Source organism: Enhydra lutris, unplaced genomic scaffold (assembly GCF_002288905.1).
Source record: "Enhydra lutris kenyoni isolate GAN:26980312 unplaced genomic scaffold, ASM228890v2 scaffoldscaffold27, whole genome shotgun sequence".
Taxonomy (NCBI): domain Eukaryota; kingdom Metazoa; phylum Chordata; class Mammalia; order Carnivora; family Mustelidae; genus Enhydra; species Enhydra lutris.
The window spans coordinates 1,846,907-1,988,206 of NW_019154111.1; the positions used below are offsets into that span (position 1 = coordinate 1,846,907).

Genomic DNA, 141,300 nt, shown 5'->3' on the forward strand with positions numbered 1-141,300 from the left:
TTAGTGTACATATCTGAAAGAAATCGAGAATGAAGGTGAAAACTTAGATCAGCTACTCCAATGGAATCATGATTCCTTTGCCAGTCTCCAGATTTGAACCAGCTCTCAGCTCCAGTATCATATAAAATGGCGTGGATAAAAGAACGTGAAAAACCAGAGTGTGAAGCACCAGAGGTAGGACACTACGATACCATAGCAAGTACATTCAGTGTGATTTCCCCAGACTTGCCCCTAAAGCCTGTAACCATTTAGGGTAACCATCCCTAAAGAAAGGGGAATACTCAGATAAGAGCTTTAGGATATGGTATTAATTGAAGCTTATACTCAGGGATGTAAAGCAACATCCCTTATTAGGGAACCAGGTGGGAACCAGGTAAGTAATGGAGTTTGGGTCCAAATATCTCTGAGTGGTTTCATCTATTTTTAACTTTTCTTCCTCATCTGTTTTCTTTTCAAGTTTCCCTCTTTCTCTGTTCTCTTTTCCTCTCCTCTTCCACCCTCCCAATTTCCAAACTCTCTCTGCTCCTCCATCTCTACCTTTCCCTCCCTCTCTCCCTCCTTCACACACACACAAACTGCAAACGGATTCTCATTCTGCATCAGGTTCTATGCTAGGCTTTGAAGAGTCAGAGCTGAGGTCCAGGCTCTTTCATCACAGAGCTCACAGTGCAAGGAAGAAGAGGTTGAATCAAGCAGCAGCACACTGTAACAGGGTCCCCCCACAGATTCATGCACAGGGGAGTATGTCAGCATAGAGGGAAAGCCTCCAACCCAGCTAGAAGGGTGTAAAATAGAGGAATGATTCTCAGAACCAATCATGTTTGATTTCATGCTTGAAAAGAAAAGTGAGCATTATCAGGCAGAAAATGGGAAATCCCCTTTGTTTTTATACTTGTTTTCAACTGGACCTGACTTCCATCAAGGTTAATCTCTTGGCATGTGTTCCTAGTCATGTTAAATGTTTCAGAGTGGATACTGCTGGTGTTCAATCAGCCATGAGAACATTCAGAGGCCATCTTGTAAGCATATACTTCCCCCTCAGAAGTTTGGATTCTAGAAAATAACTGGCTTCTGCCAGGTTACATTGTTTCTCTTTCACATATGAGCTAACTTCCTAGAGCCTCCTGGAACACTCCAAGATGTGAGTAGAAAATGCTCCAGTTAGAGAAGCTATAAAGGCAGAAGAGAAACTTTCCCAGGACCCCAGATTCTTTTCCTGAATCCTCTGTTGCCTTTGGAAGATGATTAATGGAGAATCATGAAATTTATTACCAGACTTAAGTTCAAGTTTCTGCTTTACCATTTCTGAGTTGTGTGACCCCAGGTCAGATATCCAACCACCCTGAATCTTACAGGATTCACCACTGAGGAAGTTGGAGAAAATTAAAAATATGATATTTAAAGGAACAGGGACATATCAAATCCTCAGTCAATGCCTAAGGTGGAACTGAGATTATCGAGACTTTTTTTTTTACATAATAATTGTCCAAATTCACATAGTTCGCCCATGTTCATATTAGAAATTAAACTAGGGTCTGCCAGATTATAAGGCAGAAAGTGGACTGAGGAGCAAAAGGCACAAGGCAGAGTATATACTGAACAGGCAGGTTCATGGTAACAGACACTGCAAATTGCTTAGGTTGCTTAGAAATCTGTGGAAATCAAGAAAGATCCATGGTCAAATCCTAGAAAGAATTTTCCAGGGAACAGAAGTGTAGCTAAAATATGAAAGAAAACAAATAAACAAACAAAAGACTTGGTAGATGAAAGGGTCTGTTGGTTGATCAATAGGCAGGACTACAGACTCAATTTAGGATGAGACTTCTCTCAGGGAGCAGACCTGACATGATGGGCACAGAATGCTGGGGAGGTTAGGGTCCACAGGGCAGAGATAACCTCCACCTGACAAGCCTAGTGATGGTTGTTCTGCTCTTTCTAGGTGTATGCGATCTGTTTCTTTATAAGTGGGACACTTGAGGGCCAAGCCACAGTAAGGGAAAAAAGGACCACACCAAAAATGTTGCTGTGGTGACTTGGGGCCTCTTAAGAGAAAAAGGTAGTGTTGAAGTGATGCTTCTAAAGTATTGTGTGTGACAGAGGGAGGCAGCATGTAAGCTGTCTGGTAGACCTTGATGAACTATGGGGTGAATTATACAAATAAACATGTTGAAAGAAGTTGGTGTACCCAGTAAGGTGTTAGAAATTTAGGGAGATTGAAAAACAAAACAAAACAAAAAAGAATTAGGAAAAGGTTGACCACATTTAGTGATATGATAAATTGGCCAATCCCTTACATGGGGTTTATAATCATGATACTTTTCCCTTGAGTTAAAATAAAAGTATAATGTATTGGTGTAATTTCAAAAAGGAAATTGGAGAGATGAAGGAGATGGAGTTGATGGTAATTAGATATCAAGACAACATCATGAAACTTGTAGAGGAAAAGAGATAGATAGCAGGGGACTTGACTGGGTTCAAGGGAAACGACTCGATATTCAAAAGGATGACTCCATAGAGAAGCAAAGGAAGACTCATGGAGGCGGAGCCTGGATGTGAGGAGCAGAGGCTGGGCTGGTGCATCTGGGGAGAGTAAACGTAGGCAAAATTCTGGGACAACTAGCTCAGCTGGCCGACAGCAGGACAGAAAACATGGGATCCAGTAGGAAAGGATAAAGAATGTCTCTAAATATCACAGACGCAGCAAAACTGTGTAAGAGTGAAATCAACTGTTTAGCAACAAATACCACCATTGCTGAGAACACACCTCCAGGTCTCACGCTGATGACCCTGCATACATTATTTGTAATCTTCACCACAACAGCCTTGCTAAGAAAAGGTTATTTTCTCCACTTTACAGATGAAGAGTAGGAGGCCCACAGAGGTTAAGAAACAGTTTGAAATGGACATAAGCTGTATTTGAACTCGAGTCTATTTGGTCCCAAAGCACCACCTGGTGCTCCCTTCCCAAGCAGTGTTATTGCAAAGTGCTCACAAATACGTGTACACACTAAGCATTGCCAACACACTGCATCCATGACAGGGCTACGTTTAAACGTATGCAGTTGCCGCTGTGATGAATGAAATGCCCACCCATTGAGAAACAGTGCTGATTTTGCAGTTTCGTATGAATTTTCTTACTAAGGACTATTAAAACAACCCATTTTATGCTTTCTAGTGTCAAGTAGAGGATTTTCATAATCTGTTACCGTTTAAGAGAGTCCTGCAACTGAGGTCCTGCGTGCTGGCTCTCCTGAGCAGCTCACCTCCTGCATCACGTTGGCTCAGGTCACACGTGACCCACAGCCCAATAACACACCCAAAGTGTGCACCCTGAAGTCCTTCACAATGTGCAAAAAGGCACTGTGTACTTTATACAGTTGTGTGAGTATGGGGGTGCCCAGAGGAGCACGTTATGGCATGAATGAAAAGGAAAGGCAAATGTGCTGAGACTCAGACGCTTAACTAAAATCTGAACGCTGTTGACGAGAGAAACTGGAGGTGATATAAGAAGCCTTTTGGTTGAGATAGTTTCTGCTTGATTATAGGTATCTTCACTATATCTATCTCATGTTTTCAAGTAAATTAATGTTAATCAACAACTACTGTTACCACCCACCCTTCTCAAATTCCGACCCAGAATCTTCAGAGAGAGACCACAATTAGTCTTACCGGTGTGCCCCTTCTCAGAAACGTGTCTACACCTCCACCTAGCGGTGGCTCTGAATAATTCAGCGGTGATACCTGGGAGCGGTCTTGCAACAAAGTGTATTCCAGGGATGATGTCGTAAGAAAAAGTGAGAACCAGAACATATGCTTATTTTCCGGAGTAGGGAAGGAAGAAAGAGTGAAAGAAAGAAGGGAGGAAGGGAGGAGAGATAGAAAGAAAAAAGAAAATAAAAAGAAAAAATTAAAAAGGGGGACTTTTTTTAAAATTTAAAAATAGTAGACGTTTCTGAAGCGCATTAGATTTTCAAAAATTGAGGAAGATCCACAAACAGAAAGACTCACTACCTGAGAATGATAACGAGTTTATTTCCGTGAATAGGAAAACATAACTGAACTAATTGTTAAAAGCGGAATTGAACGATGGCCTGGGGAAATTAGAATAAGGGAAAGGGGTTCAATATTATATTGATTCCTTCCAGAAGACCTGAGGACCTGGGGACGAATATCGGGGCCATAGTTAAAACTACGAAACCCAGATTGTTATCTCTGAGAAAACCAAGTTCTCAGATGCATATTGAACTGGGTTTATTGTCTCTGTGGGGATTATGGGTGGTATACATTAAATTGTTTTTATCAATATATTGCGTGCTATTAAGAATGTAACAGCAGTTGGGGCGCCTGGGTGGCTCAGTGGGTTAAAGCCTCTGCCTTCGGCTCAGGTCATGATCTCGGGGTCCTGGGATCGAGCCCTGCATCGGGCTGTCTGCTCAGCGGAGAGCCTGCTTCCCTCTCTCTCTCTCTCTCCCTGCCTCTCTGCCTACTTGTGATCTGTGTCTGTCAATTAAATAAATAAAATCTTTAAAAAAAATAAATAATGTAACAGCAGTCTGTAAAGTCCACGGCATGAAGCAGATCTGTCATGGGGACTTCGCTGCCTCATCTTCACTGCCACCATGTAAATGAAGTTTTCTGCCCCAGGTTAAGGCTAAGAAAAAAGGAGAGGCAGAGATGCTGAATAACTTGCCCATGCTGTCCTAAGTACCCAAAGGCCAAGATGGAATTCAAATTTAGGACTATAATCCCAGATCCCGTTCTTCCCACTACATCATATTGTTTTTCTTTGAACTACATGCATTTAAAATTTAATTTTAATGTTTATTTTAAACTGTATTTCTTTGCTGAATGATTAATAAATCCATATGGTATAAAGAATTGCAAGAGCAAGTAAAAATCAAATGTAAACAAAAAGCAAGTGAAAAGCAGTCTCTCTCCCTCCCCAGCCATCCAGTTCTCCCTCCTTAAGGCACGTCTTTTTTGCCAGCATCTTCTATGTCTTTCCAGAGTATATTACCCATGTGCATGATGACCAAATGTTAACATCAATTTATTAAGCCTCCAACATTATAGGAAGTTTTATTTGTATGGCTAATGCAGAGTCACAAGAGGTTAATTAATTTAAACATCATAATCAAAACTACCTTGCTTCCTCCAATAGAATTTACAATTCAGTCAAAAGTTAAGTATAGAAGATTTTCAAAATAAAATATGTGTTAATTCACTATTCAGCCATTTGAATAGTTTTGAGTGACAACTAATGTAAGCTTTAAAATGATTGCTTAAATTTTCTCCAGAGCTTGTATGGATTTCCAAAACCCTCTTGAAAAGCTTCCAAATTATCCAGAGTCTGTTTCCCATTTCTTTCTTTTACTAAAAAACGTTGTTCTTATTCCCAGATCCTTTTCTTGGTTATGAGATCAACCCTTAGCCAAGCAAGTTAATGTTATCTGGAGACACCCTCATCAAGAGTCTCAGCCAAAAATTCTAGTTTGGATTTTATTTTGGGATATATTATGGGCAAGCTAGCTGGTCATTTCTCCAACCAAATGACTTAAAGTTTTGAAAATGCTCTAAAACTCTTTTCCCACATGTTCTTTTGTCAGTATGAGTCCAGTTTTCACATGCAAAGTGAATCAGATTCACCGCACTCAGTTTTACAGTACATTTTTGCAAGAGATCCCATTTTTAGCCAAGTCACAGCTGAGCTTTACTTTCAGCTAATTAGTACTTGTTCTCAAATTGGGCAGTTCTACCCCAAGCTAGGAGATGAGATGCAATTTACTTCCTCTCTACTCTCCTAAAATTAACTAAGCTATAAAATGTGAGTGTTCCCTTGTTTTCCCCTTTGTCTGTCCCAGGTTTTGGCTCCATCATATAGAACTCAACAGAACTCAGGATGTTTACACAAATCTTGCTGTTCTTATTTGAACAGTAATAGAGTACTTCCTTTCAAAATCTCAGCTCTTTGGTTGCCAAGCAACCATTAATTTATTGTAACTAGTTAATATTTAAAATTATATGTGATAATTAAATAGAAGAGTATGCGTTTCATATTCCTGAATATACACAGCTTTGGCCAGATCAGAATGAATATGGTTGGTTTTGCAGTATCAAAAACAAGTCACAAAGAATGCTTCTTGAGATTAAAAGAAGAGGGAATCTGCCTATTACCCTGTTTGAGCCCCATGGTCTTCGAGGTTACAGTGATCTATGAGGGTCACACAGTTAGATTGTCCACAAAATAGGAGGAAGCCCCAGTACTAGAAGATCTTTTTCCCTAAAGAATGACATGATTTAGGAATAAGACATAGGGCTCCCTCAAAAGGGTCCAACTACAATGAACTTGGTTAAGGTGGTCCTTTTAATTGCTGCTTTTTTATATAAAGACATCTCAAAATATATGTAGACAACTTATTAAATGGGCTAAATTTAATGAGATAGAAATAAGAAATGGCTTTATTTCTCTTTCAACCTTTGCCTCCAGCACACTCTATAAGATCTCCCTTCCCTTCTTCTTTGTGACATTTAGGGCAGATCCTACAATTTTCCCGTCATTTTCTTACAAAAACAGCTTCATATTGTTCATGAAGATCCATTATTAGGTGGTAAACCATGCATCCTAGTCTATGTTAGAACTTCAATGTTTCATCTCATTTAAAGGTTTTCTTCTCCCCTGGTCATGTCTGACCTGAACCTTGGAGACCTGCAGGTGGAGAGCAGGAATGTTTTGCTCTCCCACTCCTCCTTGCTGGTCTATTCCAGTTCTCCATCCCTGCTCTGAGTCTTCTGGTGTCAGGACAGGGAAAAGGAGGTTAGGGGAGAGGTACTGCAATCCTTCTACTTGCCTGGAGCTGTTCATCCTTTTCCTTACCTGCCTATGCCCTTTGTGGGGCAGGGGTTCTCATCGGGTACATTTGTGGACTCCTTAGAGATCCTGAAAGAATACGTGCATTTCATGTCATTTAATGACTCCCCCTCCAATTCCTGCTCTGCTTGTTAAACTTAGAGCCTCTCAGTGTCAGGGTCCTCATTCAAGGGAGTAGCCCTCTTGGACCAGGAAACTTCAAGATGGTCCATATCTTCTGTGGTATCTACTTGCCCCTTTTGCTGTATCTGTGATGGGAGTGCAGGCTTTTTATCATCCTCATCATTGATGAAGTTGTTATCATGCTTCATCATTGATGAGGCAAAGCTCTCTCAAACTCTCAAACTCTGAGGATAGGTATCCATTTCTTCCTGGACTTTGTCACCATCTGCTCCTCTAGTGGCACCAGGATGGGTCTGTGGGGTTTTGTATCCAACCAAGGAGTGGGATAAGTAACACACCACTCCTGCATTTCTAATCTATATGGCGGTTTTATCTTGGAGAATGCCTTTATCTGCCTAAGGTGTGTAGGGGTGGGCAGAGCAGGGACTTCAGAACTCTACCCCTTTGAATTTCTTCCCACTAGTAACTGTTGTCTTTTGTTTTTATAGCCTGGCTTGGTGGTGAAATGAAGGTCATTTCATTTTTTAATAAAAGATTTACTTATTTATTTATTTGTTTGTTTATTTATTTTAGAGAAGGGTTTAGGGGCATAGGGAGAGAGAGGGAGAGAAGCAGACTCCCCACTGAGCAAAGAGCCCAACACAGAGCTCAATCCCACGATACTGAGACCATGATCCTGAGATCACAACCTGAGCTGAAACCAAGAGTCAGACGCTTAACTGACTGAGCCACCCTGGCACCCTAGAAAGTCATTCCATTTCTAGTAAGTCTTGCAGAATTGTGTCTGGTACTTCTCCTTTAGAATTTGTGGTACCCTAACACCTATTTCCTGAGCTTTGCCCTTTAAAATTCTATGGCAATAAAAAGGACCCTTCCAATATGTCATTATAAAGGCCCTCAGAAATGAGCAACATTTCCCCAATAGAAGCAAAACCATGGGAGGGTATGATGCTGCCTACCTTGGAGTCCACCAATTAGATGACTTTGTTTTTCTTAGGTTGAAAGCTAGATGGAAAGTTCAGAGTTGGGACAAGGTCAGGGATCCCATAGAGAGAATGAAGATATTGAGAATAAAGTTGTGATGAAGTAGCAAGAGTTGTGGCTGGCATAGAGACAAAAACTAGGAAGTCTGGAAAGGAATCTATAGGAAAGACAATGGGGAATCAAATATTTTTCTTCCCCCTCTGCTCATACTCTTCAGACATGCTCAAGTCTATTCCACTCTATGTTAGACTGGGTCCTCCAAGAAGTAGACACCAAGCAGAATTAGAAGTGTGAGAGATTTCTTAGGGAAAATGCCAATAAGGAAGAAAGGGGAGTCAGGGAGAGCCATCAGATTGTCATTCAGGTATGAGCATTGTGAAGGAGAGGGGGCAGGTGAGAAGGTTGGGTGACAGAGCCTGACACTGTAGCAGAGCCTGACACTGTAGCACAGCCCTCACAAAGTTCAACAAGGTCATTGAGTTGTTCTTGATCCTAAACCACCCATCTGAGCTGTCCTAAATGTTCCAGGAACAGATCTGCTTTAGTGCCCCTGCCATCCACAGTCATCATCAGGGAATAGCCATGAGATGCACGGTCACAATGTAGACAGGGAAGCATTTCAGAGACAGCAGCTGGAGCTGCCCATCATGTACAATCCCCACCATTAGAGCTAGAGGTGCATTTGTATGACTACCTCATACCCTAGAAAATGAATGAATGAATGAATATACTTCTGATTCTTTCTTAATCATTAAGTTACCATTCAATCTTTTTAAAAAAGGTTTTATTTATTTGACAGAAAGAGACACAGCAAGAGAGGGAACACAAGCAGGAGGAGTGGGAGAGGGGAGAAACAGGCTCCCCCCTGAGCAGGGAGCCTGATGTGGGGCTCGATCTCAGGACCCTGGGATCATGACCTGAGCCAAAGGCAGATGCTTAATGACTGAGACACCCAGGAGCCCCAGTTACCATTCAATCTTATCTTTCCTTTATCGCCAAGTTTCCTGAAATAGGAATATGAGCATTGTTGTTTCTTCCATACTTTCCATTCATTTCTTTACCCACAGCAAGATGGATTCTCCTCCCCCATTGCCCAGAGAAACTGCTCCAACCAAGGTGACCATGGACTTCCCAATTGCCCTAAGCCAAGGATTGCATGAGTTTGGAGTTAAGAAATAGTTACAGATAATACTTGTGGATACAGGGGTGTGGAAGAGCCAAAAATCTGAAGGAGGAAAAGGGGACTAAGGATTTGGAAGTTCTATAATAGAGAGGGAAGAAAAGAAAGAGGCAGGGAGATTAAAGAAAAGTATGAAATTTACTTTCAGGATCCTGATAAATCTTTTCAGGCAGACAGTCCAGGAAAACCCTTAGGAGAAACAATCAAGTCTGCCATCTTCTGACTGATTTCACATTAGCCAGAAGAGGTCAGCAAAGACATCAGTATGTCTTTGGCCTCCCTAAAGGCAAAGTGTTTGGTTCCAAGGGATTCTTGCTTATTGGCTCAGAGTTTATGCAGGGCTTCCCTTGTCCAGATTTTCTTTTTGCTCAGACCCTCTTCCTAGAGTTCAGCCTTCTCTGTAGTTCTGGTGAAGGAATGGATTGCAGGTTAAGTATTTCATGAAATGACAGATCTTCAGTTTAAATGCATACTTCTCTAAGACTGAGTAAATGAATTAAAACTTCTGGCATGTTAGCCAATGCACTTAGATAGGAGAAAAAATGCAGGTGTAAAATATTAGAAAGGAGGAGAAGACGAAATTAACTATAATTTCAAATAATTTGATTGTATATCTGGAAAACTCAAGAAAATAAACTAAAAAAAAAACAGTAAGATAACTCAATAATGTGGCTGGGTAGTGAAACATACTCAGAAATTAAAATCTTCACACATAAAAAAAAAAGATCCAACTAAAAGAAGTAATGGAGGAAAAGGACCCCATTTACAAAAGCTACAACAACAAAGAACTACGACACATTACTAAGAATAAAACTAAGAAGTTCAAGATCTACATAAAGAAAACTTCAAAATGCTCCTGAGAAACACAAAAGAAATGTGAACACATGGAAAGGTGGAATCAGCAATATAAGGATATCAATTCTCCTATAAGTTTATCCATATAAATTATACAATTTCAATTAAAAAATCAATCATTTTTAAGCTAGACAAGCTGATTAAAGTTTGTACATGGAAAATAAGCAAGAAAATATAGCCAAAAACATTCTGAAGGAGAAAAGTAAGGAGGAAATAACCCTGTAAAACAGATTATATAGCTACAATTAAAATAATCAGGTATTGTCTTTGAGAAAAATTGATTATTCAACATGTGGGGAGACAACTAGGTGACCAACTAGGGAAAAAATTAAGTTGAATCCATTCCTGTCTGTATCACACCAGGATAAATTTTAAGTGGGTCAAAGGTTTAATTTAAACCATAAACTTAAGGGGTGCCTGGGTGGCTCAGTGGATTAAAGCCTCTGCCTTCAGCTCAGGTTATGATCCCAGGGTCCTGGGATCGAGCCCCACATCAGGCTCTCTGCTCAGCAGGGAGCCTGCTTCCTCCTCTTTCTCTCTCTGCCTACTTGTGATCTCTGTCTGTCAAATAAATAAATAAAATCTTTAAAAAAAAATAAGCCATAAACTTAAATAGGAAATAAAAGAACGTATATAGGAATGAATAAGACCTTTCTAAGCATGACGGAAGCATAGAAGTCAAAAAAGAAAAGACTGACAAGCCTGACTTTATGAAGAACTTTTTAAAAAACAGTGTGGTTAATACCACCCAAACAAAGTAAATAGACATTTGACAAACTGAGAAATATATCTGGGATGAAAGATGGATTTGCCTAGTGTATACAGAGCTCCTACAAATCAATAAAATAGAGAAGATGGGCAAAAGATAAGAACATATGTGAATATCATCATCTTTGCTCATGAGATCAGTGTGGTTTAAAATGACATTAAAATGCCATTCCCACTTATTAAATTGACAAATATCAAAATGTTTTATAACACACCAGGGGAAAACAGGTAGTATAAAATGAAATAACTGCATAAAGGGCAGTTTCATATTATCTATCAAAGTTACAAGTGCTTTTATACCCTTTGCCTTAGCGATTCCTCCTCTAGGAACTGTCATTCACATATTCTGGCACAGATATATGATGTATGTATTTGGTTATTAAAGTGTGTCATTGGTTGTAAAAACAACAGATTGAAAACAACTTAAATATTGATCAGTGGGGAAACAGCAAAATAAACAACGGCACATCCATATGGTAGAATAATCTGGAGCCACTGAAAAAGGAAAAGCAAAAAGAGTGATCCCTTATGTATGGATATATAATGATGGGCAAGATATTTTGCCAGGTGTAGGACATGTGTTTAATACACTGCTGTTTGTACAAAAAAGAAAAATTAGTTTGTGAGAATTTGCATATATATGCTTAAAATACTTCTATAAACTACAATAGAACATTGATAACATGGGTTGCCTGTTGGGGAGTGGGGACTCAGGTGGCTGGGAACAGATGGGGAGAAAAAAGTTTTAAAGTATTTTTAAAATTTTAAGCCATGTGAGTGTATTATATTTTCATGCTTTAATATTTGAGAAGGGTTTTATCCTTCTTTGATATTCTGGCACTTTAAAAAAATTCTGCGTTTAGGATACTCTATAATCTTAATTCTCTATGTGTGCCAAGTAATATACACCATATGGTCTTATTCATCCAAAATTCAACTATAGAATCACTTCACCATTCCAGAATCTGGCTAGGGTCAGGAAATAGCAAAATAAGCCATCAAGCAGGCAAAATAGATGTCCCAAAGTCCATGTACAAAATACAGCCTAGGCATTTTACTCAACAGAAGCTCATCAGACTTCCTTTAATCTATTTGTTTATTGAAGGCAATTATATTAAGCTTAATAAAGTGGTTAACTCACAGAAAGTAGATATGGAGGCCACTGAAAGCACTGAGCAGTGCTAGTTCACATTGGAGAAGCATGTTGGGGAGAAGAAGCACATGGAGCCAATCCAAGGACAGAAGACAGCAAGATACGGATTCATTCATGAGGGACAAACCTTCTCAGAAATTATATCCCGATGACCACGAGGTTCCCAACAGTGGTCTCAAGGGACCAGAATCACATTCAGGTGTGCTCAGTAGGATCCGTTGAGACTTGTTTTTATCCCTAATGTTTAAATGAAATAGAAAAACTTTTGATGATAAAGAACTTAAAACTTCGGCTCCCTGGAAAATACAATGATATATTTCAGATAGGTGGTGTTTTGGAATATATTTTTTAAAATGCTTAATTGGAGACATCATTAAAAATGGCAGACTAACTGGTCACAGATTCCTTTATCTAACACAGTAAAATTCTGATACAAGGGGAGCCTGGGTGGCTTAGTGGTTTAAAGCCTCTGCCTTCAGCTCAGGTCATGATCTCAGGGTCCTGGGATCGAGTCCCACATTGGTCTCTCTGCCCGGCAGTGAGCCTGCTTCCACCTCTCTCCCTCTCTGCCTACTTGTGATCTCTGTCTGTCAAGTAAATAAATAAAATCTTAAAAAAAAATAAATAAAATTCTGACACAAAACTTCAATGAATGAAAGCATCAATATCTAAAACTGATAGTAGATATGAAAAAGTGGGGCAAGAAAAATATTCTAGCACAATAAAATAATTTCATAAGAGCCCAGAAAAAATTTCTAATTTCTCTGTAATGGAATAACTTCAAAAATCATGATCAGAATGTAAAGAATGGAAAAGATCTATTGCCAAAGAAATGATAGGAATTGTAGCAGTTGTTAATCTAGGACAGGTTAGAATGAAATAGACAGTAACTTAATGATTAACTATAATGGAGTAATTAAGAATATTGTTGGCGTACTCTTTGACCCAGCTATCCATTTCTAGGAATCGTTTTTCTGGTTATACTATACACAAGGGTACAGTGATTTATAGACAAGAATATGTACACTCCAGTAGGAAATGTACATATCCTTTGCTTTGAAATAACAAAGCTAGAAGAAACTTTAATGCCCACTAAAAAGGGATTGATTAAACAAATTATGTATATCCAAACAATGGAATATTATGTTGTTATTAAATAGGAGGGAATGTTATGTATAGTGATGTATAAAATTGAGTACTTTATTTTTCTTTAAAGATTTTATTTATTTATGTGACAGACAGAGATCACAAGTAGGAGGAGAGGAAGACAGAGAGGGAGAGGGGGAAGCGGGCTCCCTGCAGAGCAGAGAGCCTGATGCGGGGCTCGATCCCAGGACCCTGGGATCATGACCTGAGCAAAAGCCAGAGGCTTTAACCCACTGAGTTACCCAGGCGCCCCTAAAATTGAGTACTTTAAAATAAATTTAAAAAGCAAATTGCAAAACATCATTATATATTTTTCTTAAAAGAATTGCTGTGTGTTGATGGGGAGATGCATGCACTTGTGTGTGTTAGGATATGACCATGGATTTGGGGGAGTGGGCAAAGTCCAGAAAATCACATTTTACTTTACATTAGCTATCATATTTGTTGTTTTAAGAATTATTTTTTAATATTTAAAAGAAAAACATTGTTAATCCTGAAAATCTCAGTTAATGGGATAGACTATGAAATGAAACCTGATGTAGTCAAATTCTAATTGGACTAAAATGAAGTAATAAAAGTGGCTGAATTTGAGAATGGTGTATTATAATCTGCCTTGGGTTTCAAGAGAATTCTTGAATAGGTGGTTTCAAATCAGAAAAAGTTATTGTAATGAATAGGGATTGTTTTCTTTGCCTAAAACTCCTCCCTCCCTTCACTGGGGCAGCAACCCCTCTCCTGGGAAATGTTCTTTCCCTTTTGCAAACATTTGGCTTAAAGGATATGCAATTTTCTTTTCGACTCTATGCTCCTGACCACAAATGATGGTCCTAAAGTTAAGCTCCTACCCCAAATAGAGCCAATCACTTAAAGACCACCAACTCACCCCAGTTGTAACTGATGATGTAAGTATATCCCTGACCCAGGCAAGACCAATCACAGCCCTTTCTTGGCATTTTTCAACTGGACATGAGGAGAAAGAGAATCATTCCTTCTTCAGTGGTGGGAATTAAAGAACAAGGATCCCTAGAGATGTCACCACCGATGTGGTAGAGGACTGTTGGCATATTATCATGAGGCCAACATTAGAAAGAAGCTGTGATGAAAGGTGGAGAGAAAATGATCACTGTTATACTCCTGCCCTGCGTCCTTTCTTGCAGTTACATGGAGAAATAAGTCTCCTTTTCTGACCAAGTTAGTTCAGGTTGGGTTCTATCCTTCACAATGAAAAACATAGGGGCTAATAACAGAAAAAAGGATGGATGATTTATTTGCTTCCACCTTTCATTTCAGTGGCGGTGAAATGATAATACGTGAATCTAAAAAAGAACTGATAATATTCAAAAGATTACAGAGTAGGATGGCTACAACGTTTAGAACCTAAATCATAAGATCCTGAATAAGAAAGTATTTGTAAGTTCTTAAAGAATATCTATTCCCCCAAAGACCTTTTTTTTTTTTTTCTGGTTGAGTGATCAATCATTTGAGGAAAAAAGGCAGAATGTTATTTTATAGGTCCAAAGGCCAGAGAGAGATTTTTTGACCACATATCTCATCTCTAAGTTAATCATTTAAGTTATTTTTAACAGCTTACTGTATGGGAAAATCATGCTGAAAAGATTTAACTGAAAACTCTAACAACTATGAGGTAGATGTCATGATTAATATAATGCTGGACTCACATCCATATATGAAATCAAGGAAGAGAATGAACAAAACACACATTAAGACATGAACAATTAGTGTAAAACTTTGTGTCGGAGAAAGGAGTCCAAAGTTTCTATTTTGGATGTTTAATATAAATACAGATAAAAACACTAATTAACCTTGTAGAGTTGAGTTAAATTAAGCTATCTAACCCATTTCAGAAGAATAGTACATGTAAATTCAGTCTACGTATAAAAAGGCATAATTGTTAAAGCAAAACAGAAGAACAAGTATATGAGGGAGAAAATTCAGAAGAGTGGATTTCAGACATTCTTAAAAAGATAAAATTCACCTCTCAAAAAAAAGGTCTCATTCTATATTTGAAAGCAAAACCAACTTATAGTTTAAAAATAGAAGAGCTAAGATACTACTAAATTATAGGGGAAGTATAAATGATATTCAATACACTAGAAGATAATGCATAAGTTATTAATCATAATAGTCACTACATTAAGATAATGAAAAGATACAATGAAAAAGAACACTTTAACAATTTTACATTCAATCAAACAATGTAGTACTAAAACATATTAATGAAAACTTTGTAATGAAGGAGAGTATGGCAGTCATCAGAACTTTTCCGGCATGTGTGCCTGAGTGGCTCAGTGGGTTAAGCCTCTGCCTTTGGCTCAGGTCATGATCCCAGGGTCCTGGGATGGAGCCCCACATTGGGCTCTCTGCTCAGAGAGGATCCTGCTTCCCCCTCTCTCTCGGCCTGCATCTCTGCCTACTTGTGATCTCTCTCTCTCTCTGTCAAATAAATACATAAATAAAAATCTTAAAAAAAAAACAAAACTCTCCTGGCAGACCTTCCAGTACAGTGAGGAGAGCTCCAGCTGCTGGGCTGTGGAATCTATCCCTGTGGGAAGCTCTTGCACCTACCGGCCATTTTGGGGGACAAGGATTCCTCTGACTGAAACTTCAGCTTGGAGACTCCTCAATGATTTTCCAAGCATCCTTAGACTCTGTGACAGCCTAAAATGTTTCCACCCACCTTTTCTCCCTCATTCCTCCACTCCAGGTCAGACTTGCATTGACCTGGAGGCTGACTCTCCCAGCCTTCTCTGGCTCCCTCCCCGTATTGTCTCCCTAGCATTTCTTTAAGAAACCTTTGCATAGTTGATCTGGTCTTGGCATCTGCTTCTCCGACAACCCAGATCACCTGGAGAAGGTGACAAAATACTGCATTTGTGGTAAGAGAGGCACATTATCAGAATATGAGGTACCTGAGCCAGTTCAGGTAGCAGGCATGCTAGGACTTTAACATTGGAGATGTGGCAGAAGGAAGTTAGAATTAGACTTAATAATATTGTGACTTCCCAAGGTGGGTAGATCCCAGGAAAAAAATGTGGATTTCTTTTTGGCAGAATTCAGCACTTTGAGAAGATTCCAGATAGGGCCTCAAATGCAGGACACATTAGTACCAGAGAATAACCTGGGGTGCATAATCGTGGCTGACTCATCTTTCATCCAGTGCTGAGAGTTCTGGGAGCAGGATCAAGCTTCCCAGTCAACAGTGACAGTCAGGTGGAGTTGAGACGCAGTGCCGATGGAGATCGAGACCAGAAATGGACAAAGCAGTTCTATGGTATCGGTCAGTGTAGATGTCATGGTAGGAAAACAATGACCTAAGAGCCCCCTGCGCTCTTCCTACCAGCACAAATAATCCATTGGGGGCAACAGCACTCATAACAGACTCCTCATACTTGTAGTACTAAGACCCTTAATGTAATTCTGCTTGGTCAGGATTACCTCAAACATAGTGGTGATTCTTAGTGGGGGAAAGGAAGGGACTGACAACATCACCACGATAAAATGAATTAATAACAATAATCCAACTATTCAGGCCATTTTAAAATTTTTAATTGCAGTATAGTTAACATAGAGTGTTAAATTAGTTTCAGGTGTACAATATAGTGATTCAACATTTCTATACATTACTCAGTGCTCATCAAGATAAGCATATAGTTAACCCCCTTCACCTATTTCACTCATCCCTTCTGATAACCACCAGTTTGTGCTCTGTAGTTAAGAGTCTGGTTTTTGGTTGATCTCCTCTTTTTGGTTTGCCTCTTTTACATATTGAGTGAAATCACATGGTATGTGTCTTTCTCTGACTGGCTTATTTTGCTTAACATTATATTCTCTAGATCTATCCATGTTGTTGCAATAGGCAAGATTTCATTCCTTTTTAGTGGCTAAATAATATTCCATTGTGTATATATGCCACATCTTTTTTTAATCGAGTCATCTATTGATGGACACTTGGGTTGCTACCATAGTTTTGTTATGGTAAATAATGCTGCAATTAACATAGGGATACATTATGTCCTTTTGAATTAGTGTTTTCATATTCTTTGGGTAAATGTCCAGTAGTGCAATTACTGAATCATATGGTGGTTTTATTTTTAATTTTTGAGGAACCTCCATAGTGTTTTCCAGACGGGCTGCACCAGTTTGCATGCCCACCAACAGTTTCAGAAGGTTCCTTTTTCTTCTCACCAACACTTGTTGTTCCTTGTGTTTTTGATCATAGCCATTCTGACAGGTGTGAGATGATATCTTATTGTGGTTTTGATTTACATTTTCCTGATAATGAGTGATGTGATGTCCATGTGTCCCTTGGCAATCTGTATGTCTTCTTTGGGGAAATATCTCTTCATATATTTTGCCCATTTTTAATTGGATTACTTGGTTTTTTGGTGTTGGGTTATAAAAATTCTTTGTTGTAAAAATGTTGTTATGGCTCTTGTTAGAAAAATGACTGCCTGTTCTTCTAGGATTATTATGGTTTCAGGTATCACGTTTAGGTATTACTCCATTTTGAGTTTATTTTTGTGGATTGTATAAGAAAGGTTTTTTTTTTTTTCTAAAGATTTTTTATTATTTATTTATTTGACAGAGAGATCACAAGTAGGCAGAGAGGCAGGCAGAGAGAGAGATAGGGGGAAGCAGGCTCCCCGCTGAGCAGAGAGCCCAATGTGGGGCTCGATCCCAGGACCCTGGGATCATGACCTGAGCGGAAGGCAGAGGCTTTAACCCACTGAGCCACCCAGGCACCCCAAGAAAGGGGTTTAATGTCATTGTTTTGCATGTAGCTCTCCAGTTTTCCAACATCATTTGTTGAAGAGACTCTTTTCCTCATTGCATATTCTTGCTTCCTTTATTGAAGATTAATTGGCCATAAAATCATGGGATTATTCTATGCTTTTTATTCTGTTTCCTTGATCTGTGTGTCTATTTTTGATTACTGTTTTGATTACTACAGATTTGTAGTATAATTTGAAATCTGGAATTGTGATATTTCTAGCTTTATTTTTCTTTTTCAAGATTCTTTTGGGTCTTTTGTGGTTCCATACAAATTTTAGAATTGTTTGGTCTAGTTCTGTGAAAAATGTTGTTGGTATTTTGATAGGGATTGCGTTAAATCTGTAGATTGCTTTGGATAGTATGGACAATTTAACAATATTTGTTCTCCCAATTCATGAGCATGGAATATCCTTCCTTTTATTTGTATCTTCTTCAATTTCTTTCATCAAGGCTTTATAGTTTTGAGAGTATAGGTCTTTCACTTCCTTGGTTAACTTTATTCCCAGGTATTTTATTCTTTCGCAATTGTAAATGAGATTGTTTTCTTAATTTCTCTTTCTACTGCTCCATTTTTACTGTATAGAAATGCAATGATTTTCTGTACATTGGTTTTGTATCTTGCAACCTTACTGAATTTGTTTATTGGTCCTAGTAGTTTTTTGGTGGAGTCTATCTGCAAATAGTGAAAGATTTACTTCCTTTTTTTTTTCTCCAAACTAGATGTCTTTTATTCCTTTTTCTTCTCTGATTGTTGTGGCTAGAATTTGCAGCACTATGTTGAATAAAAGTGGTGATACTGGACACCCCGGGATTGCTCCTTATCCCAGGGGAAAAGCTCTTAGTTTTTTTACCATTGAGTGTGATGTTAGCTTTGGGTTTTCATATATGGCCATTATTAGTTGAGGTATATTTCCTCTAAACCTACTTTGTTGAAGGTTTTTATCATGAATGGTTGTTGTACTTTGTCAAATGCTTTTTCTGCATCTATTAAAATGATCATATGTTTTTTATCCTTTCTGTTATTGATGTGATATGTCATGTTGATTGATTTGTAACCAGTCAATAACTCTTACATCCTGGGAATAAATCCCACTTGATCGTGGTGAATAATTTTTTTTAATGTATTGTTGGATTCAGTTTGCTAATATTTTTTTGAGGATTTTGTATCAGAGATATTGGCCTCTGTTTTTGGTAGTGTCTTTATCTGATTTTAGTATCAGGGTAATGCTGGCCTCATAGGATGAATTTGGAAGTTTTCCATCGTCTTCTACTTTTTGGAATAGTTTGAGAGAAATAGGTGTTTAACTCTTCTTTAAATATTTGGTAGAATTCCCCTGTGAAGTCATCTGGTTCTGGATTTTGGTTTGTTGGAAGTTTTTTGATTAGTTATTCAATTTCATTGCTAGTAGTTGGTCTGTTCAAATTTTCTATTTCTTCCTGATTCAGTTTTGGGAAATTATATGCTTCTAATAATTCACTCATTTCTTCTAGGTTGTCCAGTTTGTTAGCATATAATTTTTCATAATCTTACAATCCCTGCATTGGTTGTCATTTCTCTTCTTTCTTTTCTGGTTTTGTTTATTTGAGTCCTTTCTCTCTCTCTCTTTTGATGAGTTTGGCTTAAGATTTATCAATTTTATTAATCATTTCAAAGAACCAGATCCTGATTCCATTGATCTGTTCTGTTGGGTTATTTTGTTTCCATTTGTTTGTTAGTTTCCATTTCATTTATTTCTACTCTAATCTTTATTATTTTGTTACTTCTATTGGTTTGGGTTTTTTTTGTTGTTGTTCTTCTTCTTTTCCTACCTCCTTTAGGTGTAAGGTTAAGTTGTTTATTTGAAGTTTTTCTTGTTTCTTGAGGTAGGCCTATATTGTTAAAAACTTCCCTCTTAGAACAGCTTTTGCTGCATCCCAAAGATTTGGGACTGTTATGTTTTTATTTTCATTTATCTCCATGTATTTTTTAATTTCCTCTTTGATTTCTTGATTGACACATTCATTGTTTAATAGGATGTTATTTAGCCTCCACGTATTTGAGGTCTTTCCACATTTGTTTTTCTTGTGGTTGATTTTTAGTTTGATATCATTGTGATTGGAAAAGATGCATGGCATACTTAGTCTTTTTAAATTTGTTGAAACTTTTTTGTGGTCTAATGTGATCTATTCTGAAGAATGTTCCATTTGTACTTGAAAATAATATGTTCTGAAAATAGAAAGTTCTGAATGTATCTGTTAGACCCATTTGGCCCGATGTGTCTTTCAAAGCCACTGTTTCTGAGTGGATGATCTATCCATTGATGTAAGTGGGTTATTAAAGTTCCCTACTATGATTGTATTACTATTGACTACTTCTTTTATGTTTGTTATTAATTGCTTTATGTACTTGGATGCTGCCATGATAGGAGCATAAATATTTACAATTGTTATATCTTTTTGCTGGATTTTTCTATTTATGATTATATAGTGTTCTTCTTTATCTTTCTTTACAGTCTTTGTTTCAAAGTCTATTTTGTCTGATAAAAGTATTGTTACCCTTGTTTTATTTTCACTTCCATTTGTCTGGTAAATGCTTCTCCATTTCTTTACTTTCAATGTGCATGTGTCTTTAGGTCTGAAATGAATCTCTTGTATGCAGCATATAGATGGGTCTTGTTATTTTATCCATTCTGTCATCATATATCTTTTGACTGGAGCACATAATCCATTTGCATTCAAAGTAATTATTGATGGATAATTGCCATTTTGTTACTTTTTTTTTATTGTTTTTGCTGTTCATCTCTGTTCCTTTCTTCCCTTGCTCTTTTCTCTCAAGATTAGTTGGCTTTCTTTCACGATATACTTGGATTCCTTTCTCTTTATTTTTCGCATTTACAGGTTTTTGATTTGTGGTTACGATTAGGTTTGTATCTAACACTTTCTGCATATAACAGTCTATATTAATTTGATGGTCACTTAAATTTTGAACCCATTCTTTACTCCTCTCTCCCCAGTGTTCTAAGTATATGATGTTATACTTTTTATCCTTTTATTTTGTGAGTCCCTGTCTGATTTTTATAGATATAGATATAATTATTTTTACTGATTTGGGTCTTCCTACTTTTTTTACTTTTAATCTTTGTCTTTCCTTTCCACTCTAAGAGTCCTTTTTGACATTTCTTGTAGAGCTGGTTTAGTGGTCATAAATTCCTTTAATTTTTGTTTGGCTGTGAAATTACTTAGCTCTGCTTCTATTCTGAATGATAGTCTTGCTGGATAGAGTATTCTTGGATATAGAATTTTTTTTTCCTTTTTGTACTTGGAATATATTATGCCACTCCCTTTGGGCCTGCAAGGTTTTTGCTGAAAAATCAGCTGATACACTCATAGGGTTTCCCTTGTATGTAACTGTTTTCTTTTGTCTTGCTGCTTTAAAACCCTCTCTTTATCACTACTCTTTGCCATTTTAATTACTATGGTCTTGGTGTGGATCTCCTTGGGTTGATTTTGTTGGAGGCTTTTTGTGCCTCCTGGATCTGAATTTCCTGTTTTCTTCCCCAGATTTGGGAAGTTTTCAACTATTACTTCTTCAGATAAATTTTCTGACCCCTGTACTCTCTCTTCTTCTGAGATCCCTATAATGTTAATGTAATTGTGCTTTATGGTGTTGCTGAGTTCCCTAAGTCTATTCTCATTATGCATAATATTTTTTTCTCTCACCTGCTTGGCTTGATTACTTTCAATTACCATTTCCTCCAGGTTACTGATTTGTCCTTTTGCTTCCTCTAATCTACTATTTATTCCAACTAGAATATACTTGATTTTGCTTATTATGTTTTTCATCTCTGATGTTTTTCTCTTTGTTGAGGGTCTCACTGATGTCCTCCACTCTTTTCTCAAGTCCAGTGAATATCTTTCTGATCATTGCTTTAAATGCTCTATCAGGCATAACTTACCTCCATTTCACTTAGGTCTCGTGCTGTGATTTTGTCCTGTTCTTTCATTTGGGACATATTCTTCTGTCTCCTCATTTTTTTAAAAGATTTTATTTATTTATTTGACAGACAGAGATCACAAGTAGGCAGAGCAGCAGGCAGAGAGAGAGGGGGAAGCAGGCTCCCAGATGAGCAGAGAGTCTGATATGGGGCTCGATCCCAGGACCATGGGATCATGACCTGATCTGAAGGCAGAGAGACTTAACTCACTGAACCACCCAGGCACCCCTGTCTCCTCATTTCTTCTAACTCTCGATGTCTGTTCCTCTGTGTTATGAAAATCAATTACAATTCCTGCTTTTGAATGTAGTGGCCTTATGAAGAAGAGGTCCTGTAGTGCCCCACAGTACAGTGTCCTCTGATCCCTGGAACTTGGTGCTTCAGAGTGTCTCCAGGTGTTGTATGTGCCCTACTGTTGTGGCTGAACCACTTTTTACTTCAGTCCAATCATCTGCAGTGGCTTTCTTTCCTGTTGTGAACAGTGTTTGGTCTGTGTGGTGTTAGTTGGTCATTCAGGGGCTGCCTTGGGCTTTATTCAGGCAATTTTAACAAATTTTGGGGAAATTTAATAAGAGAAATAAAAACCATAACTGTGTATAGCTGTCACCGAAAAAAAAAAAAAGGCTATAAAGGGGATTTTTAAAAATACCAACCACAACCTAAGAGAAAGAAGTCTCCCAACACATTCTCTACCCATAACACATTTAAAGAAGAAATAATAAAAATATTAGTAAATTGCTTAGTTTCTTGGGATATTAAAAATACTTTTTTAGGGGCACCTGGGTGGCTCAGTTGATTAAGCATCTGCCTTTGGCTCAGGTTGTGATCCTGGGATCCTGGGATTGAGCACCGCATTGGGTTCCCTGTTCAGCAGGGATTCTGCTTCTTGTGCTCTCTCTCTCTCTCTCTCAAATAAATAAATAAATAATTTAAAAAAATACCTTCTTATAAGTAAACATTGGTTTAGGAATAAATTAAGGATGCAATAAAAATCTATTTTTAAGTAATAATAAAACACAAGTCTGCATAACAAAATGTGTTGAGATGTGGCCAAGACAGTGTTTAGAAGAAAATGTACTCATTTAAAGGTCTTTAATAAGAAGAAATAAAAAAGAGATGTTAATGGAAAAACTATTATATTGTAAAATGTTAGAACAAGATAAAGTATTAATCTAAAGCAAAATAGGAAAGAATATTAAAGCATAAATTAATAACATGGAAAATAACTGGTATAAGTCATATGTAAAAATAAGAGCTGGTTATTTGAAGAGAATAAAATTGATAAATCTCTGATAAATATAATTTAATAGATATAGCTATAGAATAATTCTAGTACACAAGGAAATCTGAAGGGAAACCCATACATCTCCCATGCATCTCTTGGATATCTGCAACATTTAACAATGAAAAAAAACAACAACAAAGTACACACACACACACACACACACACACACACACACACAATCCTAACATTCCCCAAATCAATCTTTTTCCTGGCTTCTTCTCTTTCTGGCCATCAAATGTTGGAAAGGCCTATGTTCTGATCTCTTAGATTCATCCCTACATGATCTCCTCTGGTCCCTTGGTTTTAAAGATAATCTATTTAAATTCAAATGTTCAGTTTTTTATGTCTATCTTTGACCTTTCTGTTAATCTTAGATGTTCATATTAATTTCTTACTCAACACCTTTACTTCAATGTCTAAAAAGCATCTTTCATTTTAAACACCTAAGGCAGAGCTCTCTACATGTACCCACTCATCCTCCCTCAATTTTCTTTACCTTAGTAAATGGCACCAGAATTCATAGAGTTCTTCAGGTATCAAATCTAGGCATTATGCTTGCTACATCTCTCATCTATCTCATCTCACCTCACATAGAATCCATCAACTGGTTCTATTGGCATTGTCTTTGAATATATCTAGAATTCAGCTGCTTCTTACCACCTCTATTGTTATTGCTTTAATTTATATTTTTATTTCTTGCCTGGATTTTTCAATGATTCCAATTGCCTCCTAACCAGCTTTTCTGTTTTCAGCCCCACCTCCCCAGGAGAATGGCTAATACTTTAAAAATTTCCAATTATTTCTCACCACCCATAAAGGAAAGTTCAAAGTCTTCCTTCACATCACTTGTTTGACTCCTTCACTCCTTTGTACAAATGCCAGATCACATTATCAAAAATGGTGCTACATTACCACTACCCTCCATCTCTCTCCACCCCATTTCTGCTTTATTTTTTCTCACCACCTCAAATTGCAGTATTCATTTGTATACTTGTTTTGTCTATCTCTCCTTCCAGATGCCAGAACACTTCATATACCCTTGTTTTGTCCCACCTCTATTATCTTTTTTTTTTTTAAGATCTACTCAAAAACAGCAAAAAAATATCTAAGCAAGAAGGTGAAGTGGATGGAGTCTTGGAGGACAGTGGTGCATTTTCTGAGGCTGTGGAAGCTCCCATGTGTCATGTATGGTCAGAGGCAGGTACCATGAACACAGTAGTTTCAATACATGCTAGGAATTAGAGTTTTCACACAAAGTAGAGAAGCTATGACCTCAGTAGAGAACATCTGTACTGATTAATGTCTGCTAGAAATATAGACATGGTCTAGAAGTCTAGAACTAGACTAGAAGGTCTAGAAGTCTAGTACCTGCCATCTACAAATAGGAGAATGGAAGTTGAAGAGAACCTTACTCAGACTGTCTTTCTAATTGCAGGGTGGAGTCAGAGTGGATTCTTTATTTTTCAGGTGAGTCTCAATATATAAATGAAGCATGTTAGCTTTCATCCACCTCTCAGGGGAGAATCTTAAATCAAAGAAAGAATTAGGGAGTTATCTTATGGCTTCTTCAGTTATAGCGAACATGGAAATGCTGTGAGAGAAGTTGGGCAGTGTCTTGACAGTCTGAAAACCCTCAAGGGAATTGGCTGCCCCCAGGTTCATTCAGGGGGAACAGCACTTTAAAAAAATTTTTTTAAAATTTATTTTCAGCGTAACAGTATTCATTGTTTTTGCACCACACCCAGTGCTCCATGCAAGACGTGCCCTCTCCAATACCCACCACCTGGTTCCCCCAACCTTCCACCCCCCACCCCTTGAAAACCCTCAGATTGTTTTTCAGAGTCCACAGTCTCTCATGGTTCACCTCCCCTTCCAATTTCCCTCAACTCCCTTCTCCTCTCTAACTCCCCTTGTCCTCCATGCTATTTGTTATGCTCCACAAATAAGTGAAACCATATGATAATTGACTCTCTCTGCTTGACTTATGTCACTCAGCATAATCTCCTCCAGTCCCATCCATGTTGCTACAAAAATTGGGTATTCATCCTTTCTGATGGAGGGCATAATACTCCATAGTGTATATGGACCACATCTTCCTTATCCATTCGTCCGTTGAAGGGCATCTTGGTTCTTTCCACAGTTTGGCGACCGTGGCCATTGCTGCTATAAACATTGGGGGTACAGATGGCCCTTCTTTTCACTACATCTGTATCTTTGGGGTAAATACCCAGTAGTGCAATGGCAGGGTCATAGGGAAGCTCTATTTTTAATTTCTTGAGGAATCTCCACACTGTTCTCCAAAGTGGCTGCACCAACTTGCATTCCCACCAACAGTGTAAGAGGGTTCCCCTTTCTCCACATCCCCTCCAACACATGTTGTTTCCTGGGAACAGCACTTTTAAGTGGGTTTCAGTAAGCTCAAGAGTATTAGCCTGGACATGGGTTCTTGTCCTGTAGTTTCAGACATTCATAGTCAGTCAGCCTCTGGATCATCTCTTTTTTTTTTTTTTTTTGGAGAATCGCAAGTGTGATTCTGACCCTTCTGACCTTTCTCAAGAGCAGTTAGGCATTCCAGAATCAAATAACCCACCAGTCTTTCAAACATACATAATACAAACCCAATAACATCCTTACATTCCAAACACAGCACTGGCACCAAAACTCAAACTGCTGGACTAAAATCAAGTGACATCTTCCAGTTATATATTTACGGACCACAGGTTTTAGAAAATATACAAGACAATCTGGAAAGAACTGTAAGAAAAAAAATCATTTCAAAATAGGATTTGCTTGGGAAACTCCTGTCCTCAAAAGAGAATTGTCCTGGAGACCCCTTATGGAGATAGCTACACAAATAGATCTAGAGCAGGGATAGAGGGAAAATACACATTTTCTTAAATCTGGAAATCTCATCTTGTTCAATTAGGAAGAGAAGACTACTGGGGACTAGACTTAGGAGAATCTGATTTTAGGAACCAAATGATGGGATTAGGACATAGTTTTTCTCTCCCCATTGTTAACCCCATCTCTTGAATATAAGCTCTACTTCCACACAGGTTTCCAGAAGCTCTGGGGCTAAATTTTCCCCCTTCATACTAGTCAAACCTGGATTGAGGTGGGGGTGGGAGCTTCTCTTCTAACAGACAGGAGTCTTGGACTTTTTAAAAACTAGACCAACCTAGGTCATGTACATACTCTTGAACCAATCACTGTGGCCAGGAGGATGCCATGCACTGATTGATTATAACTGAGATAATTGCATTGGTGAGGCAGTAGGGAGTGGGGGTGTGAAATGACTCTGATTGCCTTAGGTCAGATGGGGCCTGCCCCAAGTATGGTGGTGGGGTCAATCCACTTAAACTGCATTTCCAGTGGGGTATGAGTAGAAATGGTTATTGGGGAGATCACTGGAGTTATTACTAGGTCCTGGATTTCAAATGACTTTTGTTTTCTTTTTTGTGTTTTTGCTTGTTTGTTTTTTGTTTTGATTTTCAAATTTGCTATAAAGGAACATGTTTTTTATAATAAAAAAGAAAATGGAATGCAAAATAAAATAAAATTAGAAACAAAAAGAATATATAACAATGGAAAAATGTTAAAACTAATTTTAAAATGTTACGCACAGAAATTTATGATTTTTAATAAAAATACAATATATCAACATTGGATCAAGAAATAGAAAATCATGGGCGCCTGGGTGGCTCAGTGGGTTAAAGCCTCTGCCTTCAGCTCAGGTCATGATCCCAGACTCCTAGGATCGAGCCCCGCATCGGGTTATCTGCTCCACAGGGAGCCTGTTTCCGCCTCTCTCTCTGCCTGCCTCTCAGCCTATTTGTTATCTCTATCAAATAAATAAATAAAATCTTAAAAAAAAAAGAAATAGAAAATCACAAGAACTGAGGGGGGAAATGGGTAAGTCATCAAAAAGGCATACAGAATTTGAAAAAACAATTTTTAAGACTTTATCTATTTACTTTAGAGAGAGTGCTTGCATGCGAGTGGTGGGAGGGGCAGAGGTATAGGGAGAGAGGGACTCCCAAGCAGGCTCGTGATGAGCAGGGAGCCCAGGCAGGGCTCGATCTCATGACCCTGAGATCAAGACCCTAGTGAACACCAAGAATCAGAAGCTTAACTAACTGAACCTAGGGTGTCTGAGTGACTCAGTCTGTTAAGCATCTGACTCTAGATTCTGACTCAGGTCATGGTCTCAGTGTCATGAGATTGAGCCCCTCCTGGTCTCCGGGCTCAGCAGAAGCCTAGCCTGCTCGGGATTCTCTCTCTCCCTCTGTTCCCCGCCCCCCTCTAAAACAAACAAAACAAAACAAAAAACAACAAAAAAATGAAATGTTTCTTTAAATTTTCAAAAAGTAAATTATTTGTTGTTTGCAAAATATGCCATTATACTTATGGTGGATATTCGTCATGTTTGTGACTGACAAAAAGATCTTTTCAGCACACCTTTCTAGATTTGGGGAATTTCCCATTTTATAAATCCCACTTCTCCAGGTTAGAAGCCAGGCGGTGCTCTCCCAGACTCACCTGTAGTTTGGCACGGGCTATGATCTAGGTTTTACTAATCAGAAACACCTGCACCAGACATCAGCTGCAAAGTGAAAAATAGGAGAAATAGTGCAGATCTACCTGGGGCAAATGTAGTGCCAGAACTTCTGTTGTCCGTTCACCAGCATCGTCAACGGGAGCCACAGGGGCTGCACAGCAGTGGCTGCGGAGACTTACGTTGGCCAGAGCATGGTGTGGTTCTGTTTTGTTTTTGTTTTTGCTGCAAAGCCTTTGATTCTGTCTCTCTGCCCATCCCATCGGAATTTGTGAAATTCCAAATATCATTGAAGAGATTCCCTTACTGAGTAAGTTATCCAGAATAGATTCTGTTGCTTGCAATAAAGAATTAGACTAATACATTAGTCAGTTCATTCTATGGGACAATTATAGAACTTATCTTTTAACTTAATAATCATTTTTAATTTTTTTTTATTTTGAGATACTTGAAGACCCACAGGCAGTTGTAAGGAGAAATATGAGAGACCTATGTACCCTTTACTGTTTCCTCTAATGGTAACGTCTTACAAAATTGTAGCACAATTTCACAAGCAGGATATTTTTTGTAATATTTATTTATTTAAGGTATCTCTATACCCAATATGGGGTTCAAACTCATGACCCCAAGATCAAGAGTCATACTCTTCCAACTGAGCCAGGCAGGTGCCCCACATTCAGGATACTGGCATTAAAATGATATCGATATGATTAACATCCAGAACATTTCCACAAGACTCCTTCATGTTTCTCTTTTATAGCCATGCTGACTTCCATCCTATTTCTGCCCTTCCTTATCCCCTGCCAACCACTAATTTGTTCTCCATTTCTATAATTTTGGCACGTAAACTTTGTTATATAAAAGGAATAATTAAGTATGTAATCTCTTGGGATTGGCTTTTTTCCACACCGCATATGATTCATCCAGGTTGTCACATGTATTGTTACTTTGTTCCTTTTTATTGCTGAGTAATACTCCATGGTATCAGTTACCATGATTTAACTATCCACCCACTGAAGGACGTCTGAGTTGTTTTCAGTTTGTTTATTATGAATAAAGCTGCTACAGATATTTGTGTATGGTTTTACATAAACATAACTATTTCTTTGGGATGCACACTCAGGAGTATAGTTGATGGATAATACAGTAGTAGCTTATTTAGTTTTTAAGAAACTGCCAAATAGTTTCCAGAATAGTTGTACCATTTTAATTACCACAAACAATGTATGAGTGATCCAGTTTCTCTGAGCACCCCCATAGAACTTGGTTGCCAATATTTTTTTTAATGCATTCTGATATGTAGTAGTGATATCTCATTCAAGTTTTAATTCTCATTAAAACTCATTCTCTAATGGCTAATGATGAACATTTTCCAATGTGTTTATTTGCCATCTTTATATCCATTTTGGAAATACCTCTTACAGTCTACCACCCATGTCCTAGTTGGATTGTTAGCCTTTTTAATACGGAGTTTTGAGAGGTTTTTAAAAATATATATGTTTTAGATACTGGTCCTTTGTTGGATATGCAGTTTGCAAATATTTTTTCCTGGTCTGTAGTTTCTCTTTTTGTTCCCTTAACAAGATTTGTTGCACAGTGAAAATTTTTAATTTTGATGAAATCCAATTTGTTAATTCTTCCTTTTAATCATTGTGCTTTTGGTCCAAGGCCTGAGAATGAGGAGCACCAGTCTCAGCTCAAGCAAAGGCAGCAAATTTGTCCTTCCCCTATCTTTTTGTTCTGTTTGAGCATATGGCAGATTGGATGATGTCCACCCACCTTGGTAAGGGTGATCTTCTCCCAGCAACCTCCACGAGCTTCATTGAGATATAATTAGCATACAACATTGTGTAAGTTTAAGTTATACAATGGGATGATTTGCTACACATATATAAAGAAGGGAGTGGTGGCTTGGAAAAATACTAGAAAATAAAGGACAAGGATCTTCCTTTTGAGACACAGTTGACACGCAAACATCAGTCTCTGGGGCATTACATTACCTTCAAGTTTTTGCCATGTTCAACACCAACCCAACTATTATCTTTTAAATATACATACATATATATATATATATATATATATTATTTATTTTATTATCTTTTAAATATACATATATATGTTTTATTTATTTGATAACCTAATTCAATAGGCATTATGTATTCTAGTATTGGATCTATAAAAGAGAAAGTATATATGGAAATTAAAATATTAAAAGTAGTCCATCTAGACAATTTAACTTGTCACTTAAATTGTTTCAAAAACCATACATTATTCTTTCCTAAAGGTGATCCCTAACTCTCAATGTGGCTCCCTTTGAAAAAGCAGTTAGAATGTCCTCAACTCTGACCCAGTGATTGGTTTCTCCCTCCTCTGGTCAGGCTGCTCATCATTGTCTGTGACATCAAGGCTTACTCAGGTTCACTCAGGATGGGATTTATTGCTCCTTAGAAAGAAATTTCTTAGTTGTTATCACTGAAGTCAAGTAGTCTGAGAGGTAAATTGTCACTTATGTACATACTTGAGAGTGCTATGATATGTATGTAAATGTCCCATCCTTAATTTTGATGCTTTTAGCACTGTCGATGTGAGTTGGTTTTGGACAACAATAATGACATGATCTTCAAAAGGTGAAATGGATGTTTGAGAGTCTGAAGAGTAACAGCCCCAACGCAGTCATAACAAGGTCAAGCCATGAAGAATAGTTGAAAGAGTTTAGACAGAAGAAGATCCTGACGAGGAAGAGCCTTCCAAAAAAATAGAAATGTAATGACCGAGGACCTCAACAGTGAAGGTTTTGCTTTGGCCCCAGCTCTGCTGGTTATTGATTTTATAACTTGGGGCAAATGTACTATACTTCCATGTATCCCAGTCTTCTCATCTGTAGAGTAAGAAAAAGAGGTCTTACTTTCCTCATAGAATTGAAGACTGAATGGAAAACATGTATGTGAGCAAAGCATTTATTGGAACCTCTGGCACATAGGCAGTGCTCAATAAAAAGTAGATACTATTATTATTATTATTATTATTATTATTTGATATTACTATGGTATCAAACAAAAGATCCTGGAATTCGAACAGACCTCGCCGAACACTGAGGGCAACCAGGAGGTAGTAGCTGCCAAGATATGCCTGCTCCATGAGCCTGTGGTTGCTACCCTTGTTAGCTGGGGCTCTCTGGATGCCTACAGCAATTGTGACTGCTGCACTGGAGGTGTGTGGGGTGCGGGGGCCTGGCAGTGGCGGTGGTGGAGGTGGTGGTGATGACTCACTGCACAGTAGGATGTGGGAGATAAGGGGGTTATGCTCCTGAGGCAGCTCCCAGAACAGAGACGGCTTTGCCTCTAGGAGGCAGCAGGGTGGGGAGGGGCAGGCTGGCAACCGTGTTGCCATATCTTCTTGGTTGGCTCAGCTTTTCTAGGAGAGACACTAAGTCCAGGCCACAGTGCCTATTCACGGGGCTCATGTAACAAAGCACATTTGTGCCTCAACCAGCTCTTATCTAATCTGAATTGTCCCTACTACCATTTTCCTAGAGAAACTTCAGCCCAGATGGCTTGACTGGGTAGGAAAGGAATGGGGAGGGGAATGGAGTCAGGGAAGCTAGAAGTTCAAGGTTGATCATCTAGGGAAGGGAAGAAGAAGGTACAAAAAGAAGGTACAACCGATTTGTATCCAAACAGACCAAAAACCTCTAAAATCCCAAGTCATCATTTTGGTCTCAAGATGATTCCTACAGCAGCCCTTAACCACGATTCCACTTTCTGCCATTGGCATTGCCGTTTTCCTGGTCATCCAGAAACAAATTATGAAGCCCACCTGTGACTGTTATACCCACTCCCTCCTCCCTGACTGCATCAGCTTCCATGACATTGTTCCCTCCCATAAAATTTTTCTGTCCATGTATTTATATCCCCTCTACCATCAACCTGGGCCAAGCCTTCACTTCATTATTCTTGTACCACCCAAGTACCAATGTGTCTCTTGTCTCTCATCTCATCAGTCCAGATCCCCAGTCCCGCGCCAGCTTTACACAGCTACTATTTTTGTCACGTTAGAGTTGTCCTCAGAAGACTTCAATCTCTCCTTTTGTGGTGCCCAAAGTGCTAACTTTTCTTCATGACTTTCCTGACTCCATCGGCATGCTGGCTTTTTCCACTTCACTAACCACAGACGGGGAGACTTACCCCCATCCGAACCAATGCACCATAACACAACACTGATGTGGGCAGGAAATACTGCAGAGGTATCGTTAGTGTGACTATCCTATCTTGCCTGGGATGGGAAAACAGGTGACAGACGTGAAATACCGTCTCTCAGAAATGAGCTCACTGTGACCGCAGGGGAAGTCCTCGATGTAATGTGGGAGAGAGAGTTTCTGGCTTGGAATGCAATTCATTCCTATAAATATCTATAAACCATCTTAGGTAGACATGAAAGAAAAAGGGACACCGTCCCTGCCACTAAAGATTTTCAGTCACTAGGGAGATGAAGATGCAACCACCTGTGGGAGACAACAGAGAATGAAAGACTCAGTAATGCCTCATTCTTTGCAGACGGTATGAGCTCCCGTGAGGTGGGCAAGGCAAATATTAGACTCATTTTCTAGATGATAAAACTTTCTTACCTGCTTGAGAATTTAAGTGGCTTGTTTATTGTCACAGGGCTAATAATTAGCAGATCAGGGTCTCCTGGCTGTGCACTGCTCTGCCTGCAAACAGCAGAGTTCTGACATACCCTGAGAGCCATCAAACATTCCCAGGAGCTGTGAGAGCTCCTGGCCAAGGTGGCATTTACCTGAGAATTGAAGGATCCAGGAGATTTCAATCATAGGAGAAAGGAGTGAAGAAATAATATTCCAGAAATAAAAAACCTCCTTGAGCAAAGGCATAGACCAGGACAAGAGGAGCCACCCAAGAGCAAGATTGCTTCTGGAGTGAAGACTCCCTCCCTTCACCTCCCCCTGAGAAGCTGAGATAAAGGAGGAGGAGAGGTGTGGGTGTCTCTGGGCTGATAAACAGACTCCACCCAGAGGCCAATAGCATGAGTATGGGGACAGGAGAGTCAAGCGGCAGAAGTTCCACCTCTCCAGAACAAATGAACTGGGGTGGGGGTAGGAGGGAGGCCATTTTCCTGAACCTGTTTTCAGACTCAGCACTTAGAGCAGAACCAGGAAGCTTCTGGGAGCCAGAGAGGACTGAGAGAGGGCAAGTCCCCTGGAGAAAACTGTTCCCTTCTGGGGTCAGATGGCCAGGGTGGGGGTGGATGGCCCTGTGTGCGAGTGCTGTGCCCCACAGGAGAAAGGAGGGAACATGAGGCTTGGAGAGCAGAAACTGGAAAGGAGAGGGAGGTATCTGGAGAGGGAGGAAAGCAGGGGCGCATCCAGGGGAGGGGCCCGCTCCGAAGCCCTTCTGGGAACACTGCCCTGGATGATAGCGCCTGTGTGACAGGAAGCGTCAAAACGACCTGATATAACTCTCTTTAATGCACCCCCTTCCTGAACTAGCTTCTCTCCCCTCCATCCTCCTCAGTTCAGGAGGGTGGAGACCAGAGTGGGGAAGAACCCGGGCCGGGGGAATGAGCCGGGCAGGTGGAATGAGACCTCCCCGGAACCAGGAGGTAAGTGCCCTCCTTGACCCTTGTGGGGCAGATGAATGACATCCCTTCCAGCTCTGACATCCCACAAACTCTAACCCTTCACAGCCTACTTGGTTCTTACCCAGAACAGGTGGCATTTCTCGTTTGTGCATCTCCCAGGGGTCCAAATAGGGCTGGGTTTAGGGAGAGTGAGGAGAATGATCTCTCTCCAAAGGGGCCCTGGCACTAACTTTTCCTTTCTCTTTCCTCTCCCCTTTCTCTTCCTCACCCCTCTCTCCCAATGCCCTCCATCTTGTGGTTTTCACTTCCTGGTTGCCTGTACAGAGATCTCCAGAAGAAAGTCTGCCCACTGCCACTGAACCCAGTGGACAGTGGTCCGTGGTCAAGAGGGTGCTAATGGCTGGCCTGCTTTTCAGTGTGCTCCTTGGTTTCTCTGTGCTTTTGGTGTACATCTTCCGGAGCTGTGGCCCTCGTAAGCATGATCCTGGAAGCCCCCAACCTAGTCAGCCCTTCCTCATCAGGGGGAAGCCTCTGCCTGCCTGGCAACCCCGAGGCTTTGTGCCCTTGGACTTACTCACCACTTACCCTACCTGACCCACTCCTCTCTCCCCACTTCCCAACTTCTTCCTCCCCATCTGCTCCTGGTCTTGGCTTCCTCACAGGGTCCCTCTCCCCTTTCTTCACCAGGCATTCCTTTACCTAGCCCCTTGGGGGAGCCCTGTCCCTTTCTCTTTCCCTCTCTCCCTCTCCCAGTTCTGAGCGTTTCCCCACAGGCCCCTGTACGACTCCTGTGTGTTGGGATCTCCTGGCTCGTTACCTGGCCTCTGGAAACACCAGTGTGGCCCCCTGCACCGATTTCTTCAGCTTTGCCTGTGGACAGGCCAAAGGGACCGATTATTCTTTCCAGGCTCTTGCAGAGGAGAATAAGAGCCGACTTCGGAGAATACTGGGTGAGGCCCTTTGGGCAAAGTGGGTGGCTCTGAGCCTATTACTATCTTGTCCCAAACCTGTGTGCTTGTGGGACAGCTGGTGGCTTCTCTGTCACTGCAGCTTGCTCCTCAGTACCTCCCCCCTTCTCTCCTGTCCCGTTCATCATCTTCCCTTTCCTGCTTGCCCATGACTACTGCATTCTCTTCAAGTTCTCCCCTTGTTACTGCCCCTAAATGTTCGATTTCTCTCCTATGCCTGGGACCTTCCCCACCTGCGTCCCCTCACCACCTGCTGCACGTAAGCTCATGTGTCCATCACTCCCAGTCGCCAGCCCCCCCCCACCCTGTCTTCTAGAGCCCCATCAGTGGTCAGTATCTTCCTCTCCTTCCCTGCACTTCCTGGCCCCCTCTCACCATTATCTCCTGTTCTCCATGGAAACCTTGGACCTTGGTGTGAAAGCCCACCTGGAAAAAGGGGGATCCTGGGGCTGGCCGGATGGGATAATGTGGCCAGTGGGGTGAGAAGTGTGTGTGTGGGGAGGGTAGTATCTCGCTGTGTGTCAGGGAATGGATCCAGAGAGGTACAAAGGGTGTAGAGGAGAGGACCCACCTAAAGCCCCAGGGGTAGAGAAGAGGCTATGTGTGGAGAAGACAAAAGACTGACAGGAGAAGTCTGGGAAAGGAGCTGCGGCCATCTGGGAGGTTGAAAGTTGGGGGATGGTGGTGAAGATGGGGAATAAGATGGGGCACAGAAAGCAGGCATTTCCAGTGTAAGGTGGCCGAGGGAGTGTGGGCTGTATCCCCTGGAATTTGGGACACGTGAATATATCCCTCTGCCCTCCTATTGATGGAGAAAGAATGGAGGCTGGCCTTCCCTTGGTAGAGGGGCCATGCTTCCAGTTAAGGCCCAGAGATGAAAAGAAAATGTACGCTCAGGATGAATGCTATTGCCCACAAGAGAGTGAAGGGTATCGGGGGCTGAGGGACAGGCAGCAGGTATTACAGAGTGGCTGATTCCAAAAATATGTCTTTGGGTTGTTGCCATATGTTTGCTTGTTTCCTGGGGTCCCAAGTGAGGGCCTGGACCCTGTTTTGTCTCCTTATTAAAACTTTCCAGATGATTTCCCTCCCTCTAATCCCTCAATGTTCTTTGGTTTCCCAATTTTTCTAATCTCTTCACTCACCTCCTTCCTGCTTTCCCTTTGCATCCTTTCTCCTGTACCCATAGGTGCTCCTAGGTGTTCTTGTCTCTTCCTTCTTTCCTGTGTCTTTTCCTCCCTGATTCTCTTTAGTGTCTCCTTTATTTTTCTCAGTCTTCCCCACACTCCCTCTCCCTGCACCTGCTCTCCCACCGAGCCAATCCAGCCCTCCCATCATCCCACCTGTCCACATCCCAGTGTTCCTCCCCTTCCTTCCATTTCCCTGGGAGTCCCCTTTCTTGACCCCCTTCTCAGCTCTCTACTCCTCTAATTTTCTCATGCTTCCTTTCTAGAAGCCCCAGGTTCCTGGCACCTGGGCTCTGGAGAGGAGAAAGCCTTCCAGTTCTACAGGTCCTGCATGGACACAGATGCCATCGAAGCTGTTGGGGCTGCCCCCCTCAGACAAGTCATTGAGGAGGTGAGACCCAGGACGTTAACATTTCTAGATACAAAACACATAGGACCAAGGTATGCTCAGGGCTGCTCCCCGTTTTTTTTTTTTTTTTCTAGAAAGGGAGGGGGGTCTCTTTCCTAGGGATCTCCAAGTTCCAGGAGGGAGATGGAAATAGCAATACCCTTCGGAAGCATGAGGACCTGGGTGTGGTAGAGAAAGAAGGATAGAGGTGGAGCCTCAAGGGCTCCAAGCACTCAGAGTAGTGGTGAGAAGTAGCAGGTGTCTGAGGAAGGGGGCGGCAGGTCTCCCAGGCTATCACCCTATACTGAGCCCTGTCTCTCTGCTTCCCAGCTTGGAGGCTGGCGAATCTCCGGTAATTGGACTTCCTTAGACTTTAACCGAACTCTGAGACTTCTGATGAGTCAGTATGGTTATTTTCCATTCTTCAGAGCCTATCTACGACCTCGTCCCACCCCTCCATACTCGCCAGTCATCCAGGTGAGGGATGCATTGGCAAAAATGCAGTAAGACCTGGGCCCACTTGGTATTATAGCCTAGCATCTCCTAGTGGAAGTTTGTGGGCTGAAGAGAGAGGACAAATGTGCAATGTAGGAAAGATCCCTATCTTGAGGGAAAATTATTGATGAGACACCAGGGACACTAGGTGAAATCAGGGAAAGGAGTAGTAGGGCCAGTTGGGAGAAGACAAGACATAGTTCCTATCTTCTTACTGCTTATCTGGATTACCCCTACAGCCTCTTAGTTAACCACATTATCTTCAGCATCACTCTCCTCGTATCTGCTCTTCATTCTTGCTAGAGGGATCTTTCTAAACCAAGAGCTAATTATGCTATTGTCTCTGTGTACATGCCTCCAATGCCTCACCGGGTCATCACAATCTAGTTCTTAATCCTTAACAAAACCTTGCAAGTCCTTTTATGATCTGACCCTTACACACTTCTCCAGCCTTGTCCCCCTTAAACCTCCAGCCATGCTAACTTACAGCTTCAGGACTATTCCTCAATTCTTTGAATAGATGACTCCTTTGCTTGCAACACTACTCCCCAACCCCTCAAGCTCAGCCTACAAAACTCACTTTTTTTTAAAACATGGGATTTGATCTTTATCTCTTCCAGGCAGACTTCACTGACACCCTAGTTATGAGTTAGGTAGACCCCTTTGTCCTTCCACTTCCCAAACTCTCATCATTGAACACCATGTTAAAGACCATGAACCCCTGAAGAACAGGACCACAACTTGTTCATTTCTGTTCCCCAGAATCTAGTAGAAGGCCTGGCAGCCAGAGACCCACAACAGGTGCTTTCTAAACAAGTAAATAAATAAAAATGTTGAAGGTATCAATATTGTGGTGGGCAATGCAATCTATTTGACTCCTGCTCTCACAAATTCCACAGAATTATGTGGGGATGAATATATAAGAAAAGCTGTCATTAACCAGTATGAGGCATTCTAAATTTCTGTTCTAAAGGGTATGCTCAGGAGTTTAACCTGTGTGGCCTTTAAGGAGCAGTTAAGATCTGCAGTGGGTAAGGAATGTCCCAAAAAGGGGAGAATGTGAGCTGAGACTTGAAACATGGTTCAATCACATAGGTGAAGGTGAAGCTAAGGGCATCAGGAGGGCTTTGGGAAAGTCCTGAGCTAAGAGAAGAGGCTGAATGGTGTGACTCCTCTGTGGGGTCAGTGAGAAGGCTGATTTGTGGAACAGAGGGTTTGGGGGAGGGGTGAGGTGTGGTGGGAGATAGATAAGAGCAAGACTGAAGACTTGAGTTTGGGCCTGATGATTCCCGGCCTCAGAAGTCAGATGGAGGCGATCACTTTGACTTAATAGAAAAAACAAAACAAAACAAAATGCTGCTGGGTCCTCTCAAATATCAGGGCTGTGCATTGTACTTAAGCAGAGACAGTGATTTCAGAGGTCAACCTAGAGATGTTGAGGAGTCTAGAGGAACAATTTGTAGGTTCTGAACTAAGATGATTGTGAGGAATTGAAATGGAAAGGAAAGGCCAGGCATGAAGATTTAGGCAACTTCATCCCCGTGGTGATGGTCCCTGGTGCTTCTAGAGGACTTGGTGACTGACTGAATGTAAATGCAGAAAATGGAGAAACTGGAAAATGACCCCACAGTTTTGATGTGCTGTGAGTGGGAGGAGGATGGTTACCATCAACTGGAGACTGGATGGACTCTGAGGGGAAAAATGGGTAGAATTGACTGCGGAGGGATCACCCCCATGGGGGTCTGGGGGCAGGGAGGAGGAGTCAGATCAGCATGGCTGAGGTACAGAGGACAGGGGAGGAGCATCTCAGGAGGGACGGATCGTCATGGGTTCCAGAGATTTCTGACCTCAGAGAATGAAGAATGAGAAGACACCATTGGGAAGCTTCTTGAAGAGAATATCAAAACGGTTTTAGAAATGGACAGATTATACAGAGTTTAAAAGGAAGGTAAGGGAGTTGAAGCAGGGACAGAGATGACTTTTAGTTCTTCAAAATGTGGACATAAATGTGACAAAGGAGCCATGTGAAAGATTTTTCAAGATGGGGAAAGCTTGAAGTGGGAGCGGGATATTGAAGTTGGAGCAAAAAAAGGCAAAGTGTGGGAGCAAAGGTCTTCAGAACAGAATCAAGGACATGCCAGGACTAAGGTGAGGACAGATGAGGTAAGTGAGGCACTTACCTGTGCACAAAATCAAAGAGGTTAGCAAAAACAGCAATCAAAGTAAATATTTTAATAATTAAAAAAAATCAAAACCAATGCAAAAATCCATGATATACAAAATAGCAAATTTTTGTTCATTGCGGATTTTTTGAAGAGATTATTTCTTCACAAAATGGACCAAAAATCTTATTGCAGACTTTAAAAAAAAATCTTTAATTTTTCTTCAAAATGGATAAAAAACACATTTTAGATTTTCAGGAAAAAATCTGTGATGAACAAAGATTTGATCTTTTAGTCAGCATAGATTTTAGCATTGATTTTTATTTAAAAAACACCAATTAGAATATTTATCTTGATTACCATTTTCAGTACCTCTTAAATCTTGTGCCTGAGACAGTTTCTCATTCCCTTAACTCTAGACCTGGCTCTAGTACAGGGGATGGCTTCCTTCAGGACATGGATTAGTATGCTTCTCTCTTGCTGAACACCCCTAAACTGGTTGAAATACCCACTCTGTCTTGACATTTCTATGTCTAGACTCTTTCCCCCCATGCTTCCTGGCCCAAACCCCTCCCTTTCTTTGTCCTCTTTGCTCCTTCTCTGTGTCCTGAGGCCATCTTCTGTGGTATATTCCCCTTCTCCCCACACCTGTCCTCTCCTTCCTCCATGCTCCCTACTTCTCTCCAGTATCTCTTGTGTCCAGATAGACCAGCCAGAGTTTGATGTTCCCCTCAAGCAAGAGCAGGAACAGAAGATCTATGCTCAGGTAAGATGGCTCCATGGACAAAGCTCATGTCCTGACCTCTGATGTTCAGAGAAAGGCAAGGGCCTCTGATGGCTGTGACTGAAGTTGCCCCTTCCCCAGATTGTGCGGGAATACGTGACTTATCTGAACCAGCTGGGAACCTTGCTGGGAGGAGAACCAAACAAAGTGCAAGAACATGCCTACCTATCCATCTCCATTACCTCGCAGCTGTTTCAGTTTCTAAGGCCCCTGGAGCAGCGGCGGGCACAGGGAAAGCTCTTCCACATGGTCACTATTGACCAACTGCAGGTGCCTTGAACCAGGGACTGGAGGAGGGTGGGCACGAGGGCTTCTCTCCCAAACTTTCTTGTTCTCCTGATCTCCTTTTTCCTCATTCCTTAATTCCTTCTCATCCCTAACTTTCCTGGTTCCATCCCTTTCCCCAACAATCCGCCTCCCCACTCCCTGTCAAACCCTGAGGGAGGAGAACCATCCCCTTCAATCCCATCCCCCTCAGCCTTTGTGTCCCTCCTCTAAGGAAATGGCTCCTGCCATCGACTGGTTGTCCTGCTTGCAAGCAACATTCACGCCAATGCCGTTGAGCCCTTCCCAGCTTCTCTTGGTCCATGACCTGGAGTATTTGAAAAACATGTCTCAACTGGTGGAAGAGCAGCTGTCGAATCACAGGTTTGCCTCAGGTGGGATTGGGGAAGTATAAGGGAAATGGAAAATGTCTAGGGCCAGGAGGCCTCAGGGACGAAGAAGATTATGGAAAATGCATGCTGGTAAGGTCCTCCCAGGAAGTTGAAGGGACCCTTGGACACAAAAGGGCAGAGAATAATTGGAGTGGATGGCCCAAGAGGGAATGGAGGGAACAGGAGATATGAGAGGCTTGGGGGGCACGGTTAAGCAAAAACACACATGAAATGAGGTGTACAGGTGCCCAGCAAGATACAGGGTTTACTGGGAGTAGAACCCATCCTGTGAAGAGCCTCTAAGCTATAGGAGATGCTAGAAGACCAGTCACTAGAGACATGTGTGTCTTAGCAGCTGGGAGGTGTGGGCAAGAGGTAGAGGCACATGAGGCCAGTGGTTGGATAAGGTGAAGGCTGGGGATTCTTTGGGGAAAAAGCTAGGTGAGAGGCCATTTCTCAGCTGTGAAGGATTATGAGGCCCTTATGGGTAAGGCTCTGTGTTGGGCTGCCGAAAAAGCTAGGTGAGAGGCCATTTCTCAGCTGTGAAGGATTATGAGGCCCTTATGGGTAAGGCTCTGTGTTGGGCTGCCATTCCCAGTGCCTGGGTGGCCACTACCTGAAGACAGCAGCTTCCTTCTGGGGGCTTGGGTTTAAGGCTCTTCTTCATAGTAACTCAGTGGCAGCAAATTCTAGAAATTCTTTGCGAAGGAAGCCAAGGGCCATTCTTGTGGGTGTGAGCAAGTTTATATATGGTTACAAATCAGATGTAAAGTGAACTGAGATTTCTTGGTTGTGGAAGTAGATGAATCTGCTGGTTAGATTCTTTAAGTCCAGTCTCCCTCTAGCTCAGACCCTTCCCTCCCTGCAACTTGAGAAGTCACCTCTGCATCTAGTTCCTTCTACTACCATTCTCCAACTCACACCAAGGAAAGCTTTTCTTGATTTATTCCAAGGTCAAGCCTTTATTTTCTATAGCTACAGAAGAGAGGGGCCTTCCCCCGGGAGTATCAAGGTGACTACACAAGGGAGGCTGTTCTCAAGGTACCCCCAGAGCCATGGGTGTATGTGTCCATCTCTTTTCCTTCCTCAGAGACTTTCTGCAGAGCCATATGATCTTGGGGCTGGTGAGGACCCTTTCTCCAGCCCTGGACAGTAAATTCCAAGAGGCACGCAGATCATTGATCCAGAAACTGGGGGAGCTGACCGAAAGACCACCTATGGTGAGGAGACAAAGGAATGAATTTTCCCATAATAGGGGCTAAAGGAACATTTGCCATTTTAAGGGATAAATGTTGGCATATCTCTCCCAGGGAGAGGGCATGAGGGCATGAGGGCATGAGGGCAGTGCCCTGCAATGTCTAGTGTTTCCATAGAAGCAGACAGTTTGGGCATATGGTACTTATATTGAGGACTGAGATGCTGAGTACCATATATTTACACACATATGGCTATTTTCATGGCCTTTGGCAGAGTACTAAGGTGCAAATCAAGACTCTAAAATGATCAACAATTGCTTTTCCTTTGTCATGACCTTTAAACTATATGTCTAGTTATCCAGAGCTCTGTGATTTGAGGACATGGACCTAAAGCTTAGGATTCACTGGGATGCAAGACATGAGTAGCAAGCAGTGGTCTTTCCTCTATCTAGGTGATTACAGTGTTTGATGTTCAAGTGTGCTTCACAAAGATTTCATCCCTGACATCTAGTAGGATCTGCTGGGCCACAGCATGGGCTTTGTGGTCCAGATCCTGATATATGTGACGTGGTGGCTGTGTCGTAAACAAACTAATCCAGGTCTCTTATGTCACATAAGATGTGGAGACACTCTTTTACCAAGAACTTTGGAACCTCAGGTCAGACACGTCCAAATGCAAGCAAAGGTGTCTAGAACATTAGATATGCTCCAACCTCAATCAGGGCCTCAGTGTAATCTTGAAAATCACTGGGGTTCCTTTTTCTTAGTAATTTGTGGACCATTTCTGTGGCTTGAAGAAATTCACTGCTTTGGTGACCTGAATCATCTGTGGAGTTCAGAGAGGGGAAATGTATGAAATGCATAGGGACTGTGATGTCATTATCGAGTATTGGGAGTAAGATATTTTTCTAAGCCCTCTAGATATGTATGAACTGATTTAATTCTCTGAAGAATTTCCTGAGGTAGGCATATCATTTATGCCTATTTTATGATGGGGAAATTGAGGCACAAAATCTAAGTAACCTGCTCAAGATATTACAGCTAGTAAGTTGGTACAGCTAGGATTTGAATTCTGGTAGTCTAGCTTGAGGGTCTGTGCTTAATCACTGTGGTAAGAATAAAACAAAACAAACCAATAAAAACAACAATGACAAAACACTCCTTTTTAGGACTTTCACTCAGATGGGCAAGTCCCCAAGAAGCTTCTACCCAGCCTTTCTCTTGACACAGATGAAGCAGACAGAACTCCAACTCTTCTTAGTTGACATTGCTACAAAGTCCCTGGTAACAAACAGCCTTCTGTCAATCCCAGAGCTATGGTCTGATGGTACTTCTTGAAGGATGTAGGTGTGCCAATACTGAAATCACACTTGAAGAACTTAGAAGGCTTACAGATTGCTAAAGTTGCCATCCTTTATATACTTACATACATCCTTTATATCCATTATGTCCATCCTCATATACCATTAGGATTATAGCTGTCCTTGAGCTTGAAAGCTGACTCAAGTTCTACCAACAAGTAGAATAAGAATAATAGCTAATAAACAGTGAGTGTTACTGTATGTCAGGCACTGCTTGGAACACTTAGCGTGGGTGATTTTACTTAACCCTCACAAACACTCTGAGGTCCTTAGAAAGGGCAAGTAGATTTCCCCAGACCAGTTCATTAGATGAAGAAATGGACCCCAAAACAGACCTGTCCATCTCATGAGGCCATGTTTTTAATTACATACTATGTAGGATTGAGAAATCAGTGGGTAGGAAAACATAAAATGGGTTGGAAAATTCTTTCTACAAAGGTCAAGATAGTAAATACTTTTGGTTTTGTGGCCCATATGGTCTGTGTTGCAACCACCCAGCTCTGCCCTTGTAGCACAAAAACAGCTGCATGCAGAGTAAATGAATGGGTGTAGCTGCGTTCCAGAAAGACCCTGGGTCACATGACAAACCCTCAGATTTCCCAAGAGGGAGACCTAAGGGAAGGTTGGATTGGCAGTGGGATCTCCCTGCTAGACATAGGACAGAGGCAGTTGTCTAGAGAGTTGAAAGGGTTTTCTGGCAAAGAAATGGACATCACTTCATTGGACAAGGTATGGAGCAGGCTGGCTAAGCTTTGGGGCCACATAAGGGATCCCCCTGTGGTTCTGGCTGAGAAGAGATGGTGAGGCATGCATGGAAGGTTCTGCCTGCTGCTGCTGGCACAAAGAGCCAAAGGGAGGAAATCAGAGAGGGATGGAGGGGGCCCAGTAGGCCACTGGAAAGATTTGGCTTTTCTCGGCATGAAATGGAGGCCTACAGAAAGATTGATCTATTTTTATGTTTCAAAAGAATGTATTTGGAAGGTAAGCAACAGGTGCTGTGATGGATGTGAGCTGTGAGGAGGAGGAGGGAGTCAGACACCACCAACCCATTGGTCTTGATATGACCAAAATTCATGGTTTCATCTAATGGTTATTAATTGCGGATTTCTAACCATATTCTTTGGAGTGAATTCTAATTTATAGAATCCCATTTCAGTAATATGAGGTCTTATTAACTGGCCATATTTTGTTGAATGATTTTGAATATACCGTCAATGAAATGGCCATTAAACCAGATCTTCCTCTTATTAAACTTGAGAAGCTGAATTTGGGGAAGTAAAAGCAGAATGTCACAATTATACCTGTGGAGTGAACTCTTTATATTCAGCCCAACATCCTGATTTGTTCAGGTGATTTTAGTCTTTGTTCCAGTCCTCTGTTGTATTACCTTTCCCTTCCCATTGTTGGTCGTTTGCAGCTTTATTTAGTGTATCTTCATTTAGACTATAATTAAAATACCAAAGAAGGAAGAGCAGCAGGTCAGGTCATTGAAGACCTAGCTATAAAGTCATCTATTCATTTATTCAACAAAAATATTTACTGAGCACCTACTATGTGCCAGACACTTCTCTCTGCCCTTGGGACACCACACAGGCAAAAGACAAAAGCCCCTGCCCTCAGACACTGATATTCTGGTGAAGGAAGAAAGACAATAAACTAAGGAAATAAAATATGTTCTGTGGCTATTAGTATTACAGAGAAAGAAATCAGGAAAGGGCGAAATGGCATGCTAGGTGGGGAGCATGTTGTGGTTTTTGGTAGGATGTCGGGGAAGCTCATGTGGACTTGGAGTCATTGGTCACCGAGGTTTCATTATGGTTCAGCCCGCTAAGAAGCCATGCAATTATATTATCTTCCAACACAGATTTCTGCATCTCATTCACAAGGTCTTAGTTTATGGTTTACCCAAAGGCCTCCATGAAACCAATGGCAACACAGTGAAGGGGTACATTAAGGTTTACAAAGTGCTTTCGATGTGGTGCTTCATTTGATCTCCCAAGCAATGCAGGCAGAGGGGGGCAGGCTGGTATTACTCTCCCAGGGATGGTTTGTGTAACCAAAGTGCAGGGGTTAATAATCCACATTTAGTAAATGCTGAATTCTCTGTTCAGAGATAGTATTGTGGTGGTTCCTTGAAGATGAATCTGGACAATCAATGTGTTTTCTTGGCCTTAAAGCTTTTGACAATCTTTTAGCTAATCACCAGCAGTCAAAAATTAGGAGATGGCACGATAGTAGTCACATCTCCAGCATTTTTGAGTGCGCGTGTGGTAAGCATGAAACTGAAGCAGCCCTGAGCTAACGTTCCTCAGGGGTCACAAGTGACAGGGGCTGAGTAAGGCAGCTCTATTCAGCCTGGGTATGCTCTGCCCATTGACCCTAGTCCCTCTATGCCCCATGGGTCTGACGCCGGCTGCTTCTCAGTTACCCCACCACTGGCCCTTATCGAGTCTGTGACTCCTGGTCTCTGGGTTTTCCTAGTTTGGTGAAGTTTTAACCAGAAAAATTGTTATTATTGTGGCATTATTTGTCTTTAGTGATCCCTTAGTAGTTATATGCTGTTTCTCAAGTGTTCAGAAATGATTGGCTTAATGACTTATTCTAGAATTTGGTGTCAAAATTAACATTAAGGATTCCTGGCTGGTGTATAATTTCTAAAATTTACTTTCCCTCTATGGCAAATTAAGAAAATTTATGCTTCCCTTCAGATTCCTAGAATTTTCTTTTGATTTCTATTATTTCTTAAATATGATTATATGTAGTTCTAAGGTTATATCTGCAGCTTATCTTCTGTTCCCTAAAACTAATGTACTGGGCTTCATTATCTTGAGCTTGAAGTATATCTTCCATCTTTTTTATTTTGGCAATGATTGTTCCCACTATATTTCTCTCTCTTTCTCTCTCTCTCTTTTAGAGAGAGGGAGCACACATGAGAGAGAGTGGGGGGAGGGGAAGAGAGATAGGAACAGAGAGAGAGAGTTTTAAGTAGACTCCACACCCAGGGTGGAGTCTGATCTCATGAACCTGAACTGAAATCAAGAATCAGACACCACTGACTGAGCCACCCAGGTGCCCCTCTTTTTCTCTATTTTTAATATATATATAGTATGCTCTATCCTTCCATGTCTTGAGAGACAGCTCAGATATTCAGAACCCCCAGTAGACAAATATATAACCTGTCAACTTCCACCCCAAGACCTGCATTTATTTATAGATTCTGGAAGTTATTTTCCTGCTCATGGGAGATGTGACCCAGCACAACTGTGACCAAAGGAATCCCAGAGTTTTGCAGGGTTTAGCGATGGGTAGTCTTGGGTGGCATCTATGCTCTCCAGGAACCGGTTCAGACCCTGCTGGGGCCTAAGCTATGGGGACAGGCATGGAGGAGGCAAAAGCTGTTGGAAAAATGGACAGGCATTAGCAAAAGGGATCAGGAAACAACTCAAGAATGAAGAGGTGTGGAAAGGGCAGGCAGATCAACCAAGCTCAAGGCTGATGTGCTTGCTGCCGCCCTGGGGGTGGCCGCTACCTCCCCCATGCTCCCCACAGCCTGATGAAAGTCAGTCTCAGATCCAGGCCTGTCATCAGGAGGCCGGTGGGGGATGGACAGTCACTGAAGGCAGCCAGCTGAGCCTGCCTTGACCCAGTCATGGTTGTCAGACACAGGTTCTCTTTCAGCTCATCTTCACTGTGCACGTTTGTGTTTTGGAGCTGCAGCCAATATGCTGTAGAGAGTGGCTGAGTCCTTATCCTCGCAAGAGGGGACAAGAACACACAAATGTGGGCAACTGGGTCTGGAGCAACCTTCAAAATGGTGAAGGTCAAAATAGGCAGACCCCAAAGTGTCTTCTTCAATGACAACAATACTGGCCTTCCCTTTTTGTTTCCTCTCTTGTGGGAAGCCCCTTAAACTCTCTCTCCAATCTTGGTACCAGAAAGCATAGTGGCAACCTAACTACCTCCCTGCAAGGAGATCTGAGAGGAGTAAATAAGTTACAGGAATGAAGTCTTGTGACTTCATCCCTGCTTACCCCAAATTTGCATATTAGCTGTTTTTATAGAGTCCCAGCTCAGCCTTCCCCTAGGCCAGCTCTCTCACCCTTGACCTGTTGAGCGTGTTTCTCAGTTGGTCTCATGTCATCTCTAGGCCCAATTCGTGGTCGGCTCCTCAAAGCCATCCCCACCCCCACAAATACCTTCCCGGCATCTCTGTCTTATGTTGGTCAATTTTTTTGTTCCCATGCTAAGAACACCCCAGTTGCCAAGCCCCTACTGAGTTTTTGTACAACCACCTGTCTGCCTTTGAAGTTGATGATGTCTTTCATCTCATCCTCTTTTCCCTGATTTGACCAAAAATTTCTTGGTTTTCTGAATTCATGTTTAGTCTTTTCTTTTGTCTCCTTCTCCTACCAAACAATATGGTGTCTAAAATCCATTTTCACTCTGATCATTTTCTTCTTTTTAAGATAAAGTTCTTATAGTCCACAATAACCATTTGGAGAGATGGGGAAGGTGGCAGAAAGGAAAGAGGGATTACCTTCCCCAGTTTCCATTTTAAGCAAAGAAACATGGGAGGGTGGCAGCCTTTACTGGGCTACCAGCATGGTGCATGTGGCAGGCAGGGACTCGGTGGCCAACAGACCTGCTGAGGTGAGAGGTTTGCTATATAGTCCTCTCCTATCCAGGAGCCTTTCTGTTCTCCATAAGGGTGCCTCTGAAAGAACTTGTTTTCAAATTCGGTAGCCAATAAATAAGGATGTTTCACCCAATCCAGGCTCATGAGACTAATCCTGGAGAACATAGCCTTTTTTATTACCAAGTGGCAATAGCCCCATGTGTATCACCAAAAAGGATGATAGAGCAAAGTGAGACAAACCCAGAAAGACAGAGAAAGAGAGCTTCCCCTGTGGATAAAGGTCTAGACGAGATAGGCCCAGGGAGGTGGATGAGGAAGAATGCTTGATGAGAGCCATTCATTCCAGATTTGTCTCCATAGCCTTCCCGCCCTCGATGGATGAAGTGTGTGGAGGATACAGGAACCTTCTTCAAGCCTACTCTGGCAGCCTTGTTTGTCCGTGAGGCCTTCAACCCGAGCACCCAAAGTGCTGTATGTGAGGGCTCTTCCCCAGCCCATGTCCCTCCACCCCTTTCTACCCAATCATTCTCTCCTAATTCTATTGACTGTGCCCTACTCTGTGGTTGGGGGATGGTCAGGGAGTCAGGCAGTCACAGAGAGAGAGAGAGACCACACTATGAGAGAGAAGTCAAAGAAGGCCAGGCTGCATCCCTAGGGTTTACATAGTTTTACTACAGGACACAAGTGCACACAACATGCATGGAATTTGGACAAGTTACCTAACTTTGCTGCACTTGTGTTTCTTCAACCATAAAATGAGAAAATTGAACTCCATGGCCTCTAAATGAATCCCTGTTTCTCTATGATTTCTTAACAACACAGGAAACGACAGGAAAATGGAATGATATAATCTTAAAAAGTTCAAGTGAATGAGTACTGAATAGTCTTTGAGTGCTTACCATGTGGCCGATACTCTTGTAAGCACTTTGCATGAACTACTTTAATGCCTAATATCATCCTGATTTTAGAGAAGAGAGAATTGAAGCATAGAGAGGTTAAGTAACTTGCCCAAGATCAGCTACCAGTTAATAGAGTCAGGATTTGAGCTCAGGCTTCTGATATTGTCATCCATTTACCTCTATCAAGAAAGGATACAAACAAGAAGATAGATGGATGGGAAATCAGTAACCACACAGTCAGTTGTGAAGCTGGAAAGACTTCAGCTTGTTGGAAAGCTGAAATGCCCAGAAAGATGGAGAAAGGAAATGCCGGCCATAATTAAGAGAGTGTGAGGACAAGGGGCCTCAAGAGCAGGGAAGGGAATGATGGTCCTCTTCCTCCCTCTGCTTTCTGAGTGGATCACCTGGCCAAGGGTAAGGATGGTATCTCCCTCCCCTGGAAGGCTGGGATCTCCCATGGAAAGGAACTTTCTCCCCTATTGACCTCAGGAGTGACCAGCTCTCAGATTTCCTTTCTGTGTGTGGCACCTCCTTTCTGTCCCCCCAGATCTCTGTGCTCTGGGTTTCCAGTACCTAGTTAATATTACTTCCTGCTTTCTCTCTCAGAGATCTTCCCCCTTCTCTGGTAGCTTCTTGGAGCCAAGGCCCTTCTTAGAGGCCCAGCAGGCAAGACCCCAGACTGAAGCTGACCCTGATTCTGTTTCTCTATCCTGGCCCCTTCACAGGCTATGGAATTATTCACTGCAATCAAGAATGCCCTCATCAGCCGCCTCAGAAGGATTCCCTGGATGGATGAGAATACCTGGAAAGAGGCCCAGAACAGGGTGAGCTCAGAGTGAAATGCAAGAGTCAGAAGGGGTGGAATTGAGTATTGGACCCAGAGATCACATTGGTGGGAGGAGAATGCAAAGGCACAAGGACACATGGCAAGTGTAAACACCAATATGCTGCCCATATACCCTGGTGACAACACAAAAGGTGGGACCAGGGCAGTGAGCACAAGATATTCTCTCTGATCGACTTGGGGTAGCTAGGTTTCTTCTATCTTTTGTGTCTCTCCCCAGGTCACCCAACTGCAGGTGAAGATGGGGGCCCCAGAATGGGCCCTGGAGCCATCACAGGCCAGACAGGAATACAACGATGTGGGTCCCTGCCCTTGCCAGCTCCTCATTAGTCCTCAGCCCCCTGACCCACCTGAGTGGCAGATAATCTGTTTATCCTGGGCAATCCTAACTGACCCTTCCTTGACCTGGTGATGGCTGGGCTTTATGGGTGAATATCCACACTGTGGGTCTTGCCAGCAGAACAGCAGAACCTTTTCAGGTCACACTGAGTGTGTGTGCATGCATATACACATGCATTCTTGTGACTTGCCTGAGCATGTTTATCTGTGCTCTGATTTGTGTAAAACCTGTCTGCACTGACATGTGGCAGTGTCACTGTGCTGCCTTCCCCTGTACTATGGATGTCTATATGCCGGGGCTTATCCATCTGTGTTCAGATGTACCCATCAGGGTATGTCAGTGTGCATCTGTATTTGTCTCTGTGTATCCGAGTCACTTCCTGCCTCCTCCCAGATACAGCTTGGACCCAGCTACCTGCAGTCCTTCCTGAGCTGTGTCCGATCCCTCCAAGCTAGAATTGTCCAGAGCTTCTTGCAGTCTTTCCCCTACCACAGGTATAAGAGCAAGGGAGACATAGACCCTGCATCTCAGAGATACCCATTCAAGATTAGCAGGAAAGATGGGGGCTTGGGGAAACAGGAACAGTGTGACAGTAGTTGAGAGGGATTTCATGTCTGGTGGGAGGGACCATAAATGATGGAGATGGTGTTCATATGTGCTCTTCCCATAGGTGGCAGGTATCCCCCTGGGGGGTCAATGCTTATTATTCAATACCTGACCATGTGGTGGTCTTCCCAGCTGGACTCCTCCAACCGCCATTCTTCCACCCTGGCTACCCCAGGTAGGGGCTATTCCCTGAGGGTGGGCAGGGGACTTCCCAAGCCTGATGCACAGATGTTATGATGGATGGCACTTGTGGTCAGAGAATTGGGGTCAAAAACTTGGATTGGAAGGACTCTGGGAGTAAGACAAACCTCTGTCTCCCCAGAGCCGTGAACTTTGGCGCTGCTGGCAGCATTATGGCCCATGAGCTGTTGCACATCTTCTACCAGCTCTGTGGGTAACAGTGGGCCATTGGGAGGTGGGGCCATTGGGAACCCAGGTGAAGGCCCCAAAAGAGGCCGTGAGGAGGAGAAAGGGTGGGCTCCTGGTGGGACAGTTCTGAACCCTTTGCAATGCTTCTGGGGGCCAGCCCAGTCTGTGGTAGCCCCCTTGTACTCATCCTTACATGCCTGCCGCCTCACTATTTCTTTACCTGGCCGCATTTTCAACAGTACTCCCTGGGGGCTGCCCGGCCTGTGACACCCGTGCCCTACAGGGGGCGCTGCTGTGCATGAAACACCACTATGAGACCATTCCCTTACCCAATGGAACCTCCTTCAATGGATCTCGGACATTCCTGGAGAATGCTGCAGACATTGGGGGGCTGGCCATTGCACTGCAGGTAACTCCCATCCCAGGAGCTGGGATCTGTTAATAGCCATTCCTTCTACCATCCCTCATGCAAACATAGCTGTAAAGCCTTTTACTCTTCATATCCCCATTGAAGAGATGGTGATCCCCTTCCTACCCCACAAATCCCTCTTTTCTAGGATATTCGTATTTTTTTTCCTCACTTAGACCAGTGTGTCTGTGAAGAACTTGGGCAAAAACCACAAACTGTTTTAGGTTTTGTATGTAGGGCTTCAGACTTCCAAATGGCCATGGTTCTGGAGTCTAACTAAGGGCTACTCCCATCCCACCCCCATATGCAGGCATATAGCAAAAGGCTGTTATGGCACCATGGGGAGACCACACTGCCGAACCTGGACCTCAGTCCTCAGCAACTCTTCTTCCGAAGCTATGCCCAGGTAGACAGCTGCCATCTTCCCGCACGGCTCGCTCCACGTCAGAGAAGTACCTTACTGCTAATGCTTAAAGAACAGCTCCTCCCTGAAACTCCTTCTCCCAAACAGCCCCAACCCTCTGCCATAGAAGTCCCCACTGTCATCTTTTATACATACCACTTGGGGCCATTTTTTCATTTTACTATAAATTCTTCTACCAAATTCGGCACCCCCTTCAATAAAGAAAAAACTCTACTGCCAAATCCCTCTGAGATGAGCCCAACTTTTTCTTCTCTCATTTCTCCTCAAAAATAAGCCTCCAACAGACTGTCTACAGACCCCAGTCCTTCTTGGAGACTGGGAGACCCCAGGTGCGGTCCACACCTGACAGCACCCTCTAAGTACCATATGCTCTCTCAACAAGACACTACACCCAATTCCTCAATATACTGAAAGACCCTCTCACAGAGGTTTTCCAATAAACCCCACCCCTCAGTCACTGACAGATGGTTTGTCTGCACGCCCCGGGCCCCCCCCCCCCCACATGCCTCCTGCCAGATCATCAAGAGACCAACAAATGTGTGGCTTGATCCCTGCTCTCATCTCTGCCATCCCTAGTCACCACCTTGGCACTGGTTTGCCTCATCCTACTGACCCTGATCTACCCTATGATTCTGCCATTTTCCTTACCCCACACGCACCTCTCTTTCTCCACAGGTGATGTGTAGGGAGCCTGGCACCCAGGAGCCCCAGGATCCTCACAGCCCACCCACCCTTCGAGTCCACGGGCCACTCAGCAACACCCCAGCTTTTGGCAGACATTTCCACTGTCCACACGGTACCCTCTTGAACCCCTCTAGCCACTGCCAACTCTGGTAGCCTGGCTACCACAGAGACTTCAATCAGGTGTCACAACGTCTCCCTGCTCCGTCCATAGAATTAGGCGGCAATTGCCTCTTTCCCTTCCAAAAATAAAAGCTGGCACTTGGCATCTGCCTATCTCTTAATGACTCTTTCTTGATATGTTCTATGCCTAGAAGTCAGAAAAAATAAGAGGAGAAAAGGCCAAGAGAGTTCCACAGACACAAGAAAAGGAGAACACCAATGCTTGCTGAACTAGTGGGTTTGAAGGTCAGTGGGCCACAGGTCCAGCAATTAAATGGACCAGTAAGAGACAAAAGGGCTTCAGCTAAGTCTCAGAAAGTTGTCCCCCAGTGTTTTCAGGATTTTATTGTTATTACTTTTATTGTTGCTACCCTCTTCCCCTAATGTGCTGTCCCAAGCAGAATCAGGAGAGGTGCAGGAGAGAGAAGGGCATGGGTCTGGTGTCTCAGGCTCTGGGAGATGGAGCTCAGAGAGTGGGGAGGCAGTCAGGCTGTGGCGATGGGTAGTTGGAAGGCCAGTGCCAGGCTCTCTCAAGTGCTGCATCCTGAAGTGAAGAGCCATAGGCCAGAGTCAGGAAGCCAGGCGTATGCCTCCCTTGAGAGCAGTGACCTGGAGCCCAGTGGGGAGAGAGGGTCAGTAAGCTATCATGAAGCGGAGGTAGATATCCAGGTCCTCATCCAGGAACCAGGCCACCACCTCAGCCTCAATGTCCCTCATAAAAAAACCATGATGCTGGCCAGATTGAAGCAGAAGGCTAGGTCCAATAGGTGGTCACGAAGAGCTGTCGTGTCTGATGTCTTGTCATCTTCTTGCTGGGTCATATCCACAGTCTGCCACATCTCACCCACTGAGGAGGCCACAAAGTGCTCTTCAAAGTACTCTTGATCCTGGTCTGGAATAGCAGAGAGGGGAAGGCAATGAAGATGCTGATCCTAACCTGCCCCACCCTGACCCCAACCTGTGCCAGAAATGGGACAAAGTTAAGAGAATCTGGGAAGGGATTAGGGCCTGGGACTTTAGCCCAGTTGTGCAGACCCTGTCCTTGACCAAGGAGTTGATGCTCCATCTAGAGGTCTCTTCCCATCTGTGTTCAACCGCAGCACACACACCCCATTTCCACCTCAAACTGTCTCCTCCAAATTGCATTACACCATTCAGAGACAGAGGGACCGCCTTAGAGAAGAGAGAGACCAGAGACTTAGAGAAGAGAGAGACCAGAGACTCTTCCCAGACAAATGCATCTGTGCCCCCACACACACAAGACACATGCACTTTTGGCTAGCCTGTGGTGCACCCCTGTATATGGCCCTGGTCAAGAACACTGCTCTAAACCTTTTACCCGACTCTTCCACACTACAATAATAGGGGACTGGAGTCCACTCTCCCACAACCCGAACCTATCTCAGGTTTCGTTCCAGCCTGATAAGTAGTGGGGGACTGACTCCAAAGAGATCTGATCCTTAGCTCCAGATGCCATCCTCTCTCCTCTACCTACCTGTAGAGGGTATCTCCTCATTCTGACTCTTCTCGTTGGGGTCCAAGTTGCCTTTCTGAGGCTTCACCCCCTTGACCCGCAGCAGCAGCAGGATGGTGGCCAGGAATGCTGCCCTGCAGAGCTGGGAGCCCAGGGAATTCATGGGCCTGCCCATCAGCTGCTTTTGGCCTTCCCTACTCCCCAGTTCCCAGCCAGCTCCCCCACCTCCCTCCCCTGTCCCTGTCCCAGCCCTTACCACTTCCCAGCACCGTTTTCTTCCCTTCCCTTCCATAGGACCTCTGACTTCATGAGCTTTGTGACATCACAGCCATGGGCCTGCCCCTCATTCAGGTCATTAGAGAGTTCCATTGCCAAGCAAGAGAGTAGTGAGTAGCAGCAGCAGGTAGCACAGGCTTCTAGGATGATCATAGTGGGTCATCCTGTGGAGAGCAACCAAATGACTGAAGAGTTTGCCAAGTACTTTCACTTCCATTTTGTCATGAGATCCTCATAACAAGTGGGACTCAAAGTCATAGTATCATCATACCCATTATACAGATGAGGAAACCGAGGTTCACAAAAGACATGACTCTTGCCCTTAGCATCACCCAGACAATAGGGGCAGAGCAGGACCCTTGACCACCTTTTTTCATTCTAGACATCACCTCTTCCTCTCTTCCATGTGGCCTTTCTCCAAGGAAAGTGGCTTATGGAGGCTGAGGCCCAGAGAAGATGTGATAATATTGAATCCTGAAGTCCCGGGCCATACATGAAACTCAAGCCCATCAAACATGAGGGAGGTGGAGAGGCACAGATGGAGGGGGAGGAAAGTGTACATGAAGGGTGTGTGTGTATATGAGACACAGAACAGGGTGTCTACCCAAGCAGAAACCATTCCTTCACTCCTAACCTTCCCCTAGACTTTCTTCTCCCTGAGTCTTTGCCCTCTTGTACTGGTAGACTTAAACTCCCCTTCTCTAGTTTTATAGCCTCTTATATAATTCTCAGACACAAAGAAAAAGTTGTTAGAGGCTCATTCTCTAAACTCCTTGCTCGATGGAAGTAGAGTCTTTAGAGAAGAACCAGTGTGGCAGAGAGGTGAGAATCCCACATAAAAGATCTCAAGGAAACTGCCTCAGTGCCCCAGGCCCGCCATACCCATGAACCTGGTGAGCACAGACATGTTGGCGGTAATGGGCTGTGGCTAAACACTTCCTGGAGCAGAGATGGTTGGGATGGGGTGGGGTGGGGTGGGGTGAGCTTGGGAGTTAAGATGAAGACCTGCTTGGACAACCAGAAATCAGAGAAGGCCATGAGCTACGTGAGGGGTCCTGGGGCAGGTGGGAGGAGACTGTGGGCACACCTGAGCTATCACAATCAGCTCACGCCACTCCTGAGGCCCATGCATCCCATACCTGAGTGAACCACCAAAGGCATGGGCTGAGCCATGTGCAGAAACATGTGCCCTTTCTGGAAAAGAGAATTACAGACATGGGAGTGTGAGACTCCTTCCCACAGATGGACCCCACCTTCCTGCTGATCCAGGCCAGGCGACTTGGTGAATGGGGAGTGGTACAGGAGGTCACTTGATGGTGGGGGAAGAAAGACTCAAGGAAGCAAGTGACCCTGCTCACCCGTACCTTGCACTCATTGACCTTCAGGTCCAGGAAACAATGCTTGGGTGGAAAAAAAGTCACTAATCTGGTTACTTTGCAGGGAGGAGCCTCTTGGTTCCCAGCAAAAAGAGAAGCCAATTCAGGCTCTGTGCGTTTTGATGGGGAGGGCAGCTGGGGGTGGGGCAGGCTGGTGTGGAAAGAACTGGGTTGTACTGACCACCACTCCTCGAATTTCCTCACCACCACCAGCCCCATTCCCCGGCTGAAAGAGATAAGTCCTGCAGGAATTTAATTGTTTTTATTACAAAAGTATTTAAAAAGTAGGAAAAGTGAAAAGGGCTAATAACTTGACCATTCAGTGAAAATCACTATTAGTGTTTTAAAGTGTATTATTTAAATCCTTTCCCTACATGGCTGTGCGGATGTGGAGTGGAAGAGTATTTCCTAGAAAATAGAATCCAGGTATGATTCCTTTTCCTCCTCCTTACCACATCAGAACATGAGGTCTGACTGCTTTGGGGACAAGGGGCCCTGGGACCTAACAGTGTAATGAGGGGCTCTTGGGCCATCATTGAGTCTCCCGAGACTGCAGGGAAGCTGTGACCTGAGGGAGAGGGGCCCTAGGTGTTTGTGTCCACAGACGGCTGAGGGAGCATGAGGAAGAAGGAGGGAGAAGTAGGGCTGTGGTGGGGGATATGACAAGGGCGGAGGAATGAAGGGAGGAAGCCAATCAGGGAACTCCCCGAAGATTAGGCAGTAGACTTGACCCCCACACAGTCAAAAATCCCAGTGCAATTTTGGATTTCCCCAAACTTAACTACTAATAGCCTAACACTGACTGCAAGCCTTACCAAAAACATGAACTGTCAACTAACACATATTTTGTATGCTATATGTATTATATATTGCATTTTTATAGTAAAGTACACTAGAGAAAATTGTTAAGAAAGTCATATGGAAGAAAAATATGTTTATAGTATTGTAGTGTCTTTATCAAAAACTATTCACATAGAAGTGGCCCCATGCAGTGGGCCTGGGCAAGTGAGAGGGTGGAGACCCAGAGGTGGGGACCCATTCCCCAGGCCCCCCTCTTCTCCCCACCCCAGACCCAAGGACAGAGCCCTTGGTGGCAAGCCCCCCTGCACCTGCTCTGTGCGGCTGTGACCGGGCCAGCCCCTCCCCACCCCCACGGCCTCCAGGATTAGCTTTATGGGCTGAGTGTTGCCTCGGCAGGCAGGTGCTCCTTCTCTGCCAGCCCCCTGCTTATCAGCGCATCTACAACCCCCACCTCAACCTTATCTCGCTGTCCATCTCCTTAGACTGGAAGTCCCAAGGCTTCAGAGGCCATTACCATCCCACACTGCTCCAGCCCCCAGCAAAACAGAAAACTGCCCTACAAGGTGACCGCCTCCCGGTCCTGACTGGCCCCTCCCCACTCCCTAAGTGGGAGTGTGCTTCCTCCTGTCTCCAGCATCTCTTCCTTTTCTTACTTGTCTCCTTTCAACTCTCCTATAAGGGCCGTTTTGTCCATCTGTCAGTCTTACACTAAAAGAAGCGGGGTCCCCTGCTCCTAAAGACCCCCAAGGGGGAGGTTCCCAGCCCATGTCCACCCAAATCTCCCACATCTGTACAGGCAGAAGGCTTCCAAGAAACAATAAGTTGTGGTAGGTGATTTGGAGCTAAATTTCCAACTTTAAAGCCAGTTCTAGTTTTGCTACTTAGCCATGGGCCATCACCCTCCCTCTCTGTGCTCTGTCTCCTCATTAGAATATAAAGAGAGCCCCCAACCTATCCCCATGTACCTCCTTGGCCTCCTGAATAACTCCAATTTGATAACATGCATTTATAATCAGAAGAGAAGTAGAACTCATCCTATCAGAAAACAACACAAAGAGGATATCTGCCTTCAATCCTCTTGCCTACTCATTCCTGGGGAGAGTCCCAAGATTTCTCCATCCACCACTGTGGCTCAGCTCTTATGGTTCTACCTCTGGGCCCTACTCTACTAGGTAGAAGCTGTGAGGGAAGACAAAGGAGGGTAGCCAGGAAGTCTCTGGGAGGCTGGCTGTAGGGTTGAGGACAGAGACAACCACAACACAGAGAAGCAGCACCTCAGGGCTTGGAGCCTATCTGGGGAAGGAGAACCAACCGTCCCTGAGCTTTTCCGATCATGCTTTAAGGGACTCCATGAGACAGCACAATAATTAACCCAATTCTACAGATTAGAAAACTGAGGCCCAGAAAGCTGGCCTAATTGATCTGAATTCAAACCAGGACCTGCCTGACTGCTGAGCTGGTAGGCTTCACTTTCCTACTGTCCTGTATCCCACTAAGCGCTCACCTTGCTTGTGGGGCCCACCTTCTGGGCTCCATCCTTGCTTCCCCTCTATTTTCTACTGCCTCACCTTCCCTCACTTTCCCCTGTCTCAGCTTCAGCCCCAGCCCACTGCCAGGAATGGAATTTCCTCCCTTCACCCCTCCCAGCTCTTGGGTTCTGTGCCCTAGGGGCTCTGGAGAAAGAGCTCCTCCTCCTCCAGGTGAAGCTGCTTTCTCCTGACAAGGCCCCCGAGTACCCTCAGTGTGTGCAGGCGTGCGCATGTGTACACACACACACACCCCACCCACAAGCAGCATGCTGCATACACAAGTCACACTGGAGATACTCTCTCTCAGTCCCAACCCCAAACAGACTCCGCCTCCTCCTCAGTTAAGGAGTCCCAGACTGGCTCCTTTTACCACATTCCCTAACCTGCCAGTGCCTGAAAGGAGAAGATATGGGGGCTCCTCCACCTAAGACAGAGGGACCCTGGGTCCAACTCCAGAAACTTCTGGCCTCCTGGCTGGTCAGAGAGCCGGACTGGGATCAGCATGTGGACGAGGCCCACATGCTGCAACAGAAGAGGTAGGCTGCCTTAGTCACGCTGCCCCCCACCCCTCCCCAACCTCAGGGTCCTCTGATCCACTCGGGGTCTTCGAGCAACCTGGAATGCAATGCCAGGCACTGGGCTGTGACCCAGCCCACTCGTTACAAACCCCAGCTGCCTCTTTTCGTGGGCAGGACGGGAGGGGACTCAACGTAGATTCCAAGCCAGGGACAAAATGACACCACAGTTCTAACCTGCCCACCTGGTGGTGGACGGGTGCGGGAGACAGAAAAGGACCGGACCAAAAAAGACCGACTGGGGAGGTAGGAAGGTGCAGGCTGATAGAGAACAAGTTATTGGGGGGAGGCATGAGATCCTACAGGTTGGGGAAGACTTGTCCCCTGGAGAAAGAGTGAGGAATTCCCATCAGTATGAATGAAAGTTGACTGTGTGCGAGGGGAGGAGAGCTCTGTTTTGCATTTCATCTGGAGCTGACCAACTGATAAGGGAAACTCAAGCTTATCTACTTTTTATTGAGGAGTCTACCGTGTCCAGGCCATATCCCGAGGACACAGAGATTGAATGAGGCCTGTACCTGCTCCTGGGACGCCTTCAGGTCAGGTGGGGCTGGTACACCTGGGGACAGATCATTTCATGGACAAGTGGCCAGGGCCGGGACCCATCCTGCAGGTGGGCCTCTGCCTCAGAGCATTTGGGGAACTGGTCTCCCATCAGAGAGCTGCCTAGGGGTTCAGTGAGCTGACAGTAGCAGGTCTGTGGTCTGGCTAGGGCTGGCTTCCTGTGCGGGCGGTCTCTCCAGTGTTAGTGGCACAGGACCCCTTGGTTTAATGAGCTGCTGTAGTCAACTCGAAATGCTTCATTTTTGAAATAGGAGTCCTGCATTTTCATTTGGCCCTGGGCCTCACAAATTGTGCAGCTGGCCCTGGTGACAGTCTCCGCCCGCATTTGGGAAAGGCTCTCTGCTTGCTCACCAACCCCCACCCCAGCCCCTGGGAGGGAACTTTGGCCTCCCCACCTCCCTTCAAACTTCTGGGTGAGAGTAGGGCGGTCTTGGAGAGAGAGCTGCGTTCTCCTCTCCTCTGCAGATGGTGGTGGGCTAGAGGCCTGGCTGCTAGGGCTGTGTGTGCTGCCCCCAGAAGAAGAGGTGAACTCTGGAACCCTAGCCCTGGTTGCCCTGAGCTGGGCGGACTCCCACTGGGTGAGATGGGAGGGGGGCTGGCCCGTACTCTGCTGGTCCCTCCTGAGAGCACTTTTCTAACTGACAGACTTGAGCTCTACCTTAAGATAAAAAGCTTCTTCTTTAAGTAAAAATGTTCTTCCTCTGGCTCACAGGGCAATGGGATGTGAGGATCTGGGGGCTTGGGGACATCATGGGAAGCGCTGGTCAGTCTGTTTGTCTGCCTTTCATCTCTCCCTCATGACCCTCACCTGCCTTGTGTTCAGCTTGGGAGCCCACATGCGCTTGCCCAGCAGGATGGGCTTCAGTTTTATCTCTCATTTGGTTCTTCGAGGCAGGGGAGGAACAAAGATTAATTGACAAGAGACACCTTAGGTTGGATATCTCCACACGCTTCTGTTCCCAGAGAAGCCTGAGGCTATGCTCCTCCTCCGTCAGGAATGGGGTAAAACACAGAAGGACTAGACAGTCTGCACTCCTCTCCAGATCTCTCCCTGCCCACCGACAGCAGGGATATGTATGTCAGCGGCCCAGAGGGTTATTTGGAATTTTGGCAGCTTGTAAATTTCCCAAGTCCCAACAATTGGCCCACCTTGGCCTCTCTGCCCCTCTGGTCTCTCAGAGTTCCCCTTGCCCAAGGAGAGCCGGTTCAGCAGGCCTGGGAGCAGGGGTGAAAATATTTACTCAGCCTAGATGGATTCAGACAGTCCAGGCCTGATGGCTTCCTGTCAGTGTCACTAGGGCCACCTGCTCAGCTGCTCAGGCCTTCTGCCCTCCACAGACTTTCCCACCCACCTAAGGCTTAAGTAACACCCCCTCCCTCTACCCCCCCCCCCCGCCCCGGGAAAAGCTGGCAATGATGCAACCACAGGGGGAGCCCGGAGCCAGGCTCATCCCAGTCTGACCCTCAGCTAGACCCCAGCAAATAATTCTTTCCAGCGTGTCACTGCACACCTTATTTGACTCCTGTCCGTTCCACGTAGAAAACATCTCTGATCCTCTCTCTGCTGTTGGCCTCTCTGTGATTCTGCTTCCACCTGACCCATGTTCATCTGCTCCCAGGATCCAAGAGTTTCCTCTGCTCCAGGCAGCCAAGGAAAATGACCTGTGTGTCCTGAAGAAGCTTCTGCTGGACCGAAACTGTGACTTCCGGCAGAGAGGTGGGACGTGGCTTGGGGTGACAGGAGGAGGGCCAGAAGCGCCTGCCCGCCTGACCCCCAGACGCTGAGGAGGTCTGCAGGGGGTGGTGGAGAGTACCTCCAGCTGGAGCCCCTTCCTCCAGAGGCCCCAGCAGTCCCTGACACCCCATCTTACTCTGCCACAGGAGCCCTGGGGGAGACAGCCCTTCATATAGCGGCACTCTATGACAATCTCGAAGCCGCCATGGTGCTGGTAGAGGCTGCCCCGGAGCTGGTCAAGGAGCCCACCTTGTGTGAGCCATTTGTAGGTGAGGAGCTGCATAGTAATTCAAGTTGGAGACAGGACGGGAGGCGCCAATGTCACCTCTTAACCTGGGCCTCTGAAGGAGGGGCAGGGAAGGAGAGACAGAGGGTTTAGGAGGGTTGCTCTTGAGTTGGAAGGAATGTAGAAGTCCTGGTCTTGGCCTTTAGCATCCGTGACTTTCTTCAGCCATTCCTTATTTCCTTTCAACACCTCTCATGTTTCCTGAAGGACAAAACTCTGTTTCTTTTTCTCATAGCAACATTAGAGTGGTCATATGTACACCCTACCCACAATAATCAAGAGGTGAGGACAGTGAGGTAGACAGCCTATGGGACTAATCGCCTGCAGTCCCAGGCCACCATGGTGAGCCAAGGACAGAAATCTATGCCAGGACCTGTCAGAGACCTCCTGTCTGCCAGTGGGATGCTGTGTCCCCGCAGGATCCTGGGGACAGACCCCATGACTGAGTGTTCTCTCTGGCCAGGTCAGACTGCACTGCACATAGCCATCGTGAACCAGAACGTGAACTTGGTGCGAGCCCTGCTTGCCCACGGGGCCAGCGTCTCTGCAAGAGCGACAGGCAAAGCTTTCCGCCGCAGCCCCCGCAACCTCATCTACTTTGGTGGGAGCAGGGCCAGGGCTGGGAGGAAAGGGGCGTGGGGAGATGGGCAAGAGCCAAGGGATGGGGGCTGAGGGGGGATTCAGCCCCGGGAAAGCTGGAAGGGGTCAGGCTTAGAGGGCTTAAGGCCAGAGCCAGTTCTCCCCATGGCACTTGCTCCATCCCTGCCTCTGGTTCTGCTGACAAGTGTCACCAAGCCCAGAGCTCAGATGTGGGGGGAAGAAGGCAGTCGCTCAGGGACACTGCCCATCCCATCGGGCACTCATGCCACGGAGCCCTCTGTGTCCACAGGGGAGCACCCTTTGTCTTTTGCTGCCTGCGTGGGCAGTGAGGAGATCGTGCGGCTGCTCATTGAGCATGGAGCTGACATCCGGGCCCAGGACTCCCTGGGTAAGAGCTGGGGCGAGGAGGGGAGCTGGGATGCTGGGGGCTGTGAGGGCAGGGACCTGGACAGCCCCCAGGCCTGTCTCGGGGTGAGCAGGGGAATAGCAGGGCCTTCGGTGCAATGGCCATGCGACACCTGTGTCCCCCGCAGGAAACACCGTGTTGCACATCCTCATCCTCCAGCCCAACAAGACCTTTGCCTGCCAAATGTACAACCTGCTGCTGTCCTACGATGGGCGCAGGGACCACCTGCAGTCCCTGGACCTCGTGCCCAATCACCAGGGCCTCACCCCCTTCAAGCTGGCCGGCGTGGAGGGCAACACTGTGGTGAGGGACGCTCCCCGGGCCCTGTGGCCTCTTTCTAAAGACCCTTCCTCCCAAGCCCCCCACAGGGCGCTGTCTCTTACTCCCAACTCCGTGGCTAAATGCTCGGCCCCAGGTTTCCCTGATCCGGAGCTTGGAGAAGGGCACTCTAGAATATCTGCTCTGGTGACCCCAAGTGCAGTTCTCTTGGCCTGTCCTCTTCTTTGCGATCTTGAGAGGGTTGGTGGGAAAGAGGGAGAAGCAGAAACCAAAGGAGGTTCACGCAGCAGAGGCGTGGAGCTCGCGGACTGCCCGTTAGTGCCCAGGAGCCCACCGCAGCCCTCTGGGAGGTGTGGTTCCCGTGGCCGCTCCTCACGCTGACCCTCTGACTCACCGCTGTGTCCCCCCAGATGTTCCAGCACCTGATGCAGAAGCGGAAGCACATCCAGTGGACGTACGGGCCGCTGACCTCCACTCTCTATGACCTCACGGAGATCGACTCCTGGGGGGAGGATGTGTCCTTTCTCGAGCTCGTGGTTTCCTCCAAGAAGCGAGAGGTATGGATGCCACCATGGACCTGGGGCTGTCAAATACCCAAGCAAAGCCTGTCCGTTTCCTTAGATCCTGAGCTCCAGATACTTCCCTGCCTTTTAATAGTTGAGCATGAGAACAGAACCATGGGGCCTTCCAGTCTAACTGCATTTTCCCTCTGCCCATCTCCAGCCCCTCTGCTTATGTTTGTCATACTATTGTTTTAATTGAGGACCTCTCCAAATGGAAGTCACTTCCTATCATTCATTCTACATTGAGCACCTTCTGAGTCCCAGCTGCTGTAGAAGGAACTGAGACTACAGAAATAAATCTCAGTTCCTGTCAGTCTGCTACTCAAATTCCGGTCACTGTCCTTAGTAACTGCAGTGGGTACCACTTATGCCATTAGAGGGGTCTGGATTATGCACAGTGGCAGCAAAATGGATGTCAAGTTACTTGTCCTGGATGGGCCACAGAAGATGTCACAGAGGAAGGGCTTGAGCTGAGTCTTCAACGGGGAGTTTCAAATCACCAGAAAGGTGAAGAATAAGAAAGCTTTCCAGGGAGGGGGAAACAGCAGTACTATTCAGATAGGACTGAATTGAGTTAATAGGTGGGAAAGGAAAATTTGTCGAAGACTCTCGTAGAGAGGAGAAGATGCTTCAAGCCCTCAGGAACCTCCAAAATGGTGACAAGATATAATTTCTGTTGTTTATCTGTGATATGACAATCCTAAGAACCCCTCTAGGACTGTAAATCTTGGATAGTTGTTAGTAGTGACAGATAGAAGAAAACCTGAAAGGCCTATTTGTGTGATTTTGCTTGCAGAATATTCCTGGAAACAAACTTCAAGCAGGATTTTTTAGGAATTGAACCCCAATCTCTTAGTGGTGCCTGGGTGGCTCAGTCGGTTAAGCATCTGGCTTTGGCTCAAGTCATGATCCCAGGGTCCTGAGATCGAGCCCCGCATTGGGCTCTCTACTCAGCAGGGAGTCTGTTTCTCCATCTGCCTCTGCCTGCCACTCCTCTACTTATGCTCTCTCTCTCTCTCTCTCTCTCTCTCTCTCGCTATGTCAAATAAATAAGTAAGTAAGAAAATAAATTAAAAAAATAACCCCAATCCCTCTGCATGAACAATGCCAACAGAAATCCCAGGTCCCCAGTTTCAGCGAGTTCTGTGTTCTCCAAGTTTTATTCTTGCCTTGATCAACTACTTTGCCCTTCCCTCAAAATTCCGAGCCCCGTTTACATCCCTCCCAGCTCTCTCCTTTAGCTCCACCAGAAGACCAGAGTCCCACATTATGGCAAAAACAGGCTCTCTGGCTGGAGCTGCTTCCTTCCTGCCCTGAGCTGCCAAACTCATCAGAAAATAACCCACTTCCTCTTCTTCCCTCTAGGTTCAGTGGAAAAGAATTCTTTTTGCTAATGGTTAATTCCTCCAGCTCTGCTTTGAATTAGACTTTTCTTTCTTTCTCAGATGCCTTATCCCTTCTGTCCCTCTCTCTCATTTGTGCTTAACCTCTTACCATGTACTTACATCAGAGTCCCAGCCCACCCTGGGGGCTTAGATTATTGCCACATCCAACCCCTGTGCCTTTATTGCACCTCTCTGGTCCACAACACTTCCAGAGCAAATGTGACTGCTTCCTTGCTTGTGCCCCCAACGCTCCCCATTGCATTCAGAAAGATCATTCAAACTCCTGACTATGACATTCACAATGTGCAATGGTCTGTCTCTTATCTGTGTCACCCCTTATAACTCCTGCCTGCCACTCCCTATGGGTCCTCTCATGTCCCCAGACACCCCCGGCTTTCATTTGCAGATGACTCTCTCACCTCCCTGCCTTGGTAACTGCTGCTACTTCATGGAAGGATCTTCTCAAGCTCCCCCTTCTTCATTCCACTAAGTACTACTCATCCCTCAAAATTCACTGGTGCTCGAATGCCTTGTTTTACTTCTATGATAGTTCCCCTGCAGCACTCACATGAGGCTCAGCATAAAGTGGAAATTTTCTAGTTGTCTGAAAATGAAATGGCTGGCTAACTGAATGAAAGATGATAGCGCAGTTAGAGCCTGGCCCTCTGGGACCCGGTGGGAAATCCTGCCTGCCTCACTGGGCTGGCCACCCCCATCTGTACTCTGCTTCCATGCCAGGCTCGTCAGATCCTGGAGCAGACCCCGGTGAAGCAGCTGGTGAGCTTCAAGTGGAAGAAATATGGGCGGCGGTACTTCTACACTCTGGGTGCCTTGTACACCCTGTATATGATCTGCTTCACCACCTGCTGCATCTACCGCCCCCTCAAGTTCCGCATGGGCAACCGCACAGACCCCCGGGATAATACCGTCCTCCAACAGAAACTACTGCAGGTGATGCCTCTTCGAAGGGGATGGAAGGGAGTGGTAGCAGGGGATGCTGGTGCTGGAGAGCAGAGGGGAACCTGGGAAAGGCACTATGCACTGGGCTCCAGCAGCTGCAGGCTCCTGATCTCCCAGACACAAATTAGGCATGAGATAGGAGACCAAAAAGGTGACCCAATAAGCAAAAGCGCACTTGTCCAAGGAGCCATAGTTTTTCTCACTAACCCTGAAAGAACACTTGGTATTACAAACACCATACACTTGTCAACTTCTTATAATTTGCAAAGTCTGTTGTTCTAAAGGAGGAAAACTGTGCTCCAGGTACATTTCTGAGTCAATTTCTGGTGTGCGAGGGCAACACAGACATCCCCCCTAGCCTACGTTCTCTTCTGTATGCTGTCAATATAAGGTTGTTGACAATAATGTGTTCTCTGTCTGACCACCTGCCTGATCTGCTGAAGGAGGGTGCCTGGATTAAGTAGCAGGTTGCAGTAAATAATTTTTGAGGTTCCATTGACACCTGTGGGCTTACCATTCTGTAGTGTCCTTCAGAGACCCAGGGAGGTGAGGATGGCTCAGTAGAGGTCTAGAGGAGCTCTGAGAGTTGGCTGTTGAAGGGAGCAAACTCTCCTTCATGGGAAACAGAATGAGTAGATTCTAGTGAGTGCTCCCAAGCATATGTAGTCAGCAAGTATGGCTGCATTGCATTGGTTTCCTGTTCATGGGTAACCAAAATTGTTGTCCTGCTGACCTGAAATAGCCAAAAATGTGTGCACATATATGGGCAGGAAGCAAAAGACAGAGGAAGAAAGAATTTTTCCGGGTAAGTAAGAGCTAGGTGACTGGAGGTTTATGTTGTATGCAGCCTGGGCCAGCCACAGGTATGACGCAGCCTAAGCTAGGAAGAGGGATCATTTGGGTCAGAAGGAGAACATAAGCCATTTGCTCAGTCAACGAGAAAAACTCTGAGTCAGGTTAGTAGGAGGCACAGAGAAGCAGCAGACTAAAGCCTCACCGAACCCCAGAGTAGGGCAAGACACTCCATCTCTCTTGCTTCTTAACCACTTCTCAGTATATATTCATTGTGCTCATGGATCCAGAGCCAGTCTCTGACCGAGTCGACTGTGCTCCCTGGAGAGGACTATCCTGAGTGTGGTGGGGCTGCCTTGTTAGAGTGGGCACCCATGAGCTGGGGAGGTTGTGTCCCATGCATCTCAAAGTGGGCATGAGGGTTGGCCCCAACATGGAACCCACAGAGGGGGAAATAAGGATTTTGAGGACATGGCCCAGTGGGGTAGGCAAGGGACTAGAAATGGGGAAAACGTATACACATGAATGAGTTGAGGGCAGATGGGCTTTCCCAACATTCTAGACCCTATTTATCAGATGTCTTGTTTTCCCGGTCCTCCTTAGTTCCAGGCTTACGTGGGGATTTTTCTGGATTTAGAATGTAGATAGCATTCTGGCCTAAGAGTTATGTGATGCTGAACAATTGATTACTTGGAGTCTTCTCTATGTGCCCCCTTTCTCTTTGGCACAGGACTAATCTCTTCCTTTGATCCAGATGGTCTCTAGTTAGAAGATCCCTCCCCCCTTACCACAGGACTAAGTGGAGCATAATTATAGCTGAGAACACCTCCCACTCCCTCTTTTTTTCTTTCCTCTTCTTTCCTCCCCACTCTTATCATCTTTACCCTTTTGTCTTCCACCTAGATAATAGATTCTTTAGGCCAAATAGAAGACTCTTAACTTTGAAATGTTCCTTTCTTGGTGGGAGAGAGGGGCTCAGAGATTAAGAATGCTTCTGTAAGGGGTTCAGGTAGCGAAGACCAACAATGGAAGGTCCCTATTGTTTCATGTTCCTCCTTGATGGGTTTCTGGTTTATCTGTGTCCTCTTACTCATTAGTAAGCCCATCTGGATAATATCAGGGACTCCTAAATTTATCACCATGGTCTGAAAGATCCTGCTTTCTCAATGTACCAGGCTTGTTAATAATAGGAAGTTCTCTCTCTCCCTCCCTCCAGCCTTCCCTCTCTCTCTTTCTTTTCTTTTTTTTTTTTTTTGCTTTCCATTACTTAAGAGTCTTAGAAAAATGAAAATGCACCAATAATGTCTTGATTTGATTAATGTAATTGTTGACATGTTGGTTAGTCCATGGAGCTTTATCTTAGACAAATGAATACATTACTATCCAATTATACAATAAATCTGTGCACGCAAGGCTCTCAGTCACTGACGGATTTCCCCTGTGGATCTCATGGGATCCACGAGAGCAGCCCAGCATCACCTTCTCAGGACAGTTAAACTGAGAGGAAAAACTCATCTGTCTGTATGTGGTGGTGCAAATGACACAGAAGCAGACAGAAATGAGGATGGAGTGAATGTCTCTGTCCAGTTTTCGAGATATCTTTGGGGGTTACTGCACTCTAAGATGCCTCATTGTTCAGCTATAAAAGTTGTGCATTTCCAGAGTTTCCCAAGAACTCAATTAATTGAGTTAATTTCCTACCTCCATTCAATGTCTACTTGGTTTAGGCAGAACGACATACACTGTAATGCTAGTTCTCTTGGGTTTCCAGACGAGCAGAAGGCGCCAAGTATAGGAGTCGAGCGGCTTGGGTTTTAATCCTAACTCTGAAGTAGTTGTTCGACCTTGCATAGATCCTACCTCTTACTAGATCAGTGGATTTTAACCAAGATGGGAAGATGGTAACAATATTGGTTTCTAATAAATCAGAATATGTGAAGATGAGGCCCCCCGTCAATGGTATTTTTAAGAACTCTTTGAGTGATCCTAATATTCACCTGGGGTTGAGAACTACTTACTGGCTTCTGTTTCTGAGACCTATTCATCTACAACTTTCCAGTCTTAAGTCAATCCCTCTGATCTTTTAGTTTCCTGATGTGTTCTTCAGCAAGAGGGCATTGCTCTCTCATTGAAGTTCCTCTTTGTCTCCTGAAGACTTCTTCGATCTCTCTCCTGCCCTTTTCCCAAAAGCATTTCACTAATTTGTTCATTAAGTAAATAATCATGGAGAGCCTGTAGAGCCTGGACATTGTTGTAGGCATTAGGAATTTATCACGGTCTGAGCAAAACACACATGATCTCTGCCCTTCTGGAGTCTACAGACTGGTTGATGTTAAGTGAATGAATAGAAATTTCATCACGACCTGTGATTGTTACAATTCACATTATGGTTTCGTACGACAAGAAAAAAGACAGGATATTATGAGAGTTAGGTAAGCCAAGAGCTGCACACCCGTTAAAGGTGCAGAGTTAGTCCTAGGCAGTAAGCATGCACCCAAAAAAACCCTGCCTTAGGAAGAACGTTGCCAACATCTGAGAACCAAAAGAAGAGCTAGAGCACAGGAGCTGGGCGGGGCGGGAGCTGCCAGATGAGGTTGTCCAGGCAGACCCTGCTCAAATCATGAAGGACCTTGCAGGCCATCTTGAAGATTTTACTTTCTATGCCAAAGGTAATGGGAAGCTCAGAAGGATTTTAAATAGGGGAGGGACTTAACAAGACCTTTGATTTAGAAAAGCGTCTCTGTTTGTAAGGTGGAGAGCAGATTTGAGGACACCAGGGTGGATGTGGGGAGACCAGTTAAGAGGCTGTTATGGTTCAGCAAGCAAGAGATAATGGTGGGTTGGCCTAGGGATGTGCTGGGGGCGGGGTTTGGCAATGCTATGGCACAATGAATTAGATCAGCAGAGAAGTGAGCGGACTGTGACGGGAATGACTCATAGGTTTCCATTCATTTAAATGAATGACATCCTGCCATTTGCAAGGACATGGATGGAACTAGAGAGTATAATGCTAAGTGAGATAAGTCAGTTAGAGAGACAAATACCATAGGATTTCACTTACATGTGGAATTTAAGAAACAAAACAAACAAAGGAAAGAAAAGAGACAACAACAACAACAAACAAAACCCCACTCTTAACAATGGAAAACAAACACGATTATCAGAGAGGATGGGTGAAATACATGAGAGGGATACAGAGTACACTTACTTATCTCAGTGGACCCTGAGTGATGTATGGAATTGTCGAATCACTGTATTGTACTCCTGAAACTAACTTAATGCTGTATATTAACTATAGTTATTTTTTAATTTTTAAAATTAAAATTTTAAAAAGGAATAGAAAGAACACTGTGCTAAGAATAACTACGAAAGCAGCAAACAAACTGAATAATTCAGGAATCATTTATTAAATATTTGCTTTGGGCAAAAAAAAAAAAAAAAAAGTTGTCCTCCCACTGTCATGGTCAGTGGGATTGATTTGTCTACACATCATTATTCCTCACAAGCTCTGAACAACCCAAAACACCGCAGCTATTTGAAAACCCAACTGATAGCCAGCTCTGCACAACATGGTTCAGGAATCCTAAGCACCTTATTGGGGACAAGCACAGCAAATTAAAGAGGAAAAGAGATGAACAGAAATAGGGAGGCTGGTAGGTAAAAATAACATGTGCTAAGTGCTTGCTTTGTGCACTTGACACGCATTTACCAGTGCTTGTGGGAGCTGATTAAAATGCAGATTCTGACAATAAAGCTCCAGTGGAACCCGAGATCTCCAACTAGCTACAGGGGATGCTGATGTTTTGATTCCGTGGGCCGCATTTTGGATGACAAAGCCTTATATCATTTAATCCACATAGATAACCTAATTACTAAGGAAAAGTATCACCATTTTAAAGACGATAAATCTGAGGTCAGGAGAGGTTAAGTACTTTGGCAAAGACACTCAGCTGGTAAGGGCAGCCCTGGGACCAGGATTTTGATCTGCTTCACTTAAGAACTTTGCCTTTAACCACTGAGCTAGGCCATTTGTCTCTCCGGAGAGATGTGCTGGGTCCCAGTCTTCTTTCTCTGTGGTCCCATTGTGTGAGAAACTCATGTCTCCAGGCTTTGAGGGCCCCCTGGGGCCTGCCACATGCTCCACTTTGTCTAGCTATACCTCATCTCTCACTGTCTGGATGGGGGACACCAAGGGTTAGGGGCAGCTCTGGTTAGGAACCCCTGCACACTCTAGAGGATCAGAGTAGCCCCTCATTACGACCCAGCAGGACTTTTTCTGGGAACTTCCTTTGCAAGTTGGGGTCTTGGGGAGGAAAAGAAGGTCTAGGACTGGAGATTGAGCATTATTTCTGCTGTCTTCCCACTTCCTCTGGGTTGCTCACGCTCTCTGCCCTTCTCCGCATGGTGCAGGTGACTCTGACTCTGCTATGCCCACCCACTCTGGGCATTTCCTTCAAGGCAGTGAGCTCAGCCAGCTGGTAAATGAGAGCAAGGTCATTAGGCTCACTTCCATGAAGTAAGAATGATCAGCCTCCTCGGGGGATTTGGTTGTTGACAACTGAAATTCCAAGCATATGATGATGTAAAGAATTCCAGTCATTAATGAGAGACATTTATTTTTAGAGGAGTGGAGTAGAGTATTTTCTCAGTGCATTATTAGCCAGGCCCTCTTAGGTGACCTTGAGCTACAAATCTCAAAATCCTGGAAAAGCCTAATTCTTTGTGACCTTCTCCCCATTTGCTTCCGGATGGGTTTCCCCAGTCCCTCTTCCTGATTCCATCTTTATCTCCCTTCTGCAACTCTCAGATCATGCTCATCTGCACCTGCCTGCTTACTCCATCCTCTCCCTCCTTCCTTCTTTCCAACGAATAGAGCATCCTCTACATGGTGCGCTGTGCGTTGTGGCTGAAAAGGAGTGCGATGCTCCTGCTCTTAGGGAGCTCTGAGATTACAGGTGAGGCATGGAGTACCCTGATAATTATAGTGTGCTGGGTAAGGTCTGTAAGCAGAGTGATGCCAGGTGCCTAGGGGAGAACCCCTGAGCTGGGGTGGAGCAGCGGGAGAGGAGCCCTAGGAGGAGTGCTATCACCTGACTTTTAAGGCTTAAGGTGAGCCAGGAACTATGATGAAGGAGGGCATTTTAAGAAGAGGGCAGAGTCCACAAAAAGGCCTGGATTAACACCCAAGAACCCCAATAGTTCAGTGTGGCTAGAGCATCACACAGAACATGGGGACACAGAGGAGGAACCAGACCAGCAAGGGTTCTGTACATCACGATGTATGGTAGTACAGATCTTATTTTTTTCTAAATTCACACCTCCCAGTGGCACTTCTAATTAAAAGAATATAGGCACATGATTTAAAAATCAGAGGGCAGGCATAATGAAGAGCATGGGGGCCGGCCCCTCCTGACATATGTCTTATTCCATGAAGGCAACCAGGTTTTACCTCTTTAAGCTTTTCATTCCTGTTGTTATCGCCACCCTGCTGAACAATATGCTTCTGTCTTTATTCATTAATTCAATTTAGACATTATCAATGGGATTTCTGCTATGATAAAGACCTTAGAGCACCCTCCATTCACATCTTCCCTCCATTTCTTTTTTAAAAGAATTTATTTATTTATTTATTTATTTATCTCTCTATCTATCTGAGAGAGAGATTGAGAGAGAGAAAGAGAGAGAGCATACAAGCAAGGGGAGAGGCAGAGGGAAAGAGAATCTCCCGCAGACTCCCTACTCAGCGCAGAGCCCAACGTCGGGCTGGAGCCCACACCAAGAGTTAATGCTTCACTGACTGAGTGACCCCAGCACCCCTCTCCCTTTCACTTCTATTCTGAAGACTTAAGGCAACAAGGAAATGTAGTGAACAGGGATGCCATGTCATGACATTTGCATTTTAGAAAGACCAGTCCAGAAGCATGGTGGGAGTGGGCCAAATGAGAGAAATGGCTTCATGGTAAACCAGATGACAGATGCCATGGGTTTGCATTAAGGGAGAAGTGCTGTGAATTGAGGGAAAGGGTAGTGTTTGAGAGAGAACTGGGAGACTGAATGAACAGGGCCTCAAGAATGAGTGTGTCTTCTATTTTACTTTGTCAAACATGACCTGATCTTCATAAAATGGTTTTCATTTTATGAAGACCACAAATCCCGAAAGCTGTGGATCAGCTTCTCAATATAGACCGAAAATCTTTTTTTAAAAAATTAACACATAATGTATTATTTGTTTCCAGGGTACAGGTCTGTGAATCATCATTCTTACACAATTCACAACACTCACCATAGCACATACCCTCCCCAATGTCCATCACCCAGCCATCTTATCTCTCCCGCCGCCCTCCCCTCCAGGAACCCTCAGCTTGTTTCCTGAGATTAAGAGTCTCTTTTGGCTTGTCTCCCTTCCTGGTCCCATCTTGTTTCAATTTTCCCTCCCTTCCCTCCATGAACCCCTGCCCTGCCTCTGAAATTCCTTATATCAGAGAGATCATATGATAATTGTCTTTTTCTGATTGACTTATTTCGCTTAACATAATACCCTCTAGTTCCATCCATGGTGTTGCAAATGGCAAGATTTCAACTTTTTTTATGGCTGCATAATATTCCATTGTGTGTGTGTGTGTGTATCACATCTTCTTTATCCATTCATCTGTTGATGGACATCTAGGTTCTTTCCATAGTTTGGCTATTGTGGACATTGCTGCTGTGAACATTCGGGTGCATGTGCCCCTTTGGATCACTACATTTGTATCTCTTTTTTTTTTAAGATTTTATTTATTTATTTGTTAGAGAGAGAGAGAGATCACAAGCAGACAGAGCGGCAGGGAGAGGCAGAAAGAGAAGCAGGTTCCCCGCTGAGCAGAGAGCCCGATGCGGGACTTGATCCCAGGACCCTGGGATCATGACCTAAGCCGAAGGCAGCGGCTTACCCTGAGCCACCCAGGTGCCCCACTACATTTGTATCTTCACGGTAAATACCCAGTAGTGTGAATTGCTGGGTCCTAGGGTAGCCCTATTTTCAACTTTTTGAGGAACCTCCACACTGTTTTCCAGAGTGGCTGCACCAGCTTGCTTTCCCACCGAAAATGTAGGAGGGTTCCCCTTTCTCTGCATCCTTGCCAACATCTGTCATTTCATGACTGATTAATTTTAGCCATTCTGACTGGTGTGAGGTGGCATCTCACTGTGGTTTTGATTTGTATTTCCCTGATGCCGAGTGATGTGGAGCACTTTTTCATGTTAGACAGAAAATTTTGAATTCAATCTCCAGAGAATAAAATTCTCGGAAATTCAAAGGAAAGCTCATTGCCAGCTTGAGTTTAGGGCTTAACTAATGGAGTCGGTTAATGAAGGGAGAATTCTTATTATCAGTTCAATAGACATCAATAAATCATTCATCAAAATTCAGTGCTCCTGTCCATTTTTTAAACATGAAAATCTCAACTTCGAAAAGTTACCTATTCCAAATTGAGAGTCGACCTTATACATATAAGTGTGAAACACTAGAATTCCCCCTTAAAACCGAAAGAAAAGCAAAGTGTTCTAAAAGCCCAATGGTTCCATTATTTTTTCATCTTTATTGAGGTATAACTAACTAAGAAAATTGCGTGATACCTAAGGTATACATTGCAGTAACTTGGAGTACGTGTACAATGTGAAAGGGTTCCCACCATCTAGTTCATTAACACACTCATCACCTCACATATTTATTTTCTTTGTTAGTTTTTGATGAGAGCAATTAAATTCTACTCTCTTAGAAAATTTGTTTAAAGATTTATTTATTTATTTTAGAGAGAGAGAGAGTGCAAGCGGAAGGGCAGAGGGAGAGAGAGAACCTCATGCAAACTCCCTACTGAAGGCAGAGCCCCATGCAGGGCTTGATCTCATGACCCTGAGCCAAAACCAAAAGTCAGACTCTAAACTGTCTGAGCCACCCAGGCGCAATTTCAGTTGTATAATACAGTGTAGTAATCAACCGTAGTCATGTTGTATGATAGGTTCTTAAGTCTTATTCATCTTATAGCTTTAAAAGTGTATACCTTTTTACCAACTTCTCCCTATTTCTTCCACTCCACAGTCCCTGCCAACCACTTTTCTATTCTCTGTTTCTAGGATTTTGACTTTTTTTTTTTGGTTCCACATATAAGTGATACCACGTGGAGTTTTTGTTTTTCTGTGTTGGGCTTATTTTACTTAAGATAATGCCCTTAAGATCCATCTATGTTGTCACAAATGGCAGCATTTCCTTCTTTTCTTGTGGCTGAATAATATTTTATTGTGTATATGTATACCATGTTTTTTTTATCCATTCATCCATTGATGGTCACTTAGGTTGTTTCCATATCGGCTATTATGAATACTGCTACAATGAATATTGGAGTGCAGATATCTCTTCAAGATCCTGTTTTTATTTTTTCTGGGTGTACGCCTAGAAGTGGAATTTCTGGATCATATAGCGGTTATGTTTTTAATTTTGTGAGGAACCTCCATACTGTTTTCCATGGTGGCTGTACCAATTTGCATTCCTACAGTGCGTAAGAGTTCCCTTTCTCTACATCTTCACCAAATTGTTATCTCCTGGTTTTTTTTTTTTTTTTGATGATATTCTATCAGGTGTGAGGTGATAATATCATTTTGGTTTTGATTAGCATTTCCCTGGTCATTGGTGATGTCGAGCAACTTTATATGTCTTTGGAAAAATATTTATTAAGTTCCTCTAATCAGTTTTTAATTAGATTGTTTGTTATTTTGTGCTATTGAGTTGTATGAATTGCCATTATTTTTATTGCGATTTTCACACATATATATTACTTTTTACTTTCTAGAGAGAGCAATTAAAGACAAAACCCCTATGTGAAGGTCTTGTGTGGTGACCTTGGACAGCAGTGAGGAAGGGGGCCCACAGGAGACTGTGGCACTGTCTGGCCTGGTTTAGGGGAGAGGACTTTGGAGAGGTGTGGAGGCAGCTACTTTAGGGCAGTCAGATCCCAGGTGGAGCTGTGACAAAGCTTGGGACACCTGTTACTCACTGGTGAACTTGTGCAGAACTCCTACTTGGTTTGTTTTTGTTTTATTTGAGAGAGAGAGAATGAAGGGTTGGGGTGGGGGACAGAGGGAGAGGGAAAGAGAGAATCTCAAACAGATTCCCTGCTGAGCACAGAAGCCCCATAGTGGGGCTTGATCTCCCCATCCTGAGATCAGGACCTGAGCTAAAACCTAAAGTTTGTCTCTTAACCATGTAATTCAGGCACCCCAGAACTCCTACTTGTAAAGGAATCTGTTAAACAAGCAGAGGTGTGGAGGTGAGGGGAAGCCCCAGAAGAAGAGTGTGGTGACCAAAACTGTCCCGAACTGTCTCCATGGGTTGGGAGTTTCACCTTTTCATCTCCTGAGGGACTAGCCGATGCCCATCTCCCACTGTCCTCTAGGGGCACTGTGATTCCCTCCAAAACGCGCAGAGCCAACTTGTGCAGTTCCTTTACTTAGTTGAGCCAAGAAAGAAAGGTTGGTGGCAGTTTTCCAGACATATTTAACCAAGATACAAACTAGTAAAAAGAATTCAAAATTTTTGTACAGACACATATTTGGCACAAATGCCATTATTTTATTTCTATAGTTAATGTACTTATTATTTATCCTACTCACTACCTGACCTCAAAAGGAGTTGGAATGTTTTACAACTAAAGAGAGATGCTATAGGAACATTAAAATAAAGAAAAAGAACAAGGTTCATGAATTGAATATCAGGACAGAGGTGGGGGAATTCAGTTAGACCTGAGTATAAAAAACAAAAACAAAAGAGAACAGAACAAACAAGCACCCTCAGAGCCTTCTTGGAAGCAAGGCAAAAGGGAAATTGTCCATTAGATGATAACATAAAATTGACCAGTTTGGGGGTGCCTGGGTGGCTCAGTGGGTTAAGCCGCTGCCTTCGGCTCAGGTCATGATCTCGGGGTCCTGGGATCGAGTCCCACATTGGGCTCTCTGCTCGGCAGGAAGCCTGCTTCCCTCTCTCTCTGCCTGCCTCTCCGTCTACTTGTGATCTCTCTCTGTCAAATAAATAAATAACATCTTTAAAAAAAAAATTGACCAGTTTGTCAAGAGAATATCAATTCTTTAAACAACAACAACAAAGTCACCAAAGTCTAGCCACAGGTGGTTAGATCACATTGTTTAACAGGAACATAGACACCAGCTCTTTTTCTGATCTCTCTTGGTCCCTTGGATTTACCTGAAACATTTCCACCCTCTGCTGGTAAGTCTGGTCCTACTCTTCCATGAAGGCTATATTCTTGGCTGCTTTGGAGCTGTCACTTTCTGAGCAACCATGGGGCTCCTGGTGGTACCTTCTTTATATCATTGATCACCTCCTACCACATAGCATCTCTTCTTATTTCAAAGCTGTGCCTCTCGCTGGACCAGTGAATACATTCTCCAAGCACCCTGCTGAGGGATGCTTAGAGGTTCCAGTTTATCAGCAGAGCAGAGATGATTAGCATTCCTTATGCCTAATGAGGGATCACATCCTTCCTAGCTTAGATCATCAACTTTCCTACTGGAGCCAGGGACTCTCAACTCTTTTCTTGGGGCACCACTCAGAGAGGTGACCTTAGAGAAGGGAGTTCCTCGAAGTGTAAAGCATACCTGAATGTGTTGAAGTTATTTGTACAATTTCATGAGGGGGATTACATATATATGAACACATTTTTCTGGTAAAAGTGTCCACAGTCTTAATGATACTCTCCAATGGACTCATAACTCCAAAAAAAGTTAAGGATCATCATTGTAGAATTCTGTCACTGTATATGTGCAATGTTGTAAGACTTTCACTGTGAAATCACTTGCACATAAGGAGGATGGTCTTCTTTTGCCTTGACCTTAGGGCTATATCTTCTATACCCACTGCTCAGGATAAGGCTAGGATAAAGGATAGGGATAAGGATAAAACTTAACTAAAGTTAAGTTTTCGACCCTTCCAAAACTAAAACCCATTCAGTATCTCTAACCCTTTTTTCTGACATTTTTTTCTGTTGCCAAATCATAATGAAACTACAATTAATACATCTATGGTGCTTTCTGGTTTATAAACTACATCCAGATACATCACCTAATATGATCTCCACAATAATACTGGAAGGTGAAGCATTCAAGTTTCCATTTTACAGATGAGAAACCTCAGACACCGAGAGATTTGGTGGCTTATTCAAGGTTTTGCTAAAATTTGTTGGTTCTGGGTCCATTCTGGAATCTGAGTTCTGTGATATGTTTACAGCCTAGTCAATCTTCCAAGGACCACAATGAGATTGGAAAAGCTGGACTTTCAGCATAGTTGAAACCATCCCAAACCACTAATACTTCTTCCTGTTGGTTTAGCTTTCTCGACTTAATGCTCTGAAATGTGATCTCAGCCCCTTGGTACACACATCATAAATTACTGCTCACCATATATATTATAGTGATTCACTAGGGGATAGCTCCCGTTATTAGCATGTACAACACATATTAAACCTTGGATACATAGACTAATGCCCTGATCACAGAGTTAGCCACGATAACAAATATAATAGTGGGGGTTGGGAGGTGTGATGGTGGTAATGGGAGCTTTTCTTTATCCGAGACAGACTTCAGTTGCTTTAGACCACTTGCCCAAAAAAGATTTGACTCTTAATCCATCAAAAAGTGCTTACCCTGATCTACTCCCACAGGAGGCCTATGTGACTCAGCAGGATAAAATCCGTCTGGTGGGGGAGTTGGTGACCATCATGGGGGCTGTGATCATCTTGCTCCTAGAGGTGAGGTACCATCAAGGTCCAAGCTGAGGCCATCCATCTGGGGTCCCAGATTGAGCAGCAGTCCACATTGTCCTTTTGTTTTACTGGCCTCTTCCTAGATCCCAGACATCTTTAGGGTTGGTGCTTCTCGATATTTTGGACAGACTATCCTCGGGGGACCATTCCATGTCATCATGTAAGTGTCCCTTCCTTTCGGTCTCCTGCCTTCCCTTGCCAGAATTGTTCCAGGTCTCCCACTTACTCTCTGGGACCTAGAGCTCAGTTGACCCTCACCTTCAGGGATTTCTCTCCAGCGAGCTCGTATGTGTATTTTGGATATAAGGACTAAGCCTGTGGGGGTACTACCCCAAGTTTTCATCATGCTAGAGGGGACCAAGAATTTTTCCTCTCTCACTCATTGTTCTCTGCCCCCCGCCCCCAGCATTATCTATGCCTGCATGGTGCTGGTGACCATGGTGATGCGGCTCTCCAACATGAATGGAGAGATGGTGCCCATGTCCATTGCCCTGGTGCTGGGCTGGTGCAGTGTTATGTACTTCGCTCGAGGATTCCAGATGCTTGGTCCCTTCAGCATCATGATCCAGAAGGTCAGTGCTTTCCCCAAAGCTTCCTCTGGCTTCAGCCATAGGACATTTCTAGACAGAGGGAGGAAGTCAGAGCAAACAGGAAAGCAAAATGCTGCTCTGAGTGAATCTGGTGGAGCTAGGGGGCCTTAAGTCTAGCAGGATGGCTGCAGAGAGACAGGTGGAGAAGGGCCACTCCACCTTCCCTTCCCTTCCGTTTCCTGTAGATGATTTTTGGAGACCTCATGCGTTTCTGCTGGCTAATGGCTGTGGTTATTCTGGGATTTGCCTCAGGTAAGAGCACTCTCCCCTCTTCTACTAGGTCATGGAGTCCAGTTCTTCAGAAAGTTGGCTCACTCTTGCTCAGTTCTCATTTGTACTCTGTTTTGATCATCCCCCCAACCCCGGTAGAAACTGACTAAAAAAGTACACTCATATCCATAGGATCAGGGTCACTCAGGTTGGCTTAGAAGGGAAACCATGTGCTCTGACCAATAACATTCATGTTGACTAACTGCTCTGCAAGATCTTTAAAGAAGAGATAGAAGAAAAGCTTTGGAGAGAAAGGGCCATTAAGCAGGAAAGACTGGCCAGTTGCAGATCTCAGAAAACTATGTGGGCAAACAGAGACAGTGCAATATTCAACTCCTCTATGTTTATACTTCAGAAGAAGAAAGAAAGAATTCAGTAACACAAAACATACTTTTTTTCTTCCTATGTGTGAAAAGGAGAAGAGGAAGAAGAGAGAAAAAGAAAGAATTCAAGGAGGAGGTGCCAAAAGAGATTCTAGAAAGTTTGAGAATGAGGGAGGAAAACAGAAGAAAAATAGTTGTAAAGAGAGTTTAAAGAAAGAATGAGCTAGGTCTCAGTCTCAGCCCAAGCCACTGGTGGGGGCAGAGGGGGAGCATCAGGGTAGAGAGAGGAGCATAGTCAGAAAATAACAGCCAGTGTCTGTTGGGTGAGGGAGGTGAGGGAGGGTGAGCGTGGTGAACAAGTAGGAGAAAGTTCTTAGGGAAAGGTGCTAAGAGGATGGAAGAGCAGTAAGATTGGCAACTCAAATCCAGTCTCTAACATCTACAACTAAACATCTATGAGACAAGAGGATGTCCTAGGCAGTATTTGAAGACATCCCCCCCCCCAATTCTAAAAGACCATGGCTTTTAGTACAAAGGGCACTATTCTTATCCTAAGAATTCCCATTTAACAGGGATTTCCACCAAATAGTAGACTAAAAAAATACCCCAAGATCTGAGCTAGGAATGGGTAAAACTGTGGTAGTCTGCCTATTTGGAGTACTCCTTCTGTATTCCTTCTCCCTCACTCTCCACCCCATCTGCACACTTCATAAATTACTGTTCACAACATGTGTGTGTAGTTACATAGTATGCATATGTTGCATATAGTATATGGTATCATGACTTGGTGACTACAGAACGAGGCCATGATGATGGAGAAGCTTTCTGTAGATGTCCTATACCCAGAATCTCCTAAACCATCTCTTCTCAGTTGTTGTACTTGCTTTTTGATGCTTTGTCATAGACCCTATTTCCATTCTTGAGATCCTTTAGTTTATATTTCAGTTCCCCATACAGACAGGAATCTTTTAAAGGTTCTAATACCGTAGTACAGGATGTGCAGTATTATCCAGCAGGCTACACACTGAGCAGGGAAACCTTCTCCATGAGGGTCCAAGATCACCCAGGGAATCTACATGATGACATGGAATGGTCCCCTGAGGATAGTCTGTCCAAAATATCGATGGGTGGTTATTTAAAGGTCACTGAGATTTTTTTTTATAGGTGCTTTTCTTTTAGTCATTTCATATGTCAATTCTTTGAAATTGTTGGAGATTCCAGGCATTCTTGTAACCAATCATCTTTTAAATATTCTATTTTCTAAGATATGAAAAGCAGTTAGGTGACTTATTTTGTGTGTATGTAGTAAGTCACCTAACTGCTTCTCACTACATAGATGTGTATATTTATAATACACGCACATACTTTATATACACATTTTGCTAAATGACTGAGTATTACCATTGTCCAGAGTGATGAACTTGGTTATCTGACATCTCAGGGTTTGCCAGATCCACATGTAGAATATGACTTACATGTATACAGTCACATATGTACACTTATGGGCTTATCTGTGTGTCTGCAAGTGTGTAAGTATGTGGAGATATGACTAGGCCCATACTTATTGTGATAACTCCCTGTTTCCCCACCTCCATGCCCACTTCCTGGGCGGAGCAGCGTTCTATGTCATTTTCCAGACAGAGGACCCAGCCAATCTGGGGCAATTCTATGACTATCCCATGGCACTGTTCAGCACCTTTGAGCTTTTCCTCACCGTCATTGATGGGCCTGCCAACTACGAAGTGAACTTGCCCTTCATGTTTGGCATTGTCTACTTTGCCTTCACCATCATCGCCACACTGCTTATGCTCAACCTATTCATCGCCATGATGGGTGACACACACTGGCGGGTGGCCCATGAGCGGGACGAGCTCTGGAGGGCCCAGGTGAGTTTATTAGTGTTAGTCTTACTAGGGGAAGAGTACGGAGAGAAAAATCAAAGTGGGATATGCTATGATAGATGACTCTTAGGAGAGTCACAGAATAGTCCAGTGGGGTTATCACCGCCACAAAGATATATTTGGTAGAGGAAGAGACAAAAGGAGGGTAAAATAGTATGATAGGAGTGGTTCAATACCCGAGAGCTGAAGTATTGGTCATAGGGGGAAAGTAGGTCTAATAGTCAACCTTGGGGCTAGTAAGAACTAGAAAATGTCTTATTCTTATATATTCTAGTTTTTAATTTTTAAGTTTAGTTATTTTTTAAAGTTCTTTTTTTTTTTTTATTTTTTAAGCAATCTCTATACCCAACTTGGGGCTTAAACTCACAACCCTGAGATTAAGAGTTGCATCTTATGCTTTACTGATTGAGCCAGCCAGATGCTCCTATATATTCTAATTTTTAATTTGGACCTTATCTTCTATTTTTCTCCCTGTTTCTCTATGATTTTTTCTTTATATCATTGAGAATAATACAATTTTAGAGTTGGAAATATCTTTAGTGGTCCTCTGGTTGAGCTCCTAGCCAGAGATAAATTATTCATTGGTAAAAAGGTCATTTAATATATTCTTTACTGCTGATTAGGATCTTATTATCACATGGTTTTGGATAACCATTGGGAGGAGGAGAGGTCTAGTCTTATTTCAAAAGTCTTTGTTACTAGAAATGTTTATGTTGCATTGAGCTTAAACCTATCTTTCTACAGTTCCATTCTTTGGGCCCAGCCTTTTCTTCTCATACAACACAGAACATATTTTCTGTATGAACACCATTCAGACATTTGAATAAAACCATCATTTATCCCCTCAGACTTTCCATTCATTTAATAATAATTACTTAGAGCCTGTTATATGTTGAGAAATATCTAGGAGCTGGGGACACCAGCTGAACACAGATGTCATCTGTGTCTTCATGGAGCCTACAGTCTGGTTCCGAAGATGGCCATTAAACGATGGACTTCCTGGAAGCCTGTACAATTACAGTAGTAAAAGTGTCAAAGAGAAGTAGAAGATACTAAGAACAGGATGCAACAGAGCAGTCTGATGGGAAAGTTAGGAAATGCTTTCCTGATGGAGTAGCATTTAAGACGAGCCCCTAAACCTGGGTAAGAATTAGCCAGTTAAGAATATGAGAGAAAGAGATGAAGGTTAGGGGTTGTATCATTCAGGACTCTTGGCTACAGGGACAGAAAACCAAACTCAAATAGACTTGAAAAAAAAAAAAAGGCATTGGGGGGAGGCTGTATTGGTCCTCATAACTGGAAAGTTTAAAGTACTAAACCAGCTCTAGGCGTATCTGGCCAGAGCTGTATCTCCATTTCCCACATGACATTAGTTTCTATGTTCTGCTCTCCTATCCAGACTCTGCTAAGTCACTCTCTCCCATCATGTTGGTGAGATGTCTTCTAGAAGCTCTAAACTCCCAAAGGAATGAGTAGATGTTCTGCACTGCACAATTCCAAGGGCCCCTTTCCTGTAGTAATCTGTGTGCTTCCTGATGCTGTACAATATGTAACCCCTTAGAGAGCATCTTTCCCATGAGAATCCAGTGTAAGCTCCATCTCACTGCAACTTAGTTCCATCCGGTCTAAGTTCCATAAGCACATCCCTGAATTTGAGGTTAAGGCCAAGGACTGGTGAGTGGTGATGGTGGTGCTGGAGTTTAGGGGAGAATAGACTAATTAGCCAGGCCTGTGTGTAGTCCAGTCTACCCTAACTGATGGACAAAGTGGTAAAGGGGCAATGCTCTAAGAGAAAGGGGTTCTGTTACCAGAACAAGGGGCTGACTTATGGCACCACAGGACACATAAATGTCCTTTTCAAGATAAAGAAGAAGAGTGCTATAGGGAAAGGGAACAAATGATTAAAATTCCTGAGGTTGTAGGAAACTTGGTGCGACTAAGAAAATCAAGTGGAAGAACATGACATGGGGAATTGGGCTACTTTAATGATTGCTGGTGCCTTCAACTAACCAAAATCATGGTCCTTTCAAAACTAGAGTGGTCCTGATAGGATTGGAGGAATGCAGTATAAAAAGGGGTCATGCCTTTCCTTGCTTTGGACACTATAAATGGAACCTCAAATTGAGCCAGGTGTTTTAGCAAATATACAATTTGCCTTTATCAAGATCATGATCAACTAGAACTCTTGTATCTTTGTTATGCAACTTAATTAGTAAAGCCCCTTTGCCATTTTCCTGTAGTTATACAGATCCTTTGTCTTAAACATAAATGTGTAGGACCTTATATTTGGTTCTATTAAATTTCACATTTTTGATTTTTGACCAGCATTCCAGTCTGATGAGATCATTTTTATATTGCTTCTGTCACCTCACATATTATATATCCCTCCCAGTTTTGTGTCACAGGCATATTTGATAAGCTTGTCTTCTATGTTTCATCTAAGTAATTAATGAGGGCTGGTCAAAGGACAGAATATGTGATATGCCACTGGAATTTTCCCTGACAAGTTTACAGTCATTAACCCACTCTTTTTCTTTGTAGGATACGGGTATATAATTTGCTGTAAATTCTCTGAACATTAGCAGCATTGTTTCATCTCTACCATCATAGAGATTCTATTTAATCATTTCATTTAAATCAAGATAGCTAGTCTATGGCTTTCCTATGAAAAAGCAAATGAAATTAGTTTGGAGTGGCTCATTTTCTATGAATGTGAATAGTAATATAAGGGTCATGGTTTTATTAAAAATGCCCATAAAATATTTTCTCTCTCCTTTTATGATGGATGATGAGCATGATGCCTGGCACAGGCTAGGGCATGGCTAAATGACTGTCATCTCTCCAATCTCTGGTATTCTCATCTGACAGGTTCTTCTTTGGTACCTATGTCAGTGGCTTCCAGTGTCCCCTGAAACATCATGACTCTTTCTGAGTTTCCTCTACCTCTTACTCCTCCCAGGTGGTGGCTACCACAGTGATGCTGGAGAGGAAGCTGCCTCGGTTCCTGTGGCCTCGCTCTGGGATCTGCGGGTACCAGTATGGGCTGGGAGACCGCTGGTTCCTGCGGTGAGTGACAGTGTATATATGTAAAGTGCCAACAAGTGTGAGGCCGTGGGAATAGGGTGACCAGTTCCACATTTATCACACATCTTTTCATTACTGAGATCCCAAATTGGACCAAAAGGAGATGTCATCACTCTATAAAGTGAGACTGCATTAGCCTGTTTAGGGGAAGTGGGTGGAGCTGATGAGGAGGGTGACAAGACCGCTAATAGCTGATGCCAGGTTGTGAGTACATCAGGGCAGTAATGTGTGTGTGGCTGTGTATGTGTCCATGCTCAGATGTGGGCATGGGCTACCCAACTCATTCTATTTTGTTCCTACCTGACCCCCATTTCTAGTATATTCTTGCCTTGAAGCTAACCTTCTCCATATTCGACCTTCAGCTCCTGACCATGGTTCTTCCCATGCTCTCCTTTTTCTCTTTCATGTTCCCTACTAAACACACACACACACACACACACACACACACACACACACACACACATGTCCCACTACTTTCCAAATCCTGACTGCTTACCTCTTTGGTCTCTATCCCACTTTACCCTCCATTCTACTGTACTTCCATTCATTTGATCCTGGGACTCTGGTCCTTTCCTTCCCCGTCCTCTTGGTCCTGTTTCCTCTGTGCATTCTTTCTACCTCTCTTTCTCATCATAGTCCTTTTCTCTTCACCTCAACTGAGTCCCTTCCCTTTGCCCTCCTCAGAGTTGAGAACCACCACGATCAAAATCCTTTGCGAGTACTTCGCTACGTGGAAGCTTTCAAGGGCTCAGACAAAGAGGATGGACAAGAGCAGCTTACTGAGAAACAACCCTCTGTTTCGGCGACTGAAAGTGGGACCCTAGCCAGAGCCTCTCTGGCACCACCCACCCCCTCCCTGTCCCGGACCACATCTCACAGCAGCAGCCACCGGGGCTGGGAGATCCTTCGTCGCAACACCCTGGGACATGTGAATCTTGGGCTGGACCTTGGTGAGGGGGATGGAGAGGACAATATCTATCATTTATGATGAGGATCCTTATTACTGTTGGCCTGACAAACGGGTGGGCCTAGTTGGGGACAGTGCCTAATTTTCATGCCTGTTAATCATGGGGAGGAGGTGAACAGAATAATTCTTAAAGTCCATATCTCACCCTTCACATCAGCATTTCTGGAGATAGGCAATGGGCATCTGTTGCCCCACATACCTCCTGGGTTCTTAGAAGTTCCATATCTTGAGAAAAAAGGTATCTCTTCAAGCAAAGTTGGATTTGGCCGTCAAAGATATGAGGTAGGGATGCTAGACTAACATGTGGATCATCTTTCTTTCTGCCTCATGCAGGGCCTAGAACGTAGTAAGCTGTGAAGCCTGCCTGATTCCACAAGCTTACCATAGGAAGAGCCAGGCTTGGCACTGAGGTTGTGGCCCCTCCCTTTTTCTTATATCCCTTTAGGACTTTCTCCTTACCTAGCAACCAAACCCCAACTAGAAAATTGCAAGGCGAAATGTCCTTTATTCTTGTCTTATTTTTAATAATGTTATTGTGGGAAGATACACATAACATAAAATTTACTATTTTAACCACTTTCAGGGATACAATTCAGTGGCACTAAGTCCACTTACACTGTTGTATCACCATCGCAGGACGATTTCATCATCCCAAACTGGAATTCTTATATTCCTTAAACATGAACTCCCCACCATCCCCTCTGCACAGCCCCTGATAATCAATATTCTACTTTGTGTCTATGAATTTGCCTACTCTAGGTACCTCATGGAAGTGGAATCACACATTATTAGTCCTACTGTGCCTGGTTTATTTCACTTAGCATAATATTTTCAAGATTCATCCCTGTTGTAGCAGGCATCAGAATTTTGTTCCTTTTAAAGGCCAAATAATATTTCATTGTATGGATAGACCACATTTTATTTATTCATTCATCCACTGGTGGACATTCAGGTTGTTTCCACCTTCTGGATATTGTGAGTAATACTGCTATGCACATTGGTGTATAATTCTCTTCAAGTCCTTGCTTGTAGTTCCCTTGGGTATATTGCTAGATGTGGAATTGCTGGATCTTATGGTAATTATAATTTAATTTTTTGAGGAATTGCCGCACTGTTTGTTGTTTTTCTTTTTCCTTCTTTCCCTTCTCCTCCTCCCCCCAAACCGTTCTTCTTCTTCTCCTTCTCCTCCTTCTCTGTCCCTTCCCCCTCCTCCTCCTCCCCTTTCCTCCCCCCCTCCTCCTTTCCTCCTTTCCTCCTCCTCCCCTTTCCCTCTCCTCCTCCTCCCCCTCCTCCTCCTTTCTTCCTTCTTCTTCTGTCCTCCTCCTCCTCCTTCTTCTTTTTGTAGCCATCCTAGTGGCTATGAACTGGTATCTCATTGTGGTTATGATTTGTATTTCCCCAATGACTAAAGACAATGAACATCTTTTCATAAGCTTTTTGGCCCTTTCTATATTTATTTTTTGAGAAATATCTATTCAAGTCCTTCATCTATGTTTGAATTGTGTTGGTTTTTTGTTGTTTTTGATTGTCTTACCCTTGCTTTTTGAGGCTCCCAGTCCAAAGTGTTTGTATCTTCTTTGTGTGCAGGTGTATGTTTAAGTAAGTGTGGTAAATTATGCCTTTCTGTGCTTGAACAGCTCAATCATTTCTTTTATGGGACCGTACCCAGTCTGTCCCTCAGGTGGCTCATTGGAAGCTAATCACCCTTGTGCATGGAGGTAGCAGGCTCCTGGCTACGTTTCCTGTATCAGCCATCCTCCACCCCACCTCCCTCTGCCCCTGTGCTGAGTTGTGGGGTGGGAACAACAATGCAGGATGGGCCATCCCTCTCCAGGGAGGAAACTGGGAGATAGTGTTCAGGGGACCCAGTACCAGGCTCATGAGAGCCTCCCACTTGTCTCTAGTCCTTTGCACCTCACCCAAGCCCTATCACCACCTTCACCCAAAAGCCATAATATCTTTTAGGAGGATTGTGGTCTGGAATAGCAAAGAGGTGAGTGGGATTTGTAAAACCACTGGCAGGTTCATCGAGATACTCTTACAAAGCACAGATGAGTGTGGGACAATGAGGGATCACATGAATGTACAGGCACAGAGTCCTACACACTGGGCCACAGGTGGCAGGGTTTCTAAAAGTGCTCAGTTGTTGTGATTCCTCTTATTTTCCTTACAATGGAAGCTAAACTCCCATTTGAGTTCCAGATTGTTTTCTTTCTGTCTCTTCAGACTGCTGTGTCTATCACTGTCCTATTTTGTGTATCTTCTCATTTGTGTATCTCACCCACTCCCTCTCCACTAGCTCTGGAGGTCAGCAAATAACCATGCTCTGTTCTTTCCCATCTTCAAAGAAATGGCAAACATCCTCCCTCAACCTTTCTCCCTCCTTCCAGCTACTGCCCTATCTTTTCTATATCGGATTCAAACTTCTTAGGGCCAAACTTCTTAGAGAAGTCTCCATTGTCTACTGACCTCACACTGAGTTCTCAACCCATTGTGATTTGACCTTGCCTCTTCATGCTACCGAGATCTCTCCTGTTACCTACCTGTGGGTAAGCTCACTGAACAGTCTCAATCTTGCTTGAACTCTTGGTAGCCTTCAGACTATAGTCGACCACTTACCACCTCTCAGCACATTAGTACCACACACTCCTACCATGCTGGCTGCTTCTGTTCTACAAATCCCTTAAATATTTTTGGTTCACAAGTCTCTCTGTTATTCTCACCACCTGGGCAGTCTCACCTGCTTCTGTAGATTGTATTAACACGCACATGTTCATGACTCCCCACTCCCTATCTTGGTTCAGATCTGTCTCCTAAGCTCCAGGCATGAACAGCTTGGATGCCTATCTATTAGACAGCTGAGCCTGGATATTTTACAAACACCTCAAACTCAACATGTCCCAAACTGAACAGCTTTTTTTCCTCACCAAACCTGCTCCTCCACCAGAGTTCCCTACCAAATAATGGGCAAAGTTGCCTAAGCCAGAACCTGAGCGCCATCTTAAACATATTTCTGTCAACTCTCAAAGCCAGTAAATCTTGAATCTTGTAGATTCTGTTCCCTAAAACATCTGCTTTGAAAAGAATTAATTTTGATTAGATCATACATGACATAGCACAGAATTCAACAAGCACACAAGGTATACAAGGGAAAAAAAAAAACTTTCCACCTTCTGGTGTTCTCTCCAGGGACATTCATTAATAAAAGTTTAATAATCCTTCCAAAAATACTCTGTATATATCCAAGCATATGTATGTATATATTCCCCTTAAAAAAGCTTATAATGGTACAACTTGTTAGAAAAAGTTTTTGCTTTTTTCACTTTATACATTTTGAAGACCCTTCCATATCCAATATAAAATCTTCCATTTGTCTCTGCCTCTGAACCCACTGCATTCCAGGAGTAGGTTCCTAACTGCTCTCTTTGTCTGCAGTCTTGGTCTTCAATTCATCATCCACACTGTGGCCAGAAGGGTCTTTGTAACACACAAGTCCTGCCCCCAAGTGTGGTCTTCTAGAAGCCCTCCTCAAGCTGACCCCAGGCAACCCTCCAGCCTCCTTACACCTCTCTTCTTTCAAGCTCTATTGCACCAAGCTGGATTTCTCTTAGTTCCTGGGTAGTTCTGGGTTCTTCTTCTTCTTGGCCCTCACAATTTATGGAACTTTCTACCTCCCTGCATCCATTCTTCCTTCCGTCTTGGTGATTTCCCGTCATTTTATTTGTCTCAGTCTTATGCTCTCACATTGGTGATTGTGTGCATGTGTGGGGGTGCTGACCTATAGGCTAGGTCCAAGACCACCTGCACTACGTTCCCAGGCTACCTGCATTTTCTTTTTCATCACACATCCTGCACTTTATTGTACTTACTTGTTTCAATGTCTGTCTTCTTTAGTAGACTGTAAGCTCCACAAAGACAGAGATAGTGCCTATCTTATTCATCACTGTGTTCCCAGTGTCTGGCATAATTCCTGGTACAATGTAGTGTGCAATAAATATTCATTAACTAGATCTATGAATGATTGACCAGTTTTTATTCTAAGCTCTCTCACTGGCCATACTTGAGTTTTTTTCCACCTGTCAAAGGTGGTACCAAAAAAAAAAAAAATACCTGCCTTTGAATGCAGCAGTAGTCATCAAAGATAAGCACATAGTATGGGTAGAAAGACTTTGGAAAGGATAAAAACCAAAGCAAATGTTAGTTATTATTGGGAATTTTTTTCAGGTTAAATATACTTCTGTGTGTGTGTGTGTGAGAGAGAGAGAGAGAGAAGAGAGAGGGAAGGAGGAGGTGGCTGAGGAAGAGGAGGATGTGTGGAATATCATAAGGAAGAGGGAAAGGAGGGAAGAACCCCAACAGCAAAGCTCTGAAACAGATCTTCCTGAAACTCTGGTATGCGGTACCCTCTGAAAGAAGCATTCAGGGCAATATACAAGATTCTGCACCTGCCCACTGCCCACCCACCCCGGGAGCCCAGGTGAGGAAGGAGAAGCAGCACGCACAGATGTTGTCGCTGCAGCACACAGCGGTTGCAGCATGTGAACCGTGTGCTAATGGGTTAAAATAGTTGGCAGACGTTTTGTGCTCCCAGGCAGATGCCAGGCTTGTTCACGGGGCTCCATAGGCAGGGACAGGGAACGGGGCAAAAGAAATGCCGATGTTCCTGCCTCAAGAATTTTTTGGGCACCCTAAAGGATACCATTCTCCCTTCCTGTCTCCACCCTCCCCGGTTACTTCAAAATACAGAATGCAGAAAATCCTTGCTCCTGGGTACCAGCGGCACAGGAGGCACAGGAGGTTTTGCTTCCACAGGCATCACTGTACTTGAAAAATCTGTCCTCTCCTAGCTGTCGATGAAGTATTTTCCTGGCACGTTTCTGGGTTCTGGCGAGAATGGTAGGGTAGCCCTTGAGGAATGCCCCGCCTGCGGCCTTGGGAAGCAAGAACAGAGGTCAGTGTCCCTCCCTCGCACTGAGCAATGCGCTGGAGAAATGCGAGATAAAGTCTGGGGCGCTGAGACGGAGAAAGGGGGGAGGACAGAAGGGAGAGATGAGGGAAGTAAGTGGGGCTCTGGAAGTCCACCCCCTACCCCCACCCCACTTCCCAGCTTATGCGCAAGGCAAGGCAGAGACTGGCAGAGAAATGGAGCTGGAGGAAGGGGAACCTGTGGCATCCACCAGGCCCTTATGCACCCATGATCACTCAATGGACAGCTGAGAAAGTGCCTTGACGGGGTGTCAATAATCATTTACTTCTCCCGGCCAAACCCATTCTTAAAGGCTAGTGAAGGATAAATGAGAAATGTGCAAGGAAAGAAACACCTTGACGGGTGTCACACCAACAGGAGAAGCTGGGCAACCTGACCCCCTGTCTAGGCTGGGGCGGGGGGCGCGCAGCCAAGCAGGAGCCACCTGGGGCAGGACTGGACACACCTGCCTTTGTTTGTGCCACTTCTTTGTTAACCCTGGCACTGAGGAGGCGGCAGTTATGGCCACGGGGCCTGAGGGATCGAGGCTTGTGCAAGGCCAGGCTGCAGCTGGAGGGACCAAGCGTGGGTCCCCGCTCGCCCAGGCAGGGCAGGGCTCCCATCACAGGGGATCTGCGCATGCGCGCATCCCGGGGGAATGGTTCTCAAAGGGCCGCTCTCCCTCCAGCAGTGCTTTGGCGCATTCTCTTCCCGCTGCTGGACGTGCTTCCCTAACTGCTTCCTGACCAGGCTGTGGAGCCCTTTAGGGATGACAGGTGCAGGTAAAACCCAGTCTCCGCTCCCCCACTCTGCCGTATTGTTAGCTGATTACTTCTGCCTTGTCCACCTGCCAGGGTTGTGGCAGTAATAGCAGCACACACATGACAGCACGTGGGCCACTAAGATCTTACTGATGTTACCAGTTGTCATGGAAGTATCGCTGCCTTCCTCTAGTCCACTTCTCCAGTGCTCTCACTCCCTTTGCTGTTCCTCAGCCCTAACGGAGCACCTCCTTCCGATTCAGAGACAAGAAAGTAAGGGAGAGAGAGAGAAATCAGTGACTGCGGCTCCTCCAGGTGACCCCTGCCCCAGTCCTTAGAGACTGTCTCCACCCTGGGTCAGAGAGCATCTCTCCTAGATGCATGAGGGCTAGTCTCTCCTCCTAAGAGCTCCCAGACTCCAGCACCTGCTCACCCCACAGAAACCAGGTCCAGAGAGGACAGTGGCAAATTGTTCTTCCTTGGCCCAGGCATGAGGAAGTGTCTGCCTCTTTACCTTCTCTCTCCTTCCTCGTGTGAACTTGGTGGACAAGAAGACATCTCCCAGGCTCCGTGGTCTCTGTCCCAGCAGCCTCTGGGTCTTAGGTCAGGGGTCACCATCTCCCCTGGGGTCCTGGACAGCTGGGGTGGCGGGGTGTGTTGCTCAGGATAGAAGGTGGGCTCGAGGGAGTGGCTGTAGCCCCAGGTGCTTCGGCTCACACACCACACCCTCCCCTTCATCCCAGCGGCTCCTCTTTCCCCAGCTAATCGGTCCTCCAAGGGTGGAAGTCGTTTTCGCTGTGTGTGGGCTGGGGATTGACAAACAACCCCCTCCTCCCAGGACACACACACACACACACACACACACGAAGGGTCCTCTGCCACCTCCCCTTGTTCCCCTGCCACCTTCTGGACACTGGACTTCTTGCACACTGACCCACCTTTGCCTCTGCGGCCTAGGAAAGAAAATGTACCCACTAAATTCCTTGCAGTTTTTTCTGCACAGATCATTCTTCATAAACACAATTCAACCTATACTCTACACCAGGTGTTCTGATGGGGAGAAAGAAGACATGATGGGCTTTAACTTCTTCCTATGAGGCCCTGCCGATGGGGCAGACAAGCAGGTAAGGGGACAATGTTAATGCAGTCCTATCCTTCACACAGGGCGTGAAGAAGGGAGCTAGAGCACCGAGGAGCTGGGACCAGCCCTGGCAGAGTGAGGAAGGGTGCAGAGGGAAGACAGGAGACAACGTGATTTTGAGTTAAGCGTCAAGGGATGAGCTGGAGTCTGAGCCAGATGACGTGAGGCCTGTTGCTGAAATGGGGCAGGGTTGACGTGGTTCCAAGTGCTGGTTTAAAGGAAATGGCACAGACCCTATTTCATCCCTACTCAGTTCAGCGGTGAGCAAGGGAGTTCGATGGAACTGTCTCTGGGAGGGACAAGGGGTGAGGTCTATGGGAGGGACGGTACAGAAACCCAGTGTGCAGGGGGGCAACAGCCTGAAGTTGGGGCTGCGCTGGTCCCATGGGGGGAGTGGGAGTTGCCCATGGGAGGGTAAGCTGGTTACTGAAAGGGCTCAGGACACAAAAACAGCAACAGAAGAGAGGGATGGAGGACAGGAAAAAAGGCTCTTACTGTGCATTTGCTGTGGGCCAGGAGCCTCACGCAGGCTTACCTCCTCACAAGGAGCCTGCTGTCTGCCAGCTGCTGTCAGCCTCTTACAGACAGGCCGCTAGGGCCCAGAGAGGGGCAGCTCCTTGCCTAAGGTCACATGAGTATGACTGTGCTCATTTTGTGGAGGGAAGACTGAAGCTCGGAGGGGTGGCCTAATTTGCCCAAGCTCAACTAGTAATTAGCAGAGTCTGACTTTGAACCCAAATGTATTTGGTCTCAAGGCCTGTGCTCCTTCCCCTACAAGATTTAGGGCCCCTAAAACAAGAGAGTCTAAAGTTTCTACTGGAGAGTTACTTCCTGTATGTTTCAATTTCAAATACTCCCACCCAAGCAAAGATGTTAAAGCAAATGACTTGCATTCATGCGACACTGTGGGGCACGTAGAGTCTTCCGCGCCCTTTATCTTCTCTAACCGGGAGAGCAATGCTGTAGAGTAAATAGGGCACGATTTCTATCCTCATTTCACAGATAAGGAAGCTGATTCTTAGAGAGATTTTAGGACTGAGGTCACGGATTTCACCAACACAGAGCAGAACAATAATCCAGGCTTCTGGGCCCCTGGAAGGACCTGACCCCACCATGGCTTCCTTGCTCAGCTGTGTGGACAGACAGACAAATCCAACCCAGGTGGAAGGGGAGCCACACTCTACACCCGGCCTGCAGCGAGGGCTGACTCCGAGGGTAGAACAAAGAGGCACCCAGGTGTGAAGCCAGCTCGTGGCACCTGCAAACCTATGTCAGTAAGCATTTTAATACCTGCATCAGCTCCCCTCGACAACCTCGAATCACACGCTAACACTTTCCACATAGACTCCGACAAGCAGCCCCATGCTCTGACGTCTGCTGTACTCTGGTCTGTGTGTCAGGATTTTAGGCCCAGCCCTGACTGCGTCATGGGTCCTGGACTTTCCTGTAGACTGGGGACACATCAAAGTCAGCTCTTGGGAGTTGGGAACCTCAGCAAGGCCAGGAGAAGGGGGAGGGATGAGGGAGGGGACCCGGAGGCCTGTGAACTGTCCCCAGGGCACAGCATGTGAATGGCAGTGCTGATTTCCCAGGGCCTGTGAGCAAGCAGATGCCTCTCAGGAGTGTCCGCCAAGGGCTCCCATGCACGTACTAGTACCAGCCACACCGCCGTGGGCACAGGGTCCCACACACTGCAGGCACCAGGTCGGGGGGATGCCCATGCCTTGTGGGCACAGGTGGTGGGGGAGGGGCACCACAGCGAAGATCTTTGTATTTCCTAATTTCCTAGCGTCTCCTGTTGTAGTACCTGACCAATGACCTCAGGTCCTTGGTGCCTAGCTAGGTAGGTCCAGAATTGCCCAACAGCTTTCTGGAGAATGCTCTGTTTGGCTTCACCCCCTTCCTTGTACCTGCTGGCCCCCTAGCCCCTGCCTTTCCACCTAGCTCTCAGCCTCCCACCACACCCTGCTCAGGTATCTGCCCCAGAACTTGCCTTGCCACGTGGGGAGGGCTCCCCTTCTCCTCGTTGCAGTCCGTCCAAGCCCAGCGTTGGGACAGGGGGCCCCAGCTCATGCCCAGGTCTGCCTCCCAGTGTCCTGCGCCTGAACCCCAGCCCATTTCTGCCTCCTTTGTTCTGCTCCTTCCCAGCTGCTCCTTGAATCCTCTCCCGGAGCTCTCAGAAGAAAGCAGACTGCTTGCTCCCACCTTCCCCTCCCGGTGTGCACATGCCTGTAAGTATACATTGAACAATAGCCCCGACTGAGGACAAGCTGGCATTTTGCTTGTTTTTTATGACGAAGGTGCTGGGGTGTCTGCGTGAGTGCTTGAGCTAAATAAATAGAATTTGAAAGAGTTCTTATCATGGCCTGTTGCCCTTTCACTGAGTTTGTTGGGGTGGGGACAGAGGAAGAATAACAAGTGCAGGTGGGGACAAATCTGGGGGCAGATTGCTGATAAAGGGCAGCCACCGAGGGCTGCTGTGGGGAAGGCTATGGCTTCCAGCTTGAGCACATGCTTTTGGTTTGGGTTTTAAATAACAATGATCCATCTAATTTTTTGACATGGTTATCTGTTTTTTGAGTGTTGCGTTTGAGGAGTTCTTTTTTTTTTTAATTATTTCTTTTCAGCATAACAGAATTCATTGTTTTTGCACCACACCCAGTGCTCCATGCAATACGTGCCCTCCTTAATACCCACCACCTGGCTCCCCCAACCACCCACCCCACCGCCCCTTCAAAACCCTCAGATTGTTTTTCGGAGTCCACAGTCTCTCATGGTTCACCTCCCCTTCCAATTTCCCTCAACTCCCTTCTCCTCTCCATCTCCCTATGTCCTCCTTGTTATTTGTTATGCTCCACAAATAAGTGAAACCATATGATAATTGACTCTCTCTGCTTGACTTATTTCACTCAGCATAATCTCTTCCAGTCCCGTCCATGTTGCTACAAAAGTTGGGTATTCATCCTTTCTGATGGAGGCATAATACTCCATAGTGTATATGGACCACATCTTCCTTATCCATTCGTCCGTTGAGGGGCATCTTGGTTCTTTCCACAGTTTGGCCACCGTGGCCATTGCTGCTATAAACATTGGGGTACAGATGGCCCTTCTTTTCACTACATCTGATCTTTGGGGTTGAGGAGTTCTTTATAGATCTTGGATATCAGCCCTTTGTCTGTACTGTCATTTGCGAATATCTTCTCCCATTCCGTGGGTTGCCTCTTTGTTTTGTTGACTGTTTCCTTGGCTGTGCAGAAGCTTTTGATCTTGATAAAGTCCCAGAAGTTCATTATTCGCTTTTGTTTCCTTTGCCTTTGGAGACCTGTCTTGAAAGAAGTTGCTGTGGCCGATGTGGAAGAGGTTACTGCCTATGTTCTCCTCTAGGATTCTGATAGATTCCTGCTTCATGTTGAGGTCTTTTGTTCCTTTTGAGTTTATCTTTGTGTGTGGTGTAAGAGAGTGGTCAAGTTTCATTCTTCTATATATAACAGCCCAATTTTCCCAGCACCATTTATTGAAGAGACTATCTTTTTCCCACTGGGTATTTTTTCCTGCTTTGTCGAAGATTATTTGACCATAGAGTTGTGGGTGATACCTGGGCTCTCTACTCTGTTCCACTGGTCTATGTGTCTGTTTTTGTGCCAGTACCATGCTGTCTTGGTGATCACAGCTTTATAGTAAAGCTTGAAATCAGGTAACGTGATGCCCCCAGTTTTGTTTTCCTTTTTCAACATTTCCTTAGCAATTCGGGGTTTCTTCTGGTTCCATACAAATTTTAGGATTATATGTTCCAGCTCTTTGAAAAATGCCGGTGGAATTTTGATCGGGATGGCATTGAAAGTATAGATTGCTCTAGTTAGTATAGACATTTTAACAATGTGTATTCTTCCGATCCATGAGCATGCTTTTCCATCTTTTTGTGTCTTCTTCAATTTCTTTCATGAGTGTTCTGTAGTTCCTCAAGGACAGATACTTTACCTCTTTGGTTAGGTTTATTCCCAGGTATCTTATGGTTCTTGGTGCTATAGTAAATGGAATCGATTCTCTAATTTCTCTTTCTATATTTTCATTGTTAGTGTATAAGAAAGCAACTGATTTCTGTACATTGACTTTGTACCCTGTCACATTATTGAATTTCTGTATGAGTTCTAGTAGTTTGGGGGTGGAGTCTTTTGGGTTTTCCATATAAAGTATCATGTCATCTGTGAAGAGAGAGAGTTTGAATTCTTCTTTGACAATTAGAATATCTTTTATTTCTTTTTGTTGTCTGACTGCTGTTGCTAGGACTTCCTGTACTATGTTGAACAATGGTGGTGAGAGTGGGCATCCTTGTCCAGTTCCTGATCTCAAAGGGAGGGCTGTCAGCTTTTCCCCATTGAGAATGATATTCACTGTGGTCCAATTTGGAATAATGGCTAGACCCTTTCTTCTGAGCCCCAAACCAGTGCTCTTTACTCTAGGCCTAGAGGACCCACAGCTCCCTCTGCACACACCCTGAGCCCAGCGTGAGGAACACTGCCCACAGTGCAGCGGAGTGGAGTGGAGACCCAGCCCCCTCCTGCCTTGGTGGATGATCGTAGCCTCATCTCTGGCTGTCAGCCCTCTAGGAATTGTCCTGGTTGGAGAGCTTTCACTTCTCCCCACTTCGAACTTTGGGGGTCACGGGATCCTGCCATTTATAAGGCTAGAGGGTGATCAGAAGCCATGTGGCCCCAAGTCCTGCCTGCCAACCTTCTCTCTCTCCTCTGCTTGGCAGAGCATCTGCCTCAGTGATGCAGAGACAAGGACAGACACATTCCACCTAAAGGGTAGGAGGTTGCTCTGAGCTCCATCCTATTTGCTCCTAGAAGCTGAGGAGGGCTGTCGGGGGGAGTGGAGTGTTGAAGGGAACAGGAAAACTTGAGAACTGAAGAGTCCTTATTTTTACAGATTGGGAAACTCAAAGGTAAGTGGCTTGGCCAGGGTCCCATAGTAATTTCTGGTCCAACGGGGCTGGAATGCAGCCATCCTGGTTACACATCTTGCTCTCTTTCACCTCTTCCAGAAACCAGCCTCATGGCACATTGGACACATTTGGAAAGGTCTTTGGGGGCTGCACACCCTTTAGCCTCTTTTGTGGTTGGCTGGAGAGGAACCTCTAGGTTCCAGGTAAGGTGGGATGAAAGAGGTTGGGGCAGGTGCCTGAGCAGAGGGGGCCAGGTTTGGGAGGGAGAGACCTTGGGGTCTGGGGAAGAAGGAGCAGGAGCCTGGGGCAGAGCTTGGAGGGGCTTCCTCTAAAGCTTCCACCTTCCAGATGGGGGGTATAGGAGACAAGATGCTCTGAGGAGGTGAAGGAGGGGCTGCCAGCCCAGGGAGACCTCTCAAGGCTGACTCAAAAAGTCTTCCATTTGGTGGGGATGGGAGGAGACGGGAGAATGGCTGACAGTGGAGGGACATGGGCATGGGTCAAGAAGGATGCTCCCCTACATCCCACATCTATGCTCTTCAGGCAGATTCTGCAAAGGGGTCAGGGTCCAGGAGAACCAATACCTGTGAATTTGAAAATCTACAGACTAGTAACACAGACTCATAGGCACACACACACAGCACAGCTGCTCTAAAATCCTGCTATGACACATTAGTCCATTGGACATAAATATTCCTTGCATAAACACAAGTTGAATACCGTGTATGTGCCTATCCAAGGAGGTGGGACCAGCCGCAAGGTGCCGTTTGCCACAGCCTCTGCCCTTCCTCCCAGGCCCCATTTCTACTATCAGCTCAGTGGCCTAATCGTGTTCCTCTGGGCCTTGACCAGATGTCTTCAAGCAAACAGAGAGAAGCTGGAGCTCCTGCACAGCGTCCCCCATGGTGTGCGCATGTACGCCGGCACAGACTGGAGGGTGCAGGAAATGAGGGCAAAGGGATAGAGCCACAGTTAGCAACAAGGACAGGAAAGGGGGCTGGGGATGAAGGTCACATTTTGGGTGAAAGTATGTGACCATTCTGCACAATGTAGACCTCCTGACCTATGAAAGCTGAAGGAACTCAGGTGACTCCTCTTTGCTTGGAATCACAGGATGTTTGAGCTGAAAAGGACCTTGGAGGCTTTCTAAGCACAAACTGCCCCCCAGGTAGCCCCTGATCTGGCACTGGAGAGAGCCCAGCGCACCTGGCTCCCTGTCAGGTGGCTCGACAGTCCACCCTTCACAGTGTCCCTGGGCAGTGCCCAATGCATGCTTGTGTGTGTGTGTGTGTGTGTGTGTGTGTGTGTGTACGCACATGCGCCTGGGCAGTGCCCAATGCATGCTTGTATGTGTGTGTGTGTGTGTGTGTGTGTACGCACATGCGCACCCATGTTCACCTGCTGACCCACCACCCGCTCCCCTGCAGGCTTTATGAGCTGGCATACAGGGCTGGTGAACCCAGTGACTGGAACAAACTCCAAGCTGAGTGAGCAGCGGTTTTGACCTCGCTGCCCTGTGCTGGCTCCATCCTCCCAGCCTCTCACCTGTTTTTCCTTTGTAGGCAGCCCTGCGCACACCGCACACCACACCACACCAGCAGAGCAAAGGAAACGCCCTCCCGAAGGGTGTGGGGAGCAGGGATGGGGTGACGCAGTCAGCTGGACAAGGAAACAAAGAGCAGAGAGCAAAATAAGGGAAAGAAACTGAGGGTTCCAGAGAGATCACTCAGAGTCATGGACGCAGATACACACGTCTCCTGTGTTACAGACCACCACACACACACACACCACACACACGTGCACATGCACACCTCACACAGCACATCATACACCATAACCACACACACACCCCGTATCATATACACATACTACACACGCAAACACACACATACCCCGTACCACACACACATGCATTCACACGCATGCACAAACCCCACACATGCTAGCACACAGTCTAAGACCGAGGGAGCAGATACAGTTGCAAAGAGAACCAATGAGAGAGGGAAAACAGAGGGAAATATAGACATAGAACAAAGAGGGACAAAACCAGAAAAAAAGAAATGTACACACTTTTTTGCCCTAAATCAGCGGTTCTCAGTGGAGGGTGATTTTGTCCCCCAGGGAACATCTGGCAATGTGTGAAGACATTTTTGGTCATCACAACTGGAGAAAGGGGACGCTACTGTCCCCCAGTAAGTGGCAGCTAACCATCCTGTAAAACATGGCACGGACCCACACACAAGGAAGGTTTACTTGTTTCAAAACCACAGTAGGGCCCAGGCTGGAAAACCATGCCTGAAATGCAGAAGTCAGCCGCACACAGGATCTGTGGCCCCCACGGGGCTGTCCTCCCATCCTGCATGAACTGATGCCCACATCATCTCGCCGGCCACCTCCAGCCCCACCAGCATGACCCTCACCGGGGGCCAGTCAGACCCTGGTTGACCACTGCCCCTCTGCTGACTCCTGAGGACCTAAGCAGCCGTGCCCAGACTCCCCTGAGTTCCAGACTTCCTCTTGCCCCCTCAGCCCCTATGCCTGTAGCCTCCTGTGTTTGCATACTCATCACGGATTGCAACAGGGACCTCCCATGTGAGGAGGGGCTGCACAGCATGGACTGCGAGTGAGCTGGGGAGCCATGCAAGGCTCCTCAAGACAGAAGGAGCACTGGGGCATCCTCCTGTCTCCTCAGAGCCAGCCAGCCCTGAGAGGAACAGGGAATGTGGCTTTCAAATGTGAGAGGACCCGTGTGGGCAGTATCACCCAACCCGAGGCCTGCCTTCCCCGTTGTCCAAGCTTGTGATGTTGGGTCCAAGAACGGAGAGGACACTGTGGGCAGAAGCTTGAATCCAACCATTTGCCCTGACCCCTCCCAACCCTCCATGCCCGTTAAATCTGTTCTCAATTTCCCATATGTCATGGTGCCCCATGCAAAGGTAGCACCAGCTGGAGGAAGTGGTGGAAGGAAAAGAAAGTTGGGAATAACTGTCCTCTGGCAGCCTCCCTCCTCCACAGGACAAATACCGCACTGCTTTATTCCCTTTCACGCCTGGGACTGAACTGGGGTCTTTGCCTGAAGCCCAGCAGTAAAGAGAAGGTAGGCGGGTCAGCAGGCAGACACACACTGGTTTAATGGGCACAAAGGTCCTGGTTTGGGTCCCAGCACCTTCCCCCCACCCCCCGAACCCGCTGACACTTCGGTGGGTGGGGAAGGCAGCTAATGGAACTACAGTGTTTGCTCAGGGCTCTATGGCCTGGCCTCGGGCCTAATGGCAGGGATGGGAGTGTGGCTTTCCCTCTAGGTTCCAGGGAATCTAGAAGGCACCTGGAAGTACATGGAAGGGTACTTCTCTACCCGCCCACAGAGATATCCCACCCTGCACCTCAACCTCCCCTCTCCCCTACTCACACACACTCATGCACACATGCACATTCCACACACACACACACACACACTCACACACACTCCTCACTGTGTCCTCCAGCTCTCTGAATCAGAGACAGGTAGTAAAAAACAGACTTTGCAGCAAGGGAGTGACCCACAAATACCTGTGACTCTAAACACCCAGACACCCAGGCCCCAGGCCATCAGGCCCTGCTGTGCCATGGGACTGAGTATCAGCCAAAGCTTTGGTCCCATTCCGGCAGGAAGGTTGAAGTAGCTGGCCGGGATAGCTTGCTGTTGTCAGAGTTCTGTGCAGTGGGAGCAGGATGGGCATCCTTCTTCCTCGTGACTATGCAAACCCCAGCCCCTCCCTGGACCTCCATCCACCCACTGGGATGTGGGAGTGGGTCCGAATCTGGCCACTGCCATGAATTGGCTATGAGACTTGGGTGATTTGCTTTACCACTTTAGGCTTTGTTCTTCTTCTTTTTTTTTAATCTGTAGAATGTGGACAATAATACCTTCCTTGCAAGTGTGATGTGAGTTTACGTGGAACATTCCACAGGGCCCACCAGCCAATAAGGGGTGAATAGAGGTTACCTCCCCCAGAGCTTGCCGGAGAACCTACCTGCAATATTGGGGGCATATTTATACTAAAAACAATTCTTCATTGTTTATCTGAAATTCAAATTAATTGGACATCCTGTATTTTATTTGGTAACCCAATACATATATGCCGTGATGGGGAAGGGTTTTAGAACTCCAGGGTAGGGGGCCTGTGAGGTCCAGGGGGCCAAGTCCTGCCCACAGCTCCACTTTATGCCTTGGCCCCGGAGCGAAGAATGGATGATGCATCTTTGAACGGCTATCAAAACAAAATGAAACAAAGCATGCGTGTCAGAGACTGTATGCCTCTATGTGGTTTGCCAAGCTTAATAGATTCACATGTACTATCTGGCCCTTTACGGAAAAAGTTTGTCAGCCCACAGTGGGTTTTCAGTGTTTATGTATCTCTTCTGGGCTAGGCTAGACATTAAACTGAAAGAGTGAAGGAAACCTAAATCTCCAGGAGAGAAAGGCCCAGAAAAGGCCTGGAGTAGAGGTGGGCTCTCCCCACTCCCCAGGAGGCCCCTCAATCCCGAAAGCCCAGCCAACGCTTCCCCTCCTGGCCCACATTCAATCTCTCAGTCTAGTCTGACCTGTCCAGGTCTTTCTATAAAGGGTCATCAGGTGTCCCAAAGTCCAAAGGAGGCCTCTCCAATCTTTGAAAGCCTCCCCTTTCTGGACTGGCCTGGGGGCAGGGAGAGAGACCCAAGAGGGGAAGGGGTTTAAGCCAGGCCACAGCTGGAAGGCCGGTCTGCTGGCCTGTCTCTTTAAATCTCAGGTAATTTGGGAGGAGGGAGGGAGTGTCTGCACAGCTCGGGCTCACTCCTGGGAGGAGCTCCTGAGGAGGAGCCAGCCCCAGAGGAGGGAGTCTCAGTTTTGCCAAGTGTAGGAACCTCAGAGCCCTCTGCAGTCTGGCTCAGGCCTCAGGGAGACTCTGCAGGGACCCCAGGAGGTAGGAGACTGGGAGACGGGACCTCTCCAGGGAGAGGGCAGGCCGGCCCTTGGGGGAGCTGATGTGGCCCCAAGGCTGAGTCCTGTTGGGGTCTGGCCTTGGCCTCAGCCCCCCAAGGAGCCGGCCCTACACTCTATGGGGTTGCCGCTGCCCAAGGAGAAGGGGCTCATTCTCTGCCTGTGGAGAAAATTCTGTAGATGGTTCCAGAGACAGGAGTCGTGGGCTCAGGGCCGAGATGAGCAGAACCTGCAGCAGCAGAAGAGGTAAGCTTCAGTCTGCTTCCTCTGCACCCCCAGACATGCCCCTTACCCCTCCCCAGCTCCTCTTCTTTCCTCCTTCCCCTTTCCCCCTACCCTTCCTTTCCCCCAGTCTCCCACTCTCTCAGTCTTTGTTTGACACCACTATTTGAACAGACTGTGCTTCCAGGTCTGGCTCCTTGGGATTATTTTGTCTCAAAGGTCTTGGCCTCTGGGGCCAGAGCTCCCTAGGATGCCAGGTGGGAGGGGAGGGGACTGGCCCTGACACAGGTGCCCACTATCTTTAAGCTCCTATTCAATTATGTAAGCTTCTTGTACTTCCCTAAAGGCCAGCTACCTTGCTGGGCCTTGGAAAGATTGTGGCATCGTGGACCCACCACCCCCGAGATGCTGGTGGGTCAGGACAGTGCCCCAATTCTCTACTCCCTGCTCCTAGAGCAGTCTCTCCTACAGAAACATGCAACGCATACATGTACCCATAGGGGAGTGGATGACTAGGGCAGGAAGGAACTGCAGACATTAGTAACCACAGGAGACAAAGTGTGACTGTGGTTGTCACTGCTCTGCATTATCACCGCCATCAGCCGTTGCCCAGGGCCCTGCTGAATGCCAGGCACTGGGGGGTCACGGAGCTGACCAAAGCAGGGACCCAGCCCTGGCGTTCATGACTCTCTACTGGGGCAAGGGTGTGGGTCCAGTACCGGAGTGCTCGCCCACTCTCTCATTTGGGCTAAGCAACATGAGAGGCTCTAAAGTTTGAACCCCAAGAATATTGCACCTGTTGCTTCCAGCCCCTGAAACATCCGTAAACTCTGATGTCTGCTCGCCCACCCCCCGGGAGGGAGAGGAGAGGAGAAAGCTTGAGGCTGTCTCCACAGGAGATGGCCTCTCCAAAGACTCCCCGGGCCTCCCCACCCGAGAGCTGGCATGCTAGCAGGAAGTGCTCCTGTCCTGGTGTTCCCCAGGGGTCCCTAACAAGGCAGATAATACATCCAATTCATAGAAGAAAGCCCAAGGATTTTGAAGGATTTTGTATCTGAGGGTCTTTCTCCATCTCCGAGAGCGGAGGCCTGCCTGAGCCTGACTGGGAGTGGCTGTGTTTCTTCTGCCTTTGCCCCAGGATTCTGGGCTGGGGGCGTGCTCCTTTCCAAGCTCTGGCTTTCCCGACTCTCACACCAGCCACCCACTTCTCTCCCCCCAGGCCTGGGAGAGTGGGGGCTGGGTGCATGTTTGGCTGATGACATCTTTCAGCACAGAAGGGCACTGTTGTTGGAGAAGAGGCCATCCCTGGTTCCTTCTACTCCTCCCTTCCCACTCAGGACCCTGGGGCTGGGGGAGCTAGACACAGAGCACAGAAAGGCCTGGGGCTTGGTAGGGACGGCAGAGCTGCCCAGTGTGCCAGCAAGGCAAGACCAAGTGAAGGACCACAGCCTGGCTGCTTCCACTTGTCTTTTCTGCCCCTATCCCTTCCCCAGACCATTGAGTGGGCCTCCTCCAGGAACCTTGGTCCAGGAAGGCCTGATGTTGCCACTTTCCTGATCTCTCTGTCTGGTTCCACAGTTTCTTGGCCTTCTCTTTCCCCCGCAGAGCCTGGAGTATTGACTCCCTGCCCGGTGGGCATTCCCAGGAAGGACACGGAAATGGCCAGAAAAGGAAGTATCCTAGGCTATGCAGTGAGTGGCCTTAGGGGAAGATTTGCAAGCAACTAGATAAATAGAGGCCGTCTAGGTGAGGACGGTACTGATGGGCAAGGAGGCAGGCTGATGGTAAAAGCAGCAAACAAAGTAAGGAGTACCTACCTCACCTTCTATAACCCAAACGTACGGGAGGCAGGGCCTGTTCTGCCCTGGGGGACAAGGCAGGCCCAGAGTGAGCAAGTGCTGAAGTCAGAATTTGTGCCAACAGCTCAGGGGACCTCTGGTTGGGGTATCCGGGGCCGGGGTTGGACCGCAGTCCAGTGAGAAGGGAAGGCTTTATGGTCTCTCCAGGATGGTCAGGAGCCCAGCATCCCTCTCTCTCTCTAGCAGATGTGTCTTGAGTTTTAGTCTCACTACCACCTCTGCTTAAATCCACATTGTCGGACCCAAGCTGAAATTACCTTTCTCCTTTTTCTTCTTCCTCTCTCCCTGCACCTTGAATTGTCTTATTTCCTGAGATACAATGTATTAACTGCTTTTTGAGCATAAAGCACTCTGCTAGATTTGCAGAAAATGAACGTGACAACGCTGCTCTTGGGCAAAATGCACCAGTATGCATCTACTTGGGTGACAGGTGCACTTGGGGGGTGTCCTAACCAAGAAGGGTTTAAGCAGTTGTCATGGGTGCACAGAGGAGGACGCTGCGGTATCTGATTCTGCCTGGTGTGGGGTATGCTGGCTAGCTCCCAGAGGCTCCCACCTGACCCTGTTGCTGGAAATTTCTCCCTCCCTCTGGATAGTGACAAGGCTGTGATGATCACTGGAAGTTCTTCTCTGTTTGGGTACATACATGTATGGGAAGTGATGTGTCTGGAAAAATAAGCTCTGGGGTTCTCCAGTCTATCGGGACTCCGTGCCTCAGTAAACACACACAGTTGCGTCCTTGCAGGCACACGAGCTCAAACTGCAGCACTGAGAAGGGTGGCCCAACTCCAAGTCTGCAAATAACCACTTTACCCCTGAGCTCTGGCTTCCTCATCTAGTCGCCAAGAACCCAAGCTGGAGGGAAGTGGCCCATGAATGGCCAGTGCGTGCCTCCTCCCCACACAGGACTGCCCTCTCCTGCATCTGTGGTCACAGTTCTGGGCTGACCCCCTTCCCCTGAGAAAGATTGGTAAGAGCCATAAAACTAGAAGAACCACATAATTGAGTGGTGAGAGCCCGAGGCTAGGTTCTTGACGAAGCATTCTGCGTTTAATTCTGCGAGATCTCCTCACAGAGGAGATTTGGTTGTGCTGCCTCAGTTTCCTTTTCTGAAAAATGAATCATTCAGCCTGTGTCACGGGGCTGTCAGGAGCAAGAAGGATAATAAGGGAGATGCTGCTTTGGAAGCTGAAAAGCACATTTAAGAAATGAGATTTACTGTGATAAAAACCATGGTAGTCTAAAGGCAACACCCCATGTTGGCAGGAGTTTGAGGGGCTGGGTACCTCCTCTTGTCAGAGCTGTATCCACCCTGGAACTTGTAACTGAGCTCCCACATTGCGTTTGCCTTCCCCTTCCCAAATGTCACACTTGTCTGAGGGGATGCCTGTGGACATAGCCCCCTGGGCCTCTCAGCCCTCTCCAAAGCCCATCAACCCAGAGAACAGGGACAGAGAAATGGCTGAGCAGGGTCCTGTCCTAGCTCTGCCTCTGACTTGTTTAGACAGGTCACCTCGGGACTCCAGGCCTCTTTCTACATCTGGGACATGAATAGATAGATCAGGTGTCTAGCAACTTCCTAGCTCTAAAATTCTGATTTGAATTCTCCTTCCAGGCACACTGAATTCTGTCTTATTTCCAGCAACCAAATAGAAAACTTTGCTCACGTGCACATAGACATGTACACATCCGTGTACACATCCATAAGGAGGAGGAGGAGGAGAGGAGAGGACGGAGTGCAGGGAACAGGGAGAAAGGAAAGGAGAGACACTCGTGGGGTGGCCCAGAGGAAACTTCAGGGGGGAGGATCAGAGATTTGTGTTCTGTCAAAAAAATGGGTAAGGGTTTACAGTACAATTTTCACCAGTCTAACATTAAACTAAACTGTTCAATTTGATAATTAATGGTCAGGCAAAATTAAAACTTTCTACTTCCTGAAAACAGCTTCCACACTGCTATAATTTCAGGTTTCCTCCGTAATTTCCTTTTGCTACTCAATCAGTAGAGTGCTCGAAAGGCTTTACCTTTTTGTTTCCCTCTTAGTTAAATATTTAATGATTTGTAAGAAAACACACATAGAGAATTTCTCGTTCTTTTTAATGTGAAGAATCCTCAGATGGTTTATGAATAATTCTACCTGTAGCTCAGAGTTTCCCTACCTTGGCAGGGTGGACATGCTGGACAGAATAATTCTTTGTTAGAGGAGACCGACCTGCGTAAGATGCTTCTTAATAGCATCCCCACCGGAGGCCGTGAGCACCCCTCTGCCCCACGCCTGTTGTGACAACCACAAATGTCTCTAGACTTTGCCAAATTCCTTGGGGTGGGGAAAGGGGCTCACCCCTGCTTGAGAGCCACAGCTCCAAACCACTATTTGTGAGTAAGAGGGCAGTAATGTAAGTAAGTAATGTAAGTAAGTCTGGCAGTAATGTTAAGTATTCTACTAAATGAAATCAAAATTTCCCCTGGAAAGCAACGAGTATAATTCAACCATTCAAACCAGAACATATTTTTATCAGTATCTCCTCTTCCTGGTCTAGGGAGGTGTGTGGCAGAGACCTGGTGAAGATGCATAGATTTTGCTCTAGATCTAAACTTCTATGCTGGGTTGCTATGGTAGAAACCACTTGTATCTCAGGCATGGGAGTCTTTGGATGGGTCTGCTCTTGACTTTTTTTATGGGTCCCAGGAGTAGTTAGGTTTTGGAGGAGGTCAGCCTGGCTGCCAAGAACTTGACAGAGGGCTTTCTCTGCTGTCCCCTTGTGGCCCTCTGATGCCATTGCAAGTAATTGCTCCTATCCCTCAGAACCATTTCTACGCTGCCCCTTTTTTTGCTGGATTCTGGAGTTTGCTGCCCAGAAGAGACCAGTTCTCTACACACTTTGCTGGGTTGGGTCATAAGGTGATTCTTCACTTTATCTGGGGTTACCAGATAAAGTACAGGACACGGAGATAAATTTGAATTTCATATAAATGATGAATAAGCTGTTGTTATAAGTATGTCCAGATATCACGTGGGACATAGTTATATTAAACAGTTATCGCTTGTATATCTAAAATTAAAATTTAATGAAGCATCCTGAATTTTTATTTGGCAAGCTCAGATGGACAATAACTCCTTGTTCCCCAGGTCACAAGGGCAGCAAGGAAAAGAGCACGTAGCAGTGGACACTTTTGGGGACATTTGTGGGCTTCAGAGTTGTGTAGGGACCAAAAGGGGTGTCTGTAGGCCGGCCACCAACTAGCGTCCCCACTCATATCTTAGGAAGCAGGGAGTAGAATTCCGCACTTGGGTAAGAAGCCCCTTTGGATCCCTTTTTAATTTTGCCATTAGCTTTAGTCCAAATAGAGCATAAAGGCAGAAGCTGATTGAGGGAGGGCAGCAAAAGGATATAAAGATGAGAAAGAGACTGACTTCTGCCCTTAAGCAACCCTATTGTAGAGGAAGAGATAGTATAATCATAACACAGTGAAAGATGCAAAAATAAAGGGCCAGAGGATAGCATAGAAAACTCCCTGGTGTGTGTGTGTGCTTGTGTGTGTGTGTGTGTGTGTGTGTGTGTGTGTGTGTGTGTGTGTGTTGGGGGATAGAGCTGGCTCTCGAACATTTTTAAAGAAGGGGTTTGGGCAAATCGTTGGAAAGACGGTGGCAGTGGTGAAGGGGGTGTAGAAAATTTGCTTTGCAGCTGTGTTTGTATATCAAGCATACTGGTTTTTACTTAGATTATATGTTTACCTAAGGTTGGCTTCGGGGGTGGCCAATGGAGATAATAAGGAGGGCCAGTAAGGCCAGACTACCTTCTGGCACTGCTACAAATTCATTTGTTCTGCAGCTAGTGGGAGAGCGTCTACCATACGCGAAACACATTCCTAGGCATTAGGGTCACAGAACAGACAATGAACACAGCGAGATGGAGGCCCTGGGTTCCAGGTGGAAGGAGCGTGTGGCAGAGGCATCTGGAGAATAGGGTGTTCTGGGGCAGTGAGGACAGAACATCAGGTGTGAGGAGTGAATGCGGGAGGAGAGTGGAAAGGCAGGTGCACAGAAGCTAAAAAGGACCTCTGTGTTCCTTCTCTATGAGCGTTGAAGGCAGATTTTCTAAGCCATGATGGTACTGCCATTCAGAGGGGGTACCATGGCAACATGGGTAAAGATGGATTGGGGGTAAAGAGTGCATAGGGAAACTGTAGTTGGAATATTTTGTTCATGAGGGGCAGAATAGAGAATGAAGACATGAATTGATGAGGGTCAACAGGGACAAGGAGGTTGGGATCGAGTGGGGACAGAGCACTAAATGTTGAATTGACACGACCTGGTGATTGTCCATATGGCATGGGGGGTGAGGAGCTGGGGCCCACATTTGGGGAGATGTGAGTCTTGTGCTCATTCCTCCTCTCCTGACCACCTCCCCACCACCATACCAGCTCTTGGAGTTGATTTCCTGCCACTAGTCGTCAGTGTGTGAGCTCCCATTCACATAGTGGGCCATCGATGGCTAAATGGTGTTATTTCATTTAGCTCCCATGGAAAGACCGTGACCTTGGGCCAAGAGAGAAATTGAATAAAGGGGGCCCCATTGGTCTTAGTTGGGCTAAACTGTGATTACAATCTAGGCTTTTAGTTCATTGTAGGAATAAAGCTCAAAAGAGGATCTGGTGAGTCAGAGATGATTAGAGAAGATGATTTTTTTTTTTTTCCTTACACAAGGGAGAAGCAGACAGGAGTAGGAAGAAGTAGGAAGAGAGTATACTCTGACTTAAGGGTCAGAAAAAAAAGATCCACTGTTGTTTTCTGATGGAGCTCTGAGGATACGGTTGTCAGGAGGAAAGTGCTGGCAACAAGGGGCTTTGCCAGGAAGGTCTAGAAAGGAGAGCATCACACCACTGGAGGAAATCTGCTAGCCTCTGCATGTTGACTTCCTTCACAAATATGAGGGAGGAATTCCTTGTACCCTTAGTCCATGAAAACAAGGCTTATCTTGGGGGATAATCACAGGGCACTTAGTGAAGCTAAACAGGGTTGCTCCAGAGGTCAGTAGGTCAGGAGGTGAGTGAGTACTTGAGTAAAACTCCTCCCCTCCATACTTGTTACGCAGATAACACATTCACACACATTCTGGTCCCAGCACCCAGGGGATAGGAAACCAGTACTGATGCTCCACAAACAGAAAGGGGGGAAAGTTGCTTTGAGGGTAACTAACTGGTCAAGAGAAAAATCAGACAGGGCTTGGCACCCGATAGCCTCACTTCCCTGGATCAAGGTCAAGGCCGCTGAGGTGCATGGTTTGTACGTGAGGGAGCCAAGACATCTCCCTTCACTGCACAACTGGGCATGCTCACTATTGCCATCTTTCTGATTCCTTTCCCTTATAGGATCTGGGAGTCTCCTCTCCTTCTGGCTGCCAAGGAGAACAATGTGCAGGCTCTCAACAAGCTACTCACGTATGAGGCCTGTGACATGCACCAGAGAGGTAAGAGGCAGAGCCTTCAGCACCTGTACCCACACATGAGGTTCCCGGTATAGCCCAGACCTTCTGCCCATGGCCGCTACGTCCCTATTGTCACCATCCCCCTGCTCCACAGAAGCCACATGACTCTTCTTTCTGTCAATCCCAGGAGCCATGGGGGAGACGGCACTACACATAGCAGCCCTCTATGACAACCTGGAGGCAGCCATCGTGCTGATGGAGGCTGCCCCCGAGCTGGTCTTCGAGCCCATGACATCCAAGCTGTATGAGGGTGAGGGGTCAAGGGGCCCAAGATGGAGGGAAGGGGTGACCTGCTGGATATTTCAAGTCAGTCTCTGTGGTGGGTAATTTGGGGAAACCAAAGAGGGAGTCTGAGACCCCTAGTTTTCATGCTTCTCTCCATCTCCCTTTTTTCTCATCATCCTCACTGTACGACATTAGAGCACCAGCCCCCTGAAATGCAAGGGGGCTAGAGTAGGAGGAGAAGATAGCAGCTGGCTTCCCTGGGGACCCTGCCAGCCCAAGGGCTCCCTTCCCTCACACACACACCTTGGGCTGCCCTGAAAAGGAGGACAGGGTGTAGATAAGGGAGGGAACCCCGCAGGATCCTGGGGACAGACCCCATGACTGAGAGCTCTCTCTGGCCAGGTCAGACTGCACTGCACATAGCCATCGTGAACCAGAACGTGAACTTGGTGCGAGCCCTGCTTGCCCACGGGGCCAGCGTCTCTGCAAGAGCGACAGGCACAGCTTTCCGCCGCAGCCCCCGCAACCTCATCTACTTTGGTGGGAGCAGGGCCAGGGCTGGGAGGAAAGGGGCGTGGGGAGGTGGGCAAGAGCCAAGGGATGGGGGCTGAGGAGGGATTCAGCCCCGGGAAAGCTGGAAGGGGTCAGGCTTAGAGGGCTTAAGGCCAGAGCCAGTTCTCCCCATGGCACTTGCTCCATCCCTGCCTCTGGTTCTGCTGACAAGTGTCACCAAGCCCAGAGCTCAGATATGGGGGGAAGAAGGCAGTCGCTCAGGGACACTGCCCATCCCATCGGGCACTCATGCCACGGAGCCCTCTGTGTCCACAGGGGAGCACCCTTTGTCTTTTGCTGCCTGCGTGGGCAGTGAGGAGATCGTGCGGCTGCTCATTGAGCATGGAGCTGACATCCGGGCCCAGGACTCCCTGGGTAAGAGCTGGGGTGAGGAGGGGAGCTGGGATGCTGGGGGCTGTGAGGGCAGGGACCTGGACAGCCCCCAGGCCTGTCTCGGGGTGAGCAGGGGAACAGCAGGGCCTTCGGTGCAATGGCCATGCGACACCTGTGTCCCCCGCAGGAAACACCGTGTTGCACATCCTCATCCTCCAGCCCAACAAGACCTTTGCCTGCCAAATGTACAACCTGCTGCTGTCCTACGATGGGTGCAGGGACCACCTGCAGTCCCTGGACCTCGTGCCCAATCACCAGGGCCTCACCCCCTTCAAGCTGGCCGGCGTGGAGGGCAACACTGTGGTGAGGGACGCTCCCCGGGCCCTGTGGCCTCTTTCTAAAGACCCTTCCTCCCAAGCCCCCCACAGGGCGCTGTCTCTTACTCCCAACTCCGTGGCTAAATGCTCGGCCCCAGGTTTCCCTGATCCGGAGCTTGGAGAAGGGCACTCTAGAATATCTGCTCTGGTGACCCCAAGTGCAGTTCTCTTGGCCTGTCCTCTTCTTTGCGATCTTGAGAGGGTTGGTGGGAAAGAGGGAGAAGCAGAAACCAAAGGAGGTTCACGCAGCAGAGGCGTGGGGCTTGCTGACTGCCCGTCAGTGCCCAGGAGCCCGCCGCAGCCCTCTGGGAGGTGTGGTTCCCATGGCCACTCCTCACGCTGACCCTCTGACTCACCGCTGTGTCCCCCCAGATGTTCCAGCACCTGATGCAGAAGCGGAAGCACATCCAGTGGACGTACGGGCCGCTGACCTCCACTCTCTATGACCTCACGGAGATCGACTCCTCTGGGGATGAGCAGTCCCTGCTGGAACTTATCGTCACCACCAAGAAGCGGGAGGTATGGGTCATTGGGTGGGAACGAGCTGGGGCGGGGTGGAGTCGGGGTCTCTGAGCTGCTTGCTCTGTTTTTCTTCCCCTGAAGGCTCGCCAGATCCTGGACCAGACACCCGTGAAGGAGCTGGTGAGCCTCAAGTGGAGGAGATACGGGCGGCCGTACTTCTGCGTGCTGGGTGCCATCTACCTGCTCTACATCATCTGCTTCACCATGTGCTGCGTCTACCGCCCCCTCAAGCCCAGGACCAATAACCACACGGGTCCCCGCGACAACACCCTCCTTCAGCAGAAGCTGCTTCAGGTGACACCCCAGGAGCAGCAGAGCTTCCGGGCGGGATCTGCTGTCCACCCTTTCTCAGACCCGCATCTCGTTCCTGCTGGACAATCCCCATTTCTCCCCGCGCCCAGCTCTCAAATACGTAGGCACAGACATGGGACGCCCAGGTGACTCAGTCCGTTAGGCGGCTGCCTTTGGCTCAGGTCATGATCCTGGGGTCCTGGGATCAAGCCCCCAGACAATCTCCCTGCTCAGCAGAGAGCCTGCTTCTCTCTCTCCCTCTGCCTGCCGCCCTGCCTACTTGTGTTCTCTCTCTGTCAAATAAATAAATGAACTCTTAAAAAAAAAAAAAAAAGAATCTGACAGGGCTGGTGACCCTACCCAGGGAAACTGTCTTGTGCCCAGGAGTGGGCAGGGTGGATGTACGGAAACCCTGAGTGTCCTGACCATGTTTCCCTCTCAGGAGGCCTATGTGACCCCCGAGGATGACATCCGCCTGGTGGGGGAGCTGGTGACCGTCATTGGAGCTGTGATCATTCTGCTCGCAGAGGTGAGGTGTGGGCAGGATCTAGGAGGAGGCTGCTTGCCCCAGGGATCCAGTCTGAGCCGCAGGCTACAAGTGCCTTTGTGTCTTCCTGGCCCCTCTCCAGATTCCAGACATCTTCAGGGTGGGGGTCACTCGCTTCTTTGGACAGACGATCCTTGGGGGGCCGTTTCACGTCCTCATGTGAGTCTCCCTTCTCTCCCCCTTTCTCTGCCCTTCCTTCACTCCCTGGATCCTGACCCCCGGACATTCCCTGGAGAAAACTGAGAAGCCTTCTCCAGCGATGAGTGTGGCCCTGTGTATTGAACTTGCAAAGGCCAAATCTGAGTGTGTGGGTGTTGCCTCCCTCAGCCACTCTTGCTCTTGTGTCCCAGGATAATCCCAGTCTCCTCTCACACTCCTCTCTGTCCCCTCCCCTCCCAGCATCACCTATGCCTGCATGGTGCTGGTGACCATGGTCATGCGGCTCATGAATGCCAATGGGGAGGTGGTGCCCATGTCCTTCGCGCTGGTGCTGGGCTGGTGCAATGTCATGTACTTCGCCCGAGGATTCCAGATGTTGGGCCCGTTCACCATCATGATCCAGAAGGTCTGTGCCTCCCTCCAAGCTTTCTAGAGAGAGGTCCTAGAGCCACGGCTGCTGCAGACATTTTCATAAAGGGCCAGATAACAGATTCGCAGGCTTTGAGAGCCACATAGGGTCTCTCCTGCGTATTCTTTTCTTTTCCTCCTTCTTGTTTTTGCATTCCTTTAAAAATGTAAAAACCCTTCTCAGTTCAAGGGCTGTACCCAAACAAGCCAAGTAGATTGGGTGTGCAGCCGTGGTGTCTAACCTCTGGAGGGTGGAACTGTCGGGCTTCCTGGGAGACATGTGAGAGGTGGCAAGGAACAGCTGTCCAGGGGACCCATGTGGAGGTATTTTCCTTTTCCTCCTCCTTTAGATGATTTTTGGCGACCTGATGCGGTTCTGCTGGCTGATGGCCGTGGTCATCCTGGGCTTTGCCTCAGGTAAATCACCTGTGCGGGATGGGCCCTCGCGGGGAGAGGTTGGAGGAGCCCAGAGAGCCCAGAATGGCTGTGGATAAACCTGGGGGAGGTGAGATGGAAGGCCAAGATACAAGGCCTACAAGATACAATGTCTGAGGATGGAACTCGCCTTGGGGTGAGACAGAACTGGGAGTGTTATGGAGATGTGGCTCCTGGGATCGGGATAAGCCATCCAGAAAATAAGGGACTCTCAGAACCCAAAGCATGGAGCCACAGAGGGCCGGGTGGGGATGCCGGAGATGAGGGAAGTGGGACTGAATTGGGCAGCAAAGAGCTGGTCGTGGTCCAGTCACGTATGTGGTTGCCATGGTAACCCTCCATCCCCTTGGGTGGAGCAGCCTTCTATATCATCTTCCAGACAGAGGACCCCGACGAGCTGGGCCACTTCTACGACTACCCCATGGCACTGTTCAGCACTTTCGAGCTGTTCCTCACGGTCATCGATGGGCCTGCCAACTATGACGTGGATCTGCCCTTCATGTACAGCATCACCTACGCTGCCTTCGCCATCATCGCCACACTGCTCATGCTCAACCTCCTCATCGCCATGATGGGCGACACTCACTGGCGGGTGGCCCATGAGCGGGATGAGCTCTGGAGGGCGCAGGTGAGCCCCTTGGTGGCTGGGAGGGTTCGTGCAGGTCGTTCCCTCCCAGCCAGGGACTGGGGAGAACTCACATAGAAGCAGGATATTTTGACCCGACACGTGTCTCCACGGTCACTGTACAGTACACAGAATAACGCAGAGCGTCCAGAAGCACTGGACTGGCACTACTGCGGCAGTACTTGGATAGCTGGAAAGAATTCTTCATAGTTCTCTTGAAAATTAAAACCTCAGGCGTCCTAGAAGAGTCCACAAGAAATCAACCAACAAGAAATAAAGCTAATGGAGACTAAAAGTGCATTTAGTGAATTAGTCTGTAAAATCTGACCCAGAAAAATTGGACTGGTTTAAAAAAAAATGCTGTGAAAACTTCCCACAGTAACAGAAGTAATCTTCAGTAGGATCATCGTTATAGAGCCAGAAGACCATTCAAATGAATCAAATCATTTGAAAAGATACTTTAGAAAATAATTTCTCTCAACAGAATTAAAAATGAACATCCCCCAAATTGAATGGCACTTAGCTGTGCTGTGTAGGAAACACAGTTAAAAGGCCCTAAATTGGCTAAATGGGGTTTGCTCAGGAAAATATGTTTTCCATGCAAATGTATTGATATTAGATTTCTCAGTAAGATATTAGCATTTTTAAATGGACTTTATGTCTGTAGGATCAAAATATCCTGTGGCCCCAAGGATCCCTTTCTCTTTGCTTTGCCTTCCTTCCTGTTTCCTTGGACCGAGGTCTCTCAACCTCCTGCAGGATCAGCATGGAGGTCAGGTCACGGGGCAGAGAATTGCGGGGCTCATGTTCCATTGACTCCCACGGAAGTGGGTCAGTCCAGCTGATACCACCCACCCCCAGCTCAGGGGTGTCGTCTGTCCCTTCTTGGAGACCATGAGCTCCTGTGTTTCCTAGCTATCGCTTAACTGTCCTTCCTCCACCCAGCACCCTTTCCTCTCCCCACCCTTCTATCTTTCAGTCTGCACCCAACCTCTGCTGGCCCCTTCTGTCCCCACACACAGGTGGTGGCCACCACGGTGATGCTGGAGCGGAAGCTGCCTCGCTGCCTGTGGCCTCGCTCGGGCATCTGTGGGCGCGAGTATGGGCTGGGGGACCGCTGGTTCCTGCGGTGAGTGACCCATGTGGGGCCGGGCGCCCCTCTGCTCGGACAACCTCCTGCTCCCAGGGTCCCCATGTGGGCTTCCCGCTCCCTGGCCCCTCGCCTGCAGACCTGTATTGACCTGAGGGTACCACACTGGATCCCTGCTGCTAAGGCAGGGGGTGCTGGGGTGGGGTGCGCACCAGCTGCACAGGAAGGAAAAGGCCAGTTATGGCAGGAAGCAGTGAGCATAGGACACAGGCCAGGTCCGGGACCAGCCCTTCCATCCCTGGCTGTCCCTCACAGCCTCCTTCTCCACAGGGTGGAGGACCGACAGGATCTCAACAGGCAGCGAGTGTGGCGCTACGCGCAGGCTTTCCACACCCAGGGCTCCGACGACTTGGACAAAGGCTCAGAAAAACTGCAGCTGGGCCACCCTTTTGTCCCCCACCTGTCCCTCTCTACCCCCTCCGTGTCTCGGAGTACCTCCCGCAGCAGCACCAACTGGGAGAGGCTCCGGCAAGGCACCCTGAGGAGGGAATTGAGGGGCCTGACCAACAGGGCTCTGGAAGATGGGGATGGCTGGGAGTATCAGATCTGAGCGTGCTCCATCTCATGGCTGCTCTCCTTTTCCTGGGGCATCTGAAGACAACACTGAGACACCCAGAGGTCTGATCTCCCAGGTCCAGGGGGAAAGCAGAATGCAGTCTGAGGAATGCCAGCTGGGAATAACCGCCCCAGGTCCCACTACTTGTTCAGCTCTGGGGCGAATGGAAACCAAGGAGGGAGGTGGCCCTCGCCTCACCCCGAGCACAGGGCTGGTGCCAGGGGGCACCAAGCTGAGTGGCTCTTCGGCCTTACGGAAGTACTCTGCACTGTCAGAGCAAAGCACTTTAAGGACAGGCTTGCCGTCTCTACCCCAGTGTTACGGTGGGAAGGGGAGAGCCCTTCCCAGGGTGCTCCAGACAGCTGGGAGGGAGGCTTGTGGAAAGCATGAGTGGGGGGGACAGGTACCGCTTTGGGGGTGGAGTGAAGCTGGTTGAGTCTTGCCACCTTCTACCTTCCAATAAAGTCATTCCCTGCTCTGTGCCCTTGTGCCTTCAGCTGGATGGTGTCGCCTGTTGGCAGTGGCCCTGTGCTCCTCCTCCAAGACCTTCCCAACCCCTCCTTGCAGACTGAGGTCTCACCACACCTCCAACTTGCAAAATTTCTTCTTTGCCTTTAATGCAGGGGAGGGCGGAGGAGGGCAGAGGACTAGGGAGTGAAGCGTCCAGAGGGTGGGGTGTAGTGTGGCAGGCGCCTCTTGCCGAGGCCAAGATGGAGACGGGCTCTGGTGTTCCTTGTCCTTCCTTGGGCCTGTGTCTGGGGCTGGGACATAGGCATCGTCCCCTCACAGCCGCCTGCCCGGCCTCAGACTTCCACGGAGCCCAGCTCCCTCAGGTGCTGCTGCAGGAGCTGGATATTGTGCAACAGCTTCTTCTGGTGGCCAGCCAGTGTGATGCCCAGGGTGGGCAGGTCTCTGGTGGTGGGGAAGGAGTGGGTCAGGTCTGGGCCGGCTCCTCTAAGATCCCCGGCAGGACCCCTGGCTTGGAGCCCAGCGGAACCCCCACCCCGCCTCTCCCGGCTTACTCCAGGCTGAGCTGAGCCACATCACTGAAGGTGCAGAGACCAAACTTGGAGAAGTTGTCTTGGTAGCACTCCAGTCCGATGGCCGAAAGCCAGGCCTGGGGTGAGTCCAGAGAAGGAAAGTCCAGGGCCACAGGGTTCAGAAGGGCCTGGGAGGGTCTAAGTGGGGGAAGGGGAGGTCAACATCTCCCTTTTATCTTAGCCCCCTGTCCTCAGTTTTCTTTCTGGTTTGTATATACCCTCCCTGGTTGCCCGGGCTCCAGCCCCAATCTCCAGACCTGTCCCCAGGGCCCCCATCAGCCTGCAGAGTGTCTGGTTTTCGGATCATCTTGTCAAATGCAGCCACCAGATGGTCAAAATGAGGCCGCTGGGTACGGTCCTTCTGCCAAGTGTCTAGCATAAGCAGGTGTAGTCCAGGAGGACAGCCTGGAGGCGGGGGAAGCCGGAACTCCTGCTCTATTGCATTTAGCACCTGGGGGTTAGTAGAGAAACATGGTGATGGGAAGCTATTGCTGGCAGAAAGGCATATTCTGTTAGGTCAGTGGGTGGGCTGGGATCAGGTGGGGTATGCAGTCAGAGCGGGGAAGGAACTTAAAAATAAGGAAGCCAAGACAACTTAAAATCTCAGTGGGTTAGAAAAGAAAAGCCAAGAATGTACAAACCTGTGAGGCTGGTGGGTTGGAAGGATGGGGGTGGGGAATGAACAATGTCTGGGTCAAGAGCTCACCTCCTGGTCACTCATGTCCCAGTAGGGCCGCTCTCCATAGCTCATCACTTCCCACATCACTATCCCAAAGCTCCAGACGTCACTGGAGGTGGTATGTTTTCCATGTGCTATAACTTCTGGGGCTGCCCAGCGAAGCATACAACTTGGGCCCTGAGAGGTGGGGTGAGAAGCAACAAGAGCAATAATTATAGCAGCGGTCACATTTATCGAGCAGCTCCTGTGTGCTCTGAGGTCTGCTCAGGGTGCGCTTCTGGATGGAGCGCAGGCGGGCTCCATTCCTTCAGACCCCAGGGCACACCGCCGGCGGTACGCACCCCAGGTCCCAGCTCATCCGCCAGCACCCTCTGGAAAAGGCAGAGCCCCTGAGACCGTGCTCTCACCTGAGGACTGTGGCCAAGACGAGCCACTTTGCACACCAGGTGGCTATTCACCAGCACGCTGTGGGCAGAGAGCGCGCGGTGCACGAAGGCGAAGCTGGACAGGTACTGCATGGCGGCTGCCACTCCCCGCTGCATGGCCACCAGCTGCAGGCTGCTGAACTGGCCCTCCCGCTGCTGCTGGGGGCAGGGGGCAGAGGTCAGCTGCCAGCAGTGGGGTGGGGAACCTCCATAGGCCAGGGGCCAGACATCAGCAGGAGAGGAAGGAGGGGCTTAGGGAATCAGAAGACAGCCTGGGAAGGATGAAGACTAGGAGAGGTGTCTGGTCTCCGGGACTGTTGAGAACTGCAGACTTCCCTGGACCCAAGGCCGCCCCACCCACCCCTGGGCCACACTGACCCTGAGGAAGCTGTCCAGGGGGCCCAGCTCCATGAGTTCCGTCAGCACCATGAGGGGCCGGCTCTTGGTGACAACGCCCTCCAGCCGCAGGATGTTGGGGTGCTGGAACTGGCCCAACACTGCAGCCTGGCCTAGAAAGGTCATCTGGAGGCTCTCCGCACCTCCAGCCCACAGGGCCTGGATGGCCACGGCCTGCTCCCGCCGTCCCCGGGGCTGCAGGCGGCCCCTGCGTACTTCTCCAAAGGAGCCTGGGAGAACGGGTGTAGGTGGAAGGCTATTGAGGAAGGACCCCGGGCTTGCGGTATCCTGCCCTGTTTAGAGGGGATCCTGCTAGGGAAGGCTCGTGGGGGCTCCAGCCCCTCCCGTCCCCTTTCTCTGCCCCTGCACACCTGCCCCAATGACCTCCTCGATCTTGATATATGCAGGATCCACCTCCCTGGTAAACTCTCGGATGGCCTGGCAGGGGTCCTCATATGTGGAAGGGTCGATGTAATACTTCACCCCAAGACCTGTAGGCAAATGGGGTGCATGAGGAGGGTGTGGTACGAGGTCCGGCTGCCCACACACCTCAGGCAGGTCCTCTTCCTTACAATGGCAGGGCCGAGAGGTTCCCCTGGACCACGGGGGAACCTCGTCTTCCCTCCTGTGCTCAGCTCCCAGCCCTCCCTACCCCCACACCTGGACTGCTGTACTGCTGGAGTTGCTCTGTGTAGCCTGTCCCACGCCGCTTCCTGAGGACAAACCAGAGTCCTGAAATGACACTCCCCTGCCATGCAGGCCACTCTCCAGCCAGGGATCTGTGGAGTGAGGGCTGCCCGATCCCTCCTTCCAGCCTCGCATGGGCCCACAGGAAGGGGCCCGGTGGTGGGAGGTGGGCTTTGGAGGTAGTTTCTGCAGTGGGCTTTGGGGCTGCCAGGATGTGGGGTTGTACTGTGGGGTGAATGGTGTGGGGACACAGCAGGGAGGGGCTCACCTCTGGAAGACAACAGCCAGCACGGTAATGGCCGCCAGCAGGAGGAAGGCCAAGGCCCCCAGGATGGACCCAATTACCAAGGAGAGTCTCTCTGGAAGTTGGGTGGACAGCTCACCTGGGGAAGCAGCCAGCCAGGACCACGCATGGGCAAGGCCTCACAAGCATACATGCCTACACACCCCCCGTGCACCCACTCACGCCCACCCACAGACCCAAAGGCCATGTGGTCAGCCATGACACTATGCTCACAGCCTCCCGTCCCACACGGCCGCCAGACCTCTCCTCGGTGACTCCTCCTGCTTCCCCCTCTCCATCCAGGCTTCCTCTCACCTTGAGGCAGAGTCTGGAAATAGACCTTGCCCCCATAGGGGCCGTGACCTGCGGCAGTCCGTGCCCGCACTTGGAAGCCGTAGATGTGGCCAGGACTCAGCTGGGTCACGGTGGCCGTGTTGGTCTCGCTGGTCAGGGTGAAGGAGTGGGATTCATCTTCTGCCTGGGGGTGACAGCCGGTCACTCCCTGCTACCCAGCCCCAGCTCCTGAGTCCTGGTCACACCCTCAGGCTTCTTGGCACCTCTCGGTCCTAGTCCACCTCCCCCATCTCTAACCCTACTGTGCGGCACTGTGAGCTCCCACCGGCCCTGTTGGGCAACCCCCACCCTCCCACCTGGTCATAGTAGCGGAGCTGATAGTCCAGGATGTTCCCGTTGGTCTGCTCTGGCTGTGGCCAGGACACCGTGATGCTGTTGGATGCCCGGCTTACCTGGTGCAACGCAGGGACTGCAGAGGGAACTGGGGGGAAGGGAGGGTTAGTGGGAGAGTTTCCAGGAGCCCAGCAGCATGAGTAGGGGCGGGGCTTCTAAGGAGGCAAGGTAAGACATCAGGCCGAGTTAGCTGAAGGCTCACCTGCATGGCTGGTGCTGACGTTGATGGCGGCAGCTTGGGGAGGGTCGGGGCTGAGCTCTGACACCCCGTTCACAGCCTGCACCTCCAAGATGTAGGGCACATGTGCCCGGAGCCCCCCAACTAACACTCGGCTCTCAGTCAGGCCCCTCTGGCGGGGGTCGAAGTGCACCTCATCCCTGCAGCGGTGACAAGCACCCCCGGTGCCCGAGCCCGGCTCCCGGTGGCCTCCACATTCCTTGCACACGACATTGAAGAGCAGGTCCCCTCGTCCCCCCAGCTCCTGAGGCAGGCGCCAGTGCAGCATGAGCACTGAGCCTTGTACCTCGAACCAAAGCTCCCGGGGAGCTGATGGAGGGCCTGGGGAGGCCGGTGGGGGCAGAGAGAAGGGCCAGAAAGGAAGGAGTGGTGGGAGGTGAGGTGAAGGAGGAAGGGTGGGGATGATGATGGAGAAAGAAAGAAGGCAGGGGAGGGGGGGTGGCCCACATGGGAGGAGACCCAGAGCAGGGGGTGGGGACCAGAAAGCAGAGGAGGCGGGTGGGAGGAGAGGCAGGAGGTGGGCCAGTGTGGATGGGGTCAGGGCAGGAAGGAGGAGAGCAGAGGGAGAAAATGAACAGGAGAAAAGTCACTGCAAATGGGAACAGCTCCACTGTGTTGCCCTCAGGCTCCCCTTCTCTGCCCACCCCCAGTCCCATTTCCAACCCTGGGGCTGGTGGGGGACTCACCAGTGCAGGGGGTCTCTGGGGGGTCTGAACTGGCCCTGTAGAAGCCCTCAAGGCAAGGGCAAACAGGGGCTGCAGCATTGGGGGCATGGCTGCGGGCGGGGCACGGTAAGCAGGGTGTGTTCCCAGCCAAGGCCTTGTAGGACCCCTCCGGGCAGGCTAGGGGGCAGAATGGGGCAGAGACATTAGGCTCACTTCATCCACCACCTCCTGAGACCCCCACCCCACCCCAGGCAAGCACGAAGACATGCCCCCAGCCTTCCATTCCTGAGGGCTGTTTCTCCTGACCTCCTGAGACCTACCCCCATCCCCTCTTCCCTCTTTCCCTCCCTGAGGCAGAGATTACTTCCACGGCCACTGGAGTAGAACTGCATTTCTGCTGATGGAAGAAGTGAGGTGCAGTGAGGGCTATGGGCAGGCCAAGTACCAGATAGAGGTGTCTGGCTTGATTGACCTTCCTGCCCGGAGGCCTTCTGCACCCTCCACCCTATAGCAGAAGGATTCCTCTTAGCTGGTCTCCACTGCCGTCTCCTACCTGCATCTTGGTCACCTGCCCTGGTGATAATCCCTTCCTAACTGGATGGCAAATAGGGACAAAGGACCCAACCCAAGATAACCCAGGAGTTTAACTCCTTTTAATCTCCATCACTTGTCAGGCCTGCAGCCCTAGGATGCTTAGCAGTGCCTAAGGAAGTCTCCAGAAGGTTCCAGAAATTTGAGATGAGCATATGACACCAAATTTGTGTGCTTTAGAAAATAAATCCGGAGAAAAACAAGAGTCCTTTCCTAAAATAGCTTATTCCTGACCTTTTGGGGACAAAATCAAGTTTGGGGTATTCAGGAGAGGTGTCCCAAGGTTGGGGAAGGTGGGGAGATCTTGGGCAAGTGCACAAGCACATAATCTCACCTTGGCAGGCCTTGTCTCCGCGGCCGGGCTGGTGTCCCGGCTGGCAACGGCAGCCCCCAACCGCTACCATCCACTTGCCCTCCCCATTGCAGTGCAGCCTCGGAGGGCTACCCCCCGCCTGGCCCCCGCCTCCATCCTCCTCTGGCTCCGCGTGAGCCACACAGGTGCCCACGGCTGCCACCAGGGAGGCGCCCCCGGCCCCACTGGCCTGCGTCTCAGGGAAGAAGGCGAAGGCGCGGAGGACGGAGGGGCAGGTGTAGGAGAAGAGCTTGACCGCCACCAGGGCCAGGCAGGCCCCCGTGTCCTGGAAGGCCACGTAGAAGCCACGCTGGGTGAGGGGGCCGAAGCTCCTCTCTTTGACGTTGAGCTGCAGCCCGGTGCGCTGCCCGGCCCCACGCGGGCCTACCGCCCACACCGAGGAGGCCGGGAAGCTCTCGTCCGCGGCGATGGTGTCCACCTTGATCCAGCGTTTGAGGTGCCAGGCGGAAACGCTGTCGGGCCCATCCGGCTCCTCGGCCTGGCGATAGTAAAGGGTGAAGGTCTCTCGGCAGGTGCCCCCGGCCACGCCCAGGCTGGCGCATGCGCGCACGGAGAAGTGCAGTCGGATGTGTGCCCTCTGTGCTCCGCGTCGCTCCACGAAGTGTGTCTGTAACCAATTGTCTTGCCCAGTGCCCGGAGGAGCCCCTGCCACGTGGCATGCCTCGAAGGTCCGAGTCAGGCGTCGCTGGTCGTCTAGAACGCTCACTTCATCCCACTGCAGGGAGAGCGGGGAGCCTCCGTTAGCTGGCAAACCCGGGTAAGAACACCCCTAAGTCCTGCTCCTCTGGGAGGGAAGGTGTCTTACTCCATTAGTCTCTACGCAGGGCTTCCTTCCCAAATCCTATATGACCAGTGGGGTGGGGGAGGCACACTGGGTGGGGAATGAAAGAGTGACACTCACCCCACCTGGCGGGTAGGTGAGCCAGCCAATCTCAGATGTCTCTCCAGTGGTGTCCAGCAGCACCTCTGCCCAGAGATAAGAACGGCATTCAGCAGCAAAGCTTCCAGCTAGGACTGCTAACCCTCGCCCCATCCCAGGAGGGAAACAGGAATTTCCCTCCCTGGTCCTTTTAATTCACCAGCAGGGGCACAGCTCTCTGTCAGGAGCCTTTCTCTGGAACCTTCCCTGTTCCTTTCACTTTCTTGATGTCTTCACTCTTCTCTGCCTTTTCTGAATCTTTCCCATTCCTCACCCAGGCTGATTGGTAGGGATTCTCCAGTCTCCCCTCCCTCTTACCTTCCAGAGCCAGAACTGAGGACCCCAGCACCAGGACCCAGAGACTGCACACCATGCCCGCCACTCTGCTCCCTGACCGGGCAGCCCCCTCAGCAGCCATGGGGCATCTTCGGGTCTCCCACCATTGCCCTGGCCACCACCCTGCTCCCAGGCAGGGCCACTGCTTTTTAAGACTGGGGTCTGCAGCCAAGCTTGCTTCCTAGGGAGACACACAGGACCAGAAGAGGCAGGTGGCGGGTAACTACATTGCTACACAGATAGTTCTCAAACCACCCCAGCACCAACCAGAGGGTAAGGGCCTGTCAGAAGCAGACTCTCTCCTGACTTGTGCCAAGTCTGCCATCTTTGAGGGCCATATGGTAGGTCACTCCCTCCCTACGTCCTGCAGGGGACGCATCATTGAACATTTCTCAAAGCTCCCCTCCCCTGCCGCCCTTTAGAGCATAGGATAGTTCTGGGCCCAACGTACCCTTTTCTTCTGAAAGGCGCTCTTTCAATTCTTCCTCTTCCTTTACTCTCCCTCCTCCTTCTAGAGCCACCCTGTATTGGAAGTCAGAAGATACTTCCATTAAACCAGGTACAGTAGAAGCTACTCCTTCCCAGGGAACACACGATCCCTCCTCCCCAACACCTCCTGACCCACATCAGACCTGGACACTCTGGACAATACAGAAAGGCAGTGGAGCAAGAGGGACCACGGAAGAGAGCTGTGGGGTATGATGCAAGGGGAGATGGGCGAACAGGAGTGAGAAGAGCATAGGCACAAAGATTCCATCTGGTAAGTGATCCAGCATAGAGAAAGGGTAGAGCTATGTAGGTCTGGCATGCCTACATTTTGTGACCAACAGTCCTCTCTCCACAAGGGGCACATTTCCTCTATGGCTTACAGAAAAATAATGTATGTATATGAAAAAATTCTTCTAGTCTGCTCACAATGAAAGGACAGAGTGTGGAAACAACAATGCCAACATGTCCTCTGAGATTAAAAATGCACTGGGTTGAAGAAGGTATGAGAACTGGGATCTCTATATTCATGGTGCTTTTGAGTTCAAATGGGTATATCTTCTTGGAAGGACAGCTGGTGATGTCTTTCTAGCAGCTTCACCTCTAAGAGTTTGTCCTTCAAGTACTGCATCCTTGGGTCTGTTTGCAGAGATGTTCAAACAAGGATATTTGCTGCAGAATTGTTTGTAAGGGAAAAGACTGGAATGTAACTGTTCATCAGTGGTAAGATATTTAATAAATTATGGCACAATCTGAAAAAAGAGTAAGGGTTACTGCTTATGCACTGATTATGAAAATGATTTCCCAAGTGAAAGTAGTCCATGCAGAACAGTGTCAAGTATGTTCCCCATTGGGTAACTTAAGAAGGCCACCCACAGACATGTACCCCTGCTGGCTCACGAGCACATGACTGTGGGGCACAGCTGCCTCCAGGGTCACAGTGAAGACAAACGGGCTCAGACCTTCCTTTGTTCATTCGTCTAGAGATTAGTGGTGACCCATCTCTCCCCTTATAACTGAGTCTCAGAAGTCTGTGAGTGGCATGGACAAGAGCCATCCATTCCATTTACTTCTGTTGAGAAGAAAGTAAGAGGCAGGTTGTTCAAAGACATGAAACTGAGAGAGAGAAAGGACGGCAGTTGGAAACTGGAATCTTGTTTCTGTCACAACGGCTGTGGCCACGTGACCCGCAGCACTCCTGAAAACGGCACACTTCTCAATGAAGTTGAAACCAACCTACTATACCATTTGACTTTGATAAATCAGAAAATCGTAGTTGGATGCCTGCTAATCTCATTTTTCCTGGCAACACAGGCTCTGTTGCAAGATGAAGCCTTCAGGGTCATCTCTACGTGGTTATCATGAAAAGGCGCTGCTGTTACAGCTGGTGAGCTGAGGTATCACGGGCATCAGGCCACAAGCCACTGAAATGCACCTTCCATGTCACTGCAACCCTGCTTGTGAGACAGAGTTTAACTTACAGTGCATGGAGGCGAGCAAGAAGCATTTCCAAATCACCGGATTATATACCTTAAGCTTATCACAGTGTTATACAACAATTGTATCTCAAAGTCAGAAAAAAGGAAGCATTCCTATACAGCAAATGACTCCTAAGAAACAGAGGTTCTCTGCCAGGACTGTCCCGAATGCTGCTAGAATCATTCACAGATGAAATGTTTCAAAGAAGAACAGGGAGATTGTGAAGTAACAAAGCATGGCTCCATCACCAATGGCTGCTTAATAAATATCCTGAAGGAACATGTGCTGTTGGCGCTTCCCCCAAGGGTTCAGTGGCTTAATTTGGAGACATGCTTAACACACCAAAGCAGACCAGACTGACCAGAGCCACAGGGTCTCTAGGAATGCTGTTATCAAGAACTGAAAATGTCAGCAAAATGCCTTTAAACAATGAAAGCTATTCTATCATTTGCCTAGCAGATATTCTCTAAAATAGCCTCTTTCAGTCAGAACATGGATGGATTCTGGAATCTGTACAAAAAGTAAACTGTAAGCACTGTGTCTTCCTAAACTTATAACTAGACAGATAATCACGAGGAGGAATAATAAACACTTCGGATGCATCTCAATGAATTTTTTTTTTTTTTTTGAGAGACAGCAAACCAAGAGGGAAGATACGTACTGCAGATCCCATCAGCTGTGCACTATGGAACATTCTAGAAGATGAGGAATGGCAGAGTATTTGCTTTGATGACCCACAATATAAGCCACACGGTCGCTTGTGGCTGCAGCAGGGCGTGTATGCATAGCCTCAGCAGGCATCTTAATGACAACATGAAGCTGGCCTCTCTCCAGAGGATCCAGAAAAGAGCAAAAGCAATTAGGGAATATGTTAAAGCCACTCTGCTTCTGTCCTCAAGAGACATCAGGAAGAAAAGAATTAAATGGAGACATGGCATGTGGACTGCCACTTCTGTAATTGTTAAAAAAAGGTTTACCAAGAACCAATATATTCATTTAAAAAATGGTGGAAGCACTTGAAGAGAGCCCAGAAGTGTTCCTTGCTGTTTGAAGGGACCTCTTTTAGATTTGGATCCAGAAGACTAAAAAAAAAAAAACTGTGGTTGAGTGAGACTAGGAAGTGAGGTCAATTCTTGCTTATCAAACAAAACAGATAAACTCAAGTCTTTTATTTTTTTTAATACATATAAAAAGAACTCGGGTGTACCTCTTAGGCAAGAATAAAAACAAGGAAAGACGAAACTTTAAGATATGGAAGAAACTGCTGTCAGCTAATCCCTACTCCCGCAGATTCTTTTGAAACAAGTTTCAAAGGCAGAAACGTAAGTGACAAGAACACGCAGCTCCAGCCACATGCCTGGAATACTGAACAAGCAGGACTTAGAACTTGATTTTCAAAGGTGCCTTCAATGGACTAGGACATCTGTCTGAGCTTAGTCTGGGAGCGCGTCCTGGAAGCAACCAAGTGCATCCTTTCCGCAACACAGAGGGGGACAGGCCTGCTTTGGATCACTCGGTCTTCTCCAGCTCGCCAAAGGCATCGGTCAGTGGTTAGAAATCGTCTCACCCACCCATGAAAGAGCCCAAGACTTATCTCAAACAGGAAAACATTCGAATTTCAGATGTGTATATGGTTTTAAAAATATAACCCACCAGAGGCAGCTGAAATGTGGATGGAAAATGGGAGCTCAGAAAAGAAGACTGATTTGACAAAATTTCAGATGACAAAAATTGCATTCTATGACTTCACATTTTTTTTTCTCAGCTTCTTTCCTACATATATCACTTTACATCTTTTTGCTACGGTAGAGACACTGCATCCACAAGCCTGCTACATTTCTTTGGTTTATAAAAATATGACAGTCCGTAGGCATCAAAATTGTGTTTTGTCTCCAGAAACTGGCAAAGATTAAAGATGTGTAGACTCTTAGCTTATACATCATAGCTTCTGAGTTCTGTTATCTATAAAAGTGAAAGATTTAAAAATAAATTAAATGAGTAAATCTGTAGGAATTTAACAAATTAACTGTCTTCAAATTGAAATGTTAAATATGATAACTTTGTGAACAAACTGAGATGGTTTTAAATAGTTTATGTACCTTGATCCACAAAATGAGTTTTTAAAAAACTAAGTATTACAAGCCAAATCAGCTTGGAGGAAGATATGGCAGGAAAATGCACTGGCCATTAAAGCTGGTTACTGTAGGAGGGAGAAATGAAGGATGGCAGAGGAGGGATTATTAATTTTGTCTTACATATATTTCAGTGGGTTTTCTTGTTACAACGAGCATATCTTATTTTTACAATTAAAACAAAATCTCGTTAATTATCATCTAAACAACAAAAAAGGGAAAACATTTTTAAAACCTAGACTAGCATAGCATATGTTTACATTTTACCCTCCCCTCCCTTCTCTCTCTAGGTTTCAAAGCAATCCAGAAATTTTCACCTATAAGGAGAAAGCAGAGATAAAGAGGCAGTTGGAGTGGGGGATGAATGAGCAAAATAACTTTTATTGCTGCATTTTCTTTAAGCTTCTCTTCAAAGAGGTTCGAACGGCCCCACTGATCACATCACGCTTCTCTGACTCAGTGTCAAGCAAAGGACTTCGGCTCTAAAGGACCAAGGGGAACCAGGGGTGCTGGGGACACCTGACCAGGGCATCGCTGCTGAGTGAGAGAGGCCGAGCAGGCTGCAGGGCCCAGTGGGGCGAGGGAGGTCCCAAGGGCAAAGGGGCCGATGGTTAACGTGTGGCGTGGCCGCAAAGTTGGCCCTCACACCTGTCAGCCACAGGGTCAGCGTGGGAGGGGTCAGCACCATGGGCCCTGTCCTCCGTCCTGTTCTGCAGCTGTTAAACGCCCAGGAAATTCCAGGATAATCCTTGCTCAGCTTAATGCTGCTACCCTTTAATCTCCACCTTGGATATGGTCGCAGTCTCTTGGAGCTCTGTCCGCCCGCCTCGAAAAGGATCCCATCAGCCCTACAGCGGCATCCAGAGCAGACAGTGAGGAGGTGGCTGTCCTCCGGTGCTTCTCGCCCCTGCTGCCCCGGCTCCAGAAGCCAGTTTGTGGATTACCTAGCAGAGGAGAGCCCTGTGTCCCTTGAGACCTCCAGCCTCCAGGAATGTCCCCCAGAGCTCGCAGATGCAGACGAATGTGCCTCCCACTCCCAGGCTGTGGAGCTGGGGGAGGCTTTTAAGAGGCAGGCAGTGTCTGGGAGTGGCAGGCAGCCACTCAGAATGAGCCACTCTGGCTGGGCACTGACCGGGCATTGCGTGGCTTTGGAAAAGGGCATAAGGGAGGGTGTTGGGACAGTCAGTTCGTGTCCGTGAGAGATAAGCAAATGGAAGATTGTAGAATCCCCCAAGAGCCAGGACCACTACCTGTGGGAGCAAGTGTGAGAGTACGTAAGGGAATGTGTGTGAGGTGAGATGCGTAAGGAGCAGCACACAAGCTGGGAGGTGTGTGTGTGTGTGTGTGTGTGTGTGTGTAAGGGTGAGAGCATGCACATCAGAGCAGATCCAGAGTGCATTTCATACTGGTCACTGATGCCCATGAGCCCTTCTCCTCACCCTGGATCTGTCCCTACTCTCCCCCAGTCAGCCTGTCAACTGGGCTCTGCTCTGGGAGTTGCTGCTGCAGAAACATCTGGGCTGGGAGAGGAAGCTGAGCAGGGAAGTAGAGAAAAGGGAAATGCGAAGCTGCCCCAAACCCCAAACCCCGCCATCTCCCTTCCCCCTCATGGGCAGTGCCGTGGGGACATAGGACTCAGGACCCAGCTCAGGAGATGGTGATGAGCTGCAGGAGAACCTGGCCCCGAGGAGGAATGTTCCTGCCCTTCCCGTGCTCAGATCGCTGCTGCCTGTTGCTCCTAGGCAGGCTGGGGACACGGTGCTCACTGCCAGCCATCTTTTGGCACCCTGAATGAACCAACAGACTCCAAAGGGGCCCTCCTCTCTAGGCCACTAGGTAGGTACACAGAAGCCCTCCAGCCTAATCTTCCTTCAAGGAAAAAAGGTCCATTGCCCTGAGAGAAACCAGTGCCCCCCCTGAATGGCACCATCAACAAATGATAGGTCTCAGTTCTGCAATGCCCATTACCTGGACATTTCCCTGCACTGCCAACAATGCCACAGCTCCTTCCCACCCAATGAGCATCTCCCCTTCTAGAACCTGAGTCAAGTTCTCCTGGCAGGGGGAGGGCCTGGCCCTGGTTAACTTATTGGGAACAGGCCCAGCCACTTCTCTCCATGGGCACTGCCAGGGACATTACAACATCGGCTATGCTGGGCCCCAGCCAGCTCCCCCAGGGATGGGAGGAGAGAGGATGCCAGACAGCCAAGATTGGTGGATGGGGGTGTAGGGCAGGTAGGGCCAAGTACCCAGATGCAAAGAGAGGGGAGTGGATCTGGGGCCTCAGAAAGCAGCAGACTTTGGCTGCAACTTGGGGGTTATGGCTGGGGAGCATGAACCAAGCCTCTCCACTCTAAAGCTTATGGGTGGTAATGGGGGTGGGGGAGCTGGGGGCAGGTGTGTGATCAACCTCCTTGCTCCTCCCAGCTCCGCGGGATTGGAGAGATGCCACTGGAGTCAGAAGGATGGGCAAGCCTTTTCAGAACGCTGGGAGTCCGGCCTCGGCAAGGACCCCTATATCAGGATCCCCAATATCTGGAGACACAGTGGGGGATCGCAGAAGCAAGGGTAATGGGGGTGTCAATGATGGCCGGCCAGAGGTCGGGGAGCCAGGCTGGCCAGTTTCGCACCCCTCAGGAACCCACCGTCGCCTTGGAGAAGGATACTCAGTACAACCCCGGGAGGCCCCCAAGGATCTGCAAAGGCCCAGTCTGGAGGGCCCCTCTACTTTTGCAAACCTTGATGCCTCTGTCCCCAGGCATACCGCCCCCCCACCCCCCCCAACACTGCCTGGCATCTCGGGGCTCACCTTCCGCCGGCCGCAGGCTCCGCAGTTCTGTGCCCCCCCGCCCCAGGCCCCGCGATGGAGCCAAGCAGCCCGTTTCTCCGCTCGGGTGCGGGGACCCGGCTCCCCGCGGCCAGGGTCCTCTCGCCGCTGCGCGTCTCTGGGGCTCCGGGGCGGCCGGGGGGCGGTGGCTGGCGGCGGGGGCTGTTCTGAAGGCGCAGCGCCCGCGGATCGTGCGGGGCCCACGTCGCGCTCGCCGTCGCCGCGCTCGGTCGCGGGTCCCGCAGTCTGCTGCTCCGCTCTGGAGCGGCGGCAGGGGCGAGCTCAGCCCGGCCCGCCCCCTCCGCGTCCCTCCCAGCCCGGCCCGCCCCTCTCCGGCCCCTGCGGCCGCCCTCCCTCTCCCCTCTTCCGGGGAGCCGAGCCCGCCCTCCCGGCCTGGGCGGCGATGTGCGGCGCCAGGCGCGGGGGAGAGCGGGGTGGAGGCGCGGGGCTCGCCCGGGGCTCGCCCTGGGCCCGCCTGTGCGCTGGGGCGGGGGCGCCTCCTCCTCCCGGCGGCGCGGGGCTGGGGGACCTGGACAAGGAGGGAGGCTCGCGCGGGGGTCCTGGAGGGGGCGGGCTGCCGTGCGGCGGGGCGAGGCGTTCAAACCCCTGGGCCGGGCGCGGGCTCGGGTCCCCGGGAGGGAAAGCGCACAGGAGGGCGGCGGATGCCGGGGGACGGCGGGGCACGGCGGGGCAGGGCAGGGCAGGGCGGCGCAGTCGCCGGCCCGAACACCCGCGCCCTCTCCCCACCCCTGCTTTTCTGCTTCAACTCTAGGAACTAAACCCACTGTTTTAGTTCCTACTCAGGTTTAAACTAAGGTGGGCGTGAGCTGTGAAGAAGAGAAAGAAGGAAAAGAAGGGGGTGGAGGGAAAGCCAAACTGAGAAATCTCGGAGGGTACGGGGGTGGGGTGGGGATGGGTAAGCAGCAGGGAGGAGGCATCTGGGTTACGAAAGTGTCTCTGATCTACCCTTAAACTCGTCTGCCCCTTCGTGACCCTGGATATTGGCTAACTGTGGGGCCTCTGACCCCACCCTCCCCAAAGTGCTGGGAAGCCTGGGTCTGAACGGGGAAGTCCAGGTGTAGGTGCCTGGCTTTGCATTGCCCGGGCAAGTCTTGCCCTTCTGGGTACCTCCTCCCTCCGCCCGCTCCCCGGGGAGAACCTCCCCCACGGGGATCTGAGGCGTTGGGAGGTACTCAGCGGGTGCCTGGAAGGTTTGAGGAAAAAACCTTGAGGGGGCGCCGCGAGGAAAAATGTTTCCGCCCACCCCTAGCCTCTTCTCCAGCCGAGGACGGGATTTGGGGTCTATTGTTCCGGTCCTACAGCCCTAAACTGGGGCCTTCCCACGAAGTGCTGCTACCACCTGCTGGTTCTTTCAAGGAACACAGGCATCTGGTGGAATTCCCTCTGGCCTTTTCCCCCTCCCCATTTCACCGTGCCGCTTCTTACTTTCCCACTTACTTCATTTATCCAAGACGAGGTAAAGCACAAGCTGCAAATGGGCTGATCAAAACTGGTACTTAAGGAGCATTCAGAAACCATGGAAAATTGTGAAAGAGATCTGTGAGCCAACAAGCCCAATAAACAAAACAATGAAACTCATTAGGAGGCACCTGGGAGAAACAAACAGGCTTTAATGAATTGGCTGAATGAGTGATGGAAACGGGCGACTGACCTAGTCCCCACTTAGAAGAGGGATTGTTCACTCTGGATATCTGCAGTCAATTAATAAGCCTAATGATGTTGAATGATTCTGCATTTGGGCATCTTTAATAAGTCACTTGCACTGGTGAGTCTAATTCTACCTTGTTTCTTCCCCTTGCTCTGAAATTCAGTGGTAGAGAGCTGCCTTCATTTCCAAATCAGTTATCTCCAAAGCCTTGTAACACTTTTGTGAAGAAACCTGAATTTTCATGGTATGTGATATTATATAACTCATGATCCTAGTTACAATAACAACATGACTGCCAGAAAGCTTTGGGTAAATTGGAAACTTTTTTAAAAGAAGCATATGATTAAATTACGTTAAAAGTATCAGCAACACAGAAACAGCAGTTAATTTATAAACCCCAGAAATTCCAGTGGTAATTTGCAATGCATCATATATTGACATTATAGTAAAAATCTCTCTTCCTTTCTATTGTCTGATATATCTCACTGTTTACACTGCCCATTAGGTGCCTATAATATGAAATTAAGCTTTTGTTGTCCAAGGCTTATGCAATGAGTATTTTTCTTTTGTTGATAACATTTAAGAGGCATTTAGTCTTCAAAGAAAGATCTGTTGTACTCTGAAAGGAAAGAGGTTTAAATATGTGATTACAATAGGCCCTGTATCATCATCTCCTATGTGTTAAACCAAGTTTTAAAGGTAGGTGGGTAGCACAGAATGCATTGTGAAGTTATGTTACCACCGTAGCTATTAAAAAGAAAAGTAATGAATCCCTTTTCAAAGTTGAACATAAATCTTTGCTATAATTTGTTCACTGCCTGGCACACATTGGGTACTTAGAAGTGTTTTAGGATAAGTGAATAAAAAATAATAGTATTTAAATTTGTTCTGTGGGGCATCTGGGTGGCTCAGTGGGTTAAAGCCTCTGCCTTCGGCTCAGGTCATGATCTCAGGGTCCTGGGATCGAGGCCCGCATAGGGCTCTCTGCTCGGTAGGGAGCCTGCTCCCCCCCCCCCCCCGCCTCTCTGCCCACTTGTGATTTCTGTCTGTCAAATAAATAAATTAAAAAAAAAAAAAAAACGTGTTCTGTGTTGAGAGGCAGGATCTAATAAAGTTTGTGGCTCACAGAATTCATTACCAGGAGACATAACTATCTATAATGTAAATTTGCAACCAAAAGAACTCCACAGGACACAACTCCAGTGTCTTTTTTTTTTTTTAATTTTTAAAGGTTTTATTTATTTATTTTGCAGAGAGAGAGATCACAAGTAGGCAGAGAGGCAGGCAGAGAGAGAGAGAGAGAAGCAGGCTCTCTGCTCAGCAGAGAGCCTGATTCTGGACTTGATCCTAGGACCCTGAGATCATGACCTGAGCTGAAGGCAGAGGCTTAACCCACTGAGCCACCCAGGCACTCCAACTCCAAATGTCTTGTCCGGGGTTTTGGATTCTGCCTCTTTTCCTTTTCCGTGTTTGCCCCTTCTCAGGCTTTTCTCTTCAACATCTTTCAATCCCCAAGGATGCTCCATTTCTTCTTTCCTCCTTATTTCCCTTTAGAATGACTAATGCAAGCTGATGTTATTATAAACGAAGAGCTTTATAAGTCATTTCTGTGATTATCATTCGAGTAAAAATCAGTAAAGGAATTTGCTAAGCCCCCAGATCTCTTATCCCAAAACATTACATAAGGCTCCATATATACAACCTCACAAGGGACCAGGCACTTCCCTGAACTCCCTCGAGGTCCTGTGGCTTCTAAGTGCAGTCTTATTTCCCAAAAGCTGGTGTCTGGTCTCCAAATATTTGCCCAATAAAAATGTCAAGTGTCCATTTATACAACTTCATTTCCCCCCCTCCACCCCGTTCAGAAACTTCTAGAATGTTCTAGGGTTTTCCTATAGTACAGGTTTTGCAACTGAATTTTAGACCAATGGTGATTGATATCCTGGGTAAAGTGAGTGATCTTCAAAGTTTCCCCATGTGAGCCTTACACTTTGACATTACTTTAACCGAGCAAGAGTCAAAAGACATTGAGAAGTATTAGTGCACAGAGAGAAAAAGGAGGGCTCTTCTCTCATAACAGAATGTTGTCTCAGAGATTGATTTCAGCTGCATGAGATGGCAGCAGAGTTGTACAGCAGTGGTTTAAACAAATCCAGTGATCCAGGAATGCTATAGCCCCAGGTCAACAAGACTTATGTTCCCACCACTCCATCTTTCAGGTGATGCCTTGTTCTCTGGTTCTCCACATGTCAGCAGTGCTCCAGCTGTAACGCCTGTTAGCTTCAGTCCCCAAAAAGAAGATGGCCACAAAACCAAGAGCAGAGCTTTGGCTGAGTTAGCACCCTTTAAAGAACCTTTCTGGAAACCCCACACACTGCCCTCTCCTTGTATGTTATTGGCCAGTGCTGTGTTGCATGACCACCCCTGCCTGAAAGGGACAGGGAAATGCATGCTGCACCAAATGAAATTCAAGTTCTGTTTGTGAGAAGGGAGAAGAGAAAGAACACTGGACAGGCAGCCAGCAGGCTCTGCCACGAACGAGCAAAGACGATCACAGTTATGTACATCTTTTCCTGCAATCTATAAAAACAGAAGCTTTTTATAGGGCATCTTTGCTGGTATTTTCCTCCCAGACTATCATGGTTAATACATATTTTTAATGCTCAAAGGTGATTCCTAGGAAGTTCTGTAGTGAATGGAAATGCTAAGAGTTTCCTATCCCTAAAATAACTATGACATCATCTCAGAAGAAAAATAACAAGTCCTCCAGTCACTCATACAATCAGAGTTGAAGATGTTCTACATTTTCATGGGAACTGGGGCAGTCCCCATGGGCAGGACAGGGTTGATAAGTGCTCCACACCATACTGCCCCTTCCTTTGTCTGCTGCATCTTTGTCCTTCTGATCCAGACAGGAGATGTGATGATCCAAAATATGGAACAGATGATCCCCTCATTTACTCTTCCAGGCAAATGCAGTTTTGTCCTCTCACTCTGGTGCTGGATAGTGTTCTCTAAAAACACCTGTATCCCCCAATATTGGAAAGGTGACCTGTGTTCCTGCAAGATAAGCCTCCAGCCTCCAGCCTCCAGCTCTAGATATGGCTGGAGCATCTTCTGGTTCTTGGGCTGCTAGATGTGCCCTGTCATAGATAATAGATTTCTGTTTCTCCATTTATATGGGATTCTGGAATCCCTCACATCAGACCTTTACGAACCAACAAAGGGAAAAAGTCAATATCAAGAATGAGTAAACACCACCACCAACAAAACTTAAACCTTTTAAGAAATCTGAGGAAAAGTGGAAAGGGAATAATGGTATAAGAGTTTAAAGAACATGTTTTCACCTTATACTCTTGTTGAATTAAAAGCAGACAGAAAAACTATTTTAAAATGTTGGATTAAAACGAGAGTGGAAAAAAAAAAAAAAGAAATGCACAATACCCTGAATAAAATCTTAGTCATGCAGAAAGAAAAAAAAAATGACAAAACTCTGGGAAAAACAAACAGTGAAACATAACATGAACCTGGAAGACTCAAGATATGAGGCCGAAATCGATTAGTTTTTAAATAACAGGGAAGGTAAAAGGTTTGGAAAATACGGTAGGAAATTTGAAACTTAAAATAATAATAATTCCAGAATGAGAAAGATCAAATACACAAGACAGAGAAAAAAGACAAAATTAACAAAACTTATCTTAGCATCTGGCACATATTAAGTGCTTAATAAATATTTACTAAATAGTTGAATTAAGTAAAAAAAAAATCTTCAGGCTGAAAATTTTGAGATCTTTTAAGCAAAACTGAAAAGCAGAAATCAATGCCAACATACATTCTGGAGAAAGTTTTCCAGTGAATTCCTTATAAGTTTACACATTCATACACAGGATTTATATTTAATAATTGTTAAAATCAAGGTCCCTTCATATTTCTTCCCAGGGGGTATCGATTAATGAGAAGATAGTGGAGTAATACCTTCAGAGTTTTCAGAAGAAAAGTGTGAAATACTATTGATCCGTTTCTCAAAAGCCGTTCCCAGCTCCACTCCTTAGCTCCCGGCCAATGTTGAGGTGAGTGGCTAAAAATTGCCCTTCTGGCCTTTCTTAAGTTAAGGGTAGAGACCAGGCCTGACTCTGGGTCTTGAGAAGAAAATAGAATTCTGCCGGCAGCACTTCTGAGAAAGCTTTTGGATTTCTATAAAGAGACAGAGATTTGACTGATGTGGCTCTTTGTCCTTTGTCTCACTTTGAAATCCTCCCTTGGACATTGTATAGGGATGTCAATGCCATAAAAAACTTAGTGGCTGAAAACAACACAAATATATTATCTTATGGTTCTGAAGTTGGGTCAGAAGTCCAAAATAGGTCTAAACTAGGCTTTAAAAAAGTCAAGGTGAGGGGTGCCTGGGTGGCACAGTCTGTTAGACGTCTGCCTTTGGCTCAGGTCATGATCTCAGGGTCCTGGGATCGAGTCCTACATCAGGCTTCCTGCTCAGTGAGGAGTCTGCTTCCCCTCTCCCCACTCCTCTCTGCTCTCTACCCCCCACCCCCACTCATATTCTCTCTCTCTTTCTCAAATAAATAAATAAAATATTTTTTAAAAAATCAAGGTGTAGCAGGGCTGTGTTCCTTGTCTAGGCTCTAGGGAGAAACTGTTCCCTTGTCTTTTCTAGTACAACTTCTAGGGGCCACTGTATTCCTTAACTGATGTTCTCTAAACCCAAAGCCGGTACTGTTGGGTTGAATTCTTTTGCTGACTTTCTTCTGTCTCCCTCTTCCACTCGTGGTAATAGTGGGTCCACCCAGATAACCCAGGATAACCTCTCTACCTCAAAGTCAGGTGATTGGCAATTTTAAATCTATCTGCAAACTTAATTCCCCGTCACTATGTAAACTAACATAACGTCCTGATTCCAGGAATTAGGATGTGGATATTTTGGGGGACCCCCCCCATAATTCTGCCTACCACAGACATGATGGCTGGAGCATCAGCATCCACATTGGTGACTGAGCCAAACCCAGCAAATATGTACACTTTTTATTACATGAGAAAAATAAACATCTGTAATTATGGGTTTTGTTACCTGTAGCTTCATACATCTATATTGGGTATAGACTCAAACATTATATCCCCAGCCGAGGGCTTACTCCCTTTAAACATCAAGCTTAGGTCATTCTCAGATCTGCAAATTCTTGGAACATTTACCATTCAAGACTGTTTTCCAGCAAGATGCACAACAAATGTACTCTGAATAATTAAGAGATGAATAAGCAATTTCATTCTTCATTAGGGAGGTTGTGATTGAGAAAGAGTGGTTATAATCCGTGAAACTATCTAAACTTGTAGAATAAATAAAATACAAAACAAAATATAAGCCTGAAAATGCTAATGACAACAGGAAAATTCAGTAATTGAGGGTAATTATGGCAACAGAAGTAAAATACTCAATGTAAACATACTAAAAAAAAGTCTTTCTTTTTTAAAGGAGATTTTAACTCCAAATTAGCAGCCTGCAAAATATGAAAGGGAAATAGCAAAGATGCGGCTATCATTGGTGTCAATTTCCTTAATGTCCATCAAAGGAAGTCAATAGTTATTGCTGGCATAATTAGGCAAAAAGAACTTTAATGTTTTAAGATAGTCATGCAAGATTATCTTTAAAATAATGTGTTAACCTTCCTAATCATAGATAAAAGCTAAAAGGAGATGGATATGTTTCATTCATCCAAGGAAACAAAGATAAAAGATCACAAGGAAGCATTAAAATATAGAAGGGATAATTAAAGTGACATGTCAAACATAATACAATATCCTAATAAGCATAACATTCCAGAACAATTTCTATGGTAAGTCAGTGGAATAAGTACACTGTGAAATTTCTTCATGTAGCAAGTAACAGGAAGTCTCTTCTACATTTTACAATACACTGAAATGAACTGTTGTCCTTTTCATGTCTAAAAATATTTATATAAATGAGACAGTATTTGGAGAAACTTGACCCTTTTTTCTCAAACGAAAATGGAACTATCAGTGACAGTACAAAATAATAGTTAAAATTAAATATATAATTTTGAAATGTTTAAACCATGGAATTGTAATACATAACACACACACACACACACACACACACACACACACACACACACACACAGTGGAAGGAGAAAATTGCTATCCTTTCCCTGTTTCCCACCTCTCCACACCATCAAGGAGAGATGGAAAGGTGATGTTGACTTGTCTACAAAGTTGATTAGGCTCTTATAAGTAATAACTTTCAAGCTTCATCTGAGTCATTGTGTAACTAAAGTAGCAATCACGAAAAGAGATAAAACTTAGAAATGAGCTCCCCTTTTATTTATTATAAACCCAAAAGGAAGCAGCGTGAAGGTGGGAGATGATTTTTTCTGAATCGTGGTATAGTCACATTGAAATTCAAACAAAATATAGGCTTAAAGACTTTAATCACTTTAAACTGAAACATGAAATTGTTTATTTCCATATTGGAAGATAGAGTATGTTCCTTAACTGAATTACATTCATTCCTTCCATTCGAAGTAGATTAATGATATAGAGACATTTGACATGTAAACTGTTAAATAAAACTAGTGTAAATTACAGAGATTTCCCATATTAACTCTCATTAAATCTCTACTAATACCAATTTCCCCTTTCCTCCCTCCCATAATCTTTTTACTGCCCAGAAGCAGCTTTGCTGACACTGTTCTCCATAAGAGTGTAACTACTAATTTTATGAAAGTCAAGGTGGGTTTCACTAATTGCTAGATAATTAGGTTTTTCATATTTGCAATTTTGTTCTGTGCTATCTATGAGAATTAATGTTTGGCCTTGTGAGTTGTCCTTTTCTGAATCACCTGTTGGATATAGAAGGGAATACCGATTGGATATAGAAGGAAAAAACTGGGATATTAATGACTCACATTGGTTATAAGATGAAGAAAGAAAATGGATTTAGTGCTGCCCTGTATGAGTCTCTTAAAGACCCCACAGTAGAGTAAATAATTCAGGATTACTCCCAAAGGAGATTTTATTTTTTATTTTTTAAGAATTTTATTTATTTATTTGTCAGAGAGACAGAAAGACAGAAAGAGATAGAGAGAGAGAGGGCATGTACACAAATGGTGGTGGGGGAGAGGGAGAAGCAGGCTCCCTGCTGAACAAGGAGCCCAATGTGGCACTCAATCCAGGACCCTGTGATCATGGCCTGAGCTCAAGGCAGACGCTTAACCAACTGAGCCACCCAGGTGTCCCCCAAAGGAGATTTTATAGACCAGTTTAATTTAGTGTAGTGTGTGAAAAAAGAATAGAAAAATGACATATGAATGCTTACGTTTCTTGAGAAGAAAAGCATTCTTTTGCTCAAACTAATCTTTCTACCTAGAGGGGCTTTCTCTCTTTTGTCATCTAGTTACTTCCTGTTCCTTCTTGAAATCTTAGCTCACTGCCCAGAAATAAATCCTCACATCTACAGTCAACTGATTACCAGCAAGCATGCCAAGACCCTTGAAGGAGGAAAGGACAATCTTTTCAACAAGTGGTATGGAAAAAACTAGACATCTACATGCGAAAGATGGACGTTGGACCCTTATCTTACGGTAGATACAAAAACTAACTCAAACTGGATCGAAGACCTAAACTTAAGAGCTAAAAGTCTACAAATCTTGAAAGAAAACAATGGAGAAAATCTTCATGATGTCGGATTTGGCAATGATTTCATAGACACGACACCAAAAGCACAAGAATCAAAACAAAAAACAGAAATTGGACTTCCTCAAAATTAAGAACTTTGTTCTCTAAAGAAGACATATAGACAGTCAATAGGCACAGGAAAAGATGCTCGGCCTCCCTCCTCAGTTAGGGAAATGCCAATCAAAACCACAATGGACACCACTTCACATTTACTAGGATGGCTAGAATATTAAAAATGGACAATAATGGGGTGCCAGTGGGTTAAGCCTCTGCCTTTGGCTCAGGTCATGATCCCAGGGTCCTGGGGTTGAGCCCCGCATCAGATTCTCTGCTCAGCAGGGAGTCTGAACCGTCCCCCACCCCACCCCACCCTCACCTGCCTCTCTGCCTAATTGTGATCTCTGTCTGTCAAATAAATAAATTGAATCTTTAAAAAAAATGGACAATAACAAGTATTGGTGGGGATGTGGAAAAATTGGAACCCTCGTGTATCACTGATAGGAGTGTAAAACAGTGCAGCAGCTGTGGAAAACATTTTGTCAGTTTTCTAAAAAAGTTACACGGAACTACCAACAGCAACTTCCTGCCTAGGTAAATTTCCAAAAGAGTCGAAAGCAGGCACTGGACTAGCTGTTTGTACACTCATGTTCACAGCAGCATTACTCACAAGAACCAAAAGGTAGGAACAATCCAAGCATCTGCTGATGAGTGGATAAACCCAAATTGGTATACACACAGAATGGAATATTACTCAACCAGAAAAAGGAGACATATTTTGATATATGCTATAAGGATGGACCTTGAAAATATTAATGAGTAGTGAAATAAGCCAGATCCAGATTGACACCTACTATATAATTCTAGTTTTATAAGGTATCTAGAATAGACAAATTCAAAGAGACAGAAAAATAGAATAGAGGCTGTCAGAGGCTGGGAGGGAGGAGAGAGGAAGAAGGGTTATTGTTTAATAGATACAGAGTTTTTGTTGGGGAAGATGAAAAAAATGTTTAGATATAGATAGTGGTGGTAATCACACAGAATTATGATTGTACTTAATGCCACTGAATTGTGCTTAAAATGATAAATATTAAGTTAAATATGTTTTACTATAGTTAAAAAAACACCTCAACTCACAGATTGCTGTTTCAGGAAAACCGTCTGAAATCCTATTATACTTACAGGGGCTGTGCTTTTCTTTCATCATATTTACCCTTGTTTGTAAATATGTATTTATTTGTGTAATTTTTGAGAATGTCTTTCTCTTCCCCAGGACTGTGGGCTCCGTAATGATTTTCATGTCAGCCTTGGTTACTTATCTCCCATCAGTGTGTAGCCCATTGAAATAATTTGGTATAAGAATTTGTATTAGATTAATTTTCCTAGTATTAAAGGAGGACACTAAAATAAAATTGAGTATCACATACATTTCAATTATTTAAATCTTTTGTAGCCACGACATTTGTAAAATTGACGAAGTTTAATAAGTCGTATAAAAATAAAATTTAGCAAACGTGGTGTGGCAAGGCCACACACAAACACATATAGAGAAACAAGTCTAATTATTCTATTGTTACATCACATAATTATCCCTGATCAAATTATAGATTGTAGAAAGGATAATTATTCCTAATGGCCTCCAAAAGCCATGATTTTCTTTCATTTGAATTTGGGAGGAATTGAGCGAGGTAGCTAACAATTAAAAGTCATCTGATTTTCGGTAATTCATTCTGAAGAGTAATAATCACAGCAGATGAAGTTTCCTATGAGAATCTATGTGTCTTGTAATGGGTTTCAAATAACCTAACAGAGCAGGAAGTATTACAGATTCTCCTATCCGCTGACCAGAATAGCTTTTCACACAACTGCTAATAGTTCAAGAGATGAACAACAGAAAACAGCGAGGTTTGCTCTTCTTTTTCTTTTCTTGTTTTACTAGAAAATTTAAGATTTTAGGAGAGCTTTTTTGGTGAATGCCTTAGATTCTGAACACCCAGAAGAAGACTGACAAAATTTTATTCTGTCAGCATATCTACAAAGCAACTCTCCTTCCAGACACTTTTTCTTTTTTTCCTTTTCTTCCCTCCTTCCTTCCTTCCTTCCTTCTTCCTTCTTTCCTTCCTTCCTTCCTTCCTTTCTCAGTAGTAGTGAGAGTGGAGAGGATGGTAGATTTTAGTAGGATGGCTACTTAAAATGGGGAATTTCTGTAGTTCACATTAATGTAGTTTACATTAATTATACTGAAGTTATTTTACTCTGTGTCTATCCCTACTTGATCTGCTTTGTTACTAATAAGTGTATTGTTCAGTTATGTCACTTAGCTTATTTTTCCCAAGGAAAACATTTTCACGTCTTTGTAAATAAATGATTAAGGCTTTAAGACTGTTTTTGTTGAGACTGATAAGTCTGTGTATGATTATGATGTGTGCCTTTCTCTGTGATCTAGGGTTTTTCCATCTGTTAAATGCCATTGAATAATTAAAAAAAAAAAGGCTGCTAAGAAACTGGTTGGCAGAGAGACAACATTCAAGCAATAGAAGTTAATATCATAAGATAGAGAATGTTTTTGGTTTTTCCCTCTTAGCAGCTGCCTCAAATATCCTCCTTGGGGAAAGTTGTTTGGTTTTGTTTGGACGAAATGTGTTGGTTAGCTCTGGGACGTTGGCGAGGGCGGTATGCCCGCTCAGGTAGGGTAGAAAGCTGTCACCTGCCCCGTCAATCCAGTCTTGTTACTTGTCAAGTTAACTGCCTTGCCCCCAATTTTTTTTCTTGGT

The 141,300-nt window shown here is 46.3% G+C and overlaps 5 protein-coding genes and 1 long non-coding RNA gene across 7 annotated transcripts; 3 read left to right on the forward strand and 3 right to left on the reverse strand.

Annotated features, from left to right (window-relative positions):
- Positions 1 to 9,547: 9,547 nt before the first annotated feature.
- Positions 9,548 to 32,554, reverse strand: LOC111151920. Its single transcript, XR_002640888.1, has 3 exons — positions 32,480 to 32,554; positions 12,059 to 12,168; positions 9,548 to 9,561 (listed from the first exon to the last, which is right to left on the reverse strand). It is a non-coding gene; the product is annotated as an uncharacterized LOC111151920 (long non-coding RNA).
- A 207-nt stretch (positions 32,555 to 32,761) lies between these two features.
- LOC111152061 (Kell blood group, metallo-endopeptidase) lies at positions 32,762 to 51,946 on the forward strand. Its single transcript, XM_022510346.1, is given in 21 exon segments — positions 32,762 to 32,889; positions 33,214 to 33,301; positions 33,605 to 33,799; positions 33,801 to 33,842; positions 33,844 to 34,015; positions 34,018 to 34,230; positions 35,702 to 35,826; positions 36,154 to 36,300; positions 39,184 to 39,246; positions 39,346 to 39,534; positions 39,764 to 39,912; positions 41,011 to 41,140; positions 47,474 to 47,584; positions 48,738 to 48,836; positions 49,077 to 49,154; positions 49,590 to 49,690; positions 49,867 to 49,977; positions 50,125 to 50,192; positions 50,411 to 50,580; positions 50,891 to 50,986; positions 51,680 to 51,946. Coding segments are annotated over 21 exon segments (2,619 nt in total). The 5' UTR covers positions 32,762 to 32,779; the 3' UTR covers positions 51,842 to 51,946.
- A 237-nt stretch (positions 51,947 to 52,183) lies between these two features.
- LOC111152125 (LLLL and CFNLAS motif containing 1) lies at positions 52,184 to 53,613 on the reverse strand. The gene is made up of 3 exons (XM_022510432.1): positions 53,578 to 53,613; positions 53,343 to 53,463; positions 52,184 to 52,739 (listed from the first exon to the last, which is right to left on the reverse strand). The coding sequence occupies exons 1-3, from the start codon at positions 53,611 to 53,613 to the stop codon at positions 52,561 to 52,563; spliced, it is 336 nt and encodes a 111-aa protein (XP_022366140.1). The 3' UTR covers positions 52,184 to 52,560.
- Positions 53,614 to 57,711: 4,098 nt separating this feature from the next.
- On the forward strand, positions 57,712 to 84,411 carry LOC111152063 (transient receptor potential cation channel subfamily V member 5). Its single transcript, XM_022510347.1, has 15 exons — positions 57,712 to 57,839; positions 60,062 to 60,159; positions 60,324 to 60,446; positions 60,927 to 61,064; positions 61,353 to 61,451; positions 61,597 to 61,772; positions 62,159 to 62,305; positions 64,435 to 64,647; positions 77,154 to 77,240; positions 77,339 to 77,415; positions 77,662 to 77,827; positions 78,031 to 78,097; positions 80,056 to 80,324; positions 83,299 to 83,405; positions 84,108 to 84,411. The coding sequence occupies exons 1-15, from the start codon at positions 57,712 to 57,714 to the stop codon at positions 84,409 to 84,411; spliced, it is 2,199 nt and encodes a 732-aa protein (XP_022366055.1).
- Positions 84,412 to 101,005: 16,594 nt separating this feature from the next.
- On the forward strand, positions 101,006 to 114,907 carry LOC111152044 (transient receptor potential cation channel subfamily V member 6). The gene is made up of 15 exons (XM_022510328.1): positions 101,006 to 101,409; positions 108,618 to 108,715; positions 108,861 to 108,983; positions 109,361 to 109,498; positions 109,787 to 109,885; positions 110,031 to 110,206; positions 110,593 to 110,739; positions 110,824 to 111,036; positions 111,476 to 111,562; positions 111,663 to 111,739; positions 111,980 to 112,145; positions 112,498 to 112,564; positions 112,942 to 113,210; positions 114,230 to 114,336; positions 114,628 to 114,907. The coding sequence occupies exons 1-15, from the start codon at positions 101,282 to 101,284 to the stop codon at positions 114,905 to 114,907; spliced, it is 2,175 nt and encodes a 724-aa protein (XP_022366036.1). The 5' UTR covers positions 101,006 to 101,281.
- A 594-nt stretch (positions 114,908 to 115,501) lies between these two features.
- LOC111151939 (EPH receptor B6) lies at positions 115,502 to 129,280 on the reverse strand. 2 transcript variants are annotated; one of them, XM_022510170.1, is made up of 18 exons: positions 129,139 to 129,280; positions 122,684 to 122,754; positions 122,215 to 122,413; positions 121,879 to 121,943; positions 120,939 to 121,692; positions 120,035 to 120,190; positions 119,313 to 119,669; positions 119,074 to 119,198; positions 118,739 to 118,901; positions 118,409 to 118,523; positions 118,114 to 118,166; positions 117,825 to 117,944; positions 117,436 to 117,683; positions 117,040 to 117,213; positions 116,660 to 116,809; positions 116,211 to 116,404; positions 115,936 to 116,091; positions 115,502 to 115,825 (listed from the first exon to the last, which is right to left on the reverse strand). In XM_022510170.1, exons 3-18 carry the CDS (start codon positions 122,312 to 122,314, stop codon positions 115,717 to 115,719), a joined length of 3,039 nt encoding a protein of 1,012 aa, XP_022365878.1. In that variant the 5' UTR covers positions 122,315 to 122,413; positions 122,684 to 122,754; positions 129,139 to 129,280; the 3' UTR covers positions 115,502 to 115,716. The 2 variants fall into 2 exon arrangements, with proteins under 2 accessions (XP_022365878.1, XP_022365877.1); XM_022510169.1 differs by having other exon boundaries at positions 115,546 to 115,825; positions 117,040 to 117,216.
- Between the last annotated feature and the right edge of the window lie 12,020 nt (positions 129,281 to 141,300).

Excerpts from the sequence above, each read along its gene's own strand:
- LOC111152125 (XM_022510432.1), bottom strand. The coding sequence starts at position 53,613 with ATGGAAGGGAAGGGAAGAAAACGGTGCTGGGAAGTG. Across the intron at positions 53,464-53,577 it reads GAAAACGGTGCTGGGAAGTG|CTCTGCAGGGCAGCATTCCT; the intron begins GTAAGGGCTGGG and ends CTGGGCTCCCAG. Across the intron at positions 52,740-53,342 it reads TGAGGAGATACCCTCTACAG|ACCAGGATCAAGAGTACTTT; the intron begins GTAGGTAGAGGA and ends CTGCTATTCCAG.
- LOC111152063 (XM_022510347.1), top strand. The coding sequence starts at position 57,712 with ATGGGGGCTCCTCCACCTAAGACAGAGGGACCCTGGGTCCAACTCCAG. Across the intron at positions 57,840-60,061 it reads CACATGCTGCAACAGAAGAG|GATCCAAGAGTTTCCTCTGC; the intron begins GTAGGCTGCCTT and ends ATCTGCTCCCAG. Across the intron at positions 61,065-61,352 it reads CCGCAACCTCATCTACTTTG|GGGAGCACCCTTTGTCTTTT; the intron begins GTGGGAGCAGGG and ends CTGTGTCCACAG.
- LOC111151939 (XM_022510169.1), bottom strand. The coding sequence starts at position 122,314 with ATGGCTGCTGAGGGGGCTGCCCGGTCAGGGAGCAGAGTGGCGGGCATG. Across the intron at positions 119,670-120,034 it reads CCCAGAGACCCCCTGCACTG|GCCCTCCATCAGCTCCCCGG; the intron begins GTGAGTCCCCCA and ends CGGCCTCCCCAG. Across the intron at positions 117,945-118,113 it reads CCAGCAGTACAGCAGTCCAG|GTCTTGGGGTGAAGTATTAC; the intron begins GTGTGGGGGTAG and ends ATTTGCCTACAG.
- LOC111152044 (XM_022510328.1), top strand. The coding sequence starts at position 101,282 with ATGGGGTTGCCGCTGCCCAAGGAGAAGGGGCTCATTCTCTGCCTGTGG. Across the intron at positions 108,984-109,360 it reads GACATCCAAGCTGTATGAGG|GTCAGACTGCACTGCACATA; the intron begins GTGAGGGGTCAA and ends CTCTCTGGCCAG. Across the intron at positions 112,565-112,941 it reads CATCCTGGGCTTTGCCTCAG|CCTTCTATATCATCTTCCAG; the intron begins GTAAATCACCTG and ends TGGGTGGAGCAG.